At 40.4% G+C, this 139,545-nt stretch overlaps 14 protein-coding genes and 1 pseudogene across 19 annotated transcripts; 1 reads left to right on the top strand and 14 right to left on the bottom strand.

The window, feature by feature from the left end:
- Positions 1-8,741: 8,741 nt before the first annotated feature.
- On the bottom strand, positions 8,742-10,349 carry LOC146675377 (uncharacterized). The gene is made up of 4 exons (XM_085402520.1): positions 10,295-10,349; positions 9,493-10,200; positions 9,248-9,383; positions 8,742-9,011 (listed from the first exon to the last, which is right to left on the bottom strand). Exons 1-4 carry the CDS (start codon positions 10,347-10,349, stop codon positions 8,900-8,902), a joined length of 1,011 nt encoding a protein of 336 aa, XP_085258646.1. The 3' UTR covers positions 8,742-8,899.
- A 4,252-nt stretch (positions 10,350-14,601) lies between these two features.
- LOC146675376 (uncharacterized) lies at positions 14,602-16,052 on the bottom strand. The gene is made up of 5 exons (XM_085402519.1): positions 15,998-16,052; positions 15,179-15,880; positions 14,954-15,076; positions 14,827-14,861; positions 14,602-14,715 (listed from the first exon to the last, which is right to left on the bottom strand). Exons 1-5 carry the CDS (start codon positions 16,050-16,052, stop codon positions 14,602-14,604), a joined length of 1,029 nt encoding a protein of 342 aa, XP_085258645.1.
- A 3,391-nt stretch (positions 16,053-19,443) lies between these two features.
- LOC146675375 (uncharacterized) lies at positions 19,444-20,887 on the bottom strand. Its single transcript, XM_085402517.1, has 5 exons — positions 20,833-20,887; positions 20,033-20,737; positions 19,821-19,946; positions 19,687-19,730; positions 19,444-19,563 (listed from the first exon to the last, which is right to left on the bottom strand). The coding sequence occupies exons 1-5, from the start codon at positions 20,885-20,887 to the stop codon at positions 19,444-19,446; spliced, it is 1,050 nt and encodes a 349-aa protein (XP_085258643.1).
- A 9,277-nt stretch (positions 20,888-30,164) lies between these two features.
- Positions 30,165-31,595, bottom strand: LOC146675374 (immunoglobulin kappa light chain-like). The gene is made up of 5 exons (XM_085401150.1): positions 31,541-31,595; positions 30,720-31,421; positions 30,496-30,612; positions 30,385-30,419; positions 30,165-30,296 (listed from the first exon to the last, which is right to left on the bottom strand). The coding sequence occupies exons 1-5, from the start codon at positions 31,593-31,595 to the stop codon at positions 30,165-30,167; spliced, it is 1,041 nt and encodes a 346-aa protein (XP_085257276.1).
- A 9,572-nt stretch (positions 31,596-41,167) lies between these two features.
- Positions 41,168-42,601, bottom strand: LOC146675373 (immunoglobulin kappa light chain-like). Its single transcript, XM_085402516.1, has 5 exons — positions 42,547-42,601; positions 41,748-42,452; positions 41,537-41,662; positions 41,411-41,454; positions 41,168-41,287 (listed from the first exon to the last, which is right to left on the bottom strand). The coding sequence occupies exons 1-5, from the start codon at positions 42,599-42,601 to the stop codon at positions 41,168-41,170; spliced, it is 1,050 nt and encodes a 349-aa protein (XP_085258642.1).
- A 10,654-nt stretch (positions 42,602-53,255) lies between these two features.
- On the bottom strand, positions 53,256-54,832 carry LOC146675372 (uncharacterized). Of its 2 annotated transcripts, XM_085402515.1 has the most exons (6): positions 54,767-54,832; positions 54,569-54,652; positions 53,951-54,298; positions 53,768-53,872; positions 53,654-53,688; positions 53,256-53,561 (listed from the first exon to the last, which is right to left on the bottom strand). In XM_085402515.1, the coding sequence occupies exons 1-6, from the start codon at positions 54,819-54,821 to the stop codon at positions 53,442-53,444; spliced, it is 747 nt and encodes a 248-aa protein (XP_085258641.1). In that variant the 5' UTR covers positions 54,822-54,832; the 3' UTR covers positions 53,256-53,441. The 2 variants fall into 2 exon arrangements, with proteins under 2 accessions (XP_085258641.1, XP_085258640.1); XM_085402514.1 differs by having other exon boundaries at positions 53,951-54,652.
- Positions 54,833-59,475: 4,643 nt separating this feature from the next.
- LOC146675371 (uncharacterized) lies at positions 59,476-60,918 on the bottom strand. Its single transcript, XM_085400425.1, has 5 exons — positions 60,864-60,918; positions 60,047-60,754; positions 59,823-59,948; positions 59,687-59,730; positions 59,476-59,595 (listed from the first exon to the last, which is right to left on the bottom strand). Exons 1-5 carry the CDS (start codon positions 60,916-60,918, stop codon positions 59,476-59,478), a joined length of 1,053 nt encoding a protein of 350 aa, XP_085256551.1.
- Positions 60,919-65,467: 4,549 nt separating this feature from the next.
- Positions 65,468-67,122, bottom strand: LOC146675370 (uncharacterized). The gene is made up of 5 exons (XM_085402513.1): positions 67,064-67,122; positions 66,262-66,969; positions 65,957-66,082; positions 65,827-65,870; positions 65,468-65,727 (listed from the first exon to the last, which is right to left on the bottom strand). Exons 1-5 carry the CDS (start codon positions 67,116-67,118, stop codon positions 65,608-65,610), a joined length of 1,053 nt encoding a protein of 350 aa, XP_085258639.1. The 5' UTR covers positions 67,119-67,122; the 3' UTR covers positions 65,468-65,607.
- Positions 67,123-71,506: 4,384 nt separating this feature from the next.
- LOC146675369 (uncharacterized) lies at positions 71,507-73,149 on the bottom strand. The gene is made up of 5 exons (XM_085401149.1): positions 73,062-73,149; positions 72,248-72,949; positions 72,018-72,125; positions 71,753-71,790; positions 71,507-71,632 (listed from the first exon to the last, which is right to left on the bottom strand). Exons 1-5 carry the CDS (start codon positions 73,147-73,149, stop codon positions 71,507-71,509), a joined length of 1,062 nt encoding a protein of 353 aa, XP_085257275.1.
- Positions 73,150-75,882: 2,733 nt separating this feature from the next.
- On the bottom strand, positions 75,883-77,894 carry LOC146675368 (uncharacterized). Of its 3 annotated transcripts, none has more exons than XM_085402510.1 (5): positions 77,817-77,894; positions 77,037-77,739; positions 76,813-76,935; positions 76,678-76,721; positions 75,883-76,002 (listed from the first exon to the last, which is right to left on the bottom strand). In XM_085402510.1, the coding sequence occupies exons 1-5, from the start codon at positions 77,892-77,894 to the stop codon at positions 75,883-75,885; spliced, it is 1,068 nt and encodes a 355-aa protein (XP_085258636.1). The 3 variants fall into 3 exon arrangements, with proteins under 3 accessions (XP_085258636.1, XP_085258637.1, XP_085258638.1); XM_085402511.1 differs by having other exon boundaries at positions 77,037-77,747; positions 77,840-77,894; XM_085402512.1 differs by having other exon boundaries at positions 76,819-76,935; positions 77,037-77,747; positions 77,840-77,894.
- A 1,741-nt stretch (positions 77,895-79,635) lies between these two features.
- Positions 79,636-81,714, bottom strand: LOC146675367 (uncharacterized; annotated as a pseudogene).
- Positions 81,715-85,029: 3,315 nt separating this feature from the next.
- On the bottom strand, positions 85,030-86,467 carry LOC146675366 (protein amalgam-like). The gene is made up of 5 exons (XM_085402509.1): positions 86,425-86,467; positions 85,614-86,312; positions 85,404-85,520; positions 85,283-85,323; positions 85,030-85,155 (listed from the first exon to the last, which is right to left on the bottom strand). Exons 1-5 carry the CDS (start codon positions 86,465-86,467, stop codon positions 85,030-85,032), a joined length of 1,026 nt encoding a protein of 341 aa, XP_085258635.1.
- Positions 86,468-101,459: 14,992 nt separating this feature from the next.
- Positions 101,460-113,659, top strand: LOC146675365 (prostaglandin D2 receptor 2-like). The gene is made up of 2 exons (XM_085400423.1): positions 101,460-101,574; positions 112,076-113,659. The coding sequence occupies exon 2, from the start codon at positions 112,139-112,141 to the stop codon at positions 113,222-113,224; it is 1,086 nt and encodes a 361-aa protein (XP_085256549.1). The 5' UTR covers positions 101,460-101,574; positions 112,076-112,138; the 3' UTR covers positions 113,225-113,659.
- A 76-nt stretch (positions 113,660-113,735) lies between these two features.
- LOC146675364 (G protein-coupled receptor 4) lies at positions 113,736-119,541 on the bottom strand. Its single transcript, XM_085400424.1, has 3 exons — positions 117,477-119,541; positions 116,535-117,400; positions 113,736-116,387 (listed from the first exon to the last, which is right to left on the bottom strand). Exons 2-3 carry the CDS (start codon positions 117,113-117,115, stop codon positions 115,964-115,966), a joined length of 1,005 nt encoding a protein of 334 aa, XP_085256550.1. The 5' UTR covers positions 117,116-117,400; positions 117,477-119,541; the 3' UTR covers positions 113,736-115,963.
- Positions 119,542-120,790: 1,249 nt separating this feature from the next.
- ugt5g1 (UDP glucuronosyltransferase 5 family, polypeptide G1) lies at positions 120,791-136,087 on the bottom strand. 3 transcript variants are annotated; one of them, XR_014910266.1, is made up of 3 exons: positions 135,948-136,087; positions 135,071-135,147; positions 120,791-120,863 (listed from the first exon to the last, which is right to left on the bottom strand). XR_014910266.1 is itself a non-coding variant. In XM_085400421.1 (3 exons), exon 3 carries the CDS (start codon positions 126,690-126,692, stop codon positions 125,103-125,105), a length of 1,590 nt encoding a protein of 529 aa, XP_085256547.1. In that variant the 5' UTR covers positions 126,693-126,695; positions 135,071-135,147; positions 135,948-136,087; the 3' UTR covers positions 122,346-125,102. The 3 variants fall into 3 exon arrangements, 2 of the variants coding, with proteins under 2 accessions (XP_085256547.1, XP_085256548.1); XM_085400421.1 differs by lacking the exon at positions 120,791-120,863 and adding an exon at positions 122,346-126,695; XM_085400422.1 differs by lacking the exons at positions 120,791-120,863; positions 135,071-135,147; positions 135,948-136,087 and adding exons at positions 122,346-126,695; positions 128,854-129,362.
- Between the last annotated feature and the right edge of the window lie 3,458 nt (positions 136,088-139,545).

Raw genomic sequence — 139,545 nt, 5'->3', positions numbered from 1 at the left:
TGTACAATTCTAGGCATTCCAGTATCCAGCTGTGGGGCATTGAGTCATAGGCCTTCTTGTAATCAATCCAGGCAGTGCACAGGTTGGTCAGTCTGGTCTTGCAGTCTCGGCTGATTGTTCTGTCTACCAGTAGCTGGTGTTTTGCACCTCTGGTATTCTTGCCAATTCCTTTCTGTGTCCCGCTCATGTATTGACCCATGTGCCTGTTCATCTTAGCCGATATGATGCCTGACAGGAGCTTCCATGTAGTACTGAGGCAGGTTATTGGTCGGTAGTTGGAGGGGACCGCTCCCTTCTTGGGGTCCTTGGGGATCAGGACCGTCCGACCTTCGGTTAGCCATTCCGGGTGTCTCTCGTTAACTAGCAGCTGGTTCATTTGTGCTGCCAGACGCTCGTGGAGTGCAGTCAGCTTCTTCAGCCAGTAGGCGTGAACCATGTCGGGCCCTGGTGCTGTCCAACTCTTCATACTGGAGACCCTTTCTTGGATATCTGCCACTGTGATGGTTACTGGTTATATATATATATATATATATATATATATATATATATATATATATATATATATATATATATATATATATATATACACACACACACACACACAGTGGGGCAAAAAAGTATTTAGTCAGCCACCGATTGTGCAAGTTCCCCCACTTAAAATGATGACAGAGGTCAGTAATTTGCACCAGAGGTACACTTCAACTATGAGAGACAGAATGTGAAAAAAAAAATCCATGAATCCACATGGTAGGATTTGTAAAGAATTTATTCGTAAATCAGGGTGGAAAATAAGTATTTGGTCAATAACAAAAATACAACTCAATACTTTGTAACATAACCTTTGTTGGCAATAACAGAGGTCAAATGTTTACTATAGGTCTTTACCAGGTTTGCACACACAGTAGCTGGTATTTTGGCCCATTCCTCCATGCAGATCTTCTCGAGAGCAGTGATGTCTTGGGGCTGTCGCCGAGCAACACGGACTTTCAACTCCCGCCACAGATTTTCTATGGGGTTGAGGTCTGGAGACTGGCTAGGCCACTCCAGGACTTTCAAATGCTTCTTACGGAGCCACTCCTTTGTTGCCCGGGCGGTGTGTTGTGGATCATTGTCATGTTGGAAGACCCAGCCTCGTTTCATCTTCAAAGTTCTCACTGATGGAAGGAGGTTTTGGCTCAAAATCTCACGATACATGGCCCCATTCATTCTGTCCTTAACACGGATCAGTCGTCCTGTCCCCTTGGCAGAAAAACAGCCCCATAGCATGATGTTTCCACCCCCATGCTTCACAGTAGATATGGTGTTCTTGGGATGCAACTCAGTATTCTTCTTCCTCCAAACACGACGAGTTGAGTTTATACCAAAAAGTTCTACTTTGGTTTCATCTGACCACATGACATTCTCCCAATCCTCTGCTGTATCATCCATGTGCTCTCTGGCAAACTTCAGACGGGCCTGGACATGCACTGGCTTCAGCAGCGGAACACGTCTGGCACTGCGGGATTTGATTCCCTGCCGTTGTAGTGTGTTACTGATGGTGACCTTTGTTACTTTGGTCCCAGCTCTCTGCAGGTCATTCACCAGGTCCCCCCGTGTGGTTCTGGGATCTTTGCTCACCGTTCTCATGATCATTTTGACCCCACGGGATGAGATCTTGCGTGGAGCCCCAGATGGAGGGAGATTATCAGTGGTCTTGTATGTCTTCCATTTTCTGATGATTGCTCCCACAGTTGATTTTTTCACACCAAGCTGCTTGCCTATTGTAGATTCACTCTTCCCAGTCTGGTGCAGGTCTACAATACTTTTCCTGGTGTCCTTCGAAAGCTCTTTGGTCTTGGCCATGGCGGAGTTTGGAGTCTGACTGTTTGAGGCTGTGGACAGGTGTCTTTTATACAGATGATGAGTTCAAACAGGTGCCATTCATACAGGTAACGAGTGGGGGACAGAAAAGCTTCTTACAGAAGACGTTACAGGTCTGTGAGAGCCAGAGATTTTCCTTGTTTGAGGTGACCAAATACTTATTTTCCACCCTGATTTACGAATAAATTCTTTACAAATCCTACCATGTGAATTCATGGATTTTTTTTTCACATTCTGTCTCTCACAGTTGAAGTGTACCTCTGGTGCAAATTACTGACCTCTGTCATCATTTTAAGTGGGGGAACTTGCACAATCGGTGGCTGACTAAATACTTTTTTGCCCCACTGTATATATATATATAATTTTTTGTTATCTAAAGTTTGTGTTTGTGAATTTGTTTTTAGGATTTTCCGTCATTTGAAGTTTTTACTCCTTTTTTTGTCAGGTTGAGTTTTGGATACCTGTTTTGATTCCCTTGTTGTTTTTCTGTAAGTTTGATAACTGCAATACTATTAGGCCTCTGTCTATATTTACTGTTTGTTTAGTAATTAAACCTAGTTTTGGTGTAATTTTGTGCTCGGGAAGTTTGCACTTTACCATCGTGCTCTTGTCCGTTTGTGCAATACAAGTAAAAGTAATACCCATATTCATGTTGTAGACTGTTCTCTATGTTATTCCTCTGACACATTAATTGAAATCAGCTGATTAAAGTGCAAATACAACTTGATATTTGGAGGTGAAGATGGAGAGTGTAAATAAAGAGTCTTTATTGTTCCCAACCCAGAGCCTGCGCGTGAGTCCATTCAGTCTCGTTGTGAAACTAACAATTGAACTACTGAACTACTTTTTCAAGTAATGGGTTCCATGCCTAACCAGCTGCATCAAAGCCTTATATAACCTATTTGACTCCAACGTGTTGGATGCAGTGGCATAAGGCACTGTGTAGTGGAGTGGGATTATGATGTGGGGTTGTTTTTTCAGGAGCTCAGCACAACCCCAGTGATAGAACTGTTAATGCTTCAGCACACCAAGACATGCTGGACAATTTCATGCATCCAACTTTGTGGGAACAGTTTAAGGATGGTGATCATTAATCACAGTGCAGATAAATCAGAAGAATGTTTGCATCATGGGATTTGTACAGGTTTTAGTGGTTAATTTATCTCTCATATGAGGATTTATGCCACGTATACACCACAAAGAGCCTTGTCTTCCCAACCAGCATACTCCAGAATGTAATCAGCCACACTCATCTGCTCTTGTTGCTAACTGAACAAACAAGCTGTTGTTGCAGCCATATGGTGCAGCATTGGGTTAATTTCCTCATCAAAGACACTTTTGAAATCACTGGTAAACTCAGCACAACACAAATCCTTGCTGTAGTTGAGAATGGCCTAAGCCCATCTGAGAGTCCTTCCTCTGAGGAGGTGAACAAGGTAAGAACTCTTTGATGCATCTGCTGAGTAAGTGAGACAAATGATTCTAAACACTAGTGAGCACTGTGTGAGAAAACACACAGTGGTTTTTATGTAACTTGCTGTAGACGGCTTGAGGAATTAGAAGAGCTGTCTCCAGAGGCACTTCTGTGATATTTTAGAGAGGGAAAACTTGGAGGAGAGAAAGAAAGAAAACGGCATGTCAATCCTAAACATACAGGCAATAAATAGAAGAAGAAAGCATACAATAATGAGACAATCACAAGACACACTTTCTACCTTTCTTTCTTTCCCTTCGTTTGTTCTTTATTTTCTAATGCTTGTCCATTTCATGGTTGCAGAGCATATCCCGACTGCCATAGGGTGAAATTAGGGGTACACCCTGAACAGGTTGCCATTTTGCCGCCAGGTTAACACAGACAAAAGAACATCATTCACACTTTAACTGTCCAGAAACAGCTGAGTGGTAGGAAACAAATGCAGACTCATTAAGCATTACAGGGAGTGCAGAATTATTAGGCAAGTTGTATTTTTGAGGAATAATTTTATTATTGAACAACAACCATGTTCTCAATGAACCCAAAAAACTCATTAATATCAAAGCTGAATGTTTTTGGAAGTAGTTTTTAGTTTGTTTTTAGTTTTAGCTATTTTAGGGGGATATCTGTGTGTGCAGGTGACTATTACTGTGCATAATTATTAGGCAACTTAACAAAAAACAAATATATACCCATTTCAATTATTTATTTTTACCAGTGAAACCAATATAACATCTCCACATTCACAAATATACATTTCTGACATTCAAAAACAAAACAAAAACAAATCAGCGACCAATATAGCCACCTTTCTTTGCAAGGACACTCAAAAGCCTGCCATCCATGGATTCTGTCAGTGTTTTGATCTGTTCACCATCAGCATTGCGTGCAGCAGCAACCACAGCCTCCCAGACACTGTTCAGAGAGGTGTACTGTTTTCCCTCCTTGTAAATCTCACATTTGATGATGGACCACAGGTTCTCAATGGGGTTCAGATCAGGTGAACAAGGAGGCCATGTCATTAGTTTTTCTTCTTTTATACCCTTTCTTGCCAGCCACGCTGTGGAGTACTTGGACGCGTGTGATGGAGCATTGTCCTGCATGAAAATCATGTTTTTCTTGAAGGATGCAGACTTCTTCCTGTACCACTGCTTGAAGAAGGTGTCTTCCAGAAACTGGCAGTAGGACTGGGAGTTGAGCTTGACTCCATCCTCAACCCGAAAAGGCCCCACAAGCTCATCTTTGATGATACCAGCCCAAACCAGTACTCCACCTCCACCTTGCTAGCGTCTGAGTCGGACTGGAGCTCTCTGCCCTTTACCAATCCAGCCACGGGCCCATCCATCTGGCCCATCAAGACTCACTCTCATTTCATCAGTCCATAAAACCTTAGAAAAATCAGTCTTGAGATATTTCTTGGCCCAGACTTGACGTTTCAGCTTGTGTGTCTTGTTCAGTGGTGGTCGTCTTTCAGCCTTTCTTACCTTGGCCATGTCTCTGAGTATTGCACACCTTGTGCTTTTGGGCACTCCAGCGATGTTTGCAGCTCTGAAATATGGCCAAACTGGTGGCAAGTGGCATCTTAGCAGCTGCACGCTTGACTTTTCTCAGTTCATGGGCAGTTATTTTGTGCCTTGGTTTTTCCACACGCTTCTTGCGACCCTGTTGACTATTTTGAATGAAACGCTTGATTGTTCGATGGTCACGCTTCAGAAGCTTTGCAATTTTGAGACTGCTGCATCCCTCTGCAAGATATCTCACTATTTTTGACTTTTCTGAGCCTGTCAAGTCCTTCTTTTGACCCATTTTGCCAAAGGAAAGGACATTGCCTAATAATTATACACACCTGATATAGGGTATTGATGTCATTAGACCACACCCCTTCTCATTACAGAGATGCACATCACCTAATATGCTTAATTGGTAGTAGGCTTTCGAGCCTACACAGCTTGGAGTAAGACAACATACATGAAGAGGATGATGTGGACAAAATACTCATTTGCCTAATAATTCTGCACTCCCTGTAAGTGAACTCAAAAAGGCAATTTTAATACTGAATACTTGAAGAATCAGGCCTGGTTGAAGATCTGGTTTTCTTTATTCACATCCAAAACTTGCTTAGAAGACTACAACCACACATCCTTTTCTTTAAATGAGTTCAACAATATTGATTACAAAATAGAAAGAGGTGACTATAATATATAAAACACCCAGCACGCCCCTGCGGGCGGTTTATCCTTCAAGCTCGGGTCCTCTACCAGAGGCCTGGGAGCTTGAGGGTCCTGCGCAGTATCTTAGCTGTTCCCAGGACTGCGCTCTTCTGGACAGAGATCTCCGATGTTATTCCCGGGATCTGCTGGAGCCACTCACCTAGCTTGGGAGTCACCGCACCTAGTGCTCCGATATATATATATATATATATATATATATATATATATATATATATATATATATATATATATATATATATACACATACATATACATACATATATATATGGCAGGCAACATTGCAGACATAGAGGACAGTTACAAGTACCTGGGGATCCCGCAGGCGAATGGGAACCATGAAGAGGCCGCTAGAAAAGCTGCAACCACCAAGTACCTGCAGAGGGTCAGGCAAGTCCTGAGGAGTCAGCTGAATGGTAAGAACAAGATCCGGGCCATCAACACGTACGCCCTGCCCGTGATCAGGTACCCTGCTGGGGTAATAGGCTGGCCAAAGGAGGAGATAGAAGCCACTGACATAAAGACAAGAAAGCTCCTTACCATGCATGGAGGGTTTCACCCCAAGTCCAGCACAATGAGGCCGTACGCTAAGCGGAAGGAAGGGGGCCGGGGACTGGTGAGTGTCAGCACCACAGTCCAGGATGAGACAAGGAACATCCAAGAATACATTGGGAAGATGGCCCCAACTGACCGAGTGCTCAGTGAATACCTCAGGCAGCAGAAACCCAAGAAAGAGGAGGGAGACGAGGAACCATCATGGAAGGACAGGCCCCTGCACGGTATGTACCACCGGCAGATAGAGGGGGTGGCTGATATCCAGAAATCCTACCAGTGGCTGGACAAAGCTGGACTGAAAGACAGCACAGAGGCACTAATCATGGCAGCACAAGAACAAGCTCTGAGTACAAGATCCATAGAGGCTGGGGTCTATCACACCAGGCAAGACCCCAGGTGCAGGCTGTGTAAAGATGCCCCAGAGACAATCCAGCACATAACAGCAGGGTGCAAGATGCTAGCAGGCAAGGCATACATGGAACGCCATAACCAAGTGCCTGACATAGTGTACAGGAACATCTGTGCCAAGTATAACCTGGAAGTCCCGAGGTCAAAATGGGAGATGCCCCCAAGGGTGGTGGAGAATGACCGAGCTAAGATCCTGTGGGACTTCCAGATATAGACGGACAAAATGGTGGTGGCTAACCAACCGGACATAGTGGTGGTAGACAAACAGAAGAAGACGGCCGTAGTGATCGATGTAGCAGTTCCGAATGACAGCAATATCAGGAAGAAGGAACACGAGAAGCTGGAGAAATACCAAGGGCTCAGAGAAGAGCTCGAGAGGATGTGGAGGGTGAAGGTAACGGTGGTCCCAGTAGTAATCGGAGCACTAGGTGCAGTGACTCCCAAGCTAGGCGAGTGGCTCCAGCAGATCCCGGGAATAACATCGGAGATCTCTGTCCAGAAGAGCGCAGTCCTGGGAACAGCTAAGATACTGCGCAGGACCTTCAAGCTCCCAGGCCTCTGGTAGAGGACCCGAGCTTGAAGGATAAACCGCCCGCAGGGGCGTGCTGGGTGTTTTTTTTATATATATATATATATAATACAACATAACTACAGGTTTATTTAAAAAAAGAAACACAAAAGCCCCAGATCACATTACATTGCACACAATTTGGATGTCAACATCTAATGAATGAATGTGTCACAGCTGCAGTGGCAGACATGTGAAGTGATGAGGGAAGGCCCCAAGTGCAGGAACTGATAACTGGCATACACTGAGTGAGCTTTATTTTCAGTGTGGATGAAGTACAAAGAAAAGTAGAGAATGGCAGTGACTTAAACTAAGAAAGACCTAAACTGGGAAAGCTAACAAGAAACATGTAACCTAGAAAAAAACCTAACCCACAGAGGGAACAACGCAAATGAACAGAGAGGATGACAAGCAGACAAACCATCAACAGAGGACTACACAGGGCTTAAATACATGGGCAGGAAAACAAGAGGATGGGGAACAGGTGGGAAAACACTCAAGTCTAAAAAAAGCATGTTACTACGTGGAGATCTGGAAGGCTGCTCCAAAAATGATCCGATTATATTTGAAATATTTGTTCTATTCTCTTCCAAACACCAGCTGTGTATTGTAGGTTTTGAATGTTTACTAAAATAAAAATAAAAGCATCCTAACCTAACATCTCACTTGTTTGTCTTTATCCAGGCATACATGTGTACTATGTTTATTAAGAACAGTGTTGGGAAGGTTACTTTTAAAATGTATTCCACTACAGATTACAGAATACATGCCCCAAAATGTATTTTGTAACGTATTCCGTTACATTACTCAATGAGAGTAACGTATTCTGATTACTTAATATATTATCATGCTTTTTACAACTACATGAATGTACTATTGCTGTGTAATTTATTACTATTACTGAAGATAACTCGCCATACCAATAACAACTGGATTTTTAAATCTTGATATAAAATGAGTAACAGTAGGGTGGGCATTAGGTAAGGCTGCACTTTTTGCAGCGATCTCGTATAGAAAACTGTTTCACGCGTATATAAAACAGGTCCGCAGCTCCGAACCGTAGTAAAGGGACCTCTGGTTAATACGTCGGGTTCGTGTCGGGCTCGTAGCTGAAAACTAGCTTTACTTTGTTGTCTCGGTCAACTTTGCTAGCGAGAGACAGAGAGAGGAGTTGAAAGGCTGCTTCAACAGAACTTATTGCTTGGAGGAAAAGACGAACACAGTGTACAGTCGAGCCTTAATAGCTTTTACTTACAACTGGGCCTATGAGGGGCATTCTTTAGGGCTATGCCTGTAACACTCTGCATATTGCCTCCATATTAATAAATTTTTGAACAATATTTTTTAAAAGTATTTTGTCACGTCATTATGCGGGCCGCAAGTAGGGGTGACATGGGCCACATTAGAGCCTCTTAATGCCTGTTTTGTTTGGGTTTCCACCGGAGTGGAATTACCAAAAATAGAGAGGACATAGCCTAACACATGAAAGATCCGCAAAGATGCAGACTTGACAGACTCTGGAACAGAGGGAATCTTAAGCACAGAGACAAAAGTAACTAGACGTGGAACACAGAGACGACATAAAGACAGAAACTAAGACTAAGCATACAACTCACGGAGAACAGAATTAAACCTTTACCAAGAACAAAGAGGAGGCACAGAAACAGAACAGAAACCTAGAAACCAGGAACTATAAATATATTACAAACAGAAAACCATAATCCACAGAGTATAACTTAAACCAAAAACACAAACCCCGTGACAGTGTGGATTTTTTTGTCTCACTAGAGTGGAAAAAAATGTAACCTACTGCTTGACACTAGAGTAAACACATTCATTCTGAGTTTTTCTCTGTCTTTTCAATCTGTTGGGCAGGTTAATGCTTAAAGCAGCGTAGTGGAGGTTGTCTGCATCATGGCTACCCTGGTAAAAACAAATTTGAGAGGTAGATCAAATTACAGTTTCTGGAAAAAAATATTTCAAAGTAATATGTGCTAAAATATTTTTCAATATTACTTTAATCTGAACAGATGAAATGTACCTCTGCAGAGGGAGTTGAAAGTCTTGTTTGTTGATGGCCTGAATGTAAAATACAAAAACAGCAGTCTCACTTAAAAGTCCAAATCAGTGAATAAAAGCTGTCAAATGCAGCACTTTTTTCCAGTACCTGATTTGAAGTGGTTTCTTTTGCTCATCTTGTAGAGAAGAAAAGCCAGTAAAACAACCAAGGTGGAGGTAAAAGTCAATGCTCCACTCAAGACGTACACCAAGACAAGAGATTTTGCCTCATCTGTAAAGAGCCAAGAATTCTGAGCACAGACTTCTCTATATTTTAGGTTTTCTTTTCAGATAGATAATAAAATAACAGTCACAGATATGGGTTCTATACTGCTACTTACCTCCAAACACCAGCGTGGTTCCTCCTCCGAACAGTATGTGTCCACATGAGGCGACAGCGCAGTAGTAGATCCCAGCATGAGACACATTCAGGCTTTCCATTGTCAAGTTAGAGACACAGGTGTGTGTTCTTTTGTTGGCTTTCCTCTCACACTGATCATTCCTGCCGCCATGGGTGTAAATGAGTCCTGGATGAGATTCTTCAGAGTCTTTGAACCAGTAAATACTGTGTTCTCCATCACAAGTCCCAGTGTGTACTGTACAGTTCAGAGTCACAGAGCTTCCTGGCTGGATGGTTTCAGAAGCTGACTGTTGGACCACAGCCTTGATGTTAAAGTCTGAATCTTTAACACCAACAGTAATGCTCTCTGAAAATGTTGATGTGTGTAAATAGGAACATATACAGTAGTAAGCTGCTGAGTCTGAAATGCGCACATCTGAGATTATTAAGTTGTTTTGACCTGTTTGAGTATCCAGGGTGAAGCGTGGATCACTCTTGAATTCACTGTGAAATGTGGCATTTTGTTCATATACATAGAAGGTAGAAATGAGTCTTGGTTTCTCTGCCAATGTTTGCTTATACCAGTAAAACCGTGGAGTTACACCATTTTTACTGTAACAATGCAAAGTCACGCTGTCCCCAGTTCTAACTGATATGAAACGTCTTTCTTGATGACCAGATGAGAAGAACTCCTGGTTGTTCACCTGAGCTGAAGTAAAATAAAAGACAGAGCAAATACATTTTATAGACCCTTAAAAGCATGGAAATATATTCAGACTGCAGTTTCAAAACCGTAAACTCACCCATTTCCCCTAAGAACAAACATGTTAGACAAAAGACAAACTTCGTAGGTGTCATTGTCTTTAAATAATCCTGCTGAATGAAAAGAATCTCAAACCTGTCTCCACTCTTGTTAGAGAAGACTGTGTGTGATTGGCCAAGCAGAAGTGTCACAGTATGTCTTTTAAGGAAAGATGATCACATGTTCAGAGCAGCCAATAGTGTTAGACTTCATGATTGAGGCAAAAATAAAAAATAAAACTGTTCATAAATAAAGAAAACAGCACTGATCAATCAACTCTTTGTACACACTTTTCTTAAAAATTCTAAAGGCCCGTTTTTCATCTGAGTATGTGGACCAGGGATTGCCCCCATCTCTAATCCACTGATTTTCAGGCATGGAGGAACAAATGAACCGTCCATAGGAAAAAAGCAAAGAAGATATCAGACACGGTGGTTGAGCCCTGACTGACCAGTTTGAGTCTTTCCGAACTGCTGACTTAATACGAAAATATGATAGTGAGTGATTTTACCATTCACGTAGATGCTGAAAACAACAGCCTAAACAATGCATTTAATTAGCTAGACTCAAAATCTAAATGAGCCCACCCACCGCTTTAATCATATTCTGCATCTTGTGCTATATGGTGTAGAAACCAAACACTTAACAGTATCCCCTGAAAAGTCAGACCATTGCTTAATAACATTGAAACTTACAAAAATAGGCTACACAGCAGTGGGGAATAACTTTGATTAGAGTAGATATATTTCTGAAAGTGCTGTAAGTAGATTTAAGGATATAATTCTTCCACTTCTTCAATGCCATGTGCCAACACAATAGAGAGCAGCTACCTAAACTTTACTCCCACAGAGGTCAGTGATGTTGTGAACAGTGCTACATTCTCTCTCCATATGACTCTGGAACTTAGAACTTCTAAGTATAATAACATCATGAGGTCATTCAACACCACTCAACCACAAACTGTAGACAATATTTACATAACCTGAATATGAACAACAATATTTATATAACAACAGTTATCTGTTACTTATGTCTGAGGAAGACACTGCATGGTTTAGGTCAGAAAATAAGAATAACAGATGCAAGCTATCTGAAAGTGGTTGGCCACCACTGGTAACACACTATGTAATATATGCAAGTAAATGTTTTGTTAGTCTTTGGGTTTACTATGTTTTTGGTGTTTGAGTAATTGAGTTGGGCGGGGGGATTGTGGTGGCTAAACTCGAGATTCACATTTTTACATTGGGAATGACCAAGATGGACAAGATTAGAAATGAAAACATCGGAGGGACAGTTCAAATAAGTTAGACAAAACTGAGACGGTTATGTCTCAGTTTTGTCTGTCGGCTTTTGTCAAGCCGACAGGCGTGACAAAGTCAGGAAGACCTGGAAGATAATTAATCAATATGGTGAAGAAGGGATGCAGAGGGTTGGTGTGATGGATACCAACAAATAGGAAAATGTACAAAGAACTCTATTCACTAGAAGAAAATCCTACTCACAGAAGCCCAATCATGGACAATAAAGAGTGTAAAGAATACATCAGTACAATGTCACGCCAATTCTACATCTATAACATAATAACTAACGGTGAATTTGCAACTCACAAAGCTCATTACATATACAAACATGGGCTTTTGGTATCTCCATAGTTCTAGTTGTGGCACAAAAGGAACCATAATTGATCTGTGGCACCTCAGAAACACTGCTTTAGGACAGGAAATAATACCTCACGTTATAGTTGACACACGTTAGACATCATAACTATTATTGATTTCCAGACAATGTGATGACAATGTGATCCTTAAAGACGTGGATTTGATTATAAGTCAATTAGACCTTTTAAATTTGACCTCAAAACCTTACAGCAATAAACCACTGTGGTATGGAGGACCACAAGAGCCGCATGCTGTCAGGATTTGTGTCGTGGATGAGAGGAGGAGGACCCAAACGCTGGACTCACAGGTAGGTAGGTGAAGGTGGGTGTTTATTGCCGATGGAGTGAACAAACAGAACAGAGGTAGGAAATGGCTGGCTGGACGGCTGACTGAATGAAGAAAGGACTGAATGGCTAGCTGACTGAACGCAGGCGGAAACGACAACATAACATCAATGACACCACAAGGGCTGAAGGGAAGAGAGGGCTTAAATACATGACTAACAATGACAACGATTGGAGACAGGTGAGTGAACAGCTGAACATAATGAACTAATGATAAATGGGAAGAGGACTGAACATAATGCACACAGACCAAGGCTAACACAATAAAACAGGAAGTGGAACAGGCAGTAGATAAACAGTGAACGTGAACTGAAAATACTGGGTCAACGACCCAGAAACCCTGACACATGCATAGAAAGAAAGAATTATCTGCTTAAATAATGAATTGTACAATAAATTATGCAATTGTAAACCTTACTAAAGTAATTTCTTAGTTAATAATGTAATTTAAAAACACTATTTTAAGTCAATATTTTAAAATGACTTTTCAATCCATTAATAAATACTTCAAATCCAGCTCGCAAGAAAAATCTCATTTCAAAAATCATTTTCAATTTCCAAATTAAAAAACTGATTTTCAAAATCTTTTTAAAAACACAATTTATATAAGAGAAATAAGTAAACAGATTAAAAAATCTAAGGATTATTTCTAACGATTCCACTCCTCATTTCAAAATCCATGTTCCTTTCCTGTTAGCTCACATCTTAGCTATTATTTTAGCAAATAGACTAGCTTTGGGATTAACTATTGGATTACCTTCTGGATTAGCTTTCAGATTAGATTTTAGATTTTTTTATCTCATTTATGAGATCCTAAAGCAATGCAAATTAGCCACACAGCGCAATGTAAGGAGCTCTGAGATTGGTTGGACAGACATAGACTTGTTGCCTGGATTTTTCTACACTGCTGTTTGTGCTCATAGCTTTGCTCTGCTAAGAAGTGCGTGTGCTTGTACAAAGGCCATTCAGCCTTGAAATGCCACTTTACACTCTGCCTGACAAAGATTTAATAGAGATATGTGATTGAGGTAGGTGAAGAAGGAAAGGGACCCTGCAGTGAAACAGAGAGCTAAACCTCCGAGTGCGCGCCTGTGGACTCAGCCTGACCACCTGTTGAAGCTAACGTGCTAACATGGCTAATGCTAGCATCACCTCATGTAACCCCACTCTATTAAGGGCCATTTCTCAATACTCACGTACGCAACTCTGTACTCATGTTCTCGCAGACTTCATAAGTTCACACAGGAGTCCGGACTTCCTGAGAACGTAGCACGATTTTTGTACAATTTGAACACGAGTGTACTTGATGATGTTACAGGTCAGCCTAACATGACCCGGCTGGCTCGTCCCACTCAAATATCAGATCAGAATTTTACAGTAAACATATATATAAATGTTACTGTGTCAGTTTTCATTGAAAAATAATAAAGGAAAAATATTTTATGAATTACTTTACCTGTACTATAGCAAGATGTGCTCTAGTACAGAATAGGATGGTGCACATATTTCAGAAATCCAACTATAATTTTACATGCAAGCTCACTTTTTGCAGGTTAATTTGCAAGCGATATTTGTATCGATTTCATACAAATACCAGCAAGTAAGGCCCAATGTATTTTGAACAGACAAGAGCAAAGTAATGCCATAATGAGCAGTGCTAACCAAACACAGCATTTCACACTCTAAGTTTTAGGACGTTGCAACAAAGAACAAAGGGAGAGTCAGACAAACTTGCACCACAAAAATGACCTTTGATGGTGACTGTGCTCTGTACTAAAGCACACGAGCCACTCTACATCACAACTTTCTTTTGTTGACTCTATTATCTTAAAATTAATGGTTTTTAGTTGTAAGATTGAATAACTCTTATCCAGTGTTCATCTTCATCTAAAGTCATAATACAAAACAAATATTGTTAACTAATATATATATATATATATATATATATTCTCCAGTGAACAGTGGACACACTCTGAAAAACAAAAAAGAAGCCTACATTTTCAAAGCTGCAGAAGGGGTGTGCAAATCAAGCAACAGGGGTTTCAATTTTTATTTTCTGACAAAATATAGACATGAAAATTCATTATATACACAGCAATGTTGAAACTAGTCTTGTAATGCCACTTTCTGCACTTTCTGTCACTATCTATCTATCTATCGATCGATCTATCTTCTGACAGAGAAATTGTGCACTGTTGTGGATAGAAAACAGTGTTATCACAAGGATAACATAATGTCCACCTGACACTACACTTGAGAGTCTTTGTACTTTACATCTTATGGACCATGAAGATTTCGGACAAGTCCTACTGCTTCACACTGGAGTAAACACATTCGGTCTTGCTGTTCCTCTCTTTCTTTGATTTTCTGGAAATGTTAACATTTATAGAAGCATAGTGGAGGTTGTCTGTATGAGCATTCTGTCAAAAAAAGGAAATGTATATCAAAAAATGCCTTCTAATAAAAAGTGCTGTGAAAAATGTGTTTTATGTTATTTAAATTGTAAAATCGTTTAGACAGATGAAACATACCTCTACAGAGGGAGCTGAAAATCTTGCTTGAGCCTCTAAATGTGAAATACATACAATTGAAATCTGATTGAAAAGCCAAATCAGTGAATAAAAGCTGTTAGATGTAAGTAGCACCAATGGTCCATACCTGATTGGAAGTTTTTTCTTTTATTCATCTTGTAGAGTACGAAAGCCAGAGAAACCACCACGGTGAAGGTGAAAGCCAATGCTCCACTCAAGAAATACACCAAGAAGTGAGATTTATTCTTGTCTGTAAAGACCCAGAATTCCAGATCAAGGATTTCAGAATGTTTTTGCACTTTTTAGAGTTTTATTAGCACAATATTGTATTTGTTGTGACAATGTTCCTTACCCTTATATTTCAGAGTAGTTCCTTCTCCGAACAGTATGTGTCCACATGAGGCAACAGCACAGTAGTAGGTTCCAGCATGAGACACATTTATGCTCTCCATAGGCAGGTTGTAAGTGCAGTTGTATGTTTGTTCGTTCTTCTCACACTGATCGTTCCTGCCTCCATGGGTGTAAAGGAGTCCTGGGTAAAAATCTCTAGAGTCTTTGAACCAGTAAAGACTATGATCTTCATCACAGGTCCCAGTATATACTGTACAGTTCAGAGTCACAGAGCCTCCTGGCTGGATGGTCTCAGATGCTGACTGCTGCACTAAAGCTTTGATGTTTAAACCTGAACCTTTTACACTGACAGTAGTGCCTTCTGCAAATTCTAGGACTAAAGAAACCCGCCTTGCACAGTAGTAAGAACCTGAGTCTGACTTCTGCAAGTTTGTTATATACAAATGGTTTTTCCCTATTTCTGTATCCAGGGTGAAGCGTGGATTGTTCTTGAAATCATCATGAAAAGTCCCATTTGCTTTAAAAACATACTGAGTAGAGATGGGCTTTGGTTTCTGTCCAAGACTCTGCTTGTACCAGTAGAACCTCGTTGCATCGTTGGCTTCATAGAAACATTGTAAAGTCAAGTGTTCACCAACAATAGCTGATACAAACCGTCTCTCTTGCTTATGAGTTACGGAGAAATTCTGGTGAGTCAACTGAACTGATAGAGAATGAGACAACGCAGACACAGCATTAATTTTACAGGAAACATTTCATGAACACATGTGTATAGAGGAGCAATCATAGCCACTGATAGATTAAAAAAATCATAACTCACCTAAATTTCCAAAGATCAGACATGTCACATAGAAAACAAAGTTGGGAGGTGTCATCGTGTGCAAACCTCTGTGTTAAATGAAATGAACCTTGACTTTTTTCCACTCTTTAGAAACAAGACAGCTTTTGATTGGCCATTGCAAAGCCATGTGATCTGCCCCCAGGATGAAATGTGTCTTCTGTGCGTTTAACACAGACATTTGTTGCCTTTGGTAGAATGATATAGCGACAGGTCCATAATGGTTGTGTCATGTTTGTTTTGTTTTTTTAAAAATATATTTTTAGTCTAAAACTGATCATTACATAGATTGTAAACACAACTGACAACATACAGTGGAACTTATTCCTGTTCATCATTTACAGACTCAGTAGAGACTCAGTAAGGCACCCGGCACTTGCTAGATGTTCGCATGATATCGATCTCTTTGTGACAGTATGACTGACACACTTCTCATGCTGTCCAGAGGAGGCAGACTGTAATGAGGTCTGTATACACTTTTTTGATGTTGTGAAAACTGCAAACAGATTTCAACTCACTTTCATCGTAGAAGTGAGAATAAAAGCAAATGTAACATGGTAGGTCTTTATGTTAAAAGGTAGCATGTGTTTTGTGTTCTTATTATTTCGGAAGGTCTGTTGCCATTACTGTTATTTGAAATGGACTGTAGGTAATATGTCTGTGTTACCTAAAGGGTATTGACAGTGCCATTCAGGTAACACTATTGAAATTGACTTTGCTGCTATTTCTCTCAGGTCGCATCTATTTTTGGTCAGACTAACACACTAACATCCTCCCAAAAACCACAACCTGACACAGAGAGGAAAGAGTAAATCATTGCACTGAATGTCTGAGTCAGGACTAAGACTGACAGGGAGTAACAGCAGAGCTAGTAGTACTTCATGCATTGCAAATGAGATAAGAAAAAAAATACATTTATATATATTATATATATGGTACTGAAAACATTTTTTCTAATTCTTTAACATTTTCAGCCTTAAATTAAATCTTTATGGACTGCCAAAGGAGTCTCTCTGCAGCTGAAAACCAAATACTTTGCAATCAGAATACATTTAAGAAAAGACATTGGTGGGCATGGTTTGTGGCGCAGCTGCAGGGGAGTGGAACTCCATCAGCAACCATGGCTCACCTACATAAAAAGAATGAACTGGGTCCTGAGTTCATTGTTGTGTGTGTGTAAGTGCAGCTGCAGCCGAGTGCTGAAAGTAATAGCAACACAATAAAGTTGCCGAAGTGTACGAACTTTGTGGTGGGGTCCGTCATGCTTGCTACAGACATGTCAAGCATGCAAAGGAAAAATCAAATGTTATTTTATTTAGCTAACTTCCCCATTATGTTCAGTCCCTTAGACATCTCTGGATACAGTCTACTTCCTGTTAATAACCACAGATGCATTTAACAAAGATTATAAAAAAATAAGATTAAATAAGTGCCAGTGTTTGTATGATTACCTTTGGGTAAATGCATGTTTTCTATGATCAGATAATTGAGGTCAGCTGTATCAGTCAGCCTCCCCTAACACTACACCCTGAACCCACTGCTCCACCTCTCTGGACACAAAGCCAGGCACAAACCAACTCCAAAAACCACCTCACCTCATTTTTGCTCTTGGGATGTGTGCTTCTTCAGGGCAAAATGTGAGCAGTGCCTAACCAGTGCAGGAGTTTATCAACCTGAGGCATTGGGTAGACATCAAACTCCTTATGGTAGTTGATGCAAAACCTATGGGACTAGACAACACATTGTGTGACTCTTCTATTGCTAATATTGTTAGCATTTTGGCCAATTTTCTCTCAATATTTGTCTCTTATGCTGGGGTAAGCTATAGGGCTGTTAATGCAACCTCACACAAGGGCACATTACAAAACAGTGCTCTTTGACACTGGTATGACAGGTCAGGGGGGATACACATCTGCAAAAGGCTTTCGCAAAGCAGCAACAGCTGCTCTCTGGGCCTGTGTGAGATGGTCATCATAATGGAGGGAGGTGGGAATGGTGGAATTGGGCAACTCCAACTTATTTCTCACCAGGCTTAGTAGAAAAGCTGTTTTAGCCTCTCTCCATGCTTTTAGGAGGTTGAGGTGATATATGTGTGTGGCTCCTCCCCTGTTTGAAGGCACCACATCATAGTCAACGTCATCCACTCACAGTGTGACCACAAAGGTTTCTTGCTACTTGGTGAGTAACTTGGAGCTAGAAGAAGGGAGTAATGCAAACACTTAGGCAATTTTCACCGGGAGACAGAAGCTGTGTCCAAATTCAGGGGTTGCATCCTTCGGACGCTGCATTTGTAGACCGATTACATGACAGCCAGGCGACGCAGGCTGTCTCAGACTCCTCCAAATGCGGCCGACAAATGCGTCCTTCATTTCCCGGGTTTGAAGGATGGGTTGGGTGTATCCTTTGTTGCCCAACCTATCCCAGAATTCAAACAAAGGCGACGCTACTTGGTTTTAATATTACTCTTTCTGAGTCTCAAAATAAACTTTTAAGATATTTTCAGGTGAGAATGTAGCTGTGTAAACTTCAAATATCTGCTCGATTTATAAAGACTTTGCATATTTGCAAAAGTGCTCTGATGCTTTTGCTTTTCGCAGTCTTTTGCTTCTCAGGTTAAACATGATGATATATAAGTCACTTAGATAACTTAAAAATGTTATTGTTTGGCTTTTTTTTTAAGTGTTTTATTTGGTCCTGAGTAAATCGGTTTGGCTGTGATTAAAGTTATAGTTTTTACACATCTGAATAAATGTCAAACAGAAAACGGATTAAACCGAAGTGTGACATGGTTGAGAATTTACTCCAGTGTTTTGTTATGTTTTAGATAGCAAGGAGCAGATGGCTGACTTTATTAAACTCCACAGAGATAGCTGGTTACGCAAATCAGAGGCTAGACCGTCCCATTTTACAGCCTTGCACTTCCGGCCTTCGAAGGACATGTCCCACGGTGTTCCTCAATTTCAAGTCATATCATATATCATATCCCCATAATCATATTAGTGGACAGCGGGGGTCTTGGAGCCTCTGCTATATTCTACAGGAACAAATCAATCCTTTCAAACATGCTTTACCGAGCTAAAATAGATTTATTTGATCATCAGTGAATTTGTCCATAATGTCTCCATAATTACATGAAAAGCAATAAGGATAAAAACAAGCACATTATTTCATATATTAAACTTGTAGAAAAGTATCACTAAATATCTCCTACAAATGCATTGGTACATGGAAAAAACAATGAAAGAACAAGAAAGAAAGGGGGAATCCTTGACATCACAAAAACAACAAACAGGGCAGAAGTTCCTAAATTTGTATCATTACAATTTTACCACAGTGAAAGTACAAAAATGTCTATGCTACGAGACACCAATACAGCATTTCTCCAATAGATAAAGAAAATTGGCCACCTCATTTGCAAATATCCATCTTTATTTGTTTATAGCAGAGTAAACACATTCATCGTCGGTGTTGTTTCTCTGTGTTCTTGATCTCTTGGGGATTTTAATGCTTAAAGCAGCATAATGAAGGCTGTCAGCATGCTGGAAACCCTGTCAAAATGTGTACAAAGTAGATAAGAACATGATTTCAGATGTAAACAGTGGCCATAAAACAGAAGACTGTAAAAAGTTTGTTGAAGAGCGCTTTAAGAAGTCATTAAAAAATCTATTCACCTCTGAACTTGTTGTTGCGGGGCCTGAAAATCTTGCTTGAGATTCTGTTTGTGAAACACAAAGTAACTGATTTAATTGAAAATCCAACTTTAGCTAAAACCGGTCTAAGCTGTTACCTAAAAGACTCCACTTACCTGTCGATTGGTGTCTGTTTCTTTTGTTTATCTTGTACAGCAAATATCCCAGTAAAACACTGAGGATGGAGCTGAATGTCAAAGCTCCGCTCAAGAAATACACCAAGCCCTGAGAATTAAACGTGCCTGCAACACAACAGAAATAGATCTGTTTTTTTATCTATATTTTTTAGTACTGATAAAGTGAGCAACAGGTAGAAAAGGTTACTCACCTTTAGGCTCCAGCTTGGTCCCATTTCCAAATAGTATGCGTCCACATGAGGTAACAGCACAGTAGTAGGTCCCAGCATGAGAAACACTCAGGTTACTCATTGGCAAGCTGTAGACACAGGTGTGCGTTTGTGTGCTGGGTTTGTTATCACACTGATCGTTTCTGCCCAAATGTGTGTAAATGAGTCCAGGATGGGATTCGTCTGAGTCTTTGAACCAGTAAACACTGTGCTCTCCATCACAGGTCCCAGTGTGTACTGTACAGTTCAGAGTCACGGAGCCTCCTGGCTGGATGGTCTCAGATGCTGACTGTTGGACCACAGCTTTGATGTTCACACCTGAACCTTTTACACTGACGATGATGTTTTCTAAAAAGGTTAAAGTGTATAAATAGTAAACACAGTAGTAAGAAGCTGAGTCTGAAATGTGCAAATCTTTGATTGTCAAGTGATATTTGCCGTCTTGTGTTTCCAGTGTGAAGCGTGGGTTGTTCTTGAGCTCTTCATTAGAAGAGTTGTTCACATTATATTTGAAAAAGTGAGAGATGATCTTTGGTTTTTGTCCCAGATTTTGCTTAAACCAGTAAAGTCTTGCAGACCTGTCACCATCATGGAAACATTTTAATGTCAGGTTTCCACCAACTTGAGCTGATATGAAACGAGACTCTGGATGAACAGATGAGAACATTTGTGACTCTGTCATCTGAACTGTAGTGGAATTGAAAAAAACAAACAAATGTACATTCAGTTCAATGTAATAACTTCACAATACAAAAATCTGAATTCATGATAATGGAACTTACCCATTTTTCCCAAGAACAGGCACAGAAGACCGAAGGCAAACACTGAAGACACCATTGTGGTGAGATTCTCGTGTAAAATTAAGGTTGCTGTGCTGCTTTTGAGAGGCAAGAATGTGTTTGATTGGCCAGCCAGAGGTGACACAGTATCTACTGTATGGAAGTCACGAGCACATGTTTACTGCAGCCTGTAGTGGAAAATACAGTATGATATCTAAGAAGAATTACACGGTTAGACATAGCCTATATTCAAGAATTATGAATCGTAATCAGATCTAAAACTTTAGAAAATGCAGCTTGGTCTGCATTGAATATGTTATACACTCAACAAAAATATAAACGCAACACCTTTGTTACTGCTCCCATTCCCCATGGGATGGACGTAGAGACCTAAAATTCATTCCAGATACACAATATAACCATCCCTCCCAAACAGTGGTCACAAATCAGTCCAAATGTGTGGTAGTGGGCACATCTGCTATATTGAGATAATCCATCCCACCTCACAGGTGTGCCACATCAGGATGCTGATCTGACATCATGAGTAGTGCACAGGTGTACCTCAGACTGCCCACAACAAAAGGCCACCCTGGAATGTGCAGTTTTTTGCGCTATTGGGGGTCTGGGGACCCAGAACCGGTCAAGTATCTGGTGTGACCACCATTTGCCTCATGTAGTGCAACACATCGTCGCATGGAGTCTATCAGATTGTCAATTGTGGCCTGTGGAATGTTGGTCCACTCCACTTCAATGGCTGTGCGAGGTTGTTGGATATTCGTGGGAACTGGTACACACTGTCGTATACGCCGGTCAAGCACATCCCGAACATGCTCAATGGGTGACATGTCCGGTGAGTATGCTGGCCATGCAAGAACTGGGACATTCTCAGCTGCCATCTGCCCTGAACAATGTGAACCATGATTCATCCGTGAAGCGCACACCTCTCCAACGTGCCAGACGCCATCGAATGTGAGCATTTGCCCACACAAGTCTGTTACGGCGACGAGCTGGAGTCAGGTCAAGACCCCGATGAGGACGACGGGCATGCAGTTGAGCGTCCCTGAGACGGTTTCTGACAGTTTGTGCAGAAATTGTTTGGTTGTGCAAACCAATTGTTCCAGCAGCTGTCTGGGTGGCTGGTCTCCGACGATCTTGGAGGTGAACCTGCTGGATGTGGAGGTCCTGGGCTGGTGTGGTTACACGAGGTCTGCGGTTGTGAGGCTGGTTGGATGTGCTGCCATATTCTCTGAAACGCCTGTGGAGACGGCTTATGGTTGAGAAATGAACATTCAATGCACGGGCGACAGATCTGGTTGACATTCCTGCTGTCAGCATGCCAATTGCACGCTCCCTCATTGCTTGTGGCATCTGTGGCATTTTGCTGTGAGACAAAACTGCACATTCCAGGGTGGCCTTTTGTTGTGGGCAGTCTGAGGTACACCTGTGCACTACTCATGATGTCAGATCAGCATCCTGATGTGGCACACCTGTGAGGTGGGATGGATTATCTCAATATGGCAGATGTGCCCACTACCACACATTTGGACTGATTTGTGACCACTGTTTGGGAGGGATGGTTATATTGTGTATCTGGAATGAATTTTAGGTCTCTACGTCCATCCCATGGGGAATGGGAGCAGTAACAAAGGTGTTGCGTTTATATTTTTGTTGAGTGTACAAACATGATCATTTTTTTTATTGGACCAGTTTACCTGCATTTCCAGTATACCCCACTCTGTAATGAAAACACATTTAATTAAAAACATGTGTTGAGTAATAACTTGAGTATACAGAATATTTATTCTGGCAGTGAGCTCATTGTAGATAATAAAAGGTTAAACAAGAAAACGGCAACTTCTGGGTCCAGAAAGAGATAATCAGGAATATTTGTATTCACACAGGATTTTGATGTTTAACATTCAGGATTAGGAAATTGTTGCTCTTAAATTGCATAAATGCAATGTTACATTTTTAATTCATATCATTTTTACTGAGTTTCAGCATCTGTGTCAGATTATTTTACTCTCTACTCAACTGCTGTTTGAATAATCACGGTTATACAATAATGGTTTTGCATTCCTGATAAAAGAAGTATTCTGAGCTCATATGAGTTGCAGCATGAAATAAACAAGACCTGTTGAAAACTACAGTTTTGTTGGGTGTTTACAGCAAGTGGTCCTTGGGTCATGAGGTATGTGTGAGCGTAAGAGCACATCCTGCTGAAACCGCAGAGGCCGTTGCACTGACACATCTAAATAGAAAGATGGTAAAAGGCACTGTGTTTGACAGGGTGCAACCACTGTTACCTTTCTGTGCCTGCTTGTCCTTGTAACACAAGTATAGGACTAGTGCAGCGGTTAGACTTTTCATTGTGATATATTTAAATGTTTACAGTTGTGAACTCACAACGTATGAACCCTGCTTCTGGGTCCATTAAGGCTGTTGTGTTTTTAACATGTTTTAATGCTTTGTATCTTGTTCTATTTAATCTGAACAACCCTAACAAAGAGCAGTGATCACTGTCAGTCCTCCTGTTTTTTATTACCACTAATTATTTTAAAGCTCAGTTTTTAAAACCTTACGATGTAGCTACAGCCCAGCCCATGCAGCAGTCTGTTAATGACTAACCTCATATTGTGGATAGATTATGTCAGTTGTTCTCCCGACTAAAGTTTTGTCCATTTACAGCATCCTGCCGTGTGATTGCATTTGTCCCTGACCATTGGGAACCCTCCTGTTAACTTTTATTGAGTGGAAAAAAGTTACATTCATCCTCCAGCTTAACTGTGTTTATATTATGCTAACCATAGCTAGCCAAAAAGTAGCACATCATTATATACCAGCTAGGCCAACTTCAGTAATCCTACAAACGTCACTGCTGTTTAGTTTTCTGTCTTCATTTATGTCGGAGGTGATAGCTAGCTGTACATTTTAATTTCTCAAAAATCCCTCAGTCAGAACATGGTATATCATCTTTAGATGGAAACTAGTGAGCTAACTCAATGCTAACTTCATAGATTCTGTTTTGGTAGAATCTAGTGGATGTTAAAATTAATTGTTACACCTGATAGAGCAGCCACACTGTTCATTTTATTACAGATGAAAGGATTTAGACAGTTTTTAACTCTCAGTGATGCTGCAGAGTTTGTTTGACTTTGGGACCTGAAGTGGAGTTTGGATCCAGAAACGGCTAATGATGTCAGACTTAAAGGCCGTATTTTCTTGACTCAGTTTTGTTCCACCTCTTTGCTCTCCGACTACCTACCTGGACTTGGTCAGGATTGAAGTCCATTTGTTGCATTCGGATGTTCAGGACTGAGGATTAACCTGTCAGAAATTTGAGCTAACATTAGGTCAACATTTGACACCAACCGAAAGGGTCATTGTAGATGATATCTGACTGCTTCATCTTCTTCGATCAGACAAATCACTGACATCACCTGCCTAATATTGTGGTAGTTCATCTTTTGCTGCCAACGAGTGAAATGGACATGCATGCAGAAGTCGCAGTAACCTACAGTACCAGTAGAAGGAGTTATTTTATTTCAACCACACAAGAAAAATAATCACGAGAAAGCAACACTGTTACAGCAGGAAATGCCGTTGTGTTTTATGGAAAGGACCCAAAATGCAGACACGGGAGAAATGAACTGGTGTCTAAACAAAAAAAATTGCAGCTGATACAAAAAAACAGAAAAACAAGGCAAAGCAAAACAAGGGTGAAACTAAACTGAAACTTAAATTGGGATAATGACGATGGGCAAGAACATGAAACTGGACAGTAACATGTGAGAACGTAACTATGAAACAAACCAAACACGAAACAGAACATTAACATTAACAAAAACTCTCAGACCTGACATGAAAACAAACAGATGACCCAACAAAGAACAGAAGGAGACAGAGGACTTAAATACACAGAAGGGTAATGAGGGAAGTGGAAACACCTGGAGAGACACAGCTGATACAAATGAACATGACGCCACAGGGGGAAGTAAAACAAAACACACTCAACATGGAAACACTGGTCTCTTCAGAATAAAACAGAAAACATGGGGAGACGTACAGGGAGTGCAGAATCATTAGGCAAGTTGTATTTTTGAGGAATAATATTATTATTGAACAACAACCATGTTCTCAATGAACCCAAAAAACGCATTAATATCAAAGCTGAATGTTTTTGGAAGTAGTTTTTAGTTTGTTTTTAGTTTTAGCTATTTTAGGGGGATATCTGTGTGTGCAGGTGACTATTACTGTGCATAATTATTAGGCAACTTAACAAAAAACAAATGTATACCCATTTCAATTATTTATTTTTACCAGTGAAACCAATATAACATTTCCACATTCACAAATATACATTTCTGACATTCAAAAACAAAACAAAAACAAATCAGCGACCAATATAGCCACCTTTCTTTGCAAGGACACTCAAAAGCCTGCCATCCATGGATTCTGTCAGTGTTTTGATCTGTTCACCATCAACATTGCGTGCAGCAGCAACCACAGCCTCCCAGACACTGTTCAGAGAGGTGTACTGTTTTCCCTCCTTGTAAATCTCACATTTGATGATGGACCACAGGTTCTCAATGGGGTCCAGATCAGGTGAACAAGGTGGCCATGTCATTAGTTTTTCTTCTTTTATACCCTTTCTTGCCAGCCACGCTGTGGAGTACTTGGACGCGTGTGATAGAGTATTGTCCTGCATGAAAATCATGTTTTTCTTGAAGGATGCAGACTTCTTCCTGTACCACTGCTTGAAGAAGGTGTCTTCCAGAAACTGGCAGTAGGACTGGGAGTTGAGCTTGACTCCATCCTCAACCCGAAAAGGCCCCACAAGCTCATCTTTGATGATACCAGCCCAAACCAGTACTCCACCTCCACCTTGCTGGCGTCTGAGTCGGACTGGAGCTCTCTGCCCTTTACCAATCCAGCCACGGGCCCATCCATCTGGCCCATCAAGACTCACTCTCATTTCATCAGTCCATAAAACCTTAGAAAAACCAGTCTTGAGATATTTCTTGGCCCAGTCTTGACGTTTCAGCTTGTGTGTCTTGTTCAGTGGTGGTCGTCTTTCAGCCTTTCTTACCTTGGCCATGTCTCTGAGTATGTCACGGCCCAGCAGCACGAGGGAACAGAGATGGACACAGGTGCAGAAACCAACCCGGAAGCGAGACAGTAAGGGAACAAAGGATTTATTTCCGCCCCCAGGCAAACACAAGCAAAACAAAAACGACGCCACCACACTAGTGGCGCGTAGGATAATCTAAGATAACTAAGGGTGACCTAGACACCTCTAGGAGACAGCTGAACAGCAGAGGCATCGGGGAGGTGGAAACAGGACTACGTAGGGGCCGGGGCATTGGTTTCAGGTGGAGGGGACAGGTGGAGCGGAAGGCCCGGAAGCAGTCGAGACGTGGGGAGGCAGGCAAGTGAGTGGTGGGCCGGCAGGCAACGTCGTATCAGCAGCAAGCGGCCCAGATCCAGGAAAGCGGGAATGAGGGAGACAAGACCTCCACTCCAGGTGCTACCTATGGGGATAGCAGATGCTCAGGCGATGAACGGTTGAGTGCACAGGTCTGATATACTGCTGGAATAATTGCTCACAGGTGGTCAGCCAGGGAGGAGCAACCGAACTCCGCCCAAAGGAGGAGGAGTCGCCGTTGGAGACCTGCAGGTACCCACCCAGACCATGACAGAGTATTGCACACCTTGTGCTTTTGGGCACTCCAGTGATGTTGCAGCTCTGAAATATGGCCAAACTAGTGGCAAGTGGCATCTTAGCAGCTGCACGCTTGACTTTTCTCAGTTCATGGGCAGTTATTTTGCGCCTTGGTTTTTCCACATGCTTCTTGCGACCCTGTTGACTATTTTGAATGAAACGCTTGATTGTTCGATGATCACGCTTCAGAAGCTTTGCAATTTTGAGACTGCTGCATCCCTCTCTATCTCACTATTTTTGACTTTTCTGAGCCTGTCAAGTCCTTCTTTTGACCCATTTTGCCAAAGGAAAGGACGTTGCCTAATAATTATGCACACCTGATATAGGGTGTTGATGTCATTAGACCACACCCCTTCTCATTACAGAGATGCACATCACCTAATATGCTTAATTGGTAGTAGGCTTTCGAGCCTATACAGCTTGGAGTAAGACAACATGCATGAAGAGGATGATGTGGACAAAATACTCATTTGCCTAATAATTCTGCACTCCCTGTAGACATGACACTCAAGCTTGACAACATGGACACAACACAGACATGAAACTCATGATAAACTGGAAAGGAAACATGACACATAAACCAAGGAGACATAGATGATAATATTGGCTAAACTAAAACTCAACTAGACCCTAAGTAAGAATAACACAAGAACTCACATACTAAACATAAGAAAATACAAAATACAAAACAAACTCAAAATGCTGGGTCACAGACCCAGCCCCTGACAAACACATTTACACGTAAATACATATTAGCCATCTAGCTTAAACATTTCTGGAACAGAAGGAACTTACACTTACTTTACACTTTTGCTGCTCATTAGCAACTTCTTGGCTGTGACCAAAAACTTAGCAAGAGGTCCTTTAAGCTCTGTCAGTTATGAAGTCTAGCCTCAATTAATCAGATTTATTTATCCAGCACATCCTACAGGTGTTTGATCGGCTTGAGATCTGGGGATTTTAAAGGTCAAGTCAACACCTCAAACTCGTTATTGTGCTACTCAAACTATTTCTGAACTATTTTGGCAGGGTACATTATCCTGCCGAAGTAGGCCACAGCCATCAGAGAATACAGTTTCCATGAAAGGATGTGTATGGTCTGCAACAATGCTTAGGAAGGTGGTACGTCTCAAAGCAACATCCACATTAATGACAGGACACAAGATTTCCCAGCAGAACATTGCCAAAGCATCACACTGCCTTCATTTGCTCTCTTCCTTCCCATAGTTCACCTGGTGACAGGCAGAGATGGGCAGTAACGCATTACTTGTAATGCGTTACTGTAATCTGATTACTTTTTTCAAGTAACGAGTAAAGTAAGGGATTACTATTGCAAAAACGGTAATTAGATTACCGTTACTTTCCCGCAGGAACGCTGCGTTACTGCGTTACTAAAACCGTGATGTTTTTGCGAGAATGTCTCATGACAGTGACGTAAGCGAGTGCGACGTTCGTGACAACAGCTGTGTGCAGATCAACAATGGATCATATATCGAGTGCGGGAGAGAGTATGAGCATGCAGTGTTTAAAGCGTGGAAGTACTGACCCTACTTTGAGTTTGATTCCATAAAAAATGACAAAAACATTAGTGTCCGTTGTGCGTGGGAAGAAAACTTATTTTTACAGCGAAAAAACCCCTAAACAAGCTCCGAGTGCACAACGACGTAATGGGAAACTCACAGAGAAACTCGCGGATTCTTCCACTGACCGCTGCGGCACACCTGCACCAGGGTAAACCTCCGCCTACTCTACTCCTGCTTTACAGGTGAAAATAGAGCAACAGGACCGTTAGTCTTTGATTTTATTTATTTTCTGCTGTGTTTTACTTGCATCTATTTGAAAGACTGAGTGTAAACACAAAAAATATTTTATTTTATGTGCTGGAATGTGCAGAAAATAGGTTTAAATGTTAAACTAATTTCTTCAAGTCAGAGAATGTTGCATATAATTAAATTTTTGCTTGATGCATAAAGTTAAAAGATTAAAACTGATAAAATAAGTTAAAAAAAAGACACGTTTCCATTTGATTACATTTTGTATGATGAATTATGCAGAAAAAGTAGAATTGGGCTGAAAGATCTATCGCTTTATCACCTATTCATGTTGTAAATCGTGTTTTTAAAAAGTAACTAAGTAATTAATTACTTTTGAAAATAAGTAATCGGTAGAGTAACGGGATTACTTTTTTGGGGAAGTAATCACTAATTAGTTACTGATTACTTTTTTCAAGTAACTTGACCAACACTGGTGACAGGTGTTCTCCAGGTAAGCAAGGCACCACCTGGCTGTCCATGTGATATAAAAGAAAATGTGATTCGTCAGACCAGACTGTGATTGTTTGCTTAGCCAAGGAGACTCAACATGCAAGGTTTCTTCAGAGTTTAAAGTCAAAATACACAAAGGATGTTTTACATTTAAGACACAAACCCTTCTTACATTGCTTCGTGGTCCAGTTCTGATAACCAGGATCAAGATGGCACCCTGACTGATCTGCGGCTATGCAGCCCCATACTCAAATGAATGTGATGCACTGTGAAATCAGACACATTTCTATCAGCACCCGGATTAGCAGTTTGAGGTACAGTAGGACATCTGTTGGATGGGACCAAAAGGACCAGCCTACACACCCCACATATATCAGTGTGCTTTGACCACCTGTGAATCGTGACAAGAGCTGCAGTTTTGCAGATGCTCTGACCCAGTTGTCTATCACAATTTGGCCCACAACTCAGACTCACTCAAATACTCACACTCGCCTATTTTTCTTGCTTCTAACACATCAACTTTGAGAACAAAGTGTTTACTTGCTCCCAAATATTGTGACACTCACACGTATCACTTCACCTGTTAGTACTTATAATATTATGCATGATCAGTGTATATTATTAATACAAATAGCAGACACTTCCATTTTCAATATGATGAATTATAAACAAATTATTATGTATGTTTTTTTTAGATGCAGATGTTTTATGCAGCCTCAAAGTTGATTTGAACCAGAGTTTTAAGTGAAAAATTTCATTTGAAAAGTGACGTTTTTATTTATTTTGATACTGGGACAATCAGTGTGGAGGTTGAATGTTCTTCTTGTATTCATGTGTAGGGTAATAGATTAACTCTAGTTTATTTCTTTAATTTGGCACCAGAACAACTACATTTATTTATTATCTAGAGTTAAGCTGAATTCTCTGACACACACAATACTAACTGTCACTAACAGTCTCTCGGGTCTGTGTTATCACTGGATTGAACGTGCACTCACATATAAAGTCAAGCTTTGAAGGTCTTTCAATGTTTATTGTGGTTTATCTTCAGTAACATATGATTTACAAAAAAATCTTATAGAACATTTTGTTGAGAGAAGAATTTAGAATACAGTAAAATTACAAAAATCATTTACCAGCAGAAAAATCAAAACAATGTTATTGTGATTATGACCCCCCCCCAACAAATAAAACAGAAACCACAAATGCAGGTATTATATTTTATCTGCACACCACAAACAGCACAAGTAATCTATGAAAGAAAGAAATGTTCAAATCTGAATTTTATTCTACAGTTAATCTCAAAAGAAGAAAATTGTGTCTTAATAACAAATGAAACACATCCAGTTTTACTGTTGTTTGTACCACTGTAGCTGCACACTGTAGTACGCACATTCACTCCAGGTCTGATCTCTCTGACTTGACCGGTTGCACAGGTTGACAGTTGAAGAAGCAAAAATGAGCTTCTCTGTTTGAAAACCCTAAAAACAAGAAACGTATTAAAAAAAAATATATTTCCACTGATGGATTTTTCCTTAAGTAAAATCTAACTGAACAGTATTAACTCACCTTTGCATCTGCTCTGGAAGGGATTGCTTGAGGCTCTGCAGCATAGAAAAAAAAATATTAACATTCAAAGTTCTAGAAGAAGTTGTGAGCTAAAAACAAAACAGTTGTTACCTGAAGATTCACAGCCACAGTTATTGCTCATACACAGTAAGAAAGCCAGCAGTACACTCAGGATGGAGGTAAATGCAAAGGCGCCGCTCCAGAAAGTCCAGAAAGAAGCACGATTATCTGCATAAAGTGACACATCAGAAACAGATTTGCATCCATTAGTTTTTTTGGTTTTAGAAGTGTGAATTGGAACAACTTTCACTAAGCTCAGTCATAATGGTATTTACCTTCAAAGTCCAGTTTTGTCCCGCTTCCAAACAGTATGTGTCCACATGAGGCAACAGCACAGTAGTAGGTTCCAGCATGAGACACATTTATACTCTTCACTGGCAGGTTATAAGTGCAGTTGTATGTTTGTTCGTTCTTCTCACACTGATCGTTCCTGCCTCCATGGGTGTAAAGGAGTCCTGGGTAAAAATCTCCAGAGTCTTTGAACCAGTAAACACTATGATCTTCATCACAGGTCCCAGTGTATACTGTACAGTTCAGAGTCACAGAGCCTCCTGGCTGGATGGTCTCAGATGCTGACTGCTGCACTAAAGCTTTGATGTTTAAACCTGAACCATTTACACTGACAGTAGTGCCTTCTGCAAATTCTAGGACTGAAGAAACCCACCTTGCACAGTAGTAAGAACCTGAGTCTGACTTCTGCAAGTTTGTTATATACAAGTGGTTTTTCCCTATTTCTGTATCCAGGGTGAAGCATGGATTGTTCTCGAATTCATCATGAAAAGTCCCATTTGCTTTAAATAAATACTGAGTAGAGATGAGCTTTGGTTTCTGTCCAAGACTCTGCTTGTACCAGTAGAACCTCGTTGCATCACTGGCTTCATAGAAACATTGTAAAGTCAAGTGTTCACCAACAATAGCTGATACAAACCGTCTCTCTTGCTTATGAGTTACGGAGAAATTCTGGTGAGTCAACTGAACTGATAGAGAATGAGACAACGCAGACACAGCATTAATTTTACAGGAAACATTTCATTAACACATGTGTATAGAGGAGCAGTCATAACCACTGATGGAATCAAAACAAATCATAACTCACCTAAATTTCCCAAGATCAGACATGTCACATAGAAAACAAATTTGGGAGGTGTCATCGTGTGCAAACCTCTGTGTTAAATGAAATGAACCTTGACTTTTTTCCACTCTTTAAAGACGAGACAGCTTTTGATTGGCCATTGCAAAGTCATGTGATCTGCCCCCAGGATGAAATATGTCTTCTGTGCATTTTACGCAGAGGGTTGTTTCCTTTGATATGATGATATAGCAACAGGTCCATAATGGTTGTGTCATGTTTGTTTTTTTAATATTTTCAGTCTAAAACTGATCATTATAAAGAGTGTAAACACAAGTGAGGACACACAGTGGAACTTATTTCTGTTCATCATTTACAGACTCAGTACATTTACAAAAGAGACAGACTAAGGCACCCGGCACTTGCTGGATGTTCGCATGATATCGATCTCTTTGTGACAGTATGACTGACACACTTCTCCTGCTGCCCAGAGGAGGCAGACAGTAACGAGGTCTGTATACACTTTTTTGATGCTGTGAAAACTAAAAAGAAATGTCCACTCACTTTCATTGTAGAAGTGAGAATAAAAGCAAAGGTAACATGGTAAGTTTGGACAGGCATTTGACCTTGCAATCCCCTCACTCTTTATGTTAACATGTAGCTTCTGGAATATGTTTTTTAGCTAATTATTTAGCTGCCTGAAATGGACTGTTGGTACAGCGCATTTCAGGTAACAGTATGAAAATAACTGTTACCTGGTATTTCTTTCAGGTAGCATCTATTTTTGGTCAAACACCCAAACATTATCCTAAAAACAACAACTGGCTACTTAAGGAGGCAGAAAATAAATAGCAAAGGGGTTGAGATGCTGTGTTTTTTCAGTAGTGCCTTGTGCATCAAAAATGAGCGAACATAAATTCAAAAGCAAGATCTTTCTGGAAGCTTGTGTCATGAAAGTTTTCCACAACTCCTTCAGTCCTCAGCCTGTTCTTATATTAATGTTTTGTGAGCTGAAAACCAGGGCGTCATTGCCTTTTAGGAGAAGGAGAGATTATAGGAGTGATCACGGAAAATCAGGATGCCTGTAACTTGTAACTGGCTTACTGTCTGCAGCACTTGCAGTGAAGCTAATGCCCAACATACTGCTTTGCTTTCCCTTGAAACACATCGGTGGATGACTGAGACCCTTATATTTAAAAGCCAGTCTAGGAAAGGCCCTCCAGAATGCTGTAGAATAGCATCAGACAGAATGGCCCATTGCATTAGTAGTAGTGACAAAGACACCCCCAAAATAAAGAAAAAGAAAAAGCATGCAGCAGGCTAGTCCTCATTGCCTTAGTTTCATTTCAGCAATTCAAATGTTTCTCAGCACTTTGTATGGCCCTCATGTGCTTGTATGCATGCCTGAAAATTCTGGGCCATACTCCTGATGAGATGATGGATGATGTCCTTCTTCCAGATCACTGGGCTACCAGACTGTCTGTGGTGCAACCTGGTGGTGTCAAAAGTACTGAAACATAATGTTCAAGAGGATTGAGGTCAGGCAAGTGTTGGTGCCTGTCAGTGGTATCAATTCCTTCATTCTCCAGGAACTATCTGCACACTCTCACATTGTTGTGCACCAGGAGGAACCCAGGACCCACTGCACCAGTGTAAGGTCTAAGAATGAGTCAGAGTATTTCATCCCAATACCTAATGACAGTCAGGTATCCAAAGTAACTGGCTGTCTCCTCTAATCTCTTTCTTGCTCTTGAAACTGTGCTGGGAGTGAGCAAGTATTTATGTGCCATCCTGGAGGAATTGGACTAATTGTGCAATCTTTACAGTCCATGTATCACATCATGTTACCATTAGTATAGCATATACACTCAACAAAAATATAAACGCAACACCTTTGTTACTGCTCCCATTCCCCATGGGATGGACGTAGAGACCTAAAATTCATTCCAGATACACAATATAACCATCCCTCCCAAACAGTGGTCACAAATCATTCCAAATGTGTGGTAGTGGGCACATCTGCCATATTGAGATAATCCATCCCACCTCACAGGTGTGCCACATCAGGATGCTGATCTGACATCATGAGTAGTGCACAGGTGTACCTCAGACTGCCCACAACAAAAGGCCACCCTGGAATGTGCAGTTTTTTGCGCTATTGGGGGTCTGGGGACCCAGAACCGGTCAGTATCTGGTGTGACCACCATTTGCCTCATGCAGTGCAACACATCGTCGCATGGAGTCTATCAGATTGTCAATTGTGGCCTGTGGAATGTTGGTCCACTCCACTTCAATGGCTGTGCGAGGTTGTTGGATATTCGTGGGAACTGGTACACACTGTCGTATACGCCGGTCAAGCACATCCCGAACATGCTCAATGGGTGACATGTCCGGTGAGTATGCTGGCCATGCAAGAACTGGGACATTCTCAGCTGCCATCTGCCCTGAACAATGTGAACCATGATTCATCCGTGAAGCGCACACCTCTCCAACGTGCCAGACGCCATCGAATGTGAGCATTTGCCCACACAAGTCTGTTACGGCGACGAGCTGGAGTCAGGTCAAGACCCCGATGAGGACGACGGGCATGCAGTTGAGCGTCCCTGAGACGGTTTCTGACAGTTTTTGCAGAAATTGTTTGGTTGTGCAAACCAATTGTTCCAGCAGCTGTCTGGGTGGCTGGTCTCAGACGATCTTGGAGGTGAACCTGCTGGATGTGGAGGTCCTGGGCTGGTGTGGTTACACGAGGTCTGCGGTTGTGAGGCCGGTTGGATGTGCTGCCATATTCTCTGAAACGCCTGTGGAGACGGCTTATGGTTGAGAAATGAACATTCAATGCACGGGCGACAGATCTGGTTGACATTCCTGCTGTCAGCATGCCAATTGCACGCTCCCTCATTTCTTGTGGCATCTGTGGCATTTTGCTGTGAGACAAAACTGCACATTCCAGGGTGGCCTTTTGTTGTGGGCAGTCTGAGGTACACCTGTGCACTACTCATGATGTCAGATCAGCATCCTGATGTGGCACACCTGTGAGGTGGGATGGATTATCTCAATATGGCAGATGTGCCCACTACCACACATTTGGACTGATTTGTGACCACTGTTTGGGAGGGATGGTTATATTGTGTATCTGGAATGAATTTTAGGTCTCTACGTCCATCCCATGGGGAATGGGAGCAGTAACAAAGGTGTTGCGTTAATATTTTTGTTGAGTGTAACATTATGTATTACTGCTGAGCCTGGCCAAATGTAAAACTAGTGAAAAAACAGTCAGAAAAGATGAGGACATTGCATTAACTTGCTTGTTTGCACATTGTAGAGTAATCCCACCATGTGAATAGAAGCCGTCGGTTCAGCATACGGATGACAAATGGTAAGTAAATGATGTTTATTTTAGGGCAAGCAAATTGTTGTTTATAGTAACAATTGCAGGGCTGCACAGTTTGCAGTGCATTTACACGTTTTGCAGTTTTTAATGTATTCTTTGAAAAGAGAAATGCAGTTTTGCATGTATCGTCTAACATACATAGCTGTCAGTTTGTGCCATGTGTATGCCGATCTAACAATGTATGTTGACTGGACAGAACACCACCTTGCATGTGTCAGTTGTTTCCCAGGTAAGTGATGCATACACAATCTGCGTTATCACTGGATTGAGCTTGCACACACATATAGAGTCAAGGTTTGAAGGTTTTTAAATATTTTATTGTGGTTGAGCTTCAGTAACATCAGCTTTACAAAAAAACATTTTGTCGGGAGACAAATTAAAAATAAATTGAAGTTACAAAAAACATTACAAGCGAAATTTTAAAAAAAGACATTGTGAACATGACCCCACAGGAAAAACAAAACCCTAAAAGTAAGTAAGTAAGTAAAATTTATTTATATAGCACATTTCACAGATAAAAATCACAAAGTGCTTTACAATAAGATCAGACATACAAGTTAAAATTAATTAAAAGCCTGTTTGTATAAAAATGTCTTCAGCTGCTTTTTAAAGGAGTCAGTAGAGTCTAGACAGCGTAAAGACAATGGCAGAGAGTTCCACAGCCTAGGTGCCAGTGCCTGAAAAGCCCGATCTAAACAGAAAAATGGTAAGAGGCCCTGTGTTGTCAGCATCTGAGCCCTGCCGAAAGGATCAATGTACAGTCCCAATCAAAAGTTTAAGACCACTTGAAAAATGGCAAAAAAAATCATATTTTTCATGGTTGGATCTTAATGAGGTTCCAAGTAGCCTGAAATTTATCAACAACACGCTCTGCTACCTCACTGTGTGGAGCTCTCCCGCTGCCAGTCGTACATATCACCAACAACAACAAACATGGGACCCAGTACAATATTTAAGTCATGATTGCAGATGCAGTGCCGGTGCATCCGCCTTCCCTGCACGGCACCGCATGGAACGCCCCACCACATATGTGTTAAAAAGACCATCTGGAGATAGTGTTACTACACAGCAAATCCAGCATGTCCAAATTAACACTGTCGGATTTGATTTCAACACTATTAAAGTGTCTATATGGGTCCACACCAGAGAGTGTTAATTTAACTCTTTTTGGAGAGTTGGTACGTTAACTCTGATTTAGTGTTAAACACCAAATCTGTCTGGAGTTGATAATTTAACACTTGGTGTTAAGAGTTTATATATTAACTCTCAAAGAGTATTTTAGTTTAACTACGTAAGAGTTATCTTCTAATTCATTCTAAAAAGCAGGAATTTTACTGTTCTGAACTTCTAGAAATTTCTTTTGGAAATAAACATTTACTAAAAAGATGCAATGGTTTTTGAAAAACATTTATTCTGAACTGTGCACCACAATTTCAAAACATTTTCTGAAAGATGTAACAGTATACATGTTCTCACTTTCATTAGAATTTTGTTTATCAAAAGGTCTGACATAGATGAGCTGGTAAATGCAAATAACAGCATTCTCATCACTTATTTCTTCAATACAATATGCATGTCCTTCATTCATCCCTTTGTGGAACTGCAACGCACTTCTGCTCTCCCCCATATTCCATCTTCACAAGCATATCCTGTGTGGAGATCGAATAAAAATTAGTTGACAGTAATTAATGGCACAAATAATCCAGTAAACAATTGCAGCACAGTTAAAAAAAAAAAAGGAATCCTCTTTGAGCCATTACTTGTGTAAAGTATTTTCCCAAAAAACAAGGACACAGGCAACAGGTAATACTGAACTAAATGTAAAACCTCAACTTTTTTCATTTTTACCTAAACCGTGTGCACAAAACTCTGGAGGGATCTAAATGCTAACGTAGAATCGAGTCAGGACGTCAGCTACTGCTGTTTGCTCGCTTTTTTTTTTTTGTTTTTTTTTTTATGGGCGATCGTTTTCAGGCTTCAAGTAGCACCATTATACCAACATTTCACATTCTACACATTGTTTTAGGTGTATTTGACCAAAAGTTTGACTGAAAATTCACATGCAAGCTTTTTTTCAAGGCTGTGGTATTTGCCCGCAAACAATACCTTTCAGCTAGCTAAAACAGAATATTATGCTATCAGCGAGCAACATGGCTAATGCCTTTCACACAGCTTTGTCTCAACTCCAAAGAGCCACAGAAGTAAAAGCTAATAATAATTGAAACAATCTTTGAAAAAATGACTTTCCAAGCATGGCAAACAACTCAAATATGTAGAGCAAAATGTTCTGAAACGGCTTCACTTCAGCTTCGATTGGAGCCGTGCTGGGGGCGGAGTCTGTGAATTTACTCTGTTGGTGTCATAGCCCCTCTAGGAGTTCAGAGTTAAGAGGTCAAGAGTTAATGTTTCCATTGTAACACCTCCAGATTTGACAGAGAAACACTCATTTTTAACACTCGATTTTAACTACTATCATTTTACACCTCAGAGTTACATTAAAAGAATGTGACTCTGCTTAGAGTAAAATTAACTCTACTTTTGCAAGGAGACTATTAACACCAAAAAATTTAACACTTTTGAATTTGCTGTGTAGTTGGATCATGGTATTTGAGTCTCTGTGGTTATGGATTTGACTGGGTGTACTGTATCTTTAATTATTTTTTTTTTGACCAATAAGTGCTCAGTACATTACAATGCAGTAACCTTAGTAAGTGACACTTCTGACAAAAAATTATTCACTGTCTACAGGCCTCACTTCCACTAATTAGAGTTGCTGAATTAAACTTCTACAAACTGTGTTGCTGGGGGATTTTGGTGACTGTTTTATTTTTTTTCCTCTTCTCCCTTTCTATTTTTTAATTATCTGATAAAAAAAAAAAAAAAAAAAAAAAAAAAAAAGTGATCTGCTGTGTGGTACACTAGTTTAGATGATGTACATTCTATTTCTATTTCCCTGTTGTTTAGCTATCTGTGCATTTTACCCTGACAGTTTTGAGAAAGAACTGGACCCCACACAGCATTCAGGTGACTGTTTTGGTTTTTTTTTTTATTTAGTGCACAGAAATGTTCCTTTGTGGTTGGGCACAAATATCTTTTCCTGGCAGTCAGCTTTGCAGCTGACTAAACACTCGACATACCTTCATCTCAGGTCGCCAGCTTCACTAAAAGGAAGGAGGCCTTGCTAACACAATTATCTCCACCTGCCCCATCAGCGTACCTGGCACAGCCCCTGAGCCCACTGCAACACCTCTGCTCTGCAGCGGAGCTAGAGACCACACCTCTGCCACAAGTTTATCAATTACTAACCAAGCTTGTAACATGGCACCACTGTCTTTTGCAAATATGGTCACTGGCTTACAAAAAAAACATCCCTGCACTTCTAGAACTGCTATATGTTTAAGTGTCTGTGAAGGTTCTCAGTGATCCAGGTCGTCGTAGTCTATGGAGCTTCGAAAGAAAAGTGTATGGACTTGGCTTGAAAGGAGTGAAAGAAGCCATCAATATCCACTGTCAACGACCATCTTTGAACAGAGGTAGTGGTTTACGACACCAACCGTCTGCCATCTATAAACCAGTTATAAGATCCCTTCCTAGACGCCTTAACACCCACTCACATCCCGGGCCTTTTGACCTCAGGAAATGACATGATAGGGTTGGACTAGGCTTCACAGCGGGTTCACCGGAAGCCTTGGCTGATTGTGACCTATATCCGTTTTCACACCTTGGCTCATGTGATTAGTTAGAGAGCTTTAATCTGGCACTCGCCACCAATTGACCCTAGAACTGAAGAACCTTCTTGAATGAGAGGTGAAACATATTCAGGCAACTTAAAGTCCAGACGCTTTTCTTTCCAAGCTCTTTAGACTAAATGTGTCACAGCCCAGTGGCACGAGGGAACAGAGATGGACACAGGTGCAGAAACCAACCCGAAGCGAGACGGTAAGGGAACAAAGGATTTATTTCCGCCCCCAGGCAAACACAAGCAAAACAAAAACGACGCCACCACACTAGTGGCGCGTAGGATAATCTAAGATAACTAAGGGTGACCTAGACACCTCTAGGAGACAGCTGAACAGCAGAGGCAGCAGGGAGGTGGAAACAGGACTACGTAGGGGCCGGGGCATTGGAATGAGAGGAGATCACGGTCAGTGGGATCCAGCAGACAACCAACGATCCTCCACAGTTAAACTAAGTTGCCTTACTTGGTTTCAGGTGGAGGAGACAGGTGGGGCGGAAGGCCCGGAAGCGGTCGAGACGTGGGGAGGCAGGCAAGTGAGTGGTGGGCCGGCAGGCAACGTCGTATCAGCAGCAAGCGGCCCAGGTCCAGGAAAGCGAGAATGAGGGAGACAAGACCTCCACTCCAGGTGCTACCTCTGAGAACAAGAAGAACAGGTAAGTCATCACACGGGTTCTGGACAGAGCAATAATGCTCCACTTGACTAACATGGGGATAGCAGATACTCAGGCGATGAACAGTTGAGTGCGCAGGTCTGATATACTGCTGGAATAATTGCTCACAGGTGGTCAGCCAGGGAGGAGCAACCGAACTCCGCCCAAAGGAGGAGGAGTCGCCGTTAGAGACCTGCAGGTACCCACCCAGACCATGACAAAATGTTTGAGTGTTTCTCTGCATTACTATTCAATACATGAATAAACACTTTTCACTCTTCAATTAGCACACCTCTAATATGATCAATATGACAGAACTGACCCAGGTAAGTAGTTGGATCTCTTGTAGCAAATATGATTTAGTCATAATTGAATTAAATTGAAATAATTGAATAGCTGTATTTCATCCTAGTTATAATAAAAGTGAATATTCTGTTTCCCCTGTAGGTAGGCTGTACACCAATGGTTAAAAGGCCTGATTTCTTTGTCAATTTACTTTACTGTTATTTGTGGATGGAGTAGGTGAATGGCATTTGTCCTCCAGTACGTATGTGTGACAAAGCCAGATAAAGCACAAACGGGCCAATTCCTCACACACATCCTCTCAAACTGGCAGTCAGTGCTGCTGCTGTCCTGCATCGCATGTTTGAATCTCTATATCAAACATTTTTGTAAGGAGTCGTTAGTTTGGGGCATCTGCTGCTGTAATAAATCTAATTTAAACCTGAGTTGTCTGACTGAAATAGATTTATGTGATTATCAATGGATGTGCTGGTTAATTACCTGAAAATCACAAAGGAAAAATAATTACCACTTTTTTGTCTTGTGAAATTTGTGGAATATTATCAATGAATCCACCCCACTAAAAAGTAGATGGGCTGGTAATTTCCACTCAAAGTGCATCTTTCTAGAAGTGTCACAGCCGGGCGCGCTGGTGTGTTTGTGGAGTGGACCCAAAAGCAGACACCGGAGAAATAACCTGATGTTTCAACAAAAAGCGACCCTTTATCACAGCTAATACAAGAAAAGAGAACAACAAGGCGAGGCGAAATAAGGGCGAAACTAAACCTAAACTGGGACTGAACACTGGCACAAATAATCATGACGCCACAGGGGAAGCAAAATTAAACACAATGAACATGGAAACAAGACTTTCAAAATAAAACAGGAAACAAGGAGAGACATGAACTAGGACACACAAGCTTGATACAAGAGACACGGAGAGGGAGAGGGACACAGAGGAGAGAGACACAAGGGAAACCTACAGAGACAAGGAGGTAACACATGGCAAACGGAAAAAGACTCAAAAACAAGGAGACATTGACAATAACCTAAACTAGACTAAACTTCAACTAAGATGAACTAATAAAAACCTCAGAACTTAACATTATCTCATAAGTAATCCAAAAAAACCAACAAAATACAAAATAACTCAAAAATGGTGGGTCAGAGACCCAGCCCCCTGACAAGAAGTCTTATACATTTAATGAAGCATATTCAGAGAACACTTTTATCTTCACTAAGGATTCTTCTAGTATTAACACTCTGTAACTCTGTCACACTGTGATGGATACATTGGAGGCAACTCATGGTTCAGTGTCATGGAGAAGGATGCTTCAGCATGTGGACAGGAATACCTGGGTAACTAATCTTTCAATTGGCCGACAAACCATTCTACCACCTGAGCCACAGCAGCAGAAAGAGCATACATTTACAGTATGCCATACAGGTGAAATCACAAATGCAGTTCCTAAGTGGGAATCGCTCCAATTTAACCAGTATGAAACTACAAAAACATCTATATAACAAGATAAGACTGCAGCCATTTCAAGGAGATTCAAAGAAATAACTACATGATTTACAAATGTCCATCTTTATTTTTTTATAGCCGAGTAAACACATTCATCGTCGGTGTTGTTTCTCTGTGTTCTTGATCTCTTGGGGATTTTAATGCTTAAAGCAGCATAATGAAGGCTGTCAGCATGCTGGAAACCCTGTTGAAAATGTGTACAAAGTAGATAAGAACATGATTTCAGATGTAAACAATAGCCATAAAACAGAAGACTGTAAAAGTTTGTTGAAGAGCGCTTTAAGAAGTCATTAAAAAACATATTCACCTCCGAACTTGTTGTTGCGGCGCTTGAAAATCTTGCTTGAGATTCTGTTTGTGAAACATTGATTTAATTGAAAAGCCAACTTTAGCTAAAACCGGTCTAAGATGTAACCTAAAAGACTCCACTTACCTGTCGATTGGTGTCTGTTTCTTTTGTTTGTCTTGTACAGCAAGTATCCCAGTAAAACACTGAGGATGGAGCTGAATGTCAAAGCTCCGCTCAAGAAATACACCAAGCCCTGAGAATTAAACGTGCCTGCAACACACCAAAAACAGAGCTTTTTCTTGTCTATATCTTTAAATATTGATAAAGTGAGAAACAGGTAGAAAAGGTTACTCACCTTTAGGCTCCAGCTTGGTCCCATTTCCAAATAGTATGCGTCCACATGAGGTAACAGCACAGTAGTAGGTCCCAGCATGAGAAACACTCAGGTTACTCATTGGCAAGCTGTAGACACAGGTGTGCGTTTGTTTGCTAGGTTTGTTATCACACTGATCATTTCTGCCCAAATGTGTGTAAATGAGTCCAGGATGGGATTCGTCTGAGTCTTTGAACCAGTAAACACTGTGCTCTCCATCACAGGTCCCAGTGTGTACTGTACAGTTCAGAGTCACGGAGCCTCCTGGCTGGATGGTCTCAGATGCTGACTGCTGGACCACAGCTTTGATGTTCACACCTGAACCTTTTACACTGATGATGATGTTTTCTAAAAAGGTTAAAGTGTATGAATACTGAACACAGTAGTAAGAAGCTGAGTCTGAAACTTGCAAATCTTTGATCGTCAAGTGATATTTGCCATCTTGTGTATCCAGTGTGAAGCGTGGGTTGTTCTTGAGCTCTTCACTAAAAGAGTTGTTCACATTATATTTGAAAAAGTGAGAGATAATCTTTGGTTTTTGTCCCAGATTTTGCTTAAACCAGAACACTCTTGCAGAAACGTGAGCATCATATAAACATTTTAATGTCACTTTTCCACCAACTTGAGCTGATATGAAACGAGACTCTTGATGTTCAGATGAGAATATTTGCGACTCTGTCATCTGAACTGTAGTGGAAACGAAGAAAAAAACAAATGCACTTTCAGTTAAACGTAAAAACCTAACAACACAAAAATCTGAATCCTTAGTAATGGAACTTACCCATTTTTCCGAATAACAGACACAGAAGACAGAAGAAAAACACTGAAGACACCATTGTGGTGAGATTCTCGTGTAAAATGAAGGTTACTGATAGCTGCTCCACTTTTGAGAGGCAACAATGTGTTTGATTGGCCAGCCAAAGGTGACACAGTATCTATTGTATGGAACTCACGATCACGCGTTTAGTGCCGCCTGTAGTGGAAAATACAGTGTGATATCTGAGAGGAATTATACGTTTTTTGGAATTACAAACAGATCTAAAAGTATTGAAAGTTGAGTTTGGTCTACATTAGGTTTGTTATACTATATAAATGGGATCAAAGCAGAAGCTGCTCTGATCCAGTTGCATTTGATTTTCAAGTTTAATAATGATGTGTTTTTCATTGTAATGATTGATTGTCATTTCTAGCATATCCCATGCTGTGAAACACTTTTCATTTAAAAGATGTGATGAGTAATAATTTGAGTATACAGAATTAGGATTCCAGCAGTGAGCTCATTGTGGATAACAGTTGGGCAAACCAGAAAACAGCAGCACATGGGCCCAGAAAGAGATCATTAGGAATATCAACATGAATACATTCACACAGGATTTTGGTATTTTATGTTCAGGATTATAATATCTTTGCTCTTAAGTTGCAGGAATATAATGTAACATTTGTAATTTATGTTATTTTACTCTTTACTCTACTGCTGTTTGAATAATGATTATCATACATCATTTTCAATAATGGTTTTGCATTCCGGATAAAAAGTTTCTGAGCTCATGAGTTGCAGCATGAAATAAACAAGACCTGTGGAAAACTACAGTTTTTGGGTGTTTACAGCAAGTGGACCTTAGATCGTGATGTATGTGTTAGCGTAACAACACATCCTGCTGAAACCACAGAGGCCGTTGCACTGACACGTCTAAACAGAAAAATGGTAAAAGGCACTCTGTTTGACAGGATGCACCCACTTTTAGCTTTCTGTGCCTGTTTGTCATAGACTCAAATGTTTACAGCAAAGACATTTTAAATTTGTGTCAAAGCTGTCTGTCAACGATGTTTTGCCAAAACAACATGACCAATGGGATGGGATTTATCAGAATCAGAATCAGAATCAGAATACTTTATTGATCCCTGGGGGAAATTATTTTTTGTTACAGTGCTCCATTTTAAACCAACATTAAGACAAGACAGACAATACGCTAACTAAGAATAGTACAATATATACATATATATACATACATACATACATAAGTCACTTATAAATAAATATCTGGAAAAGAAACATGTGTAGTTGTAGCAGCAAACAGTGTGTTAAGTGGATGCGTTGTACAGGGAGATGGCCACAGGCAGGAATGATTTCCTGTGTCGTTCAGTGGTGCTTTTCGGTAATCTCAGTCTCTCACTGAACGAGCTCCTGTGACTGACCAACATGTCATGGAGTGGGTGGGAGGTGTTATCCAACATTGTCTTTATCTTGGACAGCATCCGCCTCTCCGACACCACCTTGAGGGAGTCCAGCTCCATCCCCACAACATTGCTGGCCTTACGGATCTACTTACGGATTTACTTGTTGTCATCCTTCAATTGACAATAATTTGTCAGCTCTCCTTGTCCTATTTTAACTGACTCTGCTGTCAGACCACATGCCTGAACTTGGGTCACCTTTTAAGGCTACAGGTTTGTTGCTTTTCTTCACACATCAGTATCCAGGCATTCCCCATCCTCTATTAGCCATAAACAGTTTAATCTTTTTTAACAGTCAAAGCACTTTAGACTATAAGTTACATTACTGGAAGTGCTTCACTCTTTTTTATGCAATTCCACCTCAACATGGACTTTCCCCCCCTAAATCCATGCTAATGGTCCTCACTCTCGACTAGCCCTACTTGAAAAATGTTGTCCCCTAATGCATCGTCCTATTCCCCAAGTTCTTCCCTCATAAACAAATCCTTCTCTGCCCAAACAAAGCAGTCATACCAATTCAATTCAATTTTATTTATTTATTATTATTTATTTATAAATTTATTTATTTATAGCGCCAAATCACAACAAAAGTTAAAGGTACAGGTACAGAGAAAAACCCAACAATCATATGACCCCCTATGAGCAAGCACTTTGGTGACAGTGGGAAGGAAAAACTCCCTTTTAACAGGAAGAAACCTCCAGCACAACCAGGCTCAAGGAGGGGCGGGGCCATCTGCTGCGACCGGTTGATACCACTTCATAAGAATCTGGCTTTTTACCTGCCAGTAATAATAAGCATGTCGTTTCCCTAATGCAAAATTCCAATTTGATATCTGCAAATACTTGCAATCGACATAACTGGTAAATAGTTCACATTATTCGACTGGGTATATTCTTTTGCTGAAACAACCCCTCCTAATTTCAGCATATTACCCCTGATCATTTGTTCTGCAAGAGATTCAGTAGTGACCTCTCACATGGCATACCCTCCTAAATCTTGATGAGGATATCCTGCAGCAGCAGCAGTGGCAGCAAAAAGTAGTTGTATTGACAACAAATATTTACCGTAATCCTCCTTTACACACCCAACCCAGTACAGGCTTAACTACGATTAAAATCAGTGAAGTTGAGAACAAGAGACTTGGTGTTAGTGAGAGTATTCACCATGAGATCTAGAGTAAAGGTTAGGTGCTATCTATTTAATTATTTTTGCAAGCTAAGTTGCAATCTAAAGCAAAATGGAGGAAAAACTGAAAATACAATGTAGTTGTACTTTAGGACTTATTAATATTAAACACAGCTCAGAGCTAGTTATTACTTTATGACGGGCATTTAAATTAACTATCCTACACGAAACATGTGCCGTGTTATGCCCCCAGAAATGTGTTCTTTGTGTTCTCTTTATCTCGCTATCGTAGCTTAGAGCGGTGTGTGTATTTTCGTAACCATGACAACACGAGAGCAGTTTACGCTGAGAGTCAGAAAGTGAATCTACTGTGTGACTCGGGATATTAGCGTGTGGGCTCATTCAACCGCCAGCTCCGCCGTTACAGGATTAATCCTTTTCTCTTCGCTAAGGCATAGTCTGTGAGTATAATTCATTTTGTACAATTAAGCGGTGAAGCGTTTTGAACCGTTGTCTGTTATTCGGTTAACTTTATTGTGTCTCATATAAGCTATGCGGCTAGGCTGTCAAGCTGTGATAATTAGCCAGATGCTTTGAGCTTATTGCATCTATAATACATTTCATATATTTCATTGTATTGTGTTTACAGTATATTTCATTGTATTGTGTTTACAGTATATTTCATTGTATTGTGTTTACAGTTTCACAAAAAGTGCCCAGTAAAAACTTCTGGAATCCAATCGTCTGAGTCCTGGAGATTTTCTTGGGAGTGTTTAAGCTGAATGGAAACTTAGCCCATTACAGTGAAAAGACTGCAACGCAGCTAATAGGGATACGAGGATCGCCGCTGTACGGAGCTACTCATTATCGAGAGATAAGCAGCCTCCAATATAGCCTCGGAAAACTTCGCCGCAGCCGACATCTCCCGATACTGGAGACCCAACGACACGCAATGTCACAACGTAGCAATGCTGACAAAGGAAATGGAGACAACCAGTCAGAGTGTGTGCGCTCAAGGAGCAGTCGCTCATCTGGTACATCGTCTGGCTCAAAAATCAGCATAGCCATTGCCATGGCAAAAGCAAAGGCTGAAGCCGCGCAAGCTAGAGCGGCACATTCAAAAAGAGAAATCGAGCTTAAAGTGGAGCAAGCACGTATTCAAGCCAGCCTCGACGCACTAATCGATGAAAAAGAAAGGGATGCCGCCGTTGCTGAGGCGAACTCCCTAGTAGCTGGTCTGCAGGATATGGGTCTCGAAGTACGCAGCGAAGTTAACAGCCTGGTCCGCCAGTCTGTCAAAGACCAGCGCGTAGCCGCCTTTGTCTCCGAACAGGCCAGCCTGAGCGCCAAGGGTCTATCGGCTACAGAAAATAACCTTCCCCCTTCTCAGCCAGTCACTCACCCGCATAACGCGGCTCAGACCCAAGCTGCCGCTCCTGCTGCTATTACGCCACACCAAGCTCTTCAGGGCCCCTGGAGAAGCGACGCACCAACACGACAGAGCTCCAAGTCACCCTTCTACCCCCCTCCAACTCCACTCCTACAGCAGAACCCCAAACGAGATTCTACGTTTCCCACGCATCAGCCCATCCACGGGACACTCTACGGAGGTGATTACGACCATTCTACAACCACTGACCTCATCAAATATCTCGCTCGTAACCACTTGGTGACTTCAGGTCTCACCGCATATGACGACCAGCCAATAAACTATTGGGCCTGGAAAACATCATTCCAGAACGCCATTGCCAATCTAGACCTGTCTGCTGCAGAAGAACTCGACCTCCTAACCAGACACCTGGGAAAGGAGTCAACAGAGCAGGTAAGAAGAATAAAAACGGTCAACATCAGGAATCCAACTATTGGACTGTGCTCAGCATGGGGGCGCCTCGACGAACTATATGGCTCCCCAGAAGCCGTCGAACAAGCTCTGTTCAGCAAACTAGAAAGCTTCCCAAAGCTCACGACAAAAGATCCACGGAGACTCCGGGATCTAGCCGACCTGTTGTCAGAGCTACAAGCCGCTAAAGAAGATGGCTACCTCGCGGGCATGTCGTACTTGGATACCTCCAGAGGAATTAAGCCCATCATCGAGAAACTTCCATACAGCATACAAGAAAAGTGGCTATACCACGGGACGAGATACAAACAAGAACATTTCGTCAGCTTCCCACCTTTCTCCGTGTTGGTGAACTTCATCCGCACCGAGGCGAAAGCACGTACGGACCCAAGTTTCAACCTCTTCACGCCAAGCCCCCCAAACGAGAGAATGAATAAATGGGAGAGGCCCACGAAGACGTCCGTTCACACCCACAAAACACAAGTCTCAGGCACTGCCAAGTTCGAGTCTAAGGAAAGCAGGGAACGTATTGACCCGAATAAACATTGCCCCCTGCACAAAAAACCCCATCCTCTGAGGAAATGCAGAGGTTTCCGCGAGAAGAGCTTAGATGATCGCAAACAGCTTCTGAAAGAACACTACGTCTGCTTTCGCTGTTGCTCGTCAACAGAACACTTTGCAAAGAACTGCACAGCCAAGATAACATGCACCGAGTGTGGTAGCGCTGCCCACGTGACAGCCCTCCACCCTCACCCACCTACCTGGAAATCTAAATCGTTCCCCTCCATCTCAGAGGATAGCGGGGAGGAGGACAAAGCTGATAACCAGGAGGTCAACGCAACGTGCACACAGGTATGTGGGGAAGGTCTGAGTGCTAGAGCGTGTGCTAAGATCTGTCTCGTCAGGGTGTTCCCAAACGGACGAAGAGAGGAAGCCAAGAGAATGTACGCTATATTGGATGAGCAGAGTAATCGCTCCCTCGCGCGGTCAGAGTTCTTCGAAGCCTTCAAGATCTCCGGGCGCTCGTACTCATACACACTAAAGACCTGCGCGGGACGTACGGAGACATCAGGAAGGAGAGCCAGCGGCTACACCGTAGAGCCGTTGGACGAGAAACTGAGTATCTCTCTGCCTACACTCCTCGAGTGTAACCAAATTCCCAACATCCGCGCGGAGATTCCCACCCCCGGTGTGGCCTATCATCATACCCACCTAAAACGCATCGCTGACAAGATACCACCTCCGGACCCAGACGCCAGCATTCTTCTCTTACTGGGCAGAGATATCTTACGGGTCCACAAGGTCCGAGAGCAAATAAGCGGCCCAGGAGATGCTCCCTTCGCCCAAAGGCTTGACCTGGGATGGGTCATCGTCGGAGACGTGTGCCTCGGAGGTGCTCACAGACCACCGGAGGTGAGAAGCTACAAAACAGCCGTTCTAGGGAACGGTCGTACAAGCCATCTCCAGCCATGTAACAACCAGATGAAAGTAACAGAGGTGTTTGAACAAGCACGTGACTATCAACAACATCCAGCGCGAACCCCGACGACGCTAATCGGAGACAATTTGGGGCAAACCGTCTTCGCTCGCACTCCCAACGACCACAAACTTGCTCCATCCAGGGAAGATTTGGAGTTTCTAAGGATAATGGAAGCCGAGTGTTGCCAAGACAGCTCCAACAGTTGGGTCGCACCTTTGCCGTTTAGGTCACCGAGGCAGCGACTCCCTAACAACAGGAAACAGGCTCTCGAACGCCTCGTCTCACTTCGGCGCTCACTGGAAAAACGACCACGGATGAAAGCCGACTTCCTAGAGTTTATGGAGAAGACGCTCAAGAAGGCGCACGCAGAAGCTGCCCCTCCCTTGCAACCCGGTCAGGAGCGTTGGTACTTGCCCCTGTTCGGCGTGTACCACCCCCGGAAGCCGGACAAGATCCGCGTGGTCTTCGACAGCAGTGCATCCTATGAGGGAGTATCGCTCAACGATGTCTTACTCAGTGGTCCCGATCTTAATAACAGCCTACTAGGTGTTCTTATGAGGTTTAGGAAGGAACAGGTTGCGATCACCGCCGACATCGAGCACATGTTCCACTGCTTCATCGTGAAAGAAGACCACCGGGATTTTCTCCGCTTCCTGTGGTATAGAGACAATGACCCTACCTCTGACGTCGTGGATTACAGGATGCGGGTGCATCTCTTTGGTAACAGCCCCTCGCCTGCCGTCGCAGTGTATTGCCTGCGGCGGGCGGCTAAGGCAGCAGAGGCCGACTACGGCAGCGATGCTAGGAGATTCGTCGACCGCGATTTCTACGTCGACGATGCCTTAAAGTCTTTCAGTACAGAGGAAGAAGGCATCGCAGTTCTCCAGCGAGCGCAGAAGATGCTCGCGGCTTCCAACCTCAGGCTGCACAAGGTTGCATCAAATTGTTCCGCGGTCATCAGAGCATTCCCCTCCCAGGATCGCTCTCAGGATTTCAATGGCCTGGATCTCTCCATCGATGATCTGCCTATCCAGCGTAGCCTGGGACTGTTCTGGAACATGCGCACGGACACTTTCACGTTCCAGATCGAGATCGATCAGAAGCCGTTCACCCGCAGAGGGGTACTCTCGACCGTGAACAGTCTATACGACCCCCTAGGGTTTCTAGCACCCATCACAGTTGATGGAAGACGGATCCTAAGAGAACTCACCTTGCAAGCGGAAGATTGGGACGCACCCCTTCCCAAAGACATGGAGACCGAGTGGACTAGATGGAAACAGTCTCTTCAAGACCTGGAGGGGCTCCAAATACCACGGCCTTATACGTCCCTCTCCACCACAGGAGCCCTAAGGAGAGAACTCTGCGTCTTTGCCGACGCATCCGTCAGAGCAATAGCGGCCGTAGCCTACATCAGGGTAACTGGCAAGCAGGGACAAACTGAGATTGGGTTTGTCTTTGGGAAATCGAAGTTGGCTCCCCAACCTAGCCTAACTGTCCCTAGACTTGAACTTTGTGCTGCTGTGCTCGCCGTCGAGATCGCCGAGATGATAGTCGCAGAGATGGACACAACGTATGACAACATCACCTACTACACAGACAGTAAGGTCGTACTGGGATACATCCATAACCAGTCAAGGAGATTTTATGTCTACGTACACAATAGGGTCCAACGTATCCTTCAGTCACCCTGTCCCGGCCAGTGGAAGTACGTTCCAACGCATCTTAACCCAGCTGACGTTGGGTCAAGAGCTGTAGCATCAGCCCTGCTCAGCAGTACACCATGGCTCAAAGGACCAGCCTTTCTTTGCGACGCATCAGGGCATCCATCCGAGCTTCAAGAGACGTACAATCTTGTCGACCCCGACATCGATGCCGAAGTGCGTCCACAGGTGACAACGAAACTCACCCATGTTGCTAAAGGCGTGGTACGCCCTCAACGCTTTGAACGCTTCTCCAAGTTCAGCACACTCCATGCAGCCATCGCACATTTGATCCACGTAGCTAGCTCCTTCGCTCGCTCGACGCAGGGCGAATGTCGAGGCTGGCACATCTGTCGTCCTACAGAAGAGGAGCTGCTGAAAGCCAAAGTGTGCATCGTAAAGAGTGTCCAGGGTGAGTGCTACGCGGAAGAGCTCAAGTGTATCGGTTCTGGAGTCGACATACCATCTTCCAGCAGCTTGTGGAGATTGCATCCCATTATGGACCAGGATCGACTACTCAGGGTAGGAGGTCGGATCGAGCAGTCAGGCTTAGGCATGAACGAGACTCATCCCATCATCATTCCTGGCCGGCATCACCTCGCAACTCTGCTTGTGTCCCACTATCACGAAGCAGTAAAACACCAGGGGAGACATCTTACTGAAGGTGCCGTTCGGGCCGCAGGTTTTTGGCTCGTGGGAGCCAAACGCTGTATCAGCAGTCTGCTCTACGGATGCATCACTTGTAAGAAGCTGCGAGGGAAGGCCGAACATCAACGGATGGCAGCCCTGCCGGCAGAACGGTTACAAGTAGCACCTCCCTTCACCTACATAGGTGTCGATGTCTTTGGACCGTGGGGCATCGTTTCACGCCGCACAAGAGGAGGAGTTTCGAACTCCAAGCGATGGGCGGTGATGTTCTCGTGTATGTGTTCCAGGGCAGTGCACATTGAGGTGATCGAAGCCATGAGTGCCAGCAGCTTTATTAACGCCTTGAGGAGATTCTTTGCGGTCAGGGGCCCCGCGAAGCAGATACGCTCGGACTGCGGAACTAACTTCGTCGGCGCTTCCCGTGAGCTGGGGATGGACAAGGAAAACTCAGGGTTCGACAGGGTGGAGAAGTACCTCAGTAAACAGAGCTGCACCTGGGTGTTTAACCCACCCCATGCATCCCATATGGGTGGCGCATGGGAGAGGATGATCGGCATTGCCCGCCGTATCTTGGACTACATGCTGCTTGAACAGAGAAAGTCTCGCCTGACGCACGAGGTTCTGACCACGCTTATGGCCGAGGTAGCAGCAATTATGAACGCAAGGCCGATCATTCCAGTGTCATCCGACCCCGAGTCGCCCTGCATCCTCACACCAGCCATGCTCCTGACTCTCAAAACAGGCTCCGCGCCTCCTTTGCCGTCAGGCAAGTTCGAGGAAGCAGATCTCTTCAGGGAGGAGTGGAAACAAGTTCAGGGCCTGGCAGACATGTTTTGGAACAGATGGAGGCGTGAATACCTCAAAACACTGCAACTTCGACACAAGTGGCAAGGGAAACAGCCGAATCTTCAAGAAGGGGACGTAGTTCTCTTAAAGGATGATCGGGCAGAGAGAAATGAGTGGCCCATGGGCATCATCACGAAAGCCTTTCCAGGGAAGGACGGTCTGGTCCGGAGAGTCGAAGTGGAGGTCGTTAAAGATGGAAATAGAAGAGGATTCTCTCGTCCCATTACAGAAGTAGTTCTGCTTCTTTCTCCAAAGTCTGACTCTGCCAATTGATGTGGGCTCTTAAAGACCCCAAGCGGGGAGTGTTATGCCCCCAGAAATGTGTTCTTTGTGTTCTCTTTATCTCGCTATCGTAGCTTAGAGCGGTGTGTGTATTTTCGTAACCATGACAACACGAGAGCAGTTTACGCTGAGAGTCAGAAAGTGAATCTACTGTGTGACTCGGGATATTAGCGTGTGGGCTCATTCAACCGCCAGCTCCGCCGTTACAGGATTAATCCTTTTCTCTTCGCTAAGGCATAGTCTGTGAGTATAATTCATTTTGTACAATTAAGCGGTGAAGCGTTTTGAACCGTTGTCTGTTATTCGGTTAACTTTATTGTGTCTCATATAAGCTATGCGGCTAGGCTGTCAAGCTGTGATAATTAGCCAGATGCTTTGAGCTTATTGCATCTATAATACATTTCATATATTTCATTGTATTGTGTTTACAGTATATTTCATTGTATTGTGTTTACAGTATATTTCATTGTATTGTGTTTACAGTTTCACAAAAAGTGCCCAGTAAAAACTTCTGGAATCCAATCGTCTGAGTCCTGGAGATTTTCTTGGGAGTGTTTAAGCTGAATGGAAACTTAGCCCATTACATGCCGTGCTACGTATTGGCTGCATTTTGGGGGCAATAGTTGTATAGAACTTAAAATTTGAGCATAAGTTTTTAAAATTTAGATTTATATCAATTGTGCTAATACAGTATGTCAAAATGAAAAGAATAACAGCGGATTCAGACATGTGAGTTTGTGCTGAAAAGACTGATACCAAACAAGGGAATATAAATAGCTTTTAATGGTGAAAAATGAAGGTAAAATTAAAAGTAGTCAAAAATGGCCAATTATACCCTGGAACCCAATAAATCATGAAAAATTTGGTTTAAATTTTCGGTCAAAAATTTCTTCATGAAAGTGCAGATTTGTGCAATTTTTTGTAAATTATTTCTAAATTTAAAAAAAACTACACATCTGTATGTGTAAAGAAATGACTTTCATTTTGCCATCCCATTTGATTTCCCTGCCACTCTAAGAAAATTTCTCTAGATCCACTCCTGCTTGGGACCTTTTGTATTTAGGATAACAGATTAAGTCTAGTTTCTATACTTAATTTGGCAGCAGAATGACTGCATTTCATGATCCATTCTCTTGAAGAGACAAGCTTGGCTTAATTCTCTCATACACAATAATAATAATCACAATAATGAGACATGTTATCACTGAATTGAAATGGCACACAGATATTGTCTCAAGCTTGAAGGTCTTTTAGTCTTTATTATGTTTATTGAGCTTCAAAAACATTAAATTTACAAAAAAAAAAATAAAAAATTAAAAGGCTGTTGGCAGAGAATGAGGATTAAAAAAGAAGTGAATACTGACATTTGTCTCTCATGATTCCTTCATTATTCCATCTTTATCTTCAAACTACACTGACGTTACAAATGTGATTAACTAGCAAAAAAAATTATATTGTGAACATGACCCAACATAAAAAAGAAATACTACATTTTTAAACACCGTGTCTTCTCTGCGTACTAATGCTTTACACTATAGTACACACATTCACTCCAGGTGTGATCCTTCTGACTTCTTGATCTGTTGCGCAGGTTGACAGTTGAAGATGGAAAATAGAGTCTTTCTGCCTCTTGGAAAGCCTGGCAACAAAATACTTATTAATAAAAATATGTCCACAGATTGACTTTTGCGTAGAAAAATGGTAACTGAATAGTTACTGGTAATACATCACCGTTGCATCTGCTTTGGGGAGACTTGCTTGAGATTCTACAAGAACAACAAAAGTTTCTTATATTTATAATTCTGTAATAATTGGCAGGTTAAAAAAACCCTAAAAATTAGTTACCAGGAGATTTGCAGATGCATTTCTTGCTGATCACACACACTGAGAAAGCCAGCAATACACTCAGGATGGAGGTGACTGCAAAGGTGCCGCTCCAGAAAACATTATCTGCATGAAGTCAGACAGTTTAGACAACTGGGTGGGATCTACTGTGGTTTTAGTAAACTCAGTCTTAATGTTACTCACGTTCAAAGTCCAGTTTTGTTCCATTTCCAAACAGTATGTGTCCACATGAGGCGACAGCACAGTAGTAGGTCCCAGCATGAGACAGATTCAGGTTATTCATTGGCAAGTTGTAGACACAGGTGTGTATTTGTGTCTTAGCTTCTTTCTCACACTGATCATTCCCACCCCAATGTGTGTAAATGAGTCCAGGATGGGACTGAGAATGGGATTCGTCTGAGTTTTGGAACCAGTACACACTGTGTTCTTCATCACAGGTCCCAGTGTGTACTGTACAGTTGAGAGTCACAGAGTCTCCTTGCTGGATGATCTCAGAAGCTGACTGTTGGACCACAGCTTGGACGTTTGACTCTGCATCGTTAACAATAACAGTAATGCTTTCTGAAAATGTTAATCTGTATAAATAAGAGGTCATACAGTAGTAAGTCGCTGAGTCTGAAATTTGTAAATCTCCGATCATCAAGTGGTTTTTGCCATTTTCAGTATCCAGTGAAAAGCGGTGATTATTCTTAAATTCGCCAAAAAATGTGTTATTTTTTTCATATATGTAGGAGTAAGAGATGAGCATTGGTTTCTGTCCAAGAGGTTGTTTATACCAGTAAAGCCTTGCAGCAACCTCACCTTCGTAGAAACATTTCAAAATCAAGTTGTCACTCGTTTTACGTGACACAAAAGCGCTCTTCTGATGACCAGATGAGGACAGCTCTAGATCAGTCAAATGAGCAGAATTGAAATATAAAATAAAGCAAATGTAAGGCAAAAGTGAAAGAATTCAATATTCTTAGAGAGGAGAAATGAACCTACAAGCACACAACTCACCCAGAGTCCTCGATAACAGTATTGCAAAATAAAAAGCCAGCAGTGAAAAAGCCATTGTGCAGAAAATTGCTGTGTGAAAAAAAGGAAGGAAAAAACCCTCTTTTCTACTCTTTATAGGCAGGACTGTGTTTGATTGGCCAACAAACTGTGACGCTGCGCTGTATGTCCTACTTAGGAAATGCAACGTGCTCACTGGAAACAATAGTATCACGTTTTGTTTTTTCTAATAATAAATACTGACATTGTGAGATGCCTATTAAGCACAACATTTTTAAAATGGGTGAAAGAGCATAGTAACTCTCATTTACGTTTTACAGCCTAGAATAGAATAATAAAAAAGTAAAGTGAAGGTGGTGGATTTTGCAAAAGTTGCCAAATTGAATTTAATGAAAATTGGTGGATTTTTTGGGACAATATCTGTATCACTATCAAACAGGCCATTGGCCTTGGGGAAGCATATCCTTAGGAAATTTATATACAAAACCGAATTACTCATATAGTGTAGTTTGCAGAATAAAACAAGTACTTTGTTTAACAACTCCAGAATTTGATGTTATACTGCTGACATAATAATCTAAATATGAACTTATATTCACTTTATACACTGATGTTTATATTGGCGTTTTTGAGTGTTTCCTTGGTCATTTTTGTGTCTGCACAATACTCAACATTCTGTCAAAAACAGTAAATGGCTGTGCACTGACAAAGGAAAGAACATATGTTTTCAGTCAGTTTCTAAGAATTTTTTTTTTCTAAGTCAGAATCAGGTCATTTCCCGCTTGTAACCACAAAGATCACACAATAGATAATACAGCCAAGTAGTTACACAATACTAAAGCCGGTCTAAGCTTAAAGAGATAATATCTTTAGACCGAAAATCGCGATTTAAAGACCAATATCAAAAGAATATTTCCAACTTCACAATGCATCTTCAATGAGATTCTTAACAACAACAAAAAAACATAAAGCTCTGGTTTGAATCTTTGCGCTAGAGTAAAATCCCTCCTCCTCTGATCTCGATTAGTTGGATGACTTGAACTCAAAGCTTGAGTTACAGAGCTTGTTTGAACTTTGACAAATAGTAACAGATATGTCTGAAAAAGAAGAGAATATGTGCAATTTGTCTTGTATTGGGGAAAACCTGGGGTATTCACACAACGCTCTTTAATCCTTTTTGAGTATCTCAAATCCAACCTGGTCTTCACAGTACTCCTCACAGCAGCTGAGCAAAAGACACCGAGGTGAGTTTAAGCATGAATCACAAATGGAACAGCTTTGAAACCACATGTGGTGCAGTGATTTGGCGCTTTGTGAAAACTCCAGCTTAAGTAGCCAGGGTGAAGTTGGCTGCAAGACAGCAAAACTAAGAGGGAATTCATTACAATGTTCCTTAAATGTGAAGCGTAGTGTTGGTCTTCTCTTGCAGCTGGTTCAGTGAATTTATTTCAGAAAGTGATGAAACCAGCAGTTTATGAATCTGTGAGATTTCTGCTTTCAGCACCCTATGGCATGATCGTGTATCATGGCATGATCGTGGCATGATCGTGTATCGTGGCATGATCGTGTGATTTGCGCTGTTTACATCCTTTTACCTGCTCTTTAACCATTTACTGTTTTACAGTAGCTGTTTTGTGATTTTTTTTAGCTTTTAGTTGAGATTCTGACATTTCTGTGGATATCAAACAGCTATATTTAAATAACAGATCTGGTGGTACGTTCCAGATGTTCTCCCTCTCCCCCCCATTACTGGGGGCATTAAGTTTCAATGGATTTGTCACGGTTCTGGGTCAGTTTCGAACCAGTATTTTGAGTTTTGATTTTTAGTTTATTTTTTGAATGATTGTTGTGGTTTTGGGTGCGATGATTATTATTATTGTTAGAGTTCTATGTTTCTGTTTATTCATGTTTTAGGATTTGTTCTCGGTTGTATCTCACGTTTAGTTTACTTCAGGTTCCATGTGTCATTCTGTCTGTCTCTCAGTGTCAGGTCCGCGTCTTGGTGTAGTGTTCTCATTTCCTGTTTTATTGTGAAGGTCTGGGTCTCATGTGAGTGTGTTCAGTTTTACCTCTGTCTCGTCTTGTTGATTATTCCCAGCTGTGTCCACCACCTGTGTGTAATTCCCCTGTGTTTCTCTGTGTGTATTTAAGTCGTGTCCTCTGTCATTGTAGTTGCTGGTCCGTCTGTGTATTCCACCCTGCTTCATCTGTGTGTTTCCCTGCTGTCAACCGCCAACTGTTTCTGCTCGCTTTCATTCAGGTTCGTGTTCTGTAGTCAGTTTGTTCCCAGTCTAGTTTAGTCCTTGTTCGGTTCGCCTTTTGTCCATTTTTATTTTGTGTTTAATAAACCACCATCACACTTTTACAAGTGCCTGCGTTTGGATCCTCCTTTATTTTCCACACGGCTCATCTCACTCGCCGTGACAGGATTAAATGCAGAACTAAAGATGGAGTGAAATACAAAAATAAGCTTTTATCACTGTCTGTTCAGGATAAACGTTCAGAATAATCCAAGGGAAAACAGAAAAAATACAAGGAAAAAACAATAAACACAAAGTAATGAGGTTAGGGGAAATGGGATGAATGCACAGCAGTAGCAAATCAGGGATAATGAGACATGGGAAGTTATTCAGTACAAGGTACGTACGACTATCAAAATAAAACGGGAAGTAACAAACAAGGGAATATCTAACACAGAGGCTGAGATTTAATGGGAGAGGCAGGGAATCAAATAAAAAAACAAAACTCCAGGAATTATTACAATTACTTAAAAACCCATAATATTAAGGTACAAGAACTAAAGTAGCCACCCTTTGCTTTGTTGACAGCACTGAAAACCCTTGGCTTTCTCTCAAATGGTTTCATTTCACATTTATGCCTTATCAGGGTTCATTTGTTGCCTTCTCAATGTTGTTGGGACCATCAGTTGTGTTGTACAGAAGTCAGGTTGGTACACAGCTGACAGCCCTATTTGACAACTGTTAGAATTCCTATTATGGCAAGAACCAATCAGACAAGTAAAGAGAAACGACAGTCCATTGTTACTTTAAGAACCTAAGTTTGGTCAGTCTGGATAATTCCTAAAACTTTGAATGTGTCCCCAAGTGCAGTCGCAAAAACCATCAAGGGCTACGATGAAACTGGCTCACATAGAGAGTCGGCCAGTTTCATCGTAGCCCTTGATGGTTTTTGCAAACTTGGTTCTATGATAGGTCTTAAAGGGTTAAAAGCAACTCATGTATGTATAGATATAGACATGCATACCAGGAGCCAAGCCATTGGAGAGATTAAAAAACAACTAATAGAACCTTAAAATCAACTCTGCATTTAACTGTCAGCCAATGTAAAAATGCAAATATCAGAGTAATACTCTCTCTCTCTCTTTTTGGTACCTGTCAGTAGCTGCAAGTACTTCTCTTGCAGCTGCAAGGTGGGACAGGCCATTCAGAATCAGAATACTTTATTAATCCCTATGGAAAGTATGTATTTACAGTTGCTCCAAGACAATAAGAACAGTAACATGCTGAAAATGTGAGCATGCTAAATTAAATAATACAATATATTACAAAGTTTACAAAATATAAGAACTAGCTATAATTAGCTACAAATAGCTAAATTATAAATATCCAGAACATAGAGAGAAACTATATGTATATGGTTGATATTTTACTTTAAAATGAGAACTTTGTTATTTGTTATTTTCACTGTAGAGACCTCAGTCGGCTTAGAAGATAGTGACGACTCTGGAATCTTTTAGAGCTTGATCAAGATCAGAGGTCAGATTTACTGAAAATCTTATGAACACGATAACTCATTTCTACTAAAATTCTTGGATGACTTTGAATATTTGTGAGGTCAGGGGGAATGTGTTCTTCATTTCTTGTGAACACCATAAATTAAGAACTTAGGGTTTTCAAAGTGATAGCATACATTTATATTTTAGACCTACAGGTCAAGGTCAAAGATCAGGTTTTTCTAAGTGTTGGGAATGTGACTCAAGAAGAATGTCACTTGATATTTTCAGATTTATACAATACATCTAGTAGGGGGCTGAGGGATTGCACTAGTAGCCACCAGTATATTTTTTTAGAAAAAGGTGTATATAATCATTTTACTGGTTCATCTTCTATTTGCTATGACCTATCTCTTGACAATGCTCTGCTATAGCTTCAAATTAATTGCAGCAAATTCCTAGATTGGCTCTGGTACTAATCTGTGTAGTACCTGAAGTAGTCACACTGGCTCAAAACACAAGATCATTGATGTTGCACTGACAGAGATAAAATGAAAAAGATCTACAGCCATAGCCTAGCAGCTTTATTTAGTCACAGTGCTGTTTTATTACTAAATGTGAATGCATAAACTCCAACAAAATGGTTCAAAAAAAGAGAATAAAACTGAAACCTTGCAATTTGTTTTTAGTCTGGCATGAAAACTTCATTCATGCGGGGGTTTTTTTACAACCTTGAGATCAAATATTTAGTAAAACGAATACATACTGTTCAGAAATGTATATGTATTTAAAAGTAATCATTCCTCAAGTAACAGCCAAAGAATCCTGTTGGAATATGGATGGGAGATAAGCAGGACATGCATTTGCCCGATTTTCCAGTTGCAATTGGGCTAGAATGTTAGTACTGGTCATAAATTGTATTGAACAGAAAGTAGAATTGTTTTGTCTGCTCGACATTGAAATGTTGAAATGTCCATATTTACTGCTTTATGCTGGAGTACACACATTCACTCTTGGTGTTGTCTTTCTGTCTTCTTGACTTGTTAAGTTTCTTAGCACTTAAAGCTGCATAATGGAGGCTGTCTGCATCTTGACAAGCCTGTCAAGAGAATATGCAAAAGTCATTTGAGATATTTCCTTCACAGAAATTTAGCATTGTTTTATTAGTAAGTAACTGGGATTTGATTTACCTCTGAATTTGTTGTTGAAGGAGTTGGTAATCGTGCACGAGGCTCTAATAGTCAAAGACAAAAAAATACTCAGATCCAAAGGCTAAAAGATAAACGTAACAAATTTAAGCTATCAGGAACAAGCAGTACCACATACCTGGGCAAATGCAGTTGTTTCTCTTGATTGTCTTGCATACTGAGAAAACCAGTAGGAGAACCAGGATGGTACTGAATGCCAAAGCTCCACTCAAGTAGTACACCAAGACAAGAAAGTCTGCCTCACCTGCAGTTAGCCAGTCATCGGAAAGAGATTTTTAGCTTATATGTATCTTCTCACAAAAAGTGATCAGAATTGACTGTAAATGACTCTTCAGTACTCACGGCTGAGATCCAATCTGGTCCCGTTTCCAAACACTATGTGTCCACATGAATCAACAGCACAGTAGTAGGTCCCAGCATGAGACATGTTCAGATCCTTCATTGGCAGGTTGTAGACACAAGCGTCTGCTTGTGGGTTAGTTTTCATCCTACAATGATCATTTTTGCCTCCATAAGTGTAAATCAGTCCTGGACGAGATGCTTCTGTTTCTTTGAACCAGTAAACACTGTGTTCTTCATCACAGGTCCCAGTGTGTACCGTGCAGTTCAAAGTTACGGAGCCTCCTGGCTGGATGGTCTCAGATGCTGACTGATGGACTAAAGCTGGGTTTTTCAAACCTGCCTCCCTTACTCTGACAATGGTACCCCCTGCAAACGTTAACACAAATCTATAGCTGCATGCACAGTAGTAAGTAGCTGAGTCATTGATTTTCAAATCTGAAATGTTCAAGTTATTTCTTCCATTTTCTGTATCCAGTGTGAACCGTGGGTTGTTCAGGAATTCATCATGAAAAGTGATTTTTGTATCGTACACATAGAACGTAGAGATTAGCCTCGGTTTCTGTCCCAGAGTTTGCTTATACCACAAGATCCATGCTGAATCGTCACCTTCATAGAAACAATGCAAACTAACATTTTCTCCAACATCAGCTAAGATAAAATCTTTTTCTTGATAAACAGATGCCTGTGGTTGCAGATGGGTCTTCTGGACTACAATAAAAATCAAAATAAAAGCAAATGAAAAGTCAGTTCAACATATTCATTTCCTTAAGAGGTGAAAACTTGAAGAGATGTTAAAAAGAACAGAAACACAACTTACCCATTTTCCCCAGGAACAAACATGTCAGATAAAAGACAAACTTTGCAGGTGTCATCGTGTTCAAATCGTTGTGTCAAATGAAAAGAATCTTGATGCTTTCTCCACTCTGAAGACCCAAGACTGATCTTGATTGGCCAGTCTACAGTGACACTGTACGTCCTACTGTGGAAACATAATCACATGTTCACAACCACCTATGGTGTAAAGTTCATAATATCATGAGTATATATGAAAAGCACTGAGGCTCTTGACTAGTGCAGTATATGTTCACTAAGGAAAATTACATTAATGTCATTAGTTTACAGCTTAGAGACTGGTGCCACCTTAGAGTGGATTCTGCTCAGTATTTGTCACTGAAACATGAATGTTTAGAGTGTGCATTGTAATTGTCCAAATGGCTTATTGAAGCAGAAAGACCAACGTATTTGAAATTTTTAAATCACAAATCGAAATCATTGCATCCCAAATACTTTTCAAATTAATCTTTTATTTCACTTTTAAATTTTATGTGAAATTCAATTATTTTTTATAGAAATGCTTTTCTTGAAATGTGTTGTTTTTTCTTTGCTTTGAGCAGCAGGGAACAAAAAGCTGTGTTAGAGTAGTAAGATAGTGGTACAAACACAACCCACACACAAAACCTCCAAATGTGCATAGGTATAATGGCAGTAGTCGTAATGGTAATGCGATTCAAGTGATGTGATTTCATCAGCTGAATAGTTTTAAATTATCTGCCAAGGAACTTGGATGTTATGTTCGATTTATTTTTGTTGGTTTCTTTTTTATTTTTGCTCATTGGAACACAAATACCCCTGTTCAACTAGTCTGTTCTCTTCATTGATGTAAATATTACTCTAAATATTTCACCCAAGTAATATTACGATACCTGAAAATCAACCACTTTTGGTGGCATGTTTAAAGGTGCTAATGGTGTATTTATGTGGGTGTGGAACTACCTTTACATCCTGCACAAAAACCACACGAGCTGCTGCACAGACAGAGACAGACTTCTTTTCTGCATTCACACTGATGCGAGTCAAAGCTTGTAGCTGTAGAGCACTTGACTATTATGGCTCATCTTAAATGCTATCCAAATTGAATGAGTAGATTTTATCTTGTGTTTCCTCAGCCCAGCAGCCAGAGCTGTGTGCCTTTGTTTGTCAGATTCTAGAGATTTAGTTATGGACACTTTGTTCTACTTCTTAACCACAGAGGATCTGTCTCTCATGAAACCCTTCTGCAGCCAGTAAACATCGTCCTGGGCTTCCAACCTTCTTTTTGAATGGAAGGTTCTCTTTACATGCTTTTTTGATCTTATACCCAAATGTTAATAGTATTAAGGTGCGACAGTGGCACGCTCAATGGTTTCTGTCATACTGGTACTGGGGATGGTGAGTCGAGCTGTGTTAATGTCTGCAAGATTTTCTTCTGGTAGAAGTTTGTCAGTGATACAGTTAAGTCTTGGACATTTCTGTAGAAGAAGCGTTATTTATAAGAGGTGGTTGGGTTTCATCTATATCAGGGGTCTCAAACTCAATTTAGCTGGCCCGCTGAAGGCACAGTCAGCTTGAGGCTGTGTTGCACAAGGTTTTCCACAAGAAAACTATTGTTAAAAAAATTCCCATAGTCTCAAATCTATTATCTATAACACAAAAATAAATGAACAAATTAAGAGTTAATAAGTTGTGGTTTCTTCAGTCTTCTATTAATGCTGTATTCAGATTCAAATGTCTGTATTAACAGTTCTTTAACCTTTAACCTTCTTTTGAACATGAATGGAACAGTGAAGAACATGAACTGTTCATCTGAACGTGTCTCGCCTACTCCTTGCAGCTAGAGACCTGGCAGGGCTTCCTTTCGCATAGCCCAGCCACATTTTCAATCAATCCATCAATCACCTTTATTTATAAAACACTTTAAACCAACCACAGCTGACACAAAGCGCTGTACATTGGAACCATAAAATAAAATTACATAACATATAAATAAAAGCCAAATAAAAGAAAGAAAAAATAATTAATTAAATAACTAATTTCATTTCAACTGAAAACTAAGTCTCAATGAGATTAAAAGCCAAAGAATAAAACTGGGTTTTGAGACGCGATTTAAAAGTGGACAGGGCGTGCCAGGGCGAATTATTCCATAATTTTCGAGCCACGATAGAGAAGGCCCCGTCCCCTCTGAGTTTCCTCCTGGATCTCGGTACCTCCAGGAGCAGCTGGTCAGCTGACCTGAGAGACCGACAGGGCCAAACAAGCTTTAATGTCATATAGGCATGTCATGAGAGGTTTGGCCTGAGGGAGGAAGCAGTTGAGACCCTCAGTATGTCTTAAAGATGTTCATCAGTAAGTCTGGTCCTGACAGAGGTGAGGCTGCCGGACACTGGCGCCACCGGGCCCTCTGACCACCACCAGTAGGTGGCAAACACGGGGTTAGTATCTTGCCCAAGGATATTTGGCATGCAGCCAGGAGGCAGCCTGGGATCGAACCACCGACCTTCTGATTAGTGGCTGACCTGCTCTGCCACCTGAGCTACAGCTCCGGATCTGATTTGGTTGATGCATTTCCCAATGTTTACATCACTTTGTCAAACTTCAGGCGTTTGCTCCAAAGGACCTGATGATGGATAATGCAGTGCAGAGCAATAGCCTCCTCCACACCCTCCTTACCAGTCCATTTTTCCTCCCCGTCATTGATGGCGTTTCATCAGTTGTTATTCCAACAAACCTCTTCCATGGCATCACGCAGCTTGTGACATATCTCCCGAGCGGTGGTCTGGCCATGCATTGGAATTGCTGTAAGCAAGTACTCCATCACTTCAAAGCAGTCATCAACACCTCGGACATACACTGCGAGCTGAGCAGTATCGGTGATATCTGTGGTTTCATCAAGAGCGACTGAAACACTGAAACATTTGGCTTTCTCACACAGTTGCTCTTAAATGTCACTTGACAGGTCAGAAATACGATCTTATACGGTGTTGGCAGAAAGGCTGATGTTGCTAAACTGACCTTTCTTTTCTGGACAGACTGTATTTGCAGCCTGCAATATGCACTTTTTGACAAATTCACCTTTGTGAATGGCTTTCCTGCTTTAGCAATCATCTCACTAACCACATAGCTAGCTTTCAGATTGTCAATTCAGAAGATTTTTTTTTTAAATAAATATTAACGTTAGCCCGCGACTTTGTTCCATTTTGAATTTTGGCCCACTGTGTATTTGAGTTTGACACCCCTGATGTAGAGGGCGACTGTTCACGGACTGTTATCCGCTGTGCTGTTGTTACAGGGAAAAAAAGCAGAAATGACACCGTGCTGTTGTTGATGTCATTTGTTTTGACTACTTTTACAATATATATAAATATATGTAATGTACATTGTAATAGGACATGCACCTATGCCACCGGCATGTTGGTTAGCACTGTTGCTTCACAGCTAGAAAGTCCAGAGTTCAATTCCACCATCAGACCAGGGTCTTTCTGTGTGGAGTTTGCATGTTTTCCTTGTGTTTGTGTGGGTTCGCTCTGGGTACTCCAGCTTTCTCCCACAGTCCTACAACTTAAGTAAGCTCCAAGACTCACAAAGAGCAATAACTTGAAGCAAATGCTTTCTGTATCAGTCTCTCACACTGTTGTGGAGAAAGTTTGGCTCACTCTTCCTTACAATGTTGCTGTAGTTCATCACAGTTCATGCATTTCTCTCTTGCAAAACCTTGATTCTTTTGTCATTTAGCTGTTCCGTTGTAGATTTGCTATGTTTGGGTCACTGTCCTGTTGCATAATACAGTTAAAGCCAAGCTTTAGCTGTTGGACATGCCTGACATTGACACCCCCCCCCCTCCTCAAATAATCAACACCCCTTCAACTTGACAATTATTGCCAGGTGTTTTGTGCTGATGCTATGTTTGGTTTTCAATGACTGTGGTGTTGTGCCAAACACATCCATTTTGATTTACTCTGTCTAATAAACATTATTGTACAAGACATGTTGTTTGTTCTAATGCAACTTCCCAAAAATATCCCATGCTGATGGGTTCCTTTTAAAAGGGACTTTTTTCCTGGCAACCCTTCAAAAAACCTAAACTTGGTCTGTTTTTTGTGATCATGTTCTCATGAACATTTCGTATGCTAACTGAAAGTTTTTGGCTTTGTAGAGGTGGTCACACTTACTGATCACCTAATGAAGTGTGTTTCACTGTCAGCACCTGGCAGCTATTTCCCCTTAGTTCCTTTAAAAGCAAAATCCGAGACTAGTGATAATAACCTATAGAGAAACAAAATCTCAACAACAAACTTTTGATGTTTAAACTACATGTGCAGTAATTAGAGTTGTTAAAGTTTAAAATCCTCCAATAATTATTGGCAGCTTTTCTGGCCACAGCCACCTCCTAATTCCACTGCTGGTCTGGGATAAGTGAGGACTGTCACGTGTACTGTACGATACACAGGGAGCAACCAGATACCCAAAAGAAGTAAACACGCATGCGCTCAAGTTCTTCATAATGACATTTACTTTATTTTGTGATTAAACACATGGCAAGAATTCCAGAGCATTAAACGAAATGCATCAAAATCAAGAAATATGTGATATATTTCATCTGTCAAGTCTATAAATCACTATAAAGGAATAATATTAGGATATCCATCATGAAATTCCAACAAACAAAAAAAGACTCAGAAACCGTTTTTAAAATCAAAATTGTACAAGTACTTCTCTGTAACAACTATAAAGAAAGCAAAAGACAGTCATTGCTTTACACTGGAGTACACACAGTCACTCATGGCGTCATCCTTAAGTCTTCTTGATTGTTTTCTCTGGTTTACACGTAAAGCGGCATAATGCAGGCTGTCTGCATCGTTGTAACCCTGCTAACAAAATATTATATTAATACATTGTAACTGCTTCACATGTGCATTGTACTGGAAGATTTGTGCTTGTGAAAGTTACACTCCAGTGATATTTACCTCTGCATTGGTTGTGTGAGGAGATGACTGTCCTACATGAGACTCTGAAGGTAAAAGTTGAAGAAAAAGTTATTTTTTTACCAAAAAAGAAAATACAGATTAAGCTTTTAACAATGAAAATACACTGTACCTGAATATTGGCTGCAGTTTCTCCCATTCATCTTGCATATCAGGAAAGCCAGAAAGCCAGAAAGAATCATGACGAATATCAAAGCACCACCCAAAAAATACACCAAACCCAGTGAGTCCACGTCCCCTGTAAAACGTGAAAACAAGTTCACAACTTTTTTTTACAAAGTTAAAATAAATACTATTGAGTAAAAACAGACCATTCCTGGTAGAAAATCTGCTCACTTTGAAAGTCCAACTTTGTCCCATTCCCTGTTGGGGAGGATCTACAGTATTTTTAGTAAGCTTAGCCTTGACGTTACTCACGTTCAAAGTCCAGTTTTGTCCCCTTTCCAAACAGTATGTGTCCACATGAGGCAACAGCACAGTAGTAGGTCCCAGCATGAGACAGATTCAGACCGTTCATCGGCAGGGTGTAGACGCAGGTGTTAGTTTGTGTTTTAGTTTTTCTCTCGCACTGATCATTCCCACCTCCATGGGTGTAAATAAGTCCTGTTTGTTGAGATTCTTCTGTTTTTCTGAACCAGTAAATGCTGCGTTCTCCATCACAGGTCCCAGTGTGTACTGTACAGTTTAGAGTCACAGAGCCTCCAGGCTGGATGGTTTCAGAAGCAGACTGCTGGACTAGAGCTTTGATGCTCAAACCTTGACTCTTTACAATGACTTTGGTACCCTCTCCAAATTCAAACACAAATGAAAGACCACTTGCACAGAAGTAAGTTGCTGTATCTGTGATTTGTACGTTGGAAATTTGTAAGTGATTTATACCCACATCAGTTTCCAATGTAAAGCGTGGATTGTCCTTGAACTCATCATAAAAAGTTCCATTTTTGTCAAATTTATAGGTATTGGAAATAAGCTGTAGCTTCTGTCCCAGTAGTTGCTTGTACCAGTAATACTTTGCAGCATCACTGTCATGAAAACATCGCAAAATCAACGAGTCTCCAACATTAGGAGATATCAATCCTTTCTCTTGATGTAAATTTCTGGGTTGTTTTAAATGATTCATCTGAGCTAAATGGGGTAAAGAGCAGAATTATTTTTAACCAGAATGATACATTTAAAACATAAATAGTTGTTCTTGTTTTTTAAATAAAATGCAACTTACTAAATTCCACCAAGAAGAGGCATGTCAGATAGAAGACAAGCTTCGGAGGTGTCATCTTGTTGAAATTGCCGTGTTGAGTGAAAAGCACTGCTCTACATCCTCACTCTCTTCAGAGACAAGACTGTTTTGATTGGCCAGGAGGGTAGATGATCACATCCACCTACAGAGGCAATCTTAGCTCTATGAGAAGAATCAGTTGGGTGAAACTATTTGACGTACTTTAAGGCTTCTGACACTTTTTCAAATCACTTATAAATAATTGAGCTTTATGCAACATATTAGAATAGAAAGCAGAGTTCTTTGGCACTAGAATTAACATCATATTTTTCTACAGAATAACTGCAGTCAGTAATTATATACATGGCTTATCCTGTGAAAGTATATTTCCGGACATCAGCAACACATTGAAAGGCATCAAACAACCCGTCTGTAAAAGTGAACTAAAAAAAACACAGTTTCCAGTTTTTCATAGATTTTATGTAAAATATTGATTTAGCTAGCGTGACATTATCCATTAGATAGCAAAGTCCTATTGTAAATTCTCAAGTTAAGTCTTCTAAACACACACAACTGAGCCAAGAATTCTCCAGACTTCATGTAACAATGTAAACAATGGCTAGTTAGCTATCTTAGTTCTCACCGATTCCAAAACAAATTCATTAAACCAGCGGCAAAAGAAAACCACAAATGTGCTAAGACAGAAATTTGCTTACCGGACTGGTTTCCTCCGCTGTAACCAATAGCCGCTGTAGTTCTGGATAATGGCTGTGGTAACCAGTGTTGGTCAAGTTACTTGAAAAAAGTAATCAGTAACTAATTACTGATTACTTCCCCAAAAAGTAATCCCGTTACTTTACTGATTACTTAATTTCAAAAGTAATTAATTACTTAGTTACTTAGTTACTTTTTAAAAACACGATTTACAACCTGAAGAGGTGATAAAGTGATAGATTTTTCAGCCCAATTCTACTTTTTCTGCATAATCCATCATATAAAATGTAATCAAATGGAAAAGTCTCTTTTTTTAACTTGTTTTATCAGTTTTAATCTTTTAACTTTATGCATCAAGTAAAAATTAAACTATATGCAACATTCTCTGACTTGAATAAATTAGTTTAACATTTAAACCTATTTTCTACACATTCCAGCACATAAAATAAAATATTTTTTGTGTTTACACACACTCTTTCAAATAGATGCAAGTAAAACACAGCAGAAAATGAATAAAGTCAAAGACTCAGCGGTCCTGTTGCTCTATTTTCACCTGTAAAGCAGGACTGTGGTAGGCGGAGGTTTACCCTGGTGCAGGTGTGCCGCGGTCAATGGAAGAATCCGCGAGTTTCTCTGTGAATTTCCCATTACGTCATAGCTACTCGGTGCTTGCTCGGAAGTTTAGGGGTTTTTTCGCTGTAAAACGAAGTTTTCTTCCCACACACAACGGACGCTAATGTTTTTGTCACTTTTTATGGAATCAAACTCAAAGTAAGGTGAGTACTTCCACGCTTTAAACGCTGCACGCTCATACTCTCTCCCGCACTCGATATGTGATCCATTGTTGATCTGCACACAGCTGTTGTCACTAACGGCGCACTCGCAGTAACGCAGCGTTCCTACGGGAAAGTAACGGTAATCTAATTACCGTTTTTGCAATAGTAATCCCTTACTTTACTCGTTACTTGAAAAAAGTAATCAGATTACAGTAACGCATTACTGCCCATCTCTGGTGGTAACACAATGCATCAGAGCAACTTCCATCAATAATCGCCATCTTAGGCCCAGTTAAGGACACGTGACTGGACAGATGCCGCGTGTCATAAATTTGGGGTCACGTGGGGTCTGGTCTTGCAACTTCTGGCATCATCAAAAGGTGTAAATCAAACAAATCGTCCAATAGAAGCCGAAGCTACAGCTCCTCAGAGTTTAAAGCACCAGAGGCTGTTTAACCTTCCCATCCGCATGGCAGAAAGGGCACGCTGCCTGTGAATGTGTGTTTAATTCTTCAAAAATATATTTTTTAAAAACAAACATTTTTAGGCATGTAAATGAAATTATATAATTTCTGCTGTTCCATACTTTTATACGGTATCCAAGGTGTGCCAAAATTGGTCAAACCAGGATGATGTTTATATGTTGATTGAGGTCTTCTGGAATCTGGTCCTTTGAAAACAGCAAACAATCTTTGTGTAATAATAATAATAATGAAATAATAATAATGCTGAGCATGAATGCTGTTTTTGGAGAAAACCCTTAGGAACTTTTCAAAAGTTATGACAATATCCTTTGTTAGGGAAATGCCATCAATTTCCAGCACTTTCTGGCAAATTTGAGTGATGTCTCAAACAGTCAGGTGACTTTCCCATCTCATGCAAACAATAAAAAGCAATGAGGAAATGCCAAAAACTTGAGGGTGTCTTCAAAAGTAGTCGATTTCTGTAGACTCCCTGTTAAAATGCCCAATTTAACTGATGTACAACATTTTAAAAAACAGTTTCATGGTACAAAACACTGCATTTTTTTCTCCTTAGATAATTTGCTGCTTTATAATAACTATATGGGGAAGACATTTGCTTACTTTTTAGGCCTAAAGTTTGGACAGATGCCCTAAGAGTGGCCAACAGGCCTCTGTAGTCTATACAAGGTCTCATCTCCACGTTTGTCAAAGAACTGCAAAGAATTCTATTGGCTGACATTTGACATAATGCCTTCTCTCTTTGGATTGTTTTATGGTCTATAAAGGTTTATTGGTTATTTGCATGTGGTCTTTAGGGCATGCATTTTAACACCTCAGAGGTAAATTAGATAATATACCCACAAAGTCCATTTACTTTGTGGTTTAATGCAGTTTTCTTTAAGACTGACTCCCCACTAAAGTACTTACACCTCTTCATTCTTCTGAAACCCACAAAGACCACTACAGTTTAACTTGGCTAACATAAGTCTCACTGAAATGATTGCTTGAGTTTGACCTTGTGTTTACAGAAGAAACTATGACGGGGTGGAATTTTTTGTGAACACATTTTCTTAAGCATAATAAATCTATGCACATGTGTATGCATAAAAAGAGGTGTGACTATATTGAGTGACAGGTATTTATAGTTTTTTCTTGTTTAATGTTTACTTCAAGATTTTGGGTATTCAGTTTGTTCAACCCCTTAGACTTACTAAGCTGGTAACTCCGAAGCTCTACTCTCTGGTCCAAATATGTGTTTTGATGTTTTAAAAAACATGGCAACATCCAAAATACCAAAGTAATCCACACAAACCAGTGGGTAACATCACTGTAACACACAATCACTGCTTCTTAAACCAAGAAGTCTTGAGTTCTATGTCTTTGTTATACAAGATAAGATTTGTAAGTTATGTAGAATTTAAAAAAGACCATTTTGGTGTGTTTATGAGGACAGGCAGCTAATGGGGAAAAACAAAGATTTAAGACTTACCAAGTCTTGTATATCAGTTATTTCAGTCATATCAGGGTGGAGTGCTGAATTGCCAGCTAATGTTAGCAAGCTGTATTCATAAATTGTACAGGTGCAACACAAAGACACAGATATCTTCCAAACAGTCAGCAGGAAAGAAAATAACCCAAATAAGCATCTTGTATGGTGTGTAATATATTTTATTTGTCAGAAAATTCCATTAAAACCGTGCAAAATACACCAGCACAGCAAGAAGGCCCTTCATAGAGATCATGCTACTTTTGGCAGATCATTTATTCACAAGTAGGTAGCTCCATTTTAATTTTTTCTAACTTTTGCAATTTCAGAGAAATACTCCATTCATCTCTCCTCCTGGAATCGAACCGGAAATCTTTCACCCGTTGAACACGTAAACCACTACACTATGGAAAAATAGCCGTGCTGCAAACTTTCAGCAGAGTTAGTTCAAAAGTGCTAATTGCATTAACCTTGTTGTTTTAGCCAGTATACGGCTGCAATGGTGGAAAAGTAGTGGAGGCTTCCTGTTTGCAACTACACAGACACAAAAACAAAAGAGCAGATGGTTTGTTTTTGTTGTTTGTTTTATCTTTGAATCACCCAGACATATAGAGATTTAACTTTATGACTTTTTTTAAACTTCAGACCTTAATCTAAGCTATAAAAAGATTCTTAAATATGTAACCACAATATGAAAAGATAAACAGATATTCCCCAGTAGAGAGCACTCATTACATTGTACATTGTATTTCTTGTGACATAAACTGGCTTATATTTATGGTGATGTGGCACAGTGTGTTATGCACATGTTCAGAAAGGTTGGCTTCGTAAAGTAACATGTTTTCTCACTGTTTTTCTTACCCCTGAGAATCAACAAGTATACTGATAATGGAAATGTAGCACCTTTGTAACCAAGGCTTTGTACTGATTATCTTCACAACAGATCTCAAAACACACGCTAACAAAACCACATCTTACGCTGAAACAAAGTCTAGATGAAACAGGTTCAAATCTGCTGCCTTACACTGGAGTACACACAGTGATTCATGGTGTCATTCATCTGCCTCCTTTGCCGGTTGGACTTTTGTGTCTGTACGGCAGCATAGTGAAGGTTGTCTGCATCTTGGTATCCCTGGTACAAAAATACACGAGTCAATAAATGTTACAGAAAAAAAATCAAGTGCTACAGTGTAATATATGTATTGGTAGCTGTTCAAAAGATAATTTGATATATATCAAAAAATATAGTCACCTCTGCATTAGCTGCATCTGAACATCTTGCTTGTGACTCTATTGTGAAACACAAAAAATATAAAAGCCTTTGTCTGTAAATACACGCTGTTCAAGAAAACAATATTATAGTTTGGTACTTATATAATGTGTATCCAGTCTTACTAACAAATCAAAGCACTTTACACTGTAAGCCGCATGTGCCCTTTCATACACCCTTGCAACTGTTTTTTGTGCACTATATCTAACCATGTTTGGACTGACTGCAAGTGTAAGTGACTGGTTACCTTTATTCATCTTCCACACTAGAAAACCCATTAAAAGACTCAAAGTGGTGGTGAATGCCAAGACTCCACTTAAAACATGCACAAGAAAGTCAGGAAAGGTCACCTCATCTGTAGAGAACCAAACATCCATCAACCATCAGTGTTGTTAATATGTTTCCATTAAAAGCTGAATGAGAGAGTATTAAAGACTGTTTAGCAAATGTGAGACAGGCTACTAGAATGCCACTTACCCTCCGAGCCCAGCTTGGTCCCATTACCAAACAGTATGTGTCCACAAGAGGCAACAGCACAGTAATACATCCCATTATCAGACAAATTCAAGCTCTTTATTGGCAAATTGTAGACACACGTGTTTGTTTGTGTGTTAGCTTTCCTCTCGCAGCGATTGTTCCTGCCTCCATGGGTGTAAATGAGTCCTGGATGGGATTTTTCTGAGCTTTTGAACCAGTAAACACTGTGTTCTTCATCACAAGTCCCAGTGTGGACTGTACAGTTCAGAGTCAAAGAGGCTCCTAGCTGGACGGTTGCAGAAGACAGCTGATGGACTGAAGTTTGAAGGTTCAAATCCGAACCCTTCACATGGATTGTGGTGCCCTCTGCAAATTCAAACTTGTAAGCATAGCAGCTTATGCAGTAATACGTTGCTGAGTCAGACATTTGTAAATTCCAGATTGTCAAGTGGTTCTTTCCATTTTTACTGTCCAAAGAAAATCTTGGATTGTTCTTGAAATCCTCGCTAAAAGTGCCATTTTTGTCATGTTTGTAGAAGCTAGAGATGAGCTTTGGCTTTTGTCCCAGGGTTTGTTTGTACCAGTAAGCTGCAACATCACCTTCGTAGAAACATCGCAAAGTTACATTGTCCCCAACATTAGCTGATATAAAGCCGCTCTCTTGACGAACATTTGAGGAGAGCTGAATATTAGTTACCCGGTCTGTAAAGAGAACACCATGAATGTTTGCACTTAAAATCACAATAAAAGCCTAATCACTCTATAAGTGAGATTTAATTTATATTTTTAAGAATTTAAGGTATTCCCAACTTACCAATTTTCCAGAAGACCAGGCAAATCAAAGCAAAATTCAGAGATGTCATTGTGATCAAAAGGTCTTGACCAATGTAGAAAACCTCCATACGTCCTCTAGTCTTAGAGACAAGGCTCCGTTTGATTGGCTAACCAAAAGTGACTCTGAACTACTTTTGAAACAGGGTACAAAAGTTTAACGCCCCCTTCATTATGAATTTTGGTTCTCGCAGCAAGAGATGTGGAAAACAATACCAGAGTTATAGTATTACATTATTTTAACCATTAAAACCCCAAAAATGAATAATGTGAGTGAGAGCAAACTTGGCCAAGGTTAGGATGTTTCCGGTTAGTGTGAAAAGTAATTTAGCACTACTTATTGTCTTAAGAACAGTGAAATGAACCAAGATCTGATTGAAAGACGCCACAGACATTAGTTATTGTAGTGGTTGTGTGTATGCCATATCTGGTGATGCAAGTTTTCTTACTTCAGTGAGCCATATCCTTTTTAAATGCTCTATGAAGAGATCATATTTCTTATTTTTAACTTCCCGTCATTCATACATTTGGATATGTTTCAGTGTTTCTCTTGCTGGTCCCACCTTCACATTTCTAATTGTCTAGCATGCTTAGAGAGAAATGCTGCATCATCAAAATTCGATTTTCTAGGCTTCTGTTCTGTTAGTAGTTTATATACATCTTTTCATTGTCTTTTCGGTTGCAATAATATGAGTGGCCACTGGGGAAAATTAGGGCAATAATCGTAAATGGACTGGTTCTTATATAGCGCTTTTCTACTCTTCTGGGCACTCAAAGTGCTTTACACAACTTGTGCATTCACACCCATATTCGCACAAGCACATTTTCCTAGGTGCTTTCTAAGTAACATTCACACACACACTCATACTCTGATGCATGCAATTTGGTGTTAGTATCTTGCTCAAGGATATTTGGCATGCAGACTAGGGGAAGCCTTCTGATCAGTAGATGACCTGCTCTACCGTCTGAGCTACAGCCACCCCCACATGAGGGCATCATGTGACTTACTCACAATACAACCATCAATGTCCACCCAATGGGGGCCATAAATGGACTTGCTGCAATCGTTGAGATATATGAATCTGAATCAAAGTGGTGCGTTTGGTGATAAAAAAAACTTAAATAACATGAAAAATCCAGAAAATTAATGGAAAATCTGTGAAAATCCAATTGCCCAGACCTGAAACTTGCTGTTTAAACATTAACAGCAATGTCATGAAAGCGACGCTATCCCACACTGAGAGCCATGAGTTGAAGCTTGCATGTTGACTAGATGTAAATTAAATAATATCAAGCGTATATTCCTTGAAAAGACTCAAGGACTGAACATTGCGCGATAAAAAATTGAATTTTGAGTATAGGAGAGAAGGAAGTACTGCAGCTGCAAACAGATCAGCTTTCGTCCCCATCACTGACTTTTCCACCCTGTTGACACGTGTAACGACCTGCATCTTCATAGCTGTTTTCTACCAGAGTCTAGCAATGGAGGTACAACTAGAAAGGTGATGTTACAAAATTTTACAAAGACGATTTAATTGAGGCGTCATCGCATTGGTAGGTGTAGTGGTTGGTAGTTCACTCTTGTTGTCTCTCACACAGCTGCCTCCTACAGCTACTGTCACTTTTATTGAACTCTCACTCACTAAGTCTCAGTCATTTATGTTAATTGGGGTCATACTGGATCTCAATACAGTTCTTCTGGTTAAGGAGGTCAAAAACGTCCTGCATTCGTATTCACTGTCCTCTAGTAAAGGCTAAAAGCCAAAAAAAAAAGGATATTAAAAAAGCAGTGGGGCCATGGACATAACGGTTTTTGATATTTGGTTCATGTTTTAGCCATAAGGAAATGTTTATATTGCACCAAATTACATTTATTTTTATTTACATTTCATTTACATTTATTTTATTTTTCATGTCTGTCATAGAATTGTGTTAGTTAAAATGTGTGTGAACCTTATTGACTGAAAGGCCACAAGAGCTTGGGCTTCACTGGTTTTGTGTGGGTAAGAAGCAATATAGTTATAGAGTGCATCCTATTTGAATAAAATGAATAAAACAAAGACAATGTGATTGATTGCATTTTGATTTATTTTAATATTTTGATGTAGTCTACTGAAGAAACTTGAGCATCATTAATACTGCATGGCTGCAGTCCATAAACACACTGCAGACACTTCCTGTCTGAAACTAGAAAGACAAAGTGAGCTAGGTGTTCTTCAAAGCACTTTGAAAGTCAGTCATTTGACTGTTGACCACACAGAAGCTACATAGAGTCTCACTTCTCTGGTTTCAGGTGTGTAAACAACACCAAATGGAACAACATTCTGCAAATGCAGTTGTGAAAGATGTATGACATGTCTTAAATTATCAGAAGATTATCACTGATAAATTGTTTCCTGTCATGTTCAGCGTAACTGCATATTTAGAAGTTAAGTGCCTGCTTACCACAACACTGCTATGAGAAGGCACAGGCCTGCTGTTTCTGTGCGTGCAGTCTCATCTCTGAAGGCCACACTTAGAGACTGCAGAGACGTTCTGTTTATGATCCTTTTGCATTACTGAGTTTGTAATATTTGTAATATGAGCTTGCTAGCTTATGTTCCTCACAGTTCTACTGGCTTTTATGTAGCAATCTTTCTCTTTTACCTTTCTTTATCTCTGGCTTGTAGTTCTCTTCTTACCATACACAATATATTACAACAATGCTTCAACAATCAACAAATCGAAAAAACAAACAAAAAACAAATGCTTTAAAGACACAGTTCTTCTTACAGGACAACATGGCTACAAATGAAATTCCAGGTTTACTGTTTGACACTGGAGTACACACATTCGGTGTTTGTGTTGTCTCTTTGTCTCTTGGATCGGTTGACCTTGTGGTCCCTCAAAGCAGCATAATGGAGGTTGTCTGAATCTTGGTTACCCTGATAATAACATAAGAATTTAAAATTAGTACTTTATTAATCTTTATTGCCACTACAGCATAATGGCACATTGCTAAGGACATCTACACACCTGGAAGAATAAATGCATCATCAAATGCTCTGCTTTGCATTCAGTAGCAGGCAGGTGCAGTTGATGGTGGGAATCTCACAGTTCATACCAGACTTCATTTGCAATATGTATACATTTATATTGTGTCTCACGTCTCCTTGTACCACAGAAATGTGTCAAAGTTGCCAACTCTCTGCTGACCTAATAACTGCAGAGTTTCAAACCTCCTCTGGTATTTACATCAACACAAAAACTGCACCGGGAGCTTCATGGCATGTTTTGTTATAGCCGAGCAACTCTTCTGGTTCTAATGTTTAGATGGCCCAGTACTTTTGTCCATATACAGTATTACTGATATCTTCCACTTTGTCAAACTTGATAACTTCCAATGGTTGGTCATTATGTTGATGGAAGCCATAACTGTATCTACCAATGTTTCCTCTTATTTGTTTTTAAAGATTATTTTTAGTAAACATAGGTCCAAACATAATTTTCTGTTGCTTAAGATAGTAGAAATGCAAAGATTGCAACATCACAAACTAGAAAACTGGTGTACCCTACTTCTGTCTATCTACATACAGTTAGACTGGCAGATTAGTACTCACTTCTGTATTTGGAGTTGAGGCATTTGCAGATCTTGCTTGAGAGTCTGGTTATGAAGGTTGGAGACAAAGTTGCTTTTTAAGTCTTTATGACTGTATATGCTACCTAAACATGGGTGAAAAGTAACCACAGCCTACCTGAACTTTGGCGTTTCATTTTGATATTAATTCTCAGTGCTGCATATGACAGCATAAGCAGCAGGATAATGGTAAATATCAACGCTCCACTCAGGAAATACACCAAGACAACAGAGTGCTCATCTGCAAGTTAAGATGAGTAAAGCAAACATTTTTGAACATGCTTTGTGTGTAAAACAGTCACAGTCATGCAAATATGAAACGGATTTTGTATTGCTACTTACGCTCTAAGTGGAGCTCTTCCCGGTCTCCAAACAGTATGTGTCCACATGAGGCAACAGCACAGTAGCTCGAAGCATCAGAGAGATTAGGACTTTTCATGGGTAAGTTGTAGAAGCAGGTGTGTGTTTGTGTCGTAGGCCTCTTCTCATACTCATCACTCCTGACTCCGTTGGCATAAATGAGTCCAGGATGAGATTCGGCAGAATCCTGGAACCAGTAAACTCTGTGGCCTCCATCATAGGTATGTTTGTGTATAATACAGTTCAGAGCAGAGCCTCCAGGCTCAATGGTTTCGGATGGAACCATCGTCTCAGACTGATGGAGCAAAGTTTGGATGTTTATCCCTGAACCCTCTACACTGACAGTAACACCTTCAGAAAATTCAAAATCGTATACATAGATACCAATGCAGTAATAAGTAGCTGAGTCCGAAATCTGTAGATCTGAAATGATCAAGTGATTGTTACCATTTCCAGTGTCTAGTGAGAAACGAGAATTGTTTTCAAACTCACTGTAAAACGTGCCATTTTTTTCATGTTTATAAAATTTAGACACAAGCTTTGGATTCTGTCCCAGAGATTGTTTATACCAGTAAAACATCACTGCGTCTTCTTCGTAGAAACATTGCAAAGTCACTTTGTCACCAACGCTAGGCAACACAAAACCACTTTCTTGACGCACATAAACTGAGGATTTCAGGTTAGTCTTCTGAGCTGAAGAGGAAAAAAAACACTGATTTTAAAAGATTGTGTATATCAGTATATATATGCGTTCTATACAGCTGTATTTAGAAGAGACAACTTACCTACACTACCCAGTGCCAGGCATGTTAGACACAAAGCAAACTTTAAAGGCATCATCGTGTCCACATCGTATCCTGTTGAATGTACTGACTCTCACCAAGCTCTTTATTCCTCTGAGTGGACTGCATTTGATTGGCTAACGAGAAGTAACGCCTAGGAGCATCAAGACTTGTGATGTTCCACACCGATTTCTGTCCCTTTAATTTCAACTTAAATGTAATCAGGTACACTATGACATTGCTTTAACTATTGTTACTTTCATTACTTGATGTTCTGTAAATTGCTGTTTTTGATCACAACATATCAGAAAATGACAAACTGTAACAATGAATGGTACGTTAACTATTTTCATGTATTGCACCTCTGCATAATTATACCCCTGCATTATCTTCTCCAGTAACAAAAAAAGTCTTGGTCCATAAAGAAAAATCTGATTTTATATTAAATGTATTAGCAACAGCTGGGTGTGTCTATGTTAGCTAATTGTGGGCAACACTTTCTTTTAATACTCTGCACAAGTGCCAGCGCTAACACAGACAGAAAACCTGAAGAGGTAACCAATGAGTCCTAGAAGAATATGGTAATATGAATATGAAAACCGTTATGTCAAGATAACATTAGTAAATATATAAAATATATATTTTTTACATTATGCAAATTTTACAGGGGTATTCACTGCTTCATATATGAAGGACTCATGTTTAAGAGCTGATATATGGGGCGGAGCACAAATAGATTTGCTGGGAGTCATTAAAAGAAGCTCAGGCTAATCTCTAAATAGCTGATATTTGCAGTTGGTGGTAATGTTTACTTATATTATACATGCACAGAGTGTGCAGTATGCACAAATGTTAGCTATTAAAATGACTATTAATAATATTAGCTATTTTATTAGTACAGGGCACTTGCTCATCAGGGAAACTGCAAACAAACTATTGTAATTACCAGATTGTTGTCTTTTTTTAACTACCTAAAAGAGTAATTGGTAAGCCGAGTTAAACTGTGTGGCTGCAATGTACAAAAACAATGCAGAGACTTCCTGTTTGAGACCACAAAGAGTGCAAAGGGTCCTACAGGAGTGCATGGCTGAAGTATACTGACAGCTATGTTTTTGCCTATCAACCACACAGACGCTGAAAAAAGACTCCCTCAGCTCTGCTGTGCGCAGACGACACATTTAGAGTAAACAACCTGCAAAGGCTTTCAGATGCCATCGATACATTTAGGGCAGATAATCTGGAAGATTTGTGTATGTCACATAATCATTTTAGACTTTGCAATAAGGCGGGATTTGTTGTTGTGAAATGGTTGCCGCTTTGTGGAGCAACCTACCACACCTGGAAGAAGACTGTGTTGTATGCGTCACATCTGCAGTGCCATGCCGGTTGTTTCCTCCTGACTCAGATTGTGTTAATGAGAGTGTTTCATTCAAAAATAGATCTAGAATCAAATAATGTGTGTTGAACTAGAGGGTGAAGTGCTAATTATGCGCAGGCTTTGTGAAATATAGAGGGCTGTTCAGATCTTAAGCTCTGCAACACAAAGGTGCATTGTGTGCATACACACAACTGTGTGTATGTCGCTTGCTGTACATCGTGAATGCAATGTAAGTACAGTGACAATGGAAATATCACACCTTTGACAAAAGAACCTGGCTCAGCTGCAGTTAAGCAAACATGTCTGTTTATTTTGTAAGGCACAGATTTACATTTAGTTTAGGAGGAGAAAACCACACAAACAAAAAAGCAAAAAATGTATAATTTTTCTCACAGAGACTACAAAGAAAACATGTCCAACTTTATTGCTTCACACTAGAATAAACACATTGGCTAAGGGTGTCCTCTTGCTGCCTTCTTGATCTGGTGGCCTTGTTTACCTTCAAAGCAGCATAATGGAGATGGTCTGCATCTTGAGATGCCTGTTTAGAAAAAAAGAAAGAAAAATGTTACCCTCGAACCAGCGAGCATAACCACTGGATGGCACATTAAAAGAAAACCTCACTTATAATAAAATTAATTTCAAAACAACAGAACTCCAAGTGAAAACTGGACATTGTGACCTTCGCAAGAATATGTAATACTGCAATGCATCGAATTGTTAAGGTGCTCTTCATTCTGTGTTTTTTTCCTTCCATTGTGAGGTCTCGAAAAACAGTTAATTTATTCACTGATATTTTTTTAAAAATTAGAACATTACAGAACAACTTACGTCTCCATTTGGATCCAAGGTCCCTGAAGACTCCGCGCGAGGGTCTGTTTATAAAAAAGAAAGAAAAAAATGATCCTTCTTTTAACTCAGTTGGCGCAGTCATGACAAAATGACTCTCCATATGTAGTCAACACAGAATTGAAGAGGACACTTTAATATACTGAACAACTGAAGCACTAAGATTGTTTCAGTAAACCACCGATGACTTAATAATAAATTAGGTATGTCCTGAGCTAATTCATTTCATTCCAGTAAACAAAATAAATAAATAACTACATTTAAGATTTTTTTTTACATCTTTGCAATTGACAGTAAGACAAAGTACAAATTGCATTTATGTAGTAAACATATTTATGAAATGACTTTGTTAAAAAGAAAAATGAAAGAAAGAAATGTACTTGTTGTACACATTATCTGGACTTTAAGCGAGTCGACCAAAAATTTCAACCAAGTGTGCTGAAGAAACACCAGTTGATGTCTTCAGTTAATGTAACAATGAGCATTATGACTACTTAACAACTTATTAATGTCTTTCTTCCTTGTTATCACATTCAGTTAAATGTAAAGAAGTCAGTTAACCCACCTGTGCATTTGCAGTTTTTTCTCTTGTACAAGGTATAGGCTGCATAAGCCAGGAAAACCAACAGACTTGAGTTGAACGCCAAAGCTCCGCTCAAGGCGTACACATAGATAAAAGATTCCCCCTCTTCTGTAGAGAACCAGACATTAAAAGACACCACATACATCATATTTGATTAGAAACTATTGTTACTGTTTAACCAAAGAGGCAGGAGCGGTAGCTACCCTCAATGTTCAGCTTGGCCCCATTTCCAAACAGTATATGTCCACATGAAGCCACGGCACAGTAGTAGGTCCCAGCGTGAGACCGATTGAGACTCTCCATTCGCAGGTTGTACACACAGGTTTGGGTCTGTGAGCTGCGATTCCTCTCACATTGATCATTTCTGCCTCCGTGGGTGTAGATGAGTCCAGGGTGAGATTCTTCAGAGTTTTTGAACCAGTAAACACTGTGTTTTTCACTACAGGTTCCAGTGTGCACTGTACAGTTCAGCATCACAGAGCCTCCAGACTGGATGGTCTCAGGTGTTGATTGGTGAACTGAAGCTTGGAAAACCAAATCTGAATCCTTCACTTGGATGATAATCCCCTCCAAAAATTCATACACATATGAATAGCCACTTATGCAGTAGTAAGCAGCAGAGTCTGACATTTGTGCTTTTGAGATCTTCAAGTTGTTTTTATAGTTCATAGTTTCCAGTTCAAAGCGAGACTCATTCTTAAATTCATCAGTGAAAGTGCCATCTTTGTCATGCTTATAGAATTTCGACACCAGCTGTGGTTTCTGTCCCAGAGGTTGCTTATACCAGTAAAACATCACTGCAACAGTAGTTTGATTGAATGAACAGTTTAAAGTTAAATCCTGACCAGCTTTAACAAATGTGATATTGAATGATGGTGATAGCTTCAGAGCTGCCAAATGAACTGAAAATAAAAGAAAATAGACAGTGAACTTAATATAATAACTGGATAAGTATTGGAATGTATGAGAGACATTGTGTAGCTGTCAACAAAATTATTTAAGTTGCAACTTACCTATTGATCCTGAGAGTAGATATGTCACATAGAAGGATAACAGCGAGGGTGTCATTTTGTTCAAATTGCTGTGGATCATTGAGAGAAGGTCTTTACGTTCTCTACTTATCAGAGACAAGACTGTTTTTGATTGGTCACTCAGAATGACTGAAAGATCACATGCTCAGTGCCCCCTGTAGGGTTCATTTAGGTCTATGAGACGATCTACAAAGGAGGTAATCAAAGCAGATTTGAAAAACTTTACTTCAAAGAGCAAGTTATGCAGATTTACTGAAGAAAATGCACGTCCAGTTTACATTATGGCAGGCTCTGCCTGCACATGTGACCAATCACATGAGTACTACTGAATAATTTACTCATCACTCAATTAATGTTATTCTACCAGTAAAGGTGCTTTGCAAGCTGCAGCATATGTAAATGTTCACCATTAGCATTGGCTAGTTAACATTAGCATTCTTTGAAGGTCTGAATCTATTATGCATGTTTGGTAGCCAGGTCTCACCTCTTGAGTTTGTCACCGTAATGTTTATGAACAAGAATAAACTTGCAGACGGAGCCTTCACAGACTTTACAATAAACGTATCTTTGGTCATATTGTATAATGTTTAGATTGGTGTTTTTTTTGTGATTTTTTTCAGTGTTCATATGGATAAAAACTGAGAGATTTAGTGCTTTATTTTGTACAGCTTGTGTCGTTATGCAATGTCATGCAAACAAAACAGCATAAGGAGATCTATTTAATCATGGTAGAGGTGTTTTGTTTTTAATTAACACCATATGGTTCAACATGTAGAAAAGGAAGAGAAAGCATAACAGAAATGTTTCATGTGGTATTTTTAACATAGACTATATATGCATGTAACCACTGTGATGTCACCCACTGTACTACCAGAAATACACTGTCACATAGCTGACTGACACAAATCTCTGTCCTACTAAGGACATGCGTATGTCCAGTCTTTTAAAATACAAACAACAACACAAATATGCTTCATAGCAACTGTGTCTGTCATTAAACTGCAGGAACGTGCAGAAATAGAAGCTACAGTGAGACAACTCTGTTGATGACTGCATTGATTTTTTACTCTTTGAAGATCGGGCTCTGGCTCCTGGGCTGGCGTTGACATACACTCACTCTGGGTTCTTTGTTAGCTTTGTGTTAGCACGCTGTGTGTGCGGATACTTGCAAAGAGCCAGTGTAATGCCGGTGGCTGTTTCTGTTCTAGATGCAATGTGCACTTTACGTAGAAACTCGTGTCCTTTTGTGCAATAAAGATAAAAGTAATATCAATATCACCACTCCTCAAACGTTAGACTGGACCACCTTTTTCTGTCTCCCTGCACATAAACGCAGGATGAAAAATACACGTTTGATGTTTTTTCCCCCCTTACTATCTATTGATTGTGCAGATAATTGAAAAACCTAATCATATCATTCTTATTGTAACTTCCTATTTCTGAATTTAGTAGAGTAATCTGCATTATAATATATCACATTCTATTACTGTGTTAACAAAAAGTGTCATTTTTGACATAGTAACATATTATGTTATGGCACATTGCCTCCAAGTCTGTATACTATATATTTTCAGTGTTAGCAGTTTGAAAATATGGATGTTTTTTAAGTGATCACAACTGATTGTATATGGCTAAACTATATTACCATGCTTGGTTCATAAATTAGCATAAACCAGTAGAACAAAGAAACGTTGTAATTAGTAACACAAATAAGACAAAATAGCATCACTTTGCTCACAAAACTGAGGCCTAGCAGACAGCTATTAGCGGGTATTGGCTAGCACACCTATCAATCTACCGCGTGAGTGAGCCTAAATGACATTCAAACATCTTACTCATTTAAAAACAGATCATTTGTAATTATGGTAACAATTACCTATAATATCTCTGACAGAAGTTAGGTATTTCAAATTAGGAGACTATGGAAATGACTTCACTTTTGAAGTGGCCATGGAAGAATTGCATTATTTTGTTCTTTTTCTAAACTATTGAAAGTTGCTGCTTTATGTGGAAATACTATTTGTGAGGATTCTTGTCACAGTAACAAGGAGGTTGCTCGGTGCATGAATGGAAGCCCCCAGCAGACGAGGCCTACTTTAGAGTAACTAAAGGAGAGTTCAGGGTTACATGTTCCAGCTATATACTTTATCAAAAAGGAACATTTTAAGCCTAACCTTGAGAACCTAAAGTAGAGAGGTTGTCCCTCTCCTGAATCCAAAGTGGGAGCTGGTTCCACAGATGAGAGGCCTGTCCCAACAGCCCCAAGTGGTCACGGCAGATCACTAGCTGTCCCTGAGCCTGGTTCTATTGCGGGTTTCTTCTCATTAAAAGGAAGTTTGAGCACTTAGCAACAACTAAGTGCTTGTTCAAAGGTGGTTGTCGTTGGGGTTTTGTCTGTATTATTGCAGAGGCTTAGACCTTACAATAAAGGGCCTTGATGTGGCTGTTGTTGTGATTTGGCACTATATAAATAAAACTGAACTGATTTGAAAAAGTAAGCCTGCAGTCTGAGAGCAAACTGTTGTACTGGGTCGAGATGCTACTGTTACCCACCATTTAGTTTGAAATGTTAGAAACATAAAACATGTTTTTGTTTTGTTTTAATGAATGGATGCTCAGTTCATTGCAAATAATGCAGGGCCACAACTCTGGCTCTGGGTTTTATTTTTTAATATTTTATGTATTTTACAAAAACAACTAAGCAGCAGATAACTTTAAACTATAATGACTTTCCTAAAAAGTGAAGCTTTGGGTCAAGCTTCTGTACTTTTAGGGAACTGAAACTGTTCAGCAGTTATGGATGACTGCTGTTTTTACAAAGGAGCAGCTTCCTGTGCAGCAAGAAATGCATTCACACAGTTGAAGCTGAAGGTATGTAAAAGAAATCCATCTCCTTCAATCTTTTTTTCATAATCGTAGTTTATTGCCGATTGCTTTTAGTTTTTCACGTACACAGCAGGTCTTGTGAGAGTGGGCTTGCAAACATGAGAGGTTATGTGGCCAGGGGGCAACAGCCGGGTCTTCCTGTGTTTAAGCTCTCGTAGGACTTGTGTTTCCACCAGTGGAAACTTATACTCTGTCGCTCACATCACCTTGACCACAGAAGTGAAAGGTAAACAGTGAGAACTTACTGTAGCTGTGACCTGCATTTACGAAGGTATTAATAGATCGTGGGGGGGTTATATGCTTCTCTACACTACATTTGGGTTCAGTTTGATAGTCTATGTATAACAATGCTGAGCTATGTGATTTTGCTGAGCTCACAAAAGTCATTAGTCATCCAGCTGGTACATACAAAATATATTTTATTTTACATGATTTTACATTTGGCAGTGTGTATCTTTGCATCCATTCACACTTTTCTGCTCTTTACTCTAGAGTACACACAAATATTATCCAAGTTTTCTTCTTGACGATGTTGTTTACTGCTCCTCTTCAGACTCAGAGCTGCATAGTGGAGGCTGTCTGCATCTTGGCTCTGTTAGTGACGGACAAATGGGGGGATTGTGTTAAAATATAACTGGAAACATATCATATCTAATATAAATATAGCATCTGCTTCTATTAAAAACATGTGAGCAGATTATATAGGCTTTTTCACCTACCACTGCATCTGAGACTGTACAGGTTTGATGAGGAACAGCTCCTGCTAATCAAAGAAAGTAAATAAGCATGCTAGTCACATAGTTAGAGGATTATTATCATTAGAGATGGCAGAGACCTCACCTTTGCAGACAGAGCACAGGTTTTTCCTAAGCTTGTACATGATGAAAGCCAAGACAAAGAGCACAATAAAGGAACCTCCTAATGCCGCGCTCAGGAGATAAACTAAGACAGGGGAACCTAACACACACACAAAACAGATGTTACACAGTCGGTGTTTCACAGATTGCTTGAAACAGTAGTATGAAGTCACCCTCCTGCAGTATCACCTACCTGCAATCTCAACCTTTGTTCCATTTCCAAAAATAATCTCTCCACAGGAGGCCAAAGCACAGTAGTAGATCCCAGCATCAGCAGAGCTCACTGACTTTATTGCAAGATTTAAAGTGCAATTTCTCCTGTGAGGTGTTTCCTGTGAGATGTCTGCACACACGTGTCCCTCGCTGGGATACATGACTGTAGACTGAGAAGCTCCATGCCTGAACCAGTAAAGGTTCAGCTCTCCTGCACATGGTTCAGCTTCCACTGTACAGGTCAAGTTCAAAGAGTCCCCCAAGCGAAGCGGCTTCAACGTTGGCTGGTCTATTGCAGATCCAATGCTGGTCGCTGGTGATTTGACATGAAGGAAAACTCCTTGTCCAAATTCAATAGCGTTAAAGACTAAAACCCCACAGTAATACGTCCCTGAATCTGACAGGCTGAGGTTTGTGATTTTGAGATATTCTTTTTTACCTTCTACAAGGACTTTAAACCTGTCTTTATACTGTGCATAGATATCAGCTTCTGGGCTGTGCTTCATCCGAGTTGATATGATGTTAGGTTTGCCACCCAGGCTTTGCTGGTACCAAGAAAGGAAAGTTACAGCATCATCTTGACAAACGCATGTTATTGTTACATTCTCCCCGACTTTAGCAATCTTGATTCCACTCTCCTGAATTACACTTGAGGTCTTGTGAGCAGCTAGCACCTGACCTGGACAGAAGTGCATACAATTTTTTTAATTATATCTTTAACATCTCATCAGTCTCTTTAGAATTTACATCCTTGAAAAAAGAAACTGTGGAAAAAAATGCAAAATACTCACAGATTTTATAGAGAATTGCAAGAAAAACACAAAGAGGCATCATCTCTGAAGCTCTGCAGTATGTATCGTGTGCCTTTACGGACGCACCCAACTCTTATAGGAGACGAAGACTGATCGTGATTGGCTAAGCTCAATGGTTGGTTTTCAATTCAGAACTACAGTTTGTTTCTTTCCAAAAGATCAGACTGATCAGGTGACTGGAGGTGTGATTGGGGTCAAGTCTTTTTTGGTGACATCATTGTTGCTGTGTTTGTATTTGTTCTGCAACACATCTAGGGTGTTTTTTAATATCTGATCTATAGATGTATTTTTAAGTCACAACACAATTTTTCATAGTTGCATGAATTTGTATGGGGAGGTGTGTTTAAACAGTTACGTGGGTTAAGAGGGAGTGTTAGTGGGGGGAGACAGAAAGTAACGCAGAAATCAGGTCAAGAAGTTTAAACCATCTAAAACGAATACTGACATGTTATGGTTAATGGCAAAATTGTCTATGCTGTGATCCAGTTAATGAGCATAAGGGCGGAATTCACATTTGTTCCTGTACTTGTAGACATTTTAAAAATCTCAGATTTATATGGTCATATGTGAAGAAATTGGTGTACAGATGTTTTCCGGATTGACAATGGTTGGAGTGTTTGGCGATAATTTGTGGACAACCTGAAAAATGAAGCTAACTTGGAAGTGACAAAAACTGCAGTTCCCCTGGCAACCATCTGAGGCTGTCTGAAAGTATTTCAAATTGAAAAGTGATTAAAAATGACTTTTAGGTTGCTCCTGGGTCTCCAACTCAGCATTTTGAGTTTGTTCTGGACTTTTCAGCTACATCGTAGTTCTTGTTATATTCTTATTTATAGTTCTTGGTTTCTTGTCTCATTATGTTAGTTCCCTTTTGTGTCCAGTTTGTGCTAGTTTCATCTCTGTGACTTGTAATCAACGTCTCCTGTGTGAGTCAGTGTTGTCTCCATGTTTGTTACTGTTTTTAGCTCACCAGTTGTGACCCCGTGTCTGTCTGGCCTCTCTGTGCCCTGTCTTTGTGGTTGTCTGGTTTTCCCTGTTCTTTCTGTCAAGTTCATAAATATTTAATCTTGGTTCCTGTGTTAATCTCTTCCTGTTCCTGTAGTCATCTCTTTGTGTTTCGTCCTTTTGTGTCCTCTTGAAGTTTGTCATCTCTACATGTTTGTTTACATCTTGTCAGCTAGTACCTACCCTGCTCTATCAGTTTTTCTTTTCCTGTTTGTTTTCTGCCAGTTGCCAGCTAATAAAGCTGAGCTTTGAGTTTAATTCTGCCTGCTGAGACCTACATCTGGGTCTGATCTTAGTCAGCCACATGCCTGTTTCATAACACTTGGATTTGACTTGGACTTGTCTGCCCACACAAAGAAAGGTATTCCTACACTATATTGATGAAAGTATTCCCTCACCCACTCAGAACATTAAATTCAGGTGTTCCAATCACTTCCATGGCTACAGGTGTATAAAATCGAGAACCTATACATGCAAAATGTTTCTACAATCATTTATGAAAGAACTGGTCGTTCTCAGATTTCCAGCATGGTACAGTGATAGAATATCGGCAACAAGACCAGTCATGAAATGTCTTTGCTACAGTAAAGTGTTTTAAAAAAGCAGGACTGGTTGGGAATGACAGCAACTCATAAATGAAGTGTTAGGTCACATAAAACCACAGAGTTGAGTAGGCGCATAGTGCGCAAATGTCACCAACTCTCTGTAGAGTCAATCACTACAGACCTCCAAGCTCCACGTGGCCTTCAGATTAGCTCAAGAACTGTGCATAGAGAGCTTCATGGAATGGGTTTTCATGGTCAAGCTTCATCCAAGACTTACATTACAAAGCAAAACTCAAAGTGTCCGATGCAGCACTGGACTCTAGAGCACTGAAGCCGTGTTCTCATGCTTGTCTGTCTGGCAATCCAATGGGCGAGTTTGGGTTTGGTGGTTGCCAGGAGAACAGCGCTTGTCCAACTGTACTGTGCTAAGTGTAAAGCTTGGTGGAAAGGGGATTATGGTGTGGGTTGTATTTCAGGAGTTGGGCTTGGCCCCTTAGTTCCAGTGAAAGAAACTCATGGTGGTTCAGCATACCAAGACACTTTGGACAATTTCATGCTCCCAACTTTGTGGGAAGTTTGGTGTGGAAGAACTTAAGTGGGCTGAGTCCCTACCTCAACCTGATGGTTGGTTTGATTACACAGCGAGGTTTAACGTAACATTGCTTTTGCAACGCTTGTTTATTTCCTGTAGTTTCACAGGTTCTGTGCACATATGTTTGGTCAAAGATCGCACTCTGTGGGTGGACAGGGCAGTGACAACTGGAGGAGAGACAGATGCTGCTGTGTTTTTCTTTTCTTTTTCTTTTTTTTGCTGACAGATGTTGATTTCACTTCATGCCACTGCAATAAAATGAACTAGAAATTCATAGAAAATTGCAGGAAATGTGCATTATTCAACCCTCCACCCATCCATCCACTCACCCACCCGCCCACACACACACACACACACACACACCATTGTTCTCTTCTTTTTTCTGGGTTGTTTCAGTTTTGTAATGAGTGGCAATGTACTTTCAAAAGGTGACAAAATATTCTGGTCCATTCCCACAAATGTTTTGGATGTCAACGTAAATGCACATGACTGTGAAGTCCAGACATTTCACCAGTAACTGGCAAGAGTACATTGAAGGTTCACTCTGACAAAAATGACTCAGGGTGCCAGATTAGAGCCCCTGGTAAAAGATTCCAATGCACACTTACATGCACTTACATGTTTTTGGTGGTGAAAAGGGAACAATCTTGACTGTTGTCAGGTATTTTTATCCATTTTCATACTTTTAGCTAACGTAGCATTTTCATTGGCTCCTTTCAGCTTCGCACTTGTCACATTTAGTTGCATTAGAACTTCACCAGGCAGAAGTAGACTACTGCGTGTGAATCATATAAGTCTTTTTGATCTTTGTGGTCAGGTACTGTTTTAAGAAAGCTGCGGTGAAACTTCTACGACTGTTGACTCAGAACAGATGCTGCTTTACTGACCAACAGTCTTCTCACTTTAACCCACACTTCCTGAGTAGTGCAAAGTGACAGTAAGCTGTGCAATGCTCACGGCTTCTTTGACAAGCCAGAGCTACAATGGAAACATTTTGTTGTCGTTCTTTTACGAACAGTTGAGAGGAAGTCGTGTTGCAGGTTAAAAGCGACAACTTAAGGACCACTGGTAATGAAGAGAAAAGGTGTTTAGGTAATTTTGGCTTGGTGGACAAGACTTTTTCTTTCTCTCAGTTGTCATTTTATTGTCTTCTGTTCTCATGTTGAACTTCTCCAAAAAGCATGGCCAGATGACATTTTTCCACTTGGGTCATCTGGCCATGAAGTCTTTATTTTTCCAGTCAGTTCACAAAAAATCCAAAGCAGCATACTTTATTTAAATAAACTGCAAACATGTTATTATGTATTTTCCAATTCCTTTCACTTAGAGTGAGCAGGGTTAAAACAGAGATATTAAGAAGTTGCTCTTTGAAGCTATAGGTTTAGACGGCCAATGCAGTAAGAAAAAAGAAATGAGCGGATGTTTTGTGTATTTGGCTCTTCCGTGTTCAAATCATAAAAACCAAAGTGTAGCTGATGTAATTATGCTTATTCTTTGCCTTCAGTTTTAAAGGGTGCATGTAAATAGATGAACATGTGCAGTTTAAAAGCTCCAATTTTTTATTGGGACTGTGTTAAAGTAGCTTTGTGTGAATATACTTTAAAATTATTGAATACTGAGCTTTGGTGAGACCACCCTCAGTTCATCCTCTGGTAGAAACAAGCTGTTTTAGCTCCTCCCGCTTTAGGGGTACCCGCCCTTTAAACAAACTCTTCTGATTGGCAGCCTGTTGAGCAGCATGTAGGTGGTGCTTCTACGCTTGCAGCCAGAGATGTGTGGCTGAGATGACCATATAAAGAATAATCTCTCACAGTCACTCTCACTTGCTGTACACAGATAGAAGAGTAGAAAAACACAACAGTAATGGATTGTTTCGTGACTTTAAACTTTGGCTGTGTTGAAATCCTCGTATAAGCATGTCTTGCCACTTGGTAGTTATTGTGAAACAATTTGGTATTTTTTTAAAGCCTTGAATTCTGATGGTCATTTGAATATAAAAATCATATAGCATCGTCAGTCAAACCGGATTTTAAAAAGTATTAATGACACAACAGAATATAGGGGAAAGCACCGTAGGTACATGAGGCTTGGTCAGCAAACGTACTTTGTAGTTTTTTGTTCATATATTTGCAGTACTTGCAGAGTTTCAGTAGACCCAGAGAAAGCTAGAAGCTATCGTGGTTTCCTAAAACAATATTAACTCATCATTTACCAAAATGTTTTAAAACCATCAAAAACTATGAATGTAGACTGAATCCATATTCCAAATAGGTCAAAAACACTGTGAACACCACAATGGGGAGGGGTATGTATGTTTTTCCACTGTGCTTCAAGAAGTAAATTCAGGTCACTCGGGGGCATTTCCATTATCACAGTACATATGCGTGCCTGCAGTGCTGGGCAAATATCTCATTTAGTGGCCCACACTTGAAGCACTTTGCTTAAATTAGTTTATGAAAATGGATCAAAAACAGGAATATAGTAGCAACTTAAAACCAAATGAAATGTTTTTTGCAAAATAAATTAAAATAATTATAAAAAAAACATGGTAACAGAGAACAGAAAGTAGAGCCAGGCCCCTACAAACCTTATCATATTGCTCCTCCTCTTTCCTCTATATATTCAAACAGGTTCAGCTCTGCATCACTTCACTACTGTTTTTTCTTTGTGACTTGACTGTGGGGAGGTTTTGAACTTATTAATAGACATAAGTGTCAAAGCATACGTGAGAAGGAGAAGTGACAGGTCACAACTGTTACTGTGAAGCAACTGGAACAAACAAACAGCATAAAAAAACAACCACATAGACATCCTGTCAGGACGGAGGAGCGGTGGGTTGTTTGTGTGGGGGGACTGGTGAAAAAACCGCTGGGCTTAAACTCGCTGTTAGATAGGTTGACCACAGTGGGAACTCAGTAGCGAGATGTGTTTTTGCATTTCTTATTACTCAGCCGGCTGAAAAACACATCCGTCTCAATAGGAAACAAGACCAAAGTTGAACAAACATCCACTCCTTACGACCCTCTGTTTGTTTGTTTGTTTGTTTGTTCTTTCTGGATAAATAACATGATGTCAAATGAAGTCATGACAGTCACATTTCATCATGGCACCAGGTTAAAAGCATAACTTCCTGACTTACTCACTTATGAAATTCCATAATTTCAGAAAAAAAGTAGCACTGTGCTCCAGCAGATTGCTCCACTGCTTCTTTGCTACCTTTCTTACACAATAAAGAAGAAAAGTGTTTGTTTTAAGACATCAAACGTTGTCATGATCGTGGGGTTTCGGGGGGTTGAACAAAGGGGGCAGCGAGTAGCTTTTTATGTCAGTCAACCACAACAACACATCTAAACACCTCACTGTGTGGGTGGATTGCTTTGTGTTTTGAACAAGACACGTCTCACTAACATCTTTGATATGTGGAGACAAGTATCTTGCCTTTGTGGTGAGCTTACCTGAAATAACATATATCTCACCACTTAGCTATCTAGTGGTCACGGCCACATCTAAGCGTTGTGTGATCGCTTGAGCAAAATGTTGATCTTTTCACAAGTTTACCAAAGCATAATAATGGTGGGCTACTGCCCTCTGCTGGTCTAAAGCGTAACTGATATTAAATTGCAGGGTCCACCCAGTTTACATATTAGTTTCTATCTGATATGTAAACTTTAAACTGATCTGTACTTCCATCCATTGTTTTAACATTTATTATGTGACTTTTGTTGCCATGATGCCAGGTCTCTCTTGGAAATGAGATTTTTAATCTCAGTGAGATTTTTACCTGGATAAATAAAGGACTAATAAATTAACCATTTTGTGCAAAAAAAGTTTATATAGTTTTAATGGTTTAACAATTTTAATGTTTTATTATGCATTGCTGTGCTTTGATCTTAGCATATATATAGATTTAGATTCACAAATGCAAAGTTAGGTAAGGGTTAAAAGAACAAGAAAAAATAAAAAAGATTTAAAAAAATTTTAAAAAATAGATAAAATAAGGATAAAAAAATTAAAAATAATAATTAAAAAAGTACAAATAGGTAAGTGAAGACAAGTGTGGTATGCAGATGCCGATGTAGAGTCTGATAGCAGTGGGGACGAAGGAGTTGTTGAGTCGGGATGTTCTAGATTTCACACTTCTGAACCTTGGTCTATGAAGGTGTAACCTATGTTGGGGGTGTGTGGGTTCTTTGAGGATGGAGGCAGCTCTCCTCTGCTCTGCAGAGAGGGCAGCGGAGTCCTGATAATCTTCTCCACAGTTGTTATCACTCCCTGCAGGCGTTTGCGGTCCATAGCAGTAGTGCTGCTGTATCATGAAGTGATGCAGCTGGTCAATGTGCTCTCCACAGTGCAGCTGTAGAAGCTGCAGAGGATCTTGGCCGACATACCAAATTGCCTCAGCCTGCTAAGGAAATACAGCCGATGTTCACCTTCAAATCAAAAGGTTTGCCTTTCTACTGAAACCAACATGGTTCATAGGGTGACACTTTCACTTTGAAGGTGAAATTCACTTGTCTGGTTTCAGCTTGGTGGTAAGCTAGTGAGTGGTGTTCAGTGTCCAGGTGAGGTCCTCACTGATGTGGATTCCCAGATATCAAAAGCTGCTCACCCTTTCCACTTCACGCTCCCGGATAAACAGCGGCTGGTGAGGCCTCCTCTTCTTCCTCGTGTCCACTATCATCTCCTTTGTCTTATCAGTGTGGAGGTTAAGGTTGTTGTCCTCACACCATGACCCCAGACCGGCCACCTCTCTCTTGTAGGCCACCTTGTCCCGTCCCGTGATGCGCCCGATCACTGCAGTGTCATCCGCAAACTTCAGTATGATGTTATCTTTGTTGGAGGCGACACAGTCGTGGGTGAACAGGGTACAGAGGTTGGGGCTGAGGAGGCAACCCTGTTGGACACCAATGTTTGTGGTAACGCTGGCTGAAGTCTTGTTGCCAGCCAAGAAAGTCTAAAAATTCTTTCCACACTATGCAGGAACTGAGTCCCTGTTGTCATGAGAAGAAGGGTTGGGGCCTAAACGCAAATCTCTCAGACAGACTAGCTGAGAAAGAGGAAAACAAACCCAAGAAAGGATTTAAAATAAAGTCTTAAGGCTTCAGCAACGGTCGGCAGAGGTTTTATGTAAGACACCAACACGTCTGAAAGGACTCACTAGCTTACCACCAAGCTGAAACCAGACAAGTAGAATGTTCACCTTTAAAGTGAAAGTTTCACCCTATGAACCATGTTGGTTTCAGTAGAAAGGCAAACCTTTTGATTTGAAGGTGAACATTCTCAGTTTTCAGTTTGTGGCACACTTTTCACTCTTTCTCTACTGATTAAGAAACTAGTTGGCAAGTGTTTGCAACCAAGTCAGCGTCTACTGTGCACACTAAGAGCAACTGTTTCTGCTTGTGACCATAGGTAGGTTAAAGTGCAGCACCATATACTTCCTGGCAATCATGAGGTCACTGGCAGACTGTAAATTTGGATCTCTGTGCTTTAGAAAATGAGGTCCCAGTGACTGCCAGCAACTACATACAGGATTCCAAAACACTGAAACATGTCTTTAGGGCTTTGTAACTGGGGCCAAAGAATCAACAGGGAGCACAGGGTGAACAGGACACTCCAACATACCGAGTGCCAATCACAGGAGGTTTTGGAAGGGAAATGTGGAACATAATCAGAGTAACTAAAATCAGACAAAAAGCCCACAATAAACAAGACATGAGTGTCAATAACTAACAAAATAACCACACAAATATGCTTATAAAGTGATAAAAAGTCATAGTGAGAAGAAATGTGATCCCCTAATAATCCTCTGATAATTGTGATAATTTTGTCATTCTTTTTCTAATCCTTTATGTGTAGAGTGCTACTTAAAAAAAGTAAAAGTAAAAGAGGAAGTCCAAAAAAAGTTTAACTTAAAAAAAAACAAAAATAAATTTAATCACTCAGATGGTCTAAAATTGAAAGTGATTCACATAAAAATAGCTGTTTCCTGTGGCACATGACGGAAACCCACATCCGTACGTGATTCTCGCCCAGAGATCATATTCAGCGAGTGTGTATTTTTTCTGTTTTTCTAACAGTCACTGTATAAAGGCCTGCATGTGTTGCGTTTAGGCAGGGGTGTCAAACATAAGGCCCGGGGGCAGGAATCAGCCTAGTAAAGACACCAATCTGTGCCACTGGATAGCTTCAGAAAATGTGAAGGCGTACACAGATTTAAAATGTCAAAACATTTTTACTAATTTAACTGCTTTATCCATATCAGTAACATTACATTCAGTGGTCGAATGTTTGTGGATGCTGGAGGCATTTCCGCTCTTTGTTTTGATCATTGCTGAGGTCATTACTCAAAACTTAAAAAGTAATGCATTACATTACTTAATTACACGCAGGAGAAAGATGTTCTTTATGCTACTCGATAAGTTGCTTTCATGTTACTGTGTAAAATTATCTGAGAGTGTAAGAACCAAGAAGCAGGATCGATATGCAGGCAGACTAAGGATTCTGGGGAATTGGACTACTGGGAACCAGTTCTCTACAAGAACCGGTTCTCGATTCCCATCTCTTTTCATACTGCATACCAAGTAATTAACTAAAACAGAAACAATTAAAAGACAGATTTATTTTTTTTTATTAAAAAACAAACACATAGAAAGCACACATTTAACATGTAGTTTTACTGTTTGGGTTGCTTAATGTCAAAAATGGGCTGTATGTGGCCCACGATGTAAAATGAGTTTTACATCCCTGCATTTGGAGGACATTTGTCACATTTTTCTAATAGGGGTAATTCACAAGTACAATAAATATGGGGATTCAGCCAGTAGATAACTGACTTACCAACTTTTACTTAGCTATTATTAATATCTGGTTTTCTTCCACACTATGAATATCTCCTGTCTTCCTCTCCACACCCCAACGTGACAGATGTCTGCCACTCTTTTAGCCTGGTTCTGCTGGAGGTTTCTTCCTGTTAAAAGGGAGTTTTTCCTTCCTACTGCTGCCAAAGCGCTTGTTTATAGGGAGTTGTCTGATCGTTGGGGTTGTCTCTGTATTAATTTAGGGTCTTTACCTTCCAATATAAAGCACTTTTTCTCTTTTTGCTTGCCTGCCATTAACTCTGCTCCCTTAGCTGAACAATAACGGAAAGTTAAACTTAATATTTCCCTGACACACATATGCAATGTGGAGCAAAGCCTCACAAAGTAAAAGAACAGATAAATTTAGAATAAAAACAAAGACACAAGACAAGCACCACAAAACCCTCAAACAAAATCTCTAGACCCTGGAATCTAGTAAGGTTTGTTTCAACATCAAGACTGTTTCTCTTAGTTTAGAAAAATAAAGTTCATATATACACTACAAGTCAAAAGTTTGGACACACCTTCTCATTTAATGGTTTTTCTTTTTTCTTTTTTTCCCTTTTTTCACTGAAGGCACACTGAAGCAGCATGGCTACCACAGCATCCTGCAGCGATATGACATTTCATCTAGTTTGTGTTTAGCTGGACGATCATTTATTTTTCAACATGACAGTGATCCCAAACATACCTCCAGGCTGTGTGAGGGCTATTTGACCAAGAAGGAGAGTCAGTGCTGCGTCAGATGGCCTGGTCTCCACAGTCACATGACCTAAACCCAGTTGAGATGGTTTGGGATGAGATGTGAGAATGAAGGCAAAATAGCCAACAAGTGCTCAGCATCTCTGGGAACTCCTTCAAGACTGTTGGAAAAACATTTCAGGTGACGACCTCATGAAGCTCATAGAGAGAATGACAAGTGTGCAAAGCAGTAATCAAAGCAAGGGGTGGCTATTTTAAAGAATCTAAAATACAAAACATGTTTTGAGTTATTTCAAACGTTTTTTTTTACTTGTCCAACCTCTGGTAAAAAAGTAATGCACAGCTTAAATGCTCACAAACAACTCAAACCCACAGGAAAAGTTTAAGAAGTGAAATTTAGTTGGGTCACCAAATGTAGGCTCATAAATTTTAACGTATATGCTGAGTTTCAGTAGAGTTAAGAGTTGAGTTAAGCTAGATTCCACTGTGATTTCACTCAGTGTGCACAAATGAATACTGTCTGAAAGTAGTTTTGTTCCAAAGACATGAAAGAGTGTACATCAAAATGTGTTTCCTGTAATAACTTTTTTCCTCTTTAAAATAGGCCAGGAACACTGAGTTGGCTACTCGTTCACCACTTTGGGCAGCAGTGGCATTGTGTGGTGAAACTGGGCGGTTTTGTTTTGGGGTTTTTTTTCCACTGTGTTATGAAAAAGTGAATTTAGGTCACTCAGCCACAAACAGTCCTGCCCCTAATGTCTGCACTGTTGCACTGTTGATCAAATAACTCATTTAGGTGCATTGCATTGGAAACATTTTTGCAATCCACCCACCCAACCCTCCATCCATCAGTACATCTTGAAATTTATTCCACTTGGAGCCTAATCCTCTTTTTTTTTTAAATAAACAACCAAAACTAATCGAACAACCTTCTTTGAGAAGTTAATATTAACCAACATCACAGATGTAGGAGAGACAGTGGCCATAATTTTGACTTGACTGAACAAAATCACTCCACGTGAGACGTTCTAATTGCAGAGTAGATTGGGTCGTTGACTGTGTCCTTTCTTTGTCTCCTACTTGTCTCAATCTTTTTCTTGAAATTCACAGTTGCATACTGCACAACAGCACAGTCTTCATTCTGTGGGAAATACAAAAGCCATATGATAGAATTTGTCCATATACAGTGCAATGCAAAAGTCTTCATCCACCCCTCATTTTTTATATTTTACTAGGAAAATGTGAAATGTGTGGAAATACAGTTTAAAAGACAACGGCAGGCTTTGCACAGTTCCAACAAGTTTGAACATTTTTGTATGGACACTCTAACCCTGTTCAACACAGCCTTAACTCTTAATCTTTTTTTGTAATTTATTTAGTAGTCTTCAGGAATAGTTCTCCAGAACTGAAGAACACAAAGCTCTTCTTTGAACGTTGGCTGGTTTTTATTCTGTTCTCTGTCAGGATGATCGGGGCTCTGGGGCCAGTTCATGACTGATAGTGTTCTACTGTTTCTTTTTCTATACATATAGGCTTTTACTGGACTAGCAGCATGTTTGGGATCATTATTATTAAAAATGAAATGGATTAAAATCTCAATCTACCTCTTTATTCAATCAATTTTGACAAAATGCGCAACATCATTGGCTAAATGCAGCCCCAAACCATGACAGAATCTCCTCTGTGGTTGATAGATGGCTGTAGACATTCACTGTCATGTTTCTATCCTGACCTCCTCCATACATACTAACGATGATGTGAACTGACATTTTCTCATTTTGATTTTTCACTCCATAAAACCTGCTGCCAGTGGTATACTTCAGGTTTTTCTCATCTGATGGATTAACTGAAAGACCGGATGCATCTCTCAGGAGCTGTGTCAGGTCTTTGCTGGTGATTTTCTTATTTCTTAAGAACACGATTCTCATTTCCTACTCATGCATGCAAATATTTATAGACACGCTGTATTGAGATATACCAAGTATTTGGCTCACAGATCCTTTTGTCTTGTTGGTGCAAAGTTGCTATTTTATTTCTGTCACGCTGTGCTATCTTTGGCATATTTGGAAGCTTCAGCTAAAGAAATAGGAAGAAATTATGTGCTGTGCCTAAAGATACAATTTAATATTAGTTCATTGTCAGTTTTGGGGAGTAACGGAAATACAAGATATGAGTAACTATTCCGTTACAGTTACCGTTTAAAAAGGTGGTATTCAGAATGCAGTTACTTTGTTGAAATAAATAGATTATACGGAGGTCTTTTCCTGTTTCATATGTTAGGCTATGCTCTCTCTATTTTTGGTAATTCCACGTCGGTGGAAACCAAAACAAAACACGCATTAAGTGGCTCTAATGCTTGTGTCTCAGTCTCGCGGCCCATGTCAACTCTCGCATAATGACGTGAATAAATATTTTTAAAAAATATTATTAAAAAAATGATTTAATATGAAGGCAATAGGTATAGTGTTACAGGCACAGCCCTAAACAGTGTAGCCTCATGGGCAGTGTAGTCCGTGCTGCTGGGAGAATGGACTGCTATACCCGTTATGTGTCTGTGAGCGAGGGAGGGAGAAAAAGGAAAACTACGAGCTGTCACTAACCAGAAAAGTGAGATGGAAGTGTGTAAATATAATGATAACCACTGCAGCCAAAAAGAGTGCCTGACGAGCCCAGTTGTAAGTAAGCTATTAAGACTCGACTGTACACTGTGTTTGTGTTTTCCTCCGAAACAACAAGTTCCGTTGGTGCAGCCTTTCAACACCACTCTCTGTCTCAAACTTGACCCAGACAACAAAGTAAAGCTAGTTTTCGGTTACGAGCCCGACACGAAACCCGACATATTAGCTAGAGGTCCCTTTACTATGGTTCGGAGCCGCAGACCTGTTTTATATACGCGCGGAATAGTTTCTATCCGGGATCGCTGCAAAAAGTTCAGCCTCATCTAATACCCACCCTACTGTCAGTGGCGGTCCTAGCCTGTTTGGCGCCCTAGGCGAACACTCCCTCTGGCGCCCCTCCCCACACACACACATAAAACCATAAAACCATACCGAACTTCACCAGAGAAATATACACACACACATATGAAGAGAGAGAGAGTATGCATAGTATGCAAACGGCTACCAAACAGCCATCATAATTCGTCATACAATGAGAACAGGAGAAATCAACAATTGACAATGACTAATTAATATTAAAATATGTAACATAATGTATTGTTTGGAGTTTAGTCTGTTACTGTTACCGTTTTTACCATTTCGTTTTGGAGCAACTGTAACCCACATTATTTCCTTAAGGATTTATAAAGTATTCTGACTCTGATTGTTTCAGGATGACCTGCCATTATCCAATGACACATCTGCTTACCTGTATCCTTTGCTCGTTTCTCCTCCTCTTCTTTTCTCTTTTTCCTAAACTGAGCACCTGATGGCTTTGAACTTTTCTTGTCCATCTTCCATTGGTTTTAATTTTGCACTCCAGTATGAACACCCATCCCCCAACTCGAGGATCACCACAACATAACCTAACAGGCCTACACCTTAGTTCACAGATTTGCTTTGTCTAAGGTGTATTTCTGGGATTTCACACAACCCAGGATTCAAATAATGAATACATAATGGTCTTGGAATTACATCATTATGAATGAAATGTGCTCTATTTGGAAGCAGCCGGCCCCCCTCCCCTTTCCACAGGTTGTGTGTGAGACTTTAAATCATCAAACTGTAAATTATAAATTGTTATTGATCCCTTTACCCCTAGTTTATTGTTTGTTTACTTGCACTGCTGTAACTGGAGCCTCGTCGTCTCGTCTCTCTAATTACTGGACTGTATGTAGCAGAGATGACAATAAAGTTTACTTTGACTTCAGCAGCAAGCAGGCGCCCCGAGGGCTCTCGCACTCACTTTACGTGTATAGAATTTCGAAAAAACATCGATGCAAATAAGTCTGCATCAGGATGTCTGGTGTTTTCGTGTTTGTTGGTTTGTTTTTATTTTGTTTTAATTTGGTTATTGGTTATTAGATGCTGCTCCAACCAGCCAGAGAATCCCCCGCCGCCCCGCCCTCTCCTCCCTGTGGAGCAAGCAGCAGGCGCACCTCGCAAATGGAGGGCGCCCTTACTCCCAGCAAATGGGCGGTAGAAAACCGATCGGTGCCTATGCCATTCCCAATATGCGCTGGCATGACGTCGGGGCAGCATGAATACGAGTAATTTTTTTTTATTTGTTTTGTTTTTTTGGGGTTGTTTTGCCGATGCCCATGATGTTGCCCCCCACCATGATGCCGCCCCAGGCAACCGCCCATGTCGCCCGTATCAAAAACCGCTACTGCCTACTGTTACTCATTTTACATTAAGATTTCAAAATCTAGTTGTTATTGGTATGGCGAGTATTCTTCAGTAATAGTAATAAATCACACAACAATAGGACATTCATGTAGTTGTAAAAAGCATGATAATATATTAAGTAATCCAAAGTATTCAGAATACGTTACTCTCATTGAGTAACGTAACGGAATACGTTACAAAATACATTTTGGGGCATGTATTCTGTATTCTGTAGTGGAATACATTTTAAAAGGGACCTTCCCAGCACTGTTCATTGTTAAGTTGCGTGTTATGTGTTGATACAGCACTGGTTCATCCCTTGATAATTATTCCCCACAGTGATCAGGCACTGGACTGAAAATGACTGAAAAAGCCATTCAAGTCCAAAGAAAAACTCTTGAGAAAGCCTGAAGAACTATTGCTCAAGACCATTTAACAAATGACCACAAAGTCTAGCTGCTTTGAAAATGTAATGTGAAAATGTAAGAAATCAGAGGTGTTTCAAGACTTACTGTACTGTGCTTTTTCTCATTTACTAACCTCACAGTTCGCAGTGTATTCTGAAGTATTAGGCTGTTGAAGTGACCCTTATGAAAGAAATAGAAAGGAAAGAGAAATTTAACTGCTGACATGTTTTATAGTCATCAGAGTGCTTTTATGATAGGCAATAGTTACCTTTAGAAGGACACTTTTTTCTCTGGACTATTTTGCAGAGGGTACCACAGAAGATTACATTGAAAATAACTGAGACAACCAGAGCTGCAACCACAGTCTTAACCAAGACGGGGACAGCTTTGTCCTGTTTCACTGCAAAGACATAGAAAGCAACGTAGAGTAAGCAAAAGAGGAAAATAAGAGGGTGAAAGAAAATATAATAGGTTTCAGTTTTAACACATATGTTCCTCACCTACGACATCCAGCCTCGTGCCTTTCCCAACAAGCACCTCGCTGCATGAAGCCACAGCACAGTAGTACGTCCCGACATCAGACCGGCTCACGTTCTTCTTTGTGAAGCTGTAAACGCATCTCTGTGCAGAGCACCTGGACTCAGACCTCTTCGCACACTGGCTGCTGCTATTTGTGTGGCTGTACATGATTCCCAAGTGAGAATCTACTGTATCCTTTTTGAACCAGTAAACGTTGTCTTCTTCGGCACTGGATCCTTTGAGCAGCGTGCAGTTCAGTGTCACCGAGTCTCCTTGTTGCACAGAGTTTGATTCTGGCTGCTTTAGGAAAGTCCTGTGACTGGGCTCTGAAAAAGTGTTAAAACACATGTTAAAATAGGAAGTGCAAGAAAAAAAAGCAGATTTGTTTTTATATTGTTAATATTCCCAAATCTTAAAAACTTTCCACATTACCTCTCAGGACCAAAAACGTTCCGTCGTCAAATTTAGTGACTGAGATGCTGGTCTGTCCACAGTAGTACATGGCCGAGTCAGAATCCTGAACATTAAAAATGTTCAGACGATAGAAATCTTCTCCACTATCAACTGAAATGCGTTGATTGTTTTTAAACCCGGGGTGGAAGCTGTTGGAGTTGAGTAAATGTTTGTAGAAAGAGGATATGACTCGAGGTGACTCTCCTATGACTTGCTTGTACCAGGAGAGATATTTGGCCCTGGAGGCAAAGGAGCAATGAAAAGTCACATTATCTCCAAGGTTAGCGTAGAGGAGCGCACCATCTGGAACACAAATCAAGATTAGTTAGAGACTCCACAAACACAAGATAGAGAGATTTAAGGCAATTGCAACTCATTTACAGCATAAATGAATAAAAAGTGAGTGTGAAGGACTTACAGGCTCTAAAGAGAGGAACCAGGAGCACGTAAAACCTGAGCATCCTTTACTCTCACTTCACTGTTCAACCTCTTCCAGCACGAGTGCAGTTTGAACAAAGGAGCCACAGAGAGAAGTTACAACCTCAGCAGAAAAGGTGTAGACGTAACAGAGGTGTGGGTGTCAGTGCTCATCCACAGAAGGAAGTCAAAAACTCTGAGCTGACCTTTTTCTTAATGAGAAATAAAAGTACATGCATATATCCATATGCGTTGTGTACATACTTAATTCACACATCCTGAATCCAAACTGCACTTTTATCAGCTTCTCCATCAAACACCTGCTTCTGCTTGAACTGCGTTGCTGTCTTTATAGTGTAGATGGTTTTTCACAGCTATAGAAGCACACAAAGCCCACTGCAGTGACGTTTGTGTGCTTTGACTTTGCATCCCCGTGTGATGCATTTGATGCTTCTTCTTCCTTTGATGACTGCTCTGCATTTGACCTGAAGAGGGCAGCAAAGAACTGTATTATCCTCACTGCTGATGTTTCCCCCCCCCACACACATGATCTAAGATTTCTTGATGAGTCACTTTGTTTGTATTCTGGTTCTCAAACTTTTAAGTGGTTCACAAAGTGAAACAGTGATTCAAAGCAAAAAATATCTAACTCTCAAGATTAGTTAGAGGTTGAGAGAAAGTGCACAACGTTTCAAACATTCCTAAATGCATTTTATTTGCATTTTACAGATGTGGAATATCAGCATTATATTTGTTTTCATTTCTAAGTCCCCCTGAGATGTAAGTCATCTAATTTTTAGTGTTTTAAAGCAGCGGTCCCCAACCCCCAGAAAAAAAAAAGGTTGGAAGCTGCTGTTTTAAAGAACGAAAAAGGATTATTAATTATTATTGCATATTTTATTTATGTTGATGACTGACTCAGATTACCTATTTTAAAGAAAACTGTATTTATTATAGTGAGTGACAATAAGGGAGCAATGTAACAGACTGATATTACACCCACACACAGCAGTAGTAAAACTGTTGCTGTCAGAGCACAGATCCTGAACAAAAAGAGGTCAGAGCAGGTCTGGAGCTTTGGGGGGGATTCCACTGGTCTTTTTCCTTGGTTGCACAGATCAGACAAGAGGAAGCAGTCTGCTTTCAAAAAGAGGAAGGTGAGCATGCATTTGCATTGGGGCATTAGATATGTACATGTAAATGTATGTGGAGATAAGCGCAGATGTGCTATTTTGGGTAAATGTCAGGTCATCAAGTGTGTTATACTGACAGATAATGCAAACATAGTAAACAAAGCAGTTTTCTCTGATCAGAGAGCTTTCTTGGGTGTTTTATGATTTGACAGATGAATCTTGGTTGATGTCATATGCTAGTATTTTATATTTTAAGATTTAGCGCTGTTCAGAACTACTTCAGTAAATGTGTTGCTCAGTCGGGTGTGGTCAGGGTGGTATGGCTATAAGCTAGGCTTACTGGTTCCCTCAGCTGGTGTCTCATCTAAGTACTAACCAGATCTGACACTGCTTAGCTGGAAAGATCACATGAAACCAGACGAGTCAGACTGTCAATCAGTCCATGTAAGTGGTGTGAAGAATCTGTCTGTCTGATCAGTTGTAAACTCTTATCTGATTCAGATTTGGTGTATTGCAGAAGACCTCAATAAATGCAGTCTCAGGTTGTTTGTTGCATGAGCAGCTATGGTATTTTGTCTAAAGTCACATCTGTGGGTGACTATGCCCGGTCCACTCCCCGGGTGGGGAGGATTGCACAAACACACACATAGAGTAGTTTGGCTATCTTTGTGAGGACACTGATGAATTTAAAAGCCTCTTTCTAATAATTAATCCTTAACCCAGCCTGATCATCACAGAAGGCTTCAATCATTCACTCATGTTCTTTGGATAAGTGGTTCTGGAGAAGACTGCAACCCCACACCCTGTTACTGTTTAAAATGCAGTGAGTGTGTGCTTGTAGCTGTCATCGTTTCCCACAGTAACCTAATAACTGCTATGTTTACTCAACACCTCTAAATTATAGTCTCTCGCAAACAGGAAGCATACCAATCATTTGAATACAGAGATGAAGCTGTAAAGTCTTAAATGAATTCAAATCTATTTATTTTGTCTTTTGAACAAGCTCCAGAGAAACTTGTGTGACAAATGACTAACCTCAGAAAAGGTTTGCCAAGATGTTATTTGCTGAAGCAAGCATGCAGAGGAAAGTACAACAACAGCTCTAGAGATTCACACTTCACTGCAGAGTGAGGGAAAACAATCGTAGTTGTAAATGACTTGTCAGCGACGTGCAGTCAACTATTTTTTTTTCTGTCTTGTCACTGTATAATTTTCACGTCAAGAAACGTAGACCATGCCCTGTGCTCTCTCCTTATCACCCACCAAATATAGAAAGACAAAAAGCAGAAGTTATAACTCAGCACTTCATTCGTCACCATATTAAAAACATGTTTGCTTTGTAATTGAGAAAACTCCCTGTGATAAAGTCTGTAATTAGGAAATTTGTATTATGTTCCCGATCAGTTATCATGCATAGGTTTGATAAAATTGAGCAACTTTAAGGGGCTTTCTTGAAGGGACGACATTATCATTGGCCAGCAGGTGTCAGTGTAGACCCAGTGCACTTATAGAGGAGGGCTGGATTCACACTTTGAGGTACTTTGTACTTGGTGACAGTGGGGCAAACGAACTCCCTTCTGTCAAAGGCCTCGTCTGGTTAAGGAGAGAGCAGAAGGTGAGCAGTAAGAAAAACAGCACACAGTAATAACGAGAGGTTGGTTGCACAAGTGAGATGTTCAAGTCCAGAGCTAGAGAGAGAGACAGAGAGAAGGCACTGAGGACAAAACACAATATATGGGTGAGAGAAACGATCCAAATTTAACAGCATGCATGAGACTCGGTGTTAACCAAACAGGATGTTTACCAGAACTGGCTGAAATGCTCTCATTTTCTCCAATGTTTTCATCCCCAAGATCTGAGTCTACGATTAACACGGGCTCATCAAAACTCGACAAAAAATGTCACTCGGTCTGATGAGTCTCATGTTCTGCTGAAACATTTGGTTGGTAGGGTGAGAATTTGTGATAAATGACATGAAAGCATGGATCCATCCTGCCTTGTATTGAAACTCAAGCGGATCGTGGTGTAACGGCGTGGGGGATATTTGCGTGGCACGTTCTGTGTCCCTTAGTACCAACTGAGCACCGTTTAAACACCACGGTCTACCTGAGTACTGTTGTTGCTCATGTCCATTCCTTCATGACTACAGTGTACCATCTTCTGATGGCTACAATAATGCACCAGGCCAAAAAGCTTGAATCGTCTCAAACTGGTTTCTTGAACATGACAGTGACTGTACTCAAATTGAGTCACCAGATTTCAGTCTAATAGAGCACCTCTGAATAGTGGTGTAACGCGAGATTTGAATCACAGATAGGCAGTCGACGATTCTGCACCAATTGTGTGATGTTATCTTCTCAACTCTGCGCTAACAAAATGTACTTGATATAGTGGCCAGTTGGTATTTATATATTTTAAAACAGTGACCAGTGACTTTTTGAACATTTTAGCAGATAAAAATACGTGAGATTACAGGATATATATCACACAGGAAATGCATTAAAAGCAGATTCTGTGTGATATCGTGTCAGTTATTTGAGTCTTCAACAGCTGTAATGTCTGCAAAAATGAAAGCAATGCTGTGTGAATGCTTGTAGATGTCAGTGATAGCGTCTGGCCTTTTTCCTGTAACTCAAATGATACTGTGGTAGTCTATACTGACTTTATATACTGGCAGTGTATCAATCTAAAAATGACTATCTTCATTTAGTTACAGACTGGTGACTTTATGTGTCTGAACAGCTTGGGCCTCTTTAGAAACTGGTGTCTGGTTTGACACTTGGCTATAGTCTACTTCAATCTTGTGAAGACTTTAGGTTGATTCTGAGGTTTGTGACTTCCTACTTCACAGTACTTATACATCCATGAGGCTAGTGCTGTCTAGTGTCATCTAGTAACACAGCACGACAGAGACCACATCAGACCTGCTGCAGACAAAACAGAAACAAAACGAACCGGTAAGAATTTTGTTGTTGCATTTTGTGAATCCATTGTCCAGTTTCACTTTCAAAGAGCAGGTTTTGATGACTCAGATCCATATTCACTGGAATCATGAAATGTACTGGAAATGGGTAATATCTTGCCAGTTTAATATGAGCATGAATGATGTGGCTTGTAATATATCTTTCAGATAAAGACTTACTTTAATAAAAGCTGCAAAACTACTTTTGATAGAATTTTTAGAAGATTTTGGCACAGTTTCCATCAGCAGCAACACAGTAACCAAATAAATCAATGAATGACAAAATATATATATTCCAAATTGTTCATGCCAGTCCTCCTTCCTAATTTAGTGCTTTTAGGTGTTATAGCTGTCTTTGTTGTGATGTAATAATGTTAGCCGTTGAGTTAATTAATGTCATATTTAATTCATTGTATATGTGTGTGCTACATCATTAGGTCATGTTACACATCTGCAGTTGAAGTTGTGTATAGAGGATGTGGGGAACAAGAGCAATAAGTGTGAAAGACAAAGAGATGCAGAGATACTGCCAACAAAATTATTCAGCTTTCAGCTATCAAGCTGCTTTCAAATAATGCTGTTTTGTTCTGCAGTGTCACTCTAAATATGCATGCTGGAGGTGCAGAATAAAAGCGTTCTTCTTCTTCTTCTTCTTCTTTTTTTTTTTTTTTTTGGGGGGGGGGGGGGGGGGCAGTAGTGTTGATGACCACTAACTGTGAAAACTCACACAGGCAGGCTGACCAGAATGACAAACAAAAGAAAGAGAAGAAAAGAATAGAAAAGGCAGCAATAAGAGCAGCCAGTTTGGCAAAGACAAACAGAAACGCTGTTGACAGAACCATAATTAACATGACTATTTACATCACTGTTTACAAGTTTATACCAATGTGGTTTCTTAAAATAGGACTTTATGGCAAGCCTGGAAGTTTCCCACACAAATGTACATGTGTGTGTAGTGTATCTGTATGCAACTGCTGACATTTCTTCTTTTCTTGTTTTTATGATATTATTGTAGAGTATCTACCTTAAAATGTAAAGTGCTTTGAGGTGACTGGTGTTGAATTAAACTCACTTGAATTGAAATGGATTGAATTATAGTTTATATCACCAGATGCCCTGGTTACAAGTGTTTGGCCTAATTCATACTTTAAATCCAGAGTTTTTGTGCAGCTATTTTCCTGCCCTCATAAGTTGAGCCCTTTTTTTCTCCACGTTGACATATGCACTGTTGCGTCTTGTGAGTTTACATAAATGTATGACGACTGCCGCAGTGTGTAACAGTCTTCTGTATGAGTGAGAGTAGCTGTGCCCTGTAAACTCTAATGATGTGGATTCTGCTTTTTTAGCCTGTAATTTCACTCTTTTGCGACTGAGTGTGTTTATCTCTTTTTCCCTCCTTTCATCACTGTGTTCTCCAGTCAGACAGGCTTTATCGCAGGTGGGTATCAAATGTAATAGTGCATTATAGACCAAATATGGTGCGTGTGAACTGTTGTCTGTTTTATCTTCTGGACTCTGATAGGGACTAAATGCCTTCATTGTTTTTGTTTGTCCCTGTTGTTGTACCTCGTTCCCTACTAGTCTCCACTTGCCCATTACTATGGGCAGAAACTCCTCTTGGTCCTTTGTCAGAGCATCTGTGATTCTCCCCTAATGTACTCTCAGTTTTCCCCGGATTTCTCTGATTCCTGATGCCTGGATTACGAAGCTAACTTCAGGATAAACACTGGGTTTGCTGAACTACAGAAGTGATTCACTTCTTAAAGGAACATATCACCATGGTAACTTGTGCCGTGAAGCAGATTAGATATCAACAGGTATGAAATCAATACTTCAGAAAATAGCGTCGCCATTCCTGGTTCTTTACTTTTTTTTGTTTGTTTGCTTTCTGTGGTCAGTGAAAGAACTTTACAGCAGTGTTATTATTCTAAACATTATTCTCTGCAGACACTGCAGTTTAATTTTTACTCTCAAACCCTTAAACTGCACCGAGTTTGCAGCTCAGAGAAGAACAGGGAGCAGCTGATGTTTCAAAGTTTAGTTTAAAAACGCCACATTTTTTTGTTCAGCATTATTAAAGTGCATTACTGATTCTCTGCTGGGTCAACGCGTTTCATAGGTGCAAGTTGTTAAAGCGAACGTACTAAAACCACTGACTGAAGCGCAAACTATGCATCACATTCTTACAGGAATTACACACATTCAGTTGGTGATGCAGAAAGTGTGCAAATGTTGCACGCTTGATTCTAATCTGCTGATAGGTCTCTTTTACACTACTGGAACTGCAAAAACTAGAACATAGAGCACACTCTTAGACTACCTGTTCAGTCAGGGGAATAACTTCACTTGATCTGCAGACAGACTGCAGCAGCTCCTTGACCATGGTGCATGGGCATAAGCTTTAATGCATAAGTTTATAGTTTTTTTTTCCTTAGAAAAGTTCAATTTTTTGTCTTCTTCTTTTATGTTGATAACCATTTTATCAGCATCTGATAGAGTCTCTCGAGTAGGTGACGCTCATAGAGAGTCGTGTGACCAGTGAACCGGTCAGATGATACCCAAACCATGCCTACTTCCTGTGAACATGCAGGGGAAAACCCTGGTTTAATTTAGCAAGTTTGTAACCAGCTTCGTATGACTGCTAATCCTGACTGTCAGCGGTCTGACGGACAGATGGCCTGAGTATGCTCAACTCGCGTCGTAGTGCAGGGCCCTGCAGTTCGAGCTTACTCTCTTCACCTTCACCTTAAGCTGAAAGCGCCCATGTAAACACAGGCACAGTTACAACCCCTTAGATTGCAGTCTTGTGTACACTTTTTTGTTGTTGTTGTTTTGTTTTGTTTTGTTAAAAACACTGTCTGTGATTGACACAGGAAACTGACTTAAGGGTGTAACAGCTGTTGAAAAAACTAAACGAGGAACAAGGTAGGCCTACTTTAGAAAGTTTAACTTGTTTGGTGTCATACTATCAGAAACGAATATTCTGAGACACAACAACCTGTAGTCTCCTAATTACCCACTGTGGAGAAGCTGACAGCAATCTATGTTGACATATATTCCACTTCTTTTTTTTTTTTTGCTGGGGAAGGGGGGGGGGGGGGGTGATTGTGAAATTATTTCAATTGCCCTTCATTCTGTCTATTGAACCATTTACTCACTATTAGGCCAACCATAAGCCAAATCATACTGCTAAGCCTAGATCAGGGATGTCAAACATAAGGCCCAGGGGCCAGAATCGGCACAGCAGAGAGACCCAATCTAGCCCGCTGGACAGCTTTGGAAAATATGATGGAAGGCATACAGTTTTGGCATTTTAAATGAATGTATTATTTATTTATAGCTTTTCAGCTTATTAAACTCCCCAAAGCCAGTTACACTACACTAAAGTAGTTAAGTATGTCAAGGCTGCGGCAGCAGTGTGTGTGATGTGTGGGAAAGTGGACTCAAATGCAGGCACTTACTAAGATGCAAGTGAGGTTTATTGTAAATAACAGAACACAAGGCAGGGATGGCAAAAACAAAACTAAAGAAAACCTGAACTGGGAAAAACTATTGCATTTTTTAAATCTTATATTAACATATGCCAGGGATTAAATGTGTAGTTAAATGTCCTTACACTGAAATTATTCCAAAGGTTCTTCAGTTATCTGCGTGCTGGGCGGAGACAAACAAACAAACAAACAACAAATGCAACTCAGTCCTACAGCAAAGTGTGAAATAGGCACTCCTGTCCACTGTGTTCATCATGCTTTTCTCCTTCCTAGTGTAAAATGGGCACACATGTAGAAGCTGCATCACCAGCAGGAGGAGACTTTTAAAGCCGCGAAGTCACTAGTGAGAGGCAAACGTGAAATGGACACAGTGGACCGGCGTGTCTATTACATGATACTGGGTTGAAAAACGTGTCTTTTTCTTTCGGCACATTTGTGCTACAATCAACTGACTGTAGTTCATATGCATGGAGAGGGACAATGGTGGAGGTGTATACAACTTCTGAGAAGTGGAGATAAGAATACTCCAATGGCCCAAAACAACAAGGTAAATTGGTCAAGTGCAAAGTTTAGGACAGAAGTAAGTACAAATGATTAACATGACATCAACTCTTTGCAAGCATCTCCACAAGCATGCTAACACAATGTGAAGAACCCAGACTGATGTTAAACCTGAGTGTGCAGTCAGTCTCGCAGCCAAGGTTTCTTCCTGTGTGGTTTTACAGTATAATCACTGTGGCAATCACTTTGAAGTCTCTTTGAACCAGTTTTCAGTGTTGTCCACTTCGTGTTAATAATTAAACACTAAAAGAATGATGACTTCTACTCACGTGTGGCAAAAGATTTATACTGTTAACTGGTAATTGGCAGCGGAGTTTAAGTAATAATTTAGTTTCTCTGTGGGGGTACTCAAGTACTGTTCAGCATTACAGCATTAAGAAATGTAACAAGTAACAAACCCAATATTGACCAGTTTCTGGGCAATGTCTTTGTAAGCCACTTGAAATGTACAGTACCTATGGAATCATCCCTAACTCCCTAACTGTGTGCACATAACAGAAAACGTATTAAAGAACTCATTTTCCTTCACAAAAGTATAGAATTTTTTCCCATTTCAAATAACTACTTCAGCAACTATCAAATATAACACAGTTTGAGAGGCATAAAATGGTATTTTTGCACCAACAATGTGATTCCTAATGAGTCATTAGTCAAAAAATGGCATATCTCAGGATGGTGTGCAGTGTGTCCTTAAAGAAAACTGGGCCAAATTGATAAGTGAACGACAAAAGCAGTGGCAGACCAAGATAAAAATGATCTGCAGCAGATGAAAAGTATCTCCAAGTCATGATCAGAAAATGGTCTCAGCGGTTGTGTATTTTGGCATATATCAGCTCCATCCTGAAGAATGCTTTTTTTCACAAGTACTGGACTGAAAAGAAGTGACAACATGTCCTATAAAGTGATAAATCCAAATTTGAAATCATCATCAGCACACAGCAGCTTGCCCAACCTCAGCATTACCGAAGCAGTTTGAAATTATAACAGACAATGGAATAAAAACCAATCAACATCCAAAGAAAAGCTTTGATTGTCCCCCAGGAACCCTGGAGAACTGTTGAAGTTGAAGACTACTCAAAGAAATGACAAGAAAGCTTACCTAAGAGAGTTCAGACTGTGAAAAATAAGCATACCAAATAAAATAAATGTACCAGATCTGTATTTCCAATTTTACTAGAAAACAAGAAAGAAATAAGGGGTGGTTCAACACTTTCATACAGTGGCTGTAGCTCAGGAGGTAGAGCAGGTTGTCTACTGATCGGAAAGTTGGTGGTTGGTGGCTCACCCTAGTTTGCATGCAAAATATCCTTGTGGCAGGATATCTCTGATGCATCCATCGGAGTGTGAATGGTAGTTAGAAAGCACTTCAAAGCATAGAATGTGTGTGAATCTGGCATGTTGAATATAGCGTAGAAATATACGAATCACTCCATTTACTGTAGCTATACTAAATAGACCAGTAGCCATATACTATTACTGAACAAGAACAGACAAATCAGATTTGTGCTGAGCCATTCCTCGTAAAGTAACCACATTTAAACAATAACAACAAAATGTTTTCTTAAAAAAAAAAAAAAATTAGATATGACTTTTCTCTTTCATAACAGATTCCACTAACTGAACTGTTTGATTTTACATGTTATCATCTCTTTCTCTTTCAGCTGTGAAGCACGTCATCTGAACTGCAACCACCCGACACGACGACAAGAAATCTTTCATCCAAGATGACTGAAAATAGCAACCATAATGTATCCAGCCACCCTGTAGGGTCCCATTCTTTGAATGTTTTTACCATTACCCTCCATGGCATTTTCTCTACAATTGGCATCGTGGAAAACCTCCTCATCGTTGCAGTGGTGGGCTTCCATGTCCGTCGCTCCATCATTAGCATCTGGATCCTGAACCTCGCAGTCTCTGACCTTCTAGCCACTTCTTCACTGCCCTTCTTCACCCTGTACATGGCCCGGGGCAAAACCTGGACACTGGGGACAACTTTCTGCCGCATCCATTCCTCCATCTTTTTTCTCAACATGTTCGTCAGTGGCTTCCTACTGGCGGCCATTTCTCTGGACCGCTGCTTGGTGGTGCTGAAACCTGTCTGGGCCCAAAACCACAGAAACATCCAACTAGTTAAGAAGATATGTGGGGTAATCTGGGCCATGGCTCTGATCTGCACTATCCCCTTCTTCCTGTTTCGTGACGTCATCCCTGTAGAACATGGCCGGAATCTCTGTTACTATGATTATGCACGATTCCTGCCTGAACCAAAGAATCAGACAAATAATAAACCTATAATTAAACAACGGAAAGAAGGACTGGCAATAATGAAGCTGTTTTTTGCCTTCTTAATCCCTTTGGTCATCATCATAGTGAGCTATGCTGTTGTACACTCCATAATAGCAAACAGATGTAACCGTCGCCCTTTCCGTTTTGTTCGGCTTGTAGTGTCTGTGGTGGTGAGCTTTGTACTCTGCTGGGCACCCTACCACATATTCATCGTCATGGAAGTGATGGCTCCAAACTCTCAGTCTGTTCAGGATTTTATAAGACAGGCCCTCCCAGTTGCAGCGACGATTGGCTTCCTCAACAGCGTCCTCAATCCTGTTCTGTATGTGTTCAGCTGCCCTGACCTGTGCAATAAGATCCGACATTCTCTCGGTGCAGTGATGGAGTCTGTTCTGGCTGAGGATCTTGCAGAGTTCGCCCGGCGCCGCAGCACAGCTCGGAGCTCTATCGGCAACTCTGAGATAATGACGAGAAAGAAGCATTCCCTTGCAACTCAGGAAGAAAGTATGAGTACTTCAGTTTAGAAGTAAAACATACCATCTCTTCTTTAGTAAGTGCAAAGAAGGTTTTATTTACCTCAACTGCACATAAAAAAGTTCCCTGTTGTCTAACACATATCACTCAGGCAATACTTTTTCACAAGAAGCTTACCTGTTTTGCTATAGCATTGTATTCTCCATCCATCAATCAAGTTATTAGTGCCCCATCTAGGATTAAGAATATGTTTTAGTATAAATGAACATCATCGGGAGTTCATGTTTGGAACATGTGGATAAACTAAAATCCAACCTTAATCCTGACACTGGATGGAGCACTTGTGACCTGATGGATATTATGAGGTTTCTGTTGTTTTCATATGCTTCTTCTTTGTTTTGTTTTGTTTTTTTTTTGTTTTGTTTTTTTTGCCTGTCCCGTTTGGCTCTTTTGCCATCAGAATTGTTGTCTAAAGGCAAAGAAAGATGCCCAACGGATTTACTTTACCAAATTGACCATCCCAGCCTTGCCGTAATGGTCCATTTGATTCACCTTTTATTGTTTATTTTATTTTCACTTACTGAATACGGGACAGACTTGACTGGGGGAAAGAAGGGGAGAAAGAAAGAGGGAAAGAGAAACAGCTGAGAAGAGGGACGGGGGAGAAGGGCAAAAAACAAAAACCAACAGAATGGGCAGCAAAAAAAAAAAAGAAAGAAAAGAAAAAAAAATGCATATATCAATCACCTGGATCACCTGTTGAGAAAGAAAAAAGAAAACAAGCAGAAGAGAACAAGAGTAATAGAATAAACAACATCACAATGATATATGGGAATATGACAGTAAATACTAAAAATTAAACATTATTGTGCAGCACATAAGATCAACAGAACACAGTGTGCTTTGAGGTAGGAGCCAAAAAGGGTGTAGTTTGTGGGTGTGATCACCCGTGTGTACACCTGTGAGCATGGACGCGCTTGTTTTTTTGTTTTTTTTGTTTTTTTTAAAAGGTTCCTTCATGTAATGATCTGCTAGAGGGTGTGGGGGGCCACAGCCCCGTCCTCCAGGGCATGAAGCAGGTATGGAGGAGATCAAAACTCCAGACATCCAGAGGCCCCCAGAACACAAGAGACCAAGGAAGACCAACAGAGGGGCAGCCGCGTCACTGTCCCAGAAAGAGCTGAGGAGAGTCCCAGATGAGGGCTCACTCAGCAGCCGCGGAGCAGAAGCCAGGGGGAGTTGCAGTGACGCGCCCATGAGTTCCGCTGGCAGCCAGCCGTGCCTGAGTGACCGAGCCCCAGGCCGAGAGGCCGGGGGCACCCCACCTCCGAAGTGGCCCGAGCGAGCCCCAGGCTCCAGGCCCCGATAAGCGGCCGCCAAGGAGTGAGCCGGTGTGTACCTGGACGCCCACCCCCGGACACAAAGAACCACCAACGCACCGATGTCTGAGGGAGTCCGCCACTGGCAGGGTTTCATATGCTTCTTCATGTATTTAGACAATGACAGCAGACATTTGTCTTCAAAATAATTAAATTTTAGAAATGGCCTTTCTTTTTCATAACACAAAGAGCAAAGTTCACTCCATGTCCTTTTACAAACTTTCTTTGCTTCTTAATGGTATCTTTTCAGATTAAAGACATCCAGTAATTGGTCTAATCTGCTGCAGACGTGTAATCTAAAACTTTTGCATATTCTTAGTGAAATTATGTGTGGGGATGATTGTGAAATAAGTATTGCAATGCCAATACAACACTTGTTACAAAATATCCATCCGTCCCTGTTTCAGTAAAAATATCTATCAGTGCTTCCCTGTGCTTGACATAGAGATATTGCATAAAAATAGAGAAAGATAGCTTTATCATTTAATTTTAGCTTTTCAGTACAAAGTCCTAGACTCATTTGTATTCCTTATATTTAGCGAATTATATGTGATGTAATTTCTGTACTCTAGCAAGAAAAAACAGTTTAGTTAGCATTATTATACAGTCATGTGCAGTATGTCACTAAATTTGCAAAAACTTCCCCATTCTATGTACCTCTCTTGTTTTGAGGGTGTTTGATGAAAATGTCAATTTAGTTTAAAGTAATACACGCTTTTTTGCTTTGTAAATAACCGAGCCTTAGACTTTTTAAGAAATGTGTAATGTGTTTCTCACTAGATGTTATCACCAGCTGTAAGTGCCTACACCAGCGTTCTTTTTTCAGATGCAAAACATTCGGTTTCCTTTTATGATGAAATTGCTCAAGCTGTTTATGAGAAAAAGTGTATTGCACGTTTACTTTAGCGCTCACTCATATACTGTCAATACCTTTTAGCAGTAAAATGACATTTTAGAAAATGAATAAAAGAAAAGAAAAGCATTCCTGGCACCTTCGTATGACTAGTTGCTTACCGTTATATAACCACAATCTTGTGTTTCCATAGTGATTCACACCTTCTCTATTTTTAAAATTACTGACAGCACACGTGTGATTAAATGCAGTTTTTAATGATCGTAAACTGAGCAGCAGAAAACAATTGCTTCATAAACTCACAGTAGTTATGGATGTGCGCTTTTGACAAATATGAAACTGAATTTCCATATTTCAGCTGAGTTACATGTAAGCTGAAGTCACTGTTTGCGCAAAAATATCTTTTTTCTCTCCTACCTTTAAGCAGTATCTAGATGAGAAACTGTGAATGCCCAAATAATTCTTTAGATGAAAAGGTGGAAACACTGCGAGGCATAAACTCAACATATGTCTTCCCACTGGGTGGTGCAATTGCTTTGATTGTGGTCAAGTCCAAACTATATTGCTAGAAGGTTACTCTGTCTATTTTCACTCACCCTCTTGGTGTCTGGGTGAGCTCTGGTACTAAGAGTCATGCTTTTGCTTGGGTTTTGCCCTCTTCCCAAACAGGGCAGGGACCTTTGCAGCTCTAGCCGAGCATCAGGGCAGAGGAAGATGTAGAAGAGGGGATCCAGCAAAGTGTTCAGACTGGTCAAACCATAGCACAGGCGATAGATGAGGAAAAGTGAATGCTCCAGTTCACATGGATCATCAGTCAGCAGCAAGGATACAAACCTGTATCCACCTACTAGGTGGTAGGGTCCAAAGACAACAATGAAGTTGACAGTAATCACGACCAGAATTCCTACGATTTTGTGCCGTTCATGGGCGGAGAGGGATGGAGATTGCCTGAGTGTCACCCCAATGTGGGCTGAGGTGTAGCTGAGGGAGGAAACAGATTTGGAGATCAGAAACCAGCCTTTAATCTAATATACAAAACGTTCCAAAAGAACAGGGAAATATCCGATTTATCTAGAAAACATTAAATCAGAAACATATGTGCACATGTAGATTTTGGTATTAACTCACCCTAGGATGGCACATGGCAACAAGAAGCCTAGAACCACAGTGGCAATCTTAAATTGAGCATATCGGCGGCTGACGGGGTACTGCTCCAAGCACAGCAGTCTGTCAGAGTTGAACACAGATGGCAGCAGCCCACTCAGACAGAACAGGAAGGTTAGGATCCACACCGCTACACCTGACACTGCTGCTACTCTGACTGTTCGCACCCTGCGGCTGCTGAATGGGTAAACAATAGCCAGGCAGCGGTCTGTAGCTATCAGACACAGGAACATGACACTTGCATAGACGTTCACGTAAAACACGTAGCCAACTAGCTCACAGGTTAGCTGGCCATAGGGCCACTGGTGTGGACCCTGGAGGTAAAGAATCCATAAGGGCAGTGTGAGCAGTTGGAGGAAGTCTGACAGCAGCAGGTTGAGGATGTAGACCAGCTGACAGCCTCCGCCACCTGAGCGCCCCAGGTGGTACAATCCCCAAAGAGACAGCAGGTTGCTGGGGAGACCCAGAGTGAAGATGAGGCCATAAATACAGGTCAGTCCAAATATGTCCGTGTCTAAGGGGAGGTTGCAGGTATCGTTGGACATGTCTCTGAGGGTAAAACACGTCACATGGGAAACTTGAGGTGATCTCAATCAGACGTTGATTCACACTCACAGAACAGTGAGTTAATGTAGGAAAGCCCATCCATTCACTCAAGGCAGAGAGGAAGAAAGGAAGACTCTGTTCTCAGGTGCATTCTTCCTAATCACACGTGTCCACTCTGCAAGATTCATAAAGCCACTCTGCTGTGGAAAAAATCACCCTCATTTTTGAAGCTGTCACTCAACCAGGCTTCAGAGCATCCCAGATCCATTGGTGGAAATGAAAACCTGCAAAACAGATGCCATGAGTTTTTAAGTGCATGAAGACTGAACCCATAAAAAAGCTTAAATCCTTTGTACTCACCCCTCAGAGCTTTGAGACTGACTTTATTCCACAAATAGTGTGCAGCCCAGTCTGCAGCCGGGTGACCTGTGCTCAAGCAATGTTGGGAACACGTTGCCTCGACCCAGCCTTGTCTATTCTGTGATCGTTTCCTCCACAGGAAACCCACTTCTTCAGCTTTAAAGGCAACATCCTGAGGCAGGAGAACGCCTTTCTGTCCCAGAACAAAAACAAGCTCCCACTTTTTCTGAGCCTCTGTCTTTCTTGTTTCTACAGCAGCCACAAAGATTAGGCATGGACAGGCACAGTGAGTGCAGGGATCGATGTGTCCGCTGATGGGAATTCCCAAAGAATTCTTTAGATTGTAGCTGGTCTCCAGCTACAATCCATCAATCATGTTAACCCATATGCTGTGATACCTCTAAACATGCTGTTAAACAACACCGAACGAACTATTAGGTATGTCGTGTGGAATTGTATTCATTAGCTACAGTTCTTTTTCATGCCTTAAAAGAGTTAAACTCTTCTCTTATCAAAGCACCACGTTTTGTGGTTTTAGATAACGTTTAGGGTGATTTTAGATCATTTATAACTGATCAGTTAAGGAAATTTTGGTTGAGGTTAGTGTTTATCTAAGTCTTCAGGAAATGAATGAAAGCCAACATATGTCCTCTAAAGACATGAAAATATAACTGTGCGTGTATGAACTTACTTCTGCTATTGTGAGGGCCAGAACGTTTTAAACTAGAGACGATATCTAAGCTCTCATTTTTGGACTCACTTTTAAAAGGTTAATTAAGTGTTAAGACTTGATGTGATGTCTAAGACTGGAATTACTATAGGGCTGGAATAGAAATAGGAATAGAAAGTTAGAGTGAAGAGAAATGTTCTCACAAATATAGTCAAAACAGTAAGTGTGCGTAGGTTTGTGTATTCTGTGTAGGTTAGAGAGAGAAGGTTGAAACCACAGCAAAAAAGGTGCAGATAGACAAACCTACCAAACCAAACACAATACTGTGGTAAAATTTATTGCAGGGTAAAAGAAGAATAAGCTTCTTCCCCAACTGATTTAATTAATAATTTGTAGTCAGTAAATGTTTTACACTTTGGCTCCGAGGAACTTTTTTCATACAGTGCAGACCGAAAAAAAAGAGTACACAATTGAAATTGTTTGACTGAAGAATGGGCGTATTGAAACAATAGGTATTACTTGGTATTTTTACCACATGGGTTCAGAGGGAGGGGAGCCTAATCACTCACTTTTGTTTCTTTTAAATGTCACAAAACTTTGATTCATCAGATAACACAAGTTTGTTATTTATAAATTAGAAAGTACATAGGTTCTCCAGAGCTCCAAATAAAGATCTTCATATTTCTTTGTACATGACTGGCCATAAAGACAGATGGGAGCCATGTACTGTACAGATTGTAAGTCAGAAGCAGTCACTCTAAATAGTCCTCCATAAACCCTGGTAGGCTGTGTATTTCTGCCAATCAGAGCACTCAAAGTGCTTTTTGATACAATTTGTCACATTCACCTATTCACACACACACACACATGAACACACATAGTATGGTCTTGCTATCCTTGTGGGGACATCTCATTGACATAATGCTTTCCCTAGCTGCTTATCCTAACCCTAACCATCAAAAATGAATGCTTAACCCTAACCGTTACCCTAAACCTAACCATAACCCAATTGTAACCCTGACACTAAAACCACATTCTGAGTGTGAAAAATGCCTTCAACCCCATGGGGACCTGGATTTTGGTCCCCACAAGGGCTGTTGGTCCCCACCAGTATAGTAAATTTCAGATTTTGTTCCCCACCAAGATAGGAAGAACCAGAACACACACACACACACACACACACACACACACACACACACACACACACACACACACACACACACACACACACACACACATATTACAGTTTTTCTCGATTGCTAAAACACATTTCTTGAAACTATGCCTCATATTCTCACAACAGTAAACACAAATCCATAACATCTCACTCAATTTCCCAAACATCCTATTTCCAGGTCAAAATGAAGCTCTACACTCAAAACTATTCACTCTTGCTGAAAAACCAAACTTTGCCCTCAGACATCAAACACAAGCCCTCAAAAACACACACACTACAACAGAGTTTTGCACACTGGTACAATTAATTCAAAACAATAGTTCCAAAACAATTAGGTTGCTTATGGTTCTCCCCTTCAAAAACCTTTTCACATGATAAACACAAAAGACGCAACCAATGTATGTACAGTAGCACATTGTCATTCATGTACTATACAGTACAACACACACCAAAAAACATTATTCCACCTCAGCATCTTGTCTTTGGTCTGGGTCAGGCCAGAGAATCTCATCCACATCACAGGCTATATTGGCCCTAGCCAGGCAGCGGGGGTAAAATCCTCTTGCATGCCTGATCCACCCCTGGCATGCATCTACTGATATGTCTAGGCAGGCCTCTTCCATGGCCTGAAGGAGGTGAACACGGACATAAGGTTCTCGGTCATACACTTTCCACCGCCATGCCGAAAATAACTCCTCTATCGGGTTTAGAAAGGGAGAGTATGCAGGCAGAAAGATATTAGAAAACCTTGGGTTATTGGTAAACCAGTCACGAACCAGAGCAGCGCGATGGAAGCTGACGTTATCCCACACAACAACGTAGTGAGGCTGCTCTGGCTGTGCTGGTTCCCTGTAGTCCAGCTGGAACATATGTTGTCTTAAACCATCAAGAAAAGCAAGGAGAAGCATAGTGTTATAGGGTCCTAGTACGGCATGGCGGTGGAGTACCCCTCGTTGGCTGATGGCTGTGCACATAGTGACATTCCCCCCACGCTGACCAGGGACATTTACAATAGCCCGATGGCCAATTATGTTCCTCCCCCTTTTCCTTCTTTTGGTCAGGTTAAAACCTGCCTCATCCACAAAGATTATTTCATGGGGAACAGGCCGTCCTTCAATCTCAAAGATTCTCTGCAAAACACATAACACAGTAGAGTCAATCGGTACCCTGAACCACAGTTCAAGAGTGCTGAAATGGCAGCATAAACTGCCATGCTGTGATGGTACACAATACTTTATACAGTATCAAAACTCATACCTGAACATATTCCACACGTTGGTTTTTCACTCTGTCAGAGTTTCGTTCGAAAGGGACTCGGTATGCCTGTTTCATCCGGAATTGATTCTTTCGGAGGATGCGGTCAATTGTGGAGAGGCTGATGGCATTTATGCCTCGAAAAAGATGATCATCCTCAATCACTCTCCTTTGAATCTCTTGCAGGCGGATTACATTATTTGCAATTACCATGTTTACAAGTTCCCTCTCTTGCCCCTCCGACAAAAGCCTTAACCTGCCTCCACCAGGTGGTCGTCTCTGTGTCCTACAAAAATAGAAGCACTCATTACTGTAACTGTCACACATTCGAAGGTTCTGATTGGTGTGTGATAAATTTTGACTCCTAGTGTTTCCACCTGGTTAATTGTGTGCTAATTGAGCTCAAGCTATGCTGACTTACAGTTTTTTCTGAATGCTTAAACCCTAACTGTGATTCCTGTAGCACAATCTCTAAAACTATTCAGACTTATAGCAAAACCACTCACTGAGTTTGCAAAACTAAAAGCACAAAAACTGCTTTGCACTCAGTTTGCAATTTTGTAACACACACTTTGCAAAACTGTAGGCACAATTCACTGCACAACACTCAATTACCAAATTTCCAACACACTCCTAGCAAAAGTATACACATGTATGGCTATCATTAACACTAATTTGCCAACTGTCTGGCACACTTTCACATGTGAAAACTTTTTTAGATAATTCGTTCACTTTGCAATCTGCCTAAGCACTATAATACAGGTAAGCTGTGTGTGCGGAGTACAATGGAGGGAGCAGAAAGAGTGAGAAGAAGAGGAGGCCGAGGAAGAGGACGTGGAGGTGAAGAAGTAGGATGAAGAGGACGACAAGGACAAGGAGGAGCAAGAGGAAAATGAGGAGGGGGGAGAGGAAAATGAGGAGGGGGGAGAGGAAGGGTAGGAAGAGTAAGAAATAGAATTACTGATGACATCAGAGCTACAATAGTGGACCATGTAATCAACCGTGGAATGACCCTGAGGGTAGCTGGCCAACGGGTCCAGCCTAACTCGAGCCGCTACACTGTAGCAAGCACCATAAGGACATCTTGAAATGAGAATCGGTTAGTACAGTCACTTCGCACAAAGACTTGTAGCACTGCCATATGCCAATGAGAAACACACCAATACCATTGATGTAAAAATACTGAAATTGTTACTTTACAGAATTGCTAGATGACCAGATGCTGGGGGCAGAGGAAGCATGTTCACTGCAGACCAAGTAACCCATATAGTCATTATGGCGATTGCAAATAATCCTATACTTGGAAATGAACACTTGTGTTTGTTTTGATGTGTTTGAATAAACACCAGTACTTGAAGTTTGGATCCCTCTATGCTTATGGATCTATGACAGAAGTATGAGCTCAAACTGACATAGCCTACCTTGTGCACAGAGAAAGCAAAGGCCAGATGTGTTTTGTATTCATACCATCAGTGTGCAGTTGGCGCATTGTGTGCTTAGTAGATGATGGCTTGTGTGTACTGTTTGATACGGAAACACCATTTTTACGAAGGTGTGAAGAGTTAGTCTAGCTGTGTTTGCTTTTGCAAGAGAACTACAATGTTTTGATGATTGGGTGACAGGTTTTCTTATTTGTGTGAAGAGTTTTGCAAAATTAGCCAATAGTTACAAAAAATGTGCTTAAGCAATCAGAAAAAACTGTAAGTTAACATTATTGAATGCTAGTGCTTTCTAAATGACTACATGGTGTAAGCACTGAAAAATGTAGGGATTTGTGTGTAGAGTTTTGCAGTAACAGTTCACCAAATTTGACTCATGTGTCAAAGCAGGGAATAGTGTTTATAGTTCAGGGAAATGGGTGAGCTTTTTGAAAAATAGCGTTACGGTTTTGAAATTTTAGTTTAAAAGCCTGGTTATAGTGTTTAAGCAATCGAGAAAAACTGTAATATTGTGTTTTAATCTTTGGTTTTCAGGTATTTTTATCACGTATACACTTACATGCCACTGCATGCATTAGGGGAGATTGTTTGCTCAGTAGCTTGCCTGAGAATACTTGGACATTAGGGCCGGAGAAGAGAAGCCACTGATCTTCCAACTAACAGAGTATCTCTGGGCAAGATACTTATACCAGGTTGCTCCTGATGTGGTGATCAGCATGTGAATGTCAGATAGATCACTTAGTCATTGTATGAATGTGTCTGAATGGGTGAATGATGCGCGTTGTATAAATTGGTTTAAGTGGTGAAGTAGAGTACAAAATAACTACCGTAACTGTCGGGCTATAAGCCGCTACTTTTTGCACAAGCTTTGAACCCTGCGGCTTTTAGTAAGGTGCGGCTTTTCTATGGATTGTCCATGATTTTTGTCATATCGTAAGACGATTTGTTTTATTTGTTCCGCTGTTGTACAGCTCTGTGGTGGCCATCTTGTTTTCCCAGTAAAGAGGAGGCCTGCCTCAATTGCAGCTCTTTTATAGGCCAGTCTGTATTAAGAAGGCGTGTCTTTAGAGTATTTAAAGGGAGCAGGAAATGGATTGGGAGTCATTTTGAGAAGTTGCTGTCTGTATGTGCATGATGTTGGCAAGAGACAATAAAACAATTACTTCAATTAAGATTGAGTGAAGTCTGATGTTTCCCTCACCGCTCCTCGCGGCATAACAATTGGTATAAGTACAGTAGAGGCCCATAAAGTGTTGCAGAACAGTTTAACAGCATATGTTGGAACATGTTCTCCTCTATCGAGCAGTGTCTCTACCTGACTTGGTCTGAGGGTATTTCCAAATTTAGAATCTCAAAGAAAAAACTCAACAGACATTGATACAGTTGTCTCACTGAAAAAAACAATACTACAAGTACTATACTACAATCTGATTACGTATAATATAAGTGTAGTATTTTGACTGTTAATATAAGTTGCTTACATTTGTCAACATGATGATGGCGTTATGATAGTGTAACTCATATTGAATCTGAAACCCTGCCTGTGTGTCTGCATTTGTCTGAGATGTGACTCAAAGAGAGAGTATGAATTTCACACCAACTGCTGCCACATGTAACGCTCTCACGTACACTGCAGTTTGCAGTCCTCTAAACTTCAGCCTAAAACTATGCAAAGAGCACAACTATGTCAAAAAGCTCCTTTTCACAAAAGCTTAAAGCTTGGAAAGAGTTCATCTTGTTTGCTTTCATTGTTTGACCCTTTAAGACCTACCATAGAACCAAGTCCGCCAGAGCTTATCTTTATATTTTTACATGCTGTAGTGCCATTTTTGGGAGCATTTCAAGTTGCTATACATCAATACAACCGTCATAGCCCAAATTTTAATAATATCTATGCATTAAGTCCATAGAAACTACATAAATTGCAAAAAAAGTGCAATAAACTACAAAAAAATTGAAAATCTTTTTTTTTTCACATATATTTCTAGTTAGAGAAATTTAAGAGGTTTATCCCTCAAAACTGTTAATACAGAAAAGTTGCAGAAAATAGTTTCCAACCACAGGAAATTGATTTTGAGTGTCTCCATAGTTTCATTTTTATATACTGCAGGAAAAACAAAAATAAATATTATAATGCAAATGTGCAAAAACAACAGCATGTGAATCAAAATAAACTATTACCAGCAGTGCAATTTGAGTTCTAAGCATCCCAGAAACTATTCAGAAAAGCATAAAGTCAAACATGACTTTTAAAAACACCAGTATAGGCTTATAAGGCCCTGAAGGTAAAAAAAAAAAAAAATACATTTTCCGCAAAAATGACGTCATTTCTGGTTTCGGCCAGGTAATGGCAGACATACAATAGTTCGCACTGACGTCTATTCCAGCGTGGGAAGTGTGGTGAACAGCTGATCGGATCGGCAAAGCGTGTTTCTGGAATATTATTTTTTTTGTTGCTGCAAGTGCTTTTTATGCAATTTTTGCAAAGCTATATGTGGAAGGAAACGGTGACCTAGGACAAGCTAATGGCATAACATGTAAGTACAACTCCTCCGGTTTATATGCAAAAAAATGATTGCGCTAGCTTACGTGGTTCCAGTTCAACAGCGATTCAAAAATAGTTACGCAAAACGGAGCGTTCCCGCTCCGACCGGTTTTAAAGGGTTAAACCCTCTGTTTATGAGGGGCAGCCAATCAGAATGAATTTGGCCTAAAGGGAGTGAAAGAAAGACAAGAGTCAAGTTAGTGAGTGGCACCCTTGAAAAATTTGCCAAATTTCCTCTGCTGGTCAATCAAGATGTATTGAGAAGTTTAGGTTTAGGGAGGTTTAGGTCCCCTTTAAGTTTTGAAGATATCTTTTGATATAAAAAGATATCCTATGATGTAAAGTAAAAGTATTCACCCTAAATGACAAATTTCCGTGGGGGTAATTCAAATCTTCGCTGTTCTAAACTGTTTGTAAATTTCTGGCAAATGCAGTTTTAGTCAAAGCAAAAATTTAAGGGAGAAATTATTGTAAAGACTAATCATGTGACACTGACTCTGTCAAGCTAAACGTTGCAAAGACTGCATCATGTTTGGCTCATTTACTCTGGTTTCATTTTTCTCTTTGACCTCCGGCAGCAGAGGAGCCTACAGACAAAGACCAAAGCCCAGATGAAAATTCCAGTTATGGCTATGGTTAAAGCAGCCACATCCAGACAGAAGTAGGAATACCAAGGCAGATGAAAACCTGCTGACTGTAGGTGAGGTGCTCCTTTGTTCCTGATGACATATTCAATCCAAAAGATGGCAGTGTCCATTGGAGTCATTGGTTTGTCACGGTGTAGCTGGGACAGATGCTGCATGTTAGTGTGGAAAGAGGGATTCTCAAGAACATCCTTGAGAGCGCCCAGGAAGTCTTCTTTGGTCAGTGAGTAGGCCTCCACAACCCGAGCTGCACCACGCACCTTCAGCCGGAGTAAGTTGTCAAACTGGTCAAAGAGGAGGGGGAGGCCCACAACAGGAACACTGTGGTAGATGGCTTCATACAAGCCATTGGTGCCTCCATGGGCCACAAAGGCACGAGTCTTGGGGTGTCCCAGGAGGTCGCTCTGAGGTAGCCACTCCAACAGCAGGGTGTTGTTTCCGAGAGATGAAGGTTTTTCACCCACAAAACGCCAAATCACCTTGTGAGGGAGCTCAGCAAAAGCAGCAGCGATGGCCTCTGTGACCTTCCGAGGTAGGGCTGATATAAATGTCCCCAGAGACATGAAAACCACCCCGTGATCTCCGGAGCTTTGCATGAATGCTTCCAGCTTAGCGGGGAGTGGCTGGGCCTTTTTGCAGTGGAAGCCCCCTATATATACTACATTTGGTATTGTGGGCCGAGGGAACTCAAAGACAAAATCTGCCCTGAACAGCCAGATATCAGCTGTACGCTGTAAAGACAGCAAATCAGTACCTGGAGGGAAGTGTCGTTGGAGCAGGTCTGAGTAGGCAGGATTTATGATCAAGTGCTGTTCAATGACATTATAAAGATAATGCAGCATATTTTTGATTCTTTCCAGAAAGTCCATCTGATCATGGAGCTCACTTCCTGGCACAGGGACATATGAGATAGGAGAGGGAGCTATGGTGAAAAGACCTTCTCCAGTATTAATCCAGCGCACATTAAAAACTATAGGCAGCTCGAGGTAAGTTGCAAGAAGTACCCCTATTGTCATACCAGGGTCAGTTAACATTAAGTCAAACTTGGTATCCTGTAGCTTCTGAATAAATACTGTGTCTTCTATTATTGTAGCAACTGATCTGGCCCAGATCTTGTGAACCTGATCAAACAAGGGTGTGATCAAGTACTGTTGGCAGAGCGTGCGTATAAATGTAGGATAAGTGCGACATTCCATAACAGCTGGTAACATTTTGCTGTAGTAGTTAATGTCTGACTCATCCACAACCGTGCTTATATTAATAGAAGTATAAATGGAAGAGTTATTAGGGATGTACCAGCTCTTTGCAGAGCGCAGAACTGTGATGTTGTGGCCCCTGGAGTGTAACTGTTCAAGGATAAGTTTCATGTTTATCCAGTGGCTACCATCGACAGGGACTACCAGAATGTTGCTGCTGCTACATGGAGGGGGGCTGAGAAGCAGGAAGCAGAGCACTGTCACAAACAGAGGGATGGAAAGACCGGACATTTCCTGGAAGAAATAATAGAAACAAAGAATCAGACTTGTGACCTCAGTAACTTATAACCTTTTAGCATTCACTAAAAGGTTATTTATCCATCTGATAACCAGCAGACACCTGGATGAAGGAGAAGAAAAACAATAATATGTGACATATTTAAAGCACAACCACAGAACTCAGAGTTACCTCTCGTCTCCATACTGACTTGACCTGGCCTGTCTGTTTAAAAGGTACAGGAAAAAACTGAGTCACTGGTGAAGGACCTAAGATTCAGACTGGTTTTTGTTTGAACCCCACATTCAATAAGCAAATGTTCGTAAAGTAATTAGAAGCTGATTATCCGCTCAGTTTACCTATAGTGCAATATAATATAATTATATAATTACTCCAAGAGTCTATCCAGGTCCCAGTTAAGGTTCATGACTTACCAAGTCACTGGTGAAGCATCTAAGATTCAAAATGGGTTTTTTGTTGTTGTTTTTTAGCAATATGCTAAATAAGCATATGTTCAGAAACTAACTAGGGCCAATAATTGAAACTTTGTCATGTCCTTTAATAGGCTGTTCATGCTCAAAAGCCATCCAATGTGGCTGAATTAAAACAGTTTGGTAGAAATGGGTTTGCTACTTTAGCAATTTACCATTATTATGCCATTTTTGTTGCATCCAGGGTCCTCAGTTTAAAAAGAACTCTGCAGGAGACCCAGGTGGAAGCTTTAGAATCCTTTACTTTGGCAGAGTCACCATAGGCCAGTAGAGGTCATATTATTATAGTAATTCTGAAGCAACTCTTTTACTCTCAGGATTTTTATACTTAAGATAAATATTCTGTTCATCCCTGCACTCACGTAAGATACTTAGTCATATTTTGCCTATTACTCAGCTTTCTGACTTTCTCATGGATGAAGAAACAATAAACAGACATACATGTCAGTGACAGGCTCTGAAGCTACTCGTCATGTTACAGATCAGAGTTTCTGAGTTTGGGGCTGTTGGGATCTTTCCAAGACAAAAGAAAATATTGTATGTAAAAAAAAAAAAAAAGATAGATCAATGCAACTTTCTCCTCAGAAGTTGTTCCATTTTCCAACTTCGTCAGAAGTGGCTCATGTGAGCTTTTTGCTACACAAGTGTGCAGCGTAAAGGCACCTTTGATTTTTTTTTTCATGCAGATAATTGAGGAGCTTACTCTGTGTAAAACAAGTAACACATTATTAGTTACCTGTGATCAGTAATGCATTAGATTACAGCGGTACAGAAAAAGTTCCTGCAAGTAGTTTGAGATGTGTTACATCAAGGGATGGGAATCAAGACCAGGTTTGCAGTAGTCCAGTTCCTTGGAACTGTAAGCCTGCCTGTCTGCTGATCGGACATATTGGTCCCCCTTGTATTTTTGCTACAATCAGATTTCAGTTTGTGTACTTAGGAGGAAAGTAATGACAGAGTCTGCAGCATGGATATTACTTTTGTTTTTGCCCGTGTATTCTGTGTTCCTTTATAATCTGAATCATAGTTTAGTTTAGCATTTTGTACAACTCAGGCTTGTTAGAGTACAGCCAAAAAGCTGCCTTCCTGTGTCATGGTCCTGGGCCATGTGGGCCCAGTATTCTCAGTTCCTTGTATTTTTGTATTTCGTTCCTTATTTAGGTCATGTTTCCTGAGTTGTCCTGTTATGTTGTTCCTTATTTGACTTCCCCTTGTGACTCTTATCCCCTGTGTGCCCCTCTATGTATCTGTGAGCCCTCATCTCCCCTCGTGTTTCATTTCCATGTTTCCCCAGCCCACTATGCCCGTGCTCTTTCTCTCCTCCTGTTTGCACCTCTGTGTACTTCCTGTTTTACTTTGACAGTCTCCCGTCAGTGTTGTTTACTCCTGCCATGTCTTGTTATGTTTATCTGTGTCAGCTGTGTTCCCATGTGTGGCCACTTCCCCTGATCATCCCTCTTGTGTATTTAGTCTCTGTGTTTCATGTAGTCTGTGTCGCGTCGTCTGTGTTTCCACCCTCTATGTTTCCATGCCCGGTCTATTGCATTCTTAGTCATAGCTTTACCTTAGTTATTCCCAGTTTAGGTTTCTGTTTAGCCACGCTATCCCTGCTGTATTTGTATACCTTGTCATCAGCCACAATAAAAGGCTCGCTTTTGTTTAAAGTTCACTCCCGTCTGCTCACCTGTGTTCGCACCTGGGTCCACCATACACACCACCGCACGGTCTGTCACAGCGGACCGTGACATCCTGTGTTACGCCTCGCCTCTAGAGCTCTGAATTTTGAGTCCATTGCCTACCACACAGCAGCATCATGAAATCTTTTCAAATCCCATTCCTAGTTATTCCTGACACTAATGTCCATATAGCAAAATGAGTATTCAATCATATAAGACATTAATATTAAACAGTTTATTAAAGGCGCTATTAGGGGGCTATACAAATATATAGTCCCTCAGACTTCACTTTTCCAACAGTCTATAATCGGTGGCTGGAATTCTTCACACATCCACCCTCTAATCTTTAAACATATTTCAAATAGTTGCGTTCACCTTTGTGCATTACACTGTATAAAATCCCCACTGACAGTGACATGTAAAGCGCTAAAATAATACACAAATAAAGTTGTATTATGGCTGACATATTGTTAAATTATAATAGAACTTACCTATTTCTTCCAAAAGTTTGACTTCCAAAAAGTGTTACTCAAACCGAGATACTGTGTGATATATTTTTTCCTGTACCTTTTAAACAGACAGGCCAGGTCAATTCAGTATATAGCCGAGAGGTAACTCGGAGTTCTGTGGTTGTGCTTTAAATATGTCACATATTATCGTTTTTCTTCTCCTTCATCCAGGTGTCTGCTGGTTATCAGATGGAATTTTGTTTGGTTTAGTACAAAATTACCCCTCACCTTCTCTCCTGATTTTCTCAACATTATTAATCATTTTCTAGAGGACGGTTTAGTGACAGTCTTATCCATGTGAGAGCCCAATTCAACAGGTTTCTATTCTGATTCTCAAAGTCTACTGAGCAAAATTAACTTTTTGTACAAAACTCTAGTCACTTATGAGACAGGAGTTAGGTCAGTAGTAAGACATTTTTTTAACTGTCCTAATGGAATTGGGTTGCCATTTAATTAGTGCATTCTGAACTTACTGACCAGTCAAAACACTGGCAAAAAGCTTTGCTCTTCAAATTACACAGAGAGTTGGGGAAACCTGCAACAAACCTTATAAACAGTACATTTGCACTGAATGAATGTTTGAACCCCACATTCAATAACAACCACAGAACTCAGAGTTACCTCTCGTCTCCATACTGACTTGACCTGGCCTGTCTGTTTAAAAGGTACAGGAAAAAACTGAGTCACTGGTGAAGGACCTAAGATTCAGACTGGTTTTTGTTTGAACCCCACATTCAATAAGCAAATGTTCGTAAAGTAATTAGAAGCTGATTATCCGCTCAGTTTACCTATAGTGCAATATAATATAATTATATAATTACTCCAAGAGTCTATCCAGGTCCCAGTTAAGGTTCATGACTTAGCCAAGTCACTGGTGAAGCATCTAAGATTCAAAATGGGTTTTTTGTTGTTGTTTTTTAGCAATATGCTAAATAAGCATATGTTCAGAAACTAACTAGGGCCAATAATTGAAACTTTGTCATGTCCTTTAATAGGCTGTTCATGCTCAAAAGCCATCCAATGTGGCTGAATTAAAACAGTTTGGTAGAAATGGGTTTGCTACTTTAGCAATTTACCATTATTATGCCATTTTTGTTGCATCCAGGGTCCTCAGTTTAAAAAGAACTCTGCAGGAGACCCAGGTGGAAGCTTTAGAATCCTTTACTTTGGCAGAGTCACCATAGGCCAGTAGAGGTCATATTATTATAGTAATTCTGAAGCAACTCTTTTACTCTCAGGATTTTTATACTTAAGATAAATATTCTGTTCATCCCTGCACTCACGTAAGATACTTAGTCATATTTTGCCTATTACTCAGCTTTCTGACTTTCTCATGGATGAAGAAACAATAAACAGACATACATGTCAGTGACAGGCTCTGAAGCTACTCGTCATGTTACAGATCAGAGTTTCTGAGTTTGGGGCTGTTGGGATCTTTCCAAGACAAAAGAAAATATTGTATGTAAAAAAAAAAAAAAAAAAGATAGATCAATGCAACTTTCTCCTCAGAAGTTGTTCCATTTTCCAACTTCGTCAGAAGTGGCTCATGTGAGCTTTTTGCTACACAAGTGTGCAGCGTAAAGGCACCTTTGATTTTTTTTTTCATGCAGATAATTGAGGAGCTTACTCTGTGTAAAACAAGTAACACATTATTAGTTACCTGTGATCAGTAATGCATTAGATTACAGCGGTACAGAAAAAGTTCCTGCAAGTAGTTTGAGATGTGTTACATCAAGGGATGGGAATCAAGACCAGGTTTGCAGTAGTCCAGTTCCTTGGAACTGTAAGCCTGCCTGTCTGCTGATCGGACATATTGGTCCCCCTTGTATTTTTGCTACAATCAGATTTCAGTTTGTGTACTTAGGAGGAAAGTAATGACAGAGTCTGCAGCATGGATATTACTTTTGTTTTTGCCCGTGTATTCTGTGTTCCTTTATAATCTGAATCATAGTTTAGTTTAGCATTTTGTACAACTCAGGCTTGTTAGAGTACAGCCAAAAAGCTGCCTTCCTGTGTCATGGTCCTGGGCCATGTGGGCCCAGTATTCTCAGTTCCTTGTATTTTTGTATTTCGTTCCTTATTTAGGTCATGTTTCCTGAGTTGTCCTGTTATGTTGTTCCTTATTTGACTTCCCCTTGTGACTCTTATCCCCTGTGTGCCCCTCTATGTATCTGTGAGCCCTCATCTCCCCTCGTGTTTCATTTCCATGTTTCCCCAGCCCACTATGCCCGTGCTCTTTCTCTCCTCCTGTTTGCACCTCTGTGTACTTCCTGTTTTACTTTGACAGTCTCCCGTCAGTGTTGTTTACTCCTGCCATGTCTTGTTATGTTTATCTGTGTCAGCTGTGTTCCCATGTGTGGCCACTTCCCCTGATCATCCCTCTTGTGTATTTAGTCTCTGTGTTTCATGTAGTCTGTGTCGCGTCGTCTGTGTTTCCACCCTCTATGTTTCCATGCCCGGTCTATTGCATTCTTAGTCATAGCTTTACCTTAGTTATTCCCAGTTTAGGTTTCTGTTTAGCCACGCTATCCCTGCTGTATTTGTATACCTTGTCATCAGCCACAATAAAAGGCTCGCTTTTGTTTAAAGTTCACTCCCGTCTGCTCACCTGTGTTCGCACCTGGGTCCACCATACACACCACCGCACGGTCTGTCACAGCGGACCGTGACATCCTGTGTTACGCCTCGCCTCTAGAGCTCTGAATTTTGAGTCCATTGCCTACCACACAGCAGCATCATGAAATCTTTTCAAATCCCATTCCTAGTTATTCCTGACACTAATGTCCATATAGCAAAATGAGTATTCAATCATATAAGACATTAATATTAAACAGTTTATTAAAGGCGCTATTAGGGGGCTATACAAATATATAGTCCCTCAGACTTCACTTTTCCAACAGTCTATAATCGGTGGCTGGAATTCTTCACACATCCACCCTCTAATCTTTAAACATATTTCAAATAGTTGCGTTCACCTTTGTGCATTACACTGTATAAAATCCCCACTGACAGTGACATGTAAAGCGCTAAAATAATACACAAATAAAGTTGTATTATGGCTGACATATTGTTAAATTATAATAGAACTTACCTATTTCTTCCAAAAGTTTGACTTCCAAAAAGTGTTACTCAAACCGAGATACTGTGTGATATATTTTTTCCTGTACCTTTTAAACAGACAGGCCAGGTCAAGCCAGTATATAGCCGAGAGGTAACTCGGAGTTCTGTGGTTGTGCTTTAAATATGTCACATATTATCGTTTTTCTTCTCCTTCATCCAGGTGTCTGCTGGTTATCAGATGGAATTTTGTTTGGTTTAGTACAAAATTACCCCTCACCTTCTCTCCTGATTTGCTCAACATTATTAATCATTTTCTAGAGGACGGTTTAGTGACAGTCTTATCCATGTGAGAGCCCAATTCAGCAGGTTTCTATTCTGATTCTCAAAGTCTACTGAGCAAAATTAACTTTTTGTACAAAACTCTAGTCACTTATGAGACAGGAGTTAGGTCAGTAGTAAGACATTTTTTTAACTGTCCTAATGGAATTAGGTTGCCATTTAATTAGTGCATTCTGAACTTACTGACCAGTCAAAACACTGGCAAAAAGCTTTGCTCTTCAAATTACACAGAGAGTTGGGGAAACCTGCAACAAACCTTATAAACAGTACATTTGCACTGAATGAATGTTTGAACCCCACATTCAATAACAACCACAGAACTCAGAGTTACCTCTCGTCTCCATACTGACTTGACCTGGCCTGTCTGTTTAAAAGGTACAGGAAAAAACTGAGTCACTGGTGAAGGACCTAAGATTCAGACTGGTTTTTGTTTGAACCCCACATTCAATAAGCAAATGTTCGTAAAGTAATTAGAAGCTGATTATCCGCTCAGTTTACCTATAGTGCAATATAATATAATTATATAATTACTCCAAGAGTCTATCCAGGTCCCAGTTAAGGTTCATGACTTAGCCAAGTCACTGGTGAAGCATCTAAGATTCAAAATGGGTTTTTTGTTGTTGTTTTTTAGCAATATGCTAAATAAGCATATGTTCAGAAACTAACTAGGGCCAATAATTGAAACTTTGTCATGTCCTTTAATAGGCTGTTCATGCTCAAAAGCCATCCAATGTGGCTGAATTAAAACAGTTTGGTAGAAATGGGTTTGCTACTTTAGCAATTTACCATTATTATGCCATTTTTGTTGCATCCAGGGTCCTCAGTTTAAAAAGAACTCTGCAGGAGACCCAGGTGGAAGCTTTAGAATCCTTTACTTTGGCAGAGTCACCATAGGCCAGTAGAGGTCATATTATTATAGTAATTCTGAAGCAACTCTTTTACTCTCAGGATTTTTATACTTAAGATAAATATTCTGTTCATCCCTGCACTCACGTAAGATACTTAGTCATATTTTGCCTATTACTCAGCTTTCTGACTTTCTCATGGATGAAGAAACAATAAACAGACATACATGTCAGTGACAGGCTCTGAAGCTACTCGTCATGTTACAGATCAGAGTTTCTGAGTTTGGGGCTGTTGGGATCTTTCCAAGACAAAAGAAAATATTGTATGTAAAAAAAAAAAAAAAAAGATAGATCAATGCAACTTTCTCCTCAGAAGTTGTTCCATTTTCCAACTTCGTCAGAAGTGGCTCATGTGAGCTTTTTGCTACACAAGTGTGCAGCGTAAAGGCACCTTTGATTTTTTTTTTCATGCAGATAATTGAGGAGCTTACTCTGTGTAAAACAAGTAACACATTATTAGTTACCTGTGATCAGTAATGCATTAGATTACAGCGGTACAGAAAAAGTTCCTGCAAGTAGTTTGAGATGTGTTACATCAAGGGATGGGAATCAAGACCAGGTTTGCAGTAGTCCAGTTCCTTGGAACTGTAAGCCTGCCTGTCTGCTGATCGGACATATTGGTCCCCCTTGTATTTTTGCTACAATCAGATTTCAGTTTGTGTACTTAGGAGGAAAGTAATGACAGAGTCTGCAGCATGGATATTACTTTTGTTTTTGCCCGTGTATTCTGTGTTCCTTTATAATCTGAATCATAGTTTAGTTTAGCATTTTGTACAACTCAGGCTTGTTAGAGTACAGCCAAAAAGCTGCCTTCCTGTGTCATGGTCCTGGGCCATGTGGGCCCAGTATTCTCAGTTCCTTGTATTTTTGTATTTCGTTCCTTATTTAGGTCATGTTTCCTGAGTTGTCCTGTTATGTTGTTCCTTATTTGACTTCCCCTTGTGACTCTTATCCCCTGTGTGCCCCTCTATGTATCTGTGAGCCCTCATCTCCCCTCGTGTTTCATTTCCATGTTTCCCCAGCCCACTATGCCCGTGCTCTTTCTCTCCTCCTGTTTGCACCTCTGTGTACTTCCTGTTTTACTTTGACAGTCTCCCGTCAGTGTTGTTTACTCCTGCCATGTCTTGTTATGTTTATCTGTGTCAGCTGTGTTCCCATGTGTAGCCACTTCCCCTGATCATCCCTCTTGTGTATTTAGTCTCTGTGTTTCATGTAGTCTGTGTCGCGTCGTCTGTGTTTCCACCCTCTATGTTTCCATGCCCGGTCTATTGCATTCTTAGTCATAGCTTTACCTTAGTTATTCCCAGTTTAGGTTTCTGTTTAGCCACGCTATCCCTGCTGTATTTGTATACCTTGTCATCAGCCACAATAAAAGGCTCGCTTTTGTTTAAAGTTCACTCCCGTCTGCTCACCTGTGTTCGCACCTGGGTCCACCATACACACCACCGCACGGTCTGTCACAGCGGACCGTGACATCCTGGAGCTTACTCTGTGTAAAACAAGTAACACATTATTAGTTACCTGTGATCAGTAATGCATTAGATTACAGCGGTACAGAAAAAGTTCCTGCAAGTAGTTTGAGATGTGTTACATCAAGGGATGGGAATCAAGACCAGGTTTGCAGTAGTCCAGTTCCTTGGAACTGTAAGCCTGCCTGTCTGCTGATCGGACATATTGGTCCCCCTTGTATTTTTGCTACAATCAGATTTCAGTTTGTGTACTTAGGAGGAAAGTAATGACAGAGTCTGCAGCATGGATATTACTTTTGTTTTTGCCCGTGTATTCTGTGTTCCTTTATAATCTGAATCATAGTTTAGTTTAGCATTTTGTACAACTCAGGCTTGTTAGAGTACAGCCAAAAAGCTGCCTTCCTGTGTTACGCCTCGCCTCTAGAGCTCTGAATTTTGAGTCCATTGCCTACCACACAGCAGCATCATGAAATCTTTTCAAATCCCATTCCTAGTTATTCCTGACACTAATGTCCATATAGCAAAATGAGTATTCAATCATATAAGACATTAATATTAAACAGTTTATTAAAGGCGCTATTAGGGGGCTATACAAATATATAGTCCCTCAGACTTCACTTTTCCAACAGTCTATAATCGGTGGCTGGAATTCTTCACACATCCACCCTCTAATCTTTAAACATATTTCAAATAGTTGCGTTCACCTTTGTGCATTACACTGTATAAAATCCCCACTGACAGTGACATGTAAAGCGCTGAAATAATACACAAATAAAGTTGTATTATGGCTGACATATTGTTAAATTATAATAGAACTTACCTATTTCTTCCAAAAGTTTGACTTCCAAAAACATGTTGTACCTTTTAAACAAACAGGCCAGGTCAATTCAGTATATAGCCGAGAGGTAACTCGGAGTTCTGTGGTTGTGCTTTAAATATGTCACATATTATCGTTTTTCTTCTCCTTCATCCAGGTGTCTGCTGGTTATCAGATGGAATTTTGTTTGGTTTAGTACAAAATTACCCCTCACCTTCTCTCCTGATTTGCTCAACCTTATTAATCATTTTCTAGAGGACGGTTTAGTGACAGTCTTATCCATGTGAGAGCCCAATTCAGCAGGTTTCTATTCTGATTCTCAAAGTCTACTGAGCAAAATTAACTTTTTGTACAAAACTCTAGTCACTTATGAGACAGGAGTTAGGTCAGTAGTAAGACATTTTTTTAACTGTCCTAATGGAATTGGGTTGCCATTTAATTAGTGCATTCTGAACTTACTGACCAGTCAAAACACTGGCAAAAAGCTTTGCTCTTCAAATTACACAGAGAGTTGGGGAAACCTGCAACAAACCTTATAAACAGTACATTTGCACTGAATGAATGTTTGAACCCCACATTCAATAACAACCACAGAACTCAGAGTTACCTCTCGTCTCCATACTGACTTGACCTGGCCTGTCTGTTTAAAAGGTACAGGAAAAAACTGAGTCACTGGTGAAGGACCTAAGATTCAGACTGGTTTTTGTTTGAACCCCACATTCAATAAGCAAATGTTCGTAAAGTAATTAGAAGCTGATTATCCGCTCAGTTTACCTATAGTGCAATATAATATAATTATATAATTACTCCAAGAGTCTATCCAGGTCCCAGTTAAGGTTCATGACTTAGCCAAGTCACTGGTGAAGCATCTAAGATTCAAAATGGGTTTTTTGTTGTTGTTTTTTAGCAATATGCTAAATAAGCATATGTTCAGAAACTAACTAGGGCCAATAATTGAAACTTTGTCATGTCCTTTAATAGGCTGTTCATGCTCAAAAGCCATCCAATGTGGCTGAATTAAAACAGTTTGGTAGAAATGGGTTTGCTACTTTAGCAATTTACCATTATTATGCCATTTTTGTTGCATCCAGGGTCCTCAGTTTAAAAAGAACTCTGCAGGAGACCCAGGTGGAAGCTTTAGAATCCTTTACTTTGGCAGAGTCACCATAGGCCAGTAGAGGTCATATTATTATAGTAATTCTGAAGCAACTCTTTTACTCTCAGGATTTTTATACTTAAGATAAATATTCTGTTCATCCCTGCACTCACGTAAGATACTTAGTCATATTTTGCCTATTACTCAGCTCTCTGACTTTCTCATGGATGAAGAAACAATAAACAGACATACATGTCAGTGACAGGCTCTGAAGCTACTCGTCATGTTACAGATCAGAGTTTCTGAGTTTGGGGCTGTTGGGATCTTTCCAAGACAAAAGAAAATATTGTATGTAAAAAAAAAAAAAAAGATAGATCAATGCAACTTTCTCCTCAGAAGTTGTTCCATTTTCCAACTTCGTCAGAAGTGGCTCATGTGAGCTTTTTGCTACACAAGTGTGCAGCGTAAAGGCACCTTTGATTTTTTTTTTCATGCAGATAATTGAGGAGCTTACTCTGTGTAAAACAAGTAACACATTATTAGTTACCTGTGATCAGTAATGCATTAGATTACAGCGGTACAGAAAAAGTTCCTGCAAGTAGTTTGAGATGTGTTACATCAAGGGATGGGAATCAAGACCAGGTTTGCAGTAGTCCAGTTCCTTGGAACTGTAAGCCTGCCTGTCTGCTGATCGGACATATTGGTCCCCCTTGTATTTTTGCTACAATCAGATTTCAGTTTGTGTACTTAGGAGGAAAGTAATGACAGAGTCTGCAGCATGGATATTACTTTTGTTTTTGCCCGTGTATTCTGTGTTCCTTTATAATCTGAATCATAGTTTAGTTTAGCATTTTGTACAACTCAGGCTTGTTAGAGTACAGCCAAAAAGCTGCCTTCCTGTGTTACGCCTCGCCTCTAGAGCTCTGAATTTTGAGTCCATTGCCTACCACACAGCAGCATCATGAAATCTTTTCAAATCCCATTCCTAGTTATTCCTGACACTAATGTCCATATAGCAAAATGAGTATTCAATCATATAAGACATTAATATTAAACAGTTTATTAAAGGTGCTATTAGGGGGCTATACAAATATATAGTCCCTCAGACTTCACTTTTCCAACAGTCTATAATCGGTGGCTGGAATTCTTCACACATCCACCCTCTAATCTTTAAACATATTTCAAATAGTTGCGTTCACCTTTGTGCATTACACTGTATAAAATCCCCACTGACAGTGACATGTAAAGCGCTGAAATAATACACAAATAAAGTTGTATTATGGCTGACATATTGTTAAATTATAATAGAACTTACCTATTTCTTCCAAAAGTTTGACTTCCAAAAACATGTTGTACCTTTTAAACAAACAGGCCAGGTCAATTCAGTATATAGCCGAGAGGTAACTCGGAGTTCTGTGGTTGTGCTTTAAATATGTCACATATTATCGTTTTTCTTCTCCTTCATCCAGGTGTCTGCTGGTTATCAGATGGAATTTTGTTTGGTTTAGTACAAAATTACCCCTCACCTTCTCTCCTGATTTGCTCAACATTATTAATCATTTTCTAGAGGACGGTTTAGTGACAGTCTTATCCATGTGAGAGCCCAATTCAGCAGGTTTCTATTCTGATTCTCAAAGTCTACTGAGCAAAATTAACTTTTTGTACAAAACTCTAGTCACTTATGAGACAGGAGTTAGGTCAGTAGTAAGACATTTTTTTAACTGTCCTAATGGAATTGGGTTGCCATTTAATTAGTGCATTCTGAACTTACTGACCAGTCAAAACACTGGCAAAAAGCTTTGCTCTTCAAATTACACAGAGAGTTGGGGAAACCTGCAACAAACCTTATAAACAGTACATTTGCACAATCACTGAATGAATGCTCAATGGTCAATGGTAACTTTATTGTCTCTAACGGGAAACTGATTTGCAGTATGTCCATACAGAAATATAAAAAACACAAACAAACAAACACATCACATACACACAAAAAAATAATATAAGCCCTGAGAAAATAACCTAAATTTTATCATCAAAAAAGTGCAATGTGCAATGGCAACAACACTTACGGTTTAGTGCTATTAACCATGATAATAGCAGTAGGGGCTTTAATCAATGTTTGTTTTTACAGTGCCATGATCCATTCTGATCATGGCACCGTATGATGAAACTCTATATAATGAAACTATAGACCAGTTTTTTTTTTAAATTGTATTGACTTACCAAGTAAAACAAGGGTTATGATAAATAATTTACGTGATGCATTTTCCTGAATACTGTTAGGCAAGTAAGCAGTTTTTAATGGTGAAAGAAAGAAAAAGAAAGAAATAAAGAAAAAAATCAAAAGTGGTCAAAAATGGCCAATTATATCCTGGAACCCAGAGGTTTACAGTGCACTAACTGTCACGGTCTGGCTGTCAGACCGTGGGGATATGGGGGAACAGTGCACTTTATTTACAGTGAAGGCTGTAAACACAATAACTCCCCGTTGCACCCTTGAATCCC

The sequence above is a fragment of the Rhamphochromis longiceps genome, linkage group LG3, assembly GCF_057381845.1.
Source record: "Rhamphochromis longiceps isolate RC_006_pf linkage group LG3, R_longiceps_female_GT1.1, whole genome shotgun sequence".
NCBI lineage: Eukaryota > Metazoa > Chordata > Actinopteri > Cichliformes > Cichlidae > Rhamphochromis > Rhamphochromis longiceps.
This window is presented reverse-complemented; position numbering and strand designations above follow the sequence as displayed.

What these genes read in the sequence shown, in the direction of transcription:
- LOC146675377 (XM_085402520.1), bottom strand. Translation starts at nt 10,349, where the DNA reads ATGACACCTACGAAGTTTGTCTTTTGTCTAACATGTTTGTTCTTAGGG. An exon ending in AACCACGCTGGTGTTTGGAG is followed by an intron (nt 9,384 to 9,492) that starts GTAAGTAGCAGT and finishes GGCTCTTTACAG; the next exon opens with ATGAGGCAAAATCTCTTGTC. An exon ending in AAATCAGGTACTGGAAAAAA is followed by an intron (nt 9,012 to 9,247) that starts GTGCTGCATTTG and finishes TTACCAGGGTAG; the next exon opens with CCATGATGCAGACAACCTCC.
- LOC146675376 (XM_085402519.1), bottom strand. Translation starts at nt 16,052, where the DNA reads ATGACACCTCCCAACTTTGTTTTCTATGTGACATGTCTGATCTTTGGA. An exon ending in AACTACTCTGAAATATAAGG is followed by an intron (nt 15,077 to 15,178) that starts GTAAGGAACATT and finishes GGGTCTTTACAG; the next exon opens with ACAAGAATAAATCTCACTTC. An exon ending in TTTCAGCTCCCTCTGTAGAG is followed by an intron (nt 14,716 to 14,826) that starts GTATGTTTCATC and finishes TTTTTTTGACAG; the next exon opens with AATGCTCATACAGACAACCT.
- LOC146675375 (XM_085402517.1), bottom strand. Translation starts at nt 20,887, where the DNA reads ATGGTGTCTTCAGTGTTTGCCTTCGGTCTTCTGTGCCTGTTCTTGGGA. An exon ending in CCTGTTCTTGGGAAAAATGG is followed by an intron (nt 20,738 to 20,832) that starts GTAAGTTCCATT and finishes ATTCCACTACAG; the next exon opens with TTCAGATGACAGAGTCACAA. An exon ending in GACCAAGCTGGAGCCTAAAG is followed by an intron (nt 19,947 to 20,032) that starts GTGAGTAACCTT and finishes GTTGTGTTGCAG; the next exon opens with GCACGTTTAATTCTCAGGGC.
- LOC146675374 (XM_085401150.1), bottom strand. Translation starts at nt 31,595, where the DNA reads ATGACACCTCCCAAATTTGTTTTCTATGTGACATGTCTGATCTTGGGA. An exon ending in TCTGATCTTGGGAAATTTAG is followed by an intron (nt 31,422 to 31,540) that starts GTGAGTTATGAT and finishes ATTCTCTATCAG; the next exon opens with TTCAGTTGACTCACCAGAAT. An exon ending in CTGTGGCTGTGAATCTTCAG is followed by an intron (nt 30,420 to 30,495) that starts GTAACAACTGTT and finishes TCTATGCTGCAG; the next exon opens with AGCCTCAAGCAATCCCTTCC.
- LOC146675373 (XM_085402516.1), bottom strand. Translation starts at nt 42,601, where the DNA reads ATGGTGTCTTCAGTGTTTTTCTTCTGTCTTCTGTGTCTGTTATTCGGA. An exon ending in AAACAGACACCAATCGACAG is followed by an intron (nt 41,455 to 41,536) that starts GTAAGTGGAGTC and finishes TTTCACAAACAG; the next exon opens with AATCTCAAGCAAGATTTTCA. An exon ending in CCGCAACAACAAGTTCGGAG is followed by an intron (nt 41,288 to 41,410) that starts GTGAATATGTTT and finishes CATTTTCAACAG; the next exon opens with GGTTTCCAGCATGCTGACAG.
- LOC146675372 (XM_085402514.1), bottom strand. Translation starts at nt 54,821, where the DNA reads ATGGCTTTTTCACTGCTGGCTTTTTATTTTGCAATACTGTTATCGAGG. An exon ending in ATGCATCTGCAAATCTCCTG is followed by an intron (nt 53,689 to 53,767) that starts GTAACTAATTTT and finishes TTGTTCTTGTAG; the next exon opens with AATCTCAAGCAAGTCTCCCC. An exon ending in TCCCCAAAGCAGATGCAACG is followed by an intron (nt 53,562 to 53,653) that starts GTGATGTATTAC and finishes TTTTGTTGCCAG; the next exon opens with GCTTTCCAAGAGGCAGAAAG.
- LOC146675371 (XM_085400425.1), bottom strand. Translation starts at nt 60,918, where the DNA reads ATGACACCTGCAAAGTTTGTCTTTTATCTGACATGTTTGTTCCTGGGG. An exon ending in TTTGTTCCTGGGGAAAATGG is followed by an intron (nt 60,755 to 60,863) that starts GTAAGTTGTGTT and finishes TTTTTATTGTAG; the next exon opens with TCCAGAAGACCCATCTGCAA. An exon ending in CTTCAACAACAAATTCAGAG is followed by an intron (nt 59,596 to 59,686) that starts GTAAATCAAATC and finishes TTCTCTTGACAG; the next exon opens with GCTTGTCAAGATGCAGACAG.
- LOC146675370 (XM_085402513.1), bottom strand. Translation starts at nt 67,118, where the DNA reads ATGACACCTCCGAAGCTTGTCTTCTATCTGACATGCCTCTTCTTGGTG. An exon ending in AAACTGCAGCCAATATTCAG is followed by an intron (nt 65,871 to 65,956) that starts GTACAGTGTATT and finishes TTTTACCTTCAG; the next exon opens with AGTCTCATGTAGGACAGTCA. An exon ending in CTCACACAACCAATGCAGAG is followed by an intron (nt 65,728 to 65,826) that starts GTAAATATCACT and finishes TTTTGTTAGCAG; the next exon opens with GGTTACAACGATGCAGACAG.
- LOC146675369 (XM_085401149.1), bottom strand. Translation starts at nt 73,149, where the DNA reads ATGGAGGTTTTCTACATTGGTCAAGACCTTTTGATCACAATGACATCT. An exon ending in GACCAAGCTGGGCTCGGAGG is followed by an intron (nt 72,126 to 72,247) that starts GTAAGTGGCATT and finishes GGTTCTCTACAG; the next exon opens with ATGAGGTGACCTTTCCTGAC. An exon ending in CAGATGCAGCTAATGCAGAG is followed by an intron (nt 71,633 to 71,752) that starts GTGACTATATTT and finishes TTTTTGTACCAG; the next exon opens with GGATACCAAGATGCAGACAA.
- LOC146675368 (XM_085402510.1), bottom strand. Translation starts at nt 77,894, where the DNA reads ATGATGCCTTTAAAGTTTGCTTTGTGTCTAACATGCCTGGCACTGGGT. An exon ending in AGTTGTCTCTTCTAAATACA is followed by an intron (nt 77,740 to 77,816) that starts GCTGTATAGAAC and finishes TCAGCTCAGAAG; the next exon opens with ACTAACCTGAAATCCTCAGT. An exon ending in CCTCAACTCCAAATACAGAA is followed by an intron (nt 76,003 to 76,677) that starts GTGAGTACTAAT and finishes TGTTATTATCAG; the next exon opens with GGTAACCAAGATTCAGACAA.
- LOC146675366 (XM_085402509.1), bottom strand. Translation starts at nt 86,467, where the DNA reads ATGATGCCTCTTTGTGTTTTTCTTGCAATTCTCTATAAAATCT. An exon ending in AACAAAGGTTGAGATTGCAG is followed by an intron (nt 85,521 to 85,613) that starts GTAGGTGATACT and finishes TGTGTGTGTTAG; the next exon opens with GTTCCCCTGTCTTAGTTTAT. An exon ending in CCTGTGCTCTGTCTGCAAAG is followed by an intron (nt 85,324 to 85,403) that starts GTGAGGTCTCTG and finishes TTTGATTAGCAG; the next exon opens with GAGCTGTTCCTCATCAAACC.
- LOC146675365 (XM_085400423.1), top strand. Translation starts at nt 112,139, where the DNA reads ATGACTGAAAATAGCAACCATAATGTATCCAGCCACCCTGTAGGGTCC.
- LOC146675364 (XM_085400424.1), bottom strand. Translation starts at nt 117,115, where the DNA reads ATGTCCAACGATACCTGCAACCTCCCCTTAGACACGGACATATTTGGA. An exon ending in TTGCCATGTGCCATCCTAGG is followed by an intron (nt 116,388 to 116,534) that starts GTGAGTTAATAC and finishes TTCCTCCCTCAG; the next exon opens with CTACACCTCAGCCCACATTG.
- ugt5g1 (XM_085400421.1), bottom strand. Translation starts at nt 126,692, where the DNA reads ATGTCCGGTCTTTCCATCCCTCTGTTTGTGACAGTGCTCTGCTTCCTG.